The following is a 131,430-nucleotide window of genomic DNA, read 5'->3' on the forward strand; positions in this document are numbered from 1 at the left end:
TTTTCAATTTTATTTTTAGTGCTAAAAAATAATATTAAAAATAAATGTAAGCATTAATAAATTTATAAAATGTGACGTTGCTGATATTGCTCTAGATAATCACTGGTGAATATGTTTTATGTGATCTGGTGCAAAAGGTTATTTTCTAAAAATATAATAATAGCAGATACATCATTAATATAAAAACAACAACACATTCATACCTCTTAAACCAAGTGTTCCCATCCTCTGATTTTCTGATTTCGTCACACACAGTAAACCTGCTGTTTTTCCATCACCTCTGTCTGTTAAATCGAAATCGCACCGCTGTCACCCTGTCTCACATCACCTGTTCTCACACACATCTGTGAAGAGCCGAGTTTATTTACATCACATATGCATTGCCATCAGCTGATTCCCCACAGTCTACTGTAGGTAAACAGCACCATCTGCAGGACCCTAAGCAGAGCAGCACAACAAAAGATGGCTGCTCAGACCACCACACCAGTGAGCATAAACTGTCAGGAAATACTGAACAGAGAGCCTCCGTCTGTAAAATATGACATTGGAATCACTCCCTCACAAACATGCATCAGATCTGCATTTCCTCGAGGTCAATGACCTTGGATACCCCTGGATTACAACACTACACAGTACAGACTACTAGCACAGAGGCACTGGAGCAGTACTTGTCCTCAGAAATCTAGTAATCTGTGACTCTGAACTGTCCACACACACACACACACACACACACACAAACTCATTTCAAAAGCAAAATGTGCGCACAGTGTCCATGGTTCGGTCATTGGCTGACTATACATAGGTATAGATGAGTTTGTTGTGTTGTGTTGTGTTTGTTCTCCTTAATACAAAGATAAAAGTAGCTGGGGATTTTTATCTTGACACAATTTATGCCATACATTGATGCAGATAAGAGACAAATACCAGTAAATTAAGTGTTTGATGCTTCAGACTTTCTGGTACAGGGCCTCCATTTCATGTGTCCTCCCCAGTGTTGAAACAAAACCTATGTTGGTGCAACCAGGGATCCTTAAAGAAAGCCATACCCTGGTATCTCTCCCAAAGTATTTCCTCTTTATATCCCTAAAGTCCCCACCTAATCAGGCAAAATGCCAGAAAAGTACTTAGTTTGCTCTTAAAATAAATCACACAGACTGTGTGAGTCATTAGAGCATGTAAGATGAGCAATGCTTTGTGTTTTCTTTGAAAGAAATTGTCAATAAAAAAGAAAAAAAATACTGTGTTGAAATGAAGACAAGCAACTAGGTTTACAGAAATCACCTTTATTTGACATATCTTGTGAAATACTGCCATTTACCTTGGTACATCATCAGTGCATCAATAAACTCAACATTATTTATATAACACACAATTTAATTGAGGTTTGGTGGTAAAACTGAGAAGCACATACAGTGGAGTTATTTCTGTAATGACACCCTCCTGATGTCACCTGCAGCCAAAGTAACAAACAAAATCAGAAAGACATAACTCTGAGTTATATGACTAAAATGTTCCCCTTTAACCTGATAGGGAATCTTGATTGTAATAAGAACAGCTTGGCAACACGTGAGTAAAGTAACACTGATGTCAAGGCTGAACATATGAAAAGTCTGAGGCTCTTTTGACAAAACATACGAAACGTACAGAGGGGTTGGCCACACAGTCAAACCACACTACATATTACAGTTAGAGCCAACAACTAGCTCACAGTGTTGTCAAAAAGGCAAATTCTACACTCGTTTTACGCTCAACTCTACAACACCGTCCTGTAACCATATCTACAAATTTACTGGACTTGTGCAGAGGTTACATTTCTCCCCCTTTATAGAGAAACATGCACAACCGTGAGTAGAAACCACACTGGTTGGACTGATTGCAAAACAAGTAAATGGGAGCTCCTGGAGTGAGATTTTGCTTGTAGGATCCTGGGCCAGTAAAGGAGGAGGCGGATGATGACAGAGTGCAAGTGGGAGACAGAGAGGCAAAAAAGAGTTTGGCTTCCACTTCTTCCCCATTTGTTTTGCCCCTCAGCTTGACTGCTCTTCACCTCCTACATGAGAGCTCCAATGGGGAAACCATCGTGGCTGGACCCTGGCTCTTCTCCCTGAAAGAGATGACAGCTGGTATCACACATTCACAGTTTATCGCTGAGAAATAATCTTGTTAGCTCAGTCAGGTGCAACAGTGTGATTATTTCCCACATACATATACACTGGAGACTGCACTGTAGCTATATTATATACATTTAACACCATTTCTAAGGAGCATCCTCCCTTTAATTTTCTAAAAACACCATACTTTGATATTTTCTTTGCCTATTATATGCAAAACATCACATTTATTATATGCAATGAAACACTGCCTTACCATTGTCCATGATGGACACCAGGGATGCAGGAGAGGAAAAGCACACATCCTGTGTACTCCTGTGCACCGGCCGCCTGTGTGGCTGAGCAGGACGCTTCATATTCATCATCATCATCATCATCATTATTACAGCAAGTAGATGATGTAGGAAAGGAAGACGAGGCCGACGATGGCGAAGAACATCAACAACAAAATGTCCACCATGATGGAAATAATGTCCGAGATGGACGGTGTAGACGCGAGGAGGACACGCAGCAAAACAGCAGCACTACAGCCGGTGCAGGAGATCGGCTGAATTCGGAAACGTTCGGAGGAGCAGCTCTGCCCCTCCCCCGCTCGTGTCTGGTGTCGAAACCGGAAGAGAAGGTACTAGAAAAAGATGGTTTGTTCGCCTCGTGTTTCAGCTCTCAAATCTCTAATAAACCTTTAAGAAGTACCCCAAAACATTTTATTCAAGTATTAATGTCATTGTTAGGTGTGGTACACAAACCAGGAAACACAAGTATGACCTGACAGGCGAAACTCGGGGTTGAAATAACCCAAAGATAGGAGACTGATTTCCTCCACTATCAACAATACCAATTTATCCAATATAATATCCTACTTGTTCTGACACAACACAGGACATGTTGTGACCTGCAATATAACTTTCAAACTGGCATAGATTGGATGGTTTATTTTTTTATTTATTCACAGAGCAGCATTTTTTCAATTTTGTATAAAGATTTGATTTGTAATGGTTATTTATTTTACATACAATGACAGTGAATATGTATATTTAGCAGCAGCTAGGTGTATAAAGTATAGATGCTGAGACTATAGACAGTAAAAATAATGGACGTATAGCCACTGTGATGTCACCCACTGGTTTGTGGTCTGCCGTTCTGAGGCCTTTAGTGTGTCTCAAATCACATACTTCCGTTAGTACACTTCCATGTAGTATACTATGTGCACTATGTCCTTATTGGCATAGTGCACAAATTTCGACAGGGTAGTGTTGTCTCAAACCAAACACTGCTGTTGTGCACTTACCGGAAATGACGACCGCAAATTAGCTAGTTAGCAAACTAGCATTAGCATTCCTGTTACCAAATCACTACAGACTGCTAAATTAACCCAATAAACATATTGCTGTCTTATATCCGACAACAGTATAGTCGTGCTTAGTGCAAAAAAACACGTGTATAACTTACATTTGTACAATGCAGCGATGTTCACGGTCACACAGTCCTCTGCCACCATTTCCAGTTTGAAAAGTGGTCCAGTTCCACACTCAACTTCTTGGCCGTTTTGAGTGCACCATCCGGGTATTCATAGTGCACTGCATTTTTCCATACTTCTCAGTGTGAACGCGCTTATCTTATGTACTCAAAATATTAAGTCTAAGTACAGAAGTATGCAATTTGAGACACAGCGCTTGAGTTTAGCATTTTGGCCATCGCCATCTTGGATTCCTGGAGCCAGCAATGCACATTTTTGGACGAGAGAGTGGAGTAGCAAGGAGTGGATCTGACTGAAGGAGCCAGAGGATACAACGCACGCCTACCTGCACCTGCAACCTGACTGAACGCTGTACCCGGCTTTCCCGTGCTAAATCACTGCTGCAGTTATTACATATAAGAGGAGTAACGCTAACCATGTAACATTATTATAGCGTTAACTGAAGTTAACATTTTTGTGGAAGGGGTGCCCTATTTTCATTTGAGCACCTGCCCCCGAAATGTCTGTGCACAGCACTGGGCAATTAAAGTAGTAGCAGATTTTTTTATTTTAATACTCTCAGTTGCCATTATTATGTAGTCCTAGTTAAAAAGTGATGCAGTCTAATGTCCTGCAATAAATCCTATCTTCATAAACTCTCAGAGAAGTGTTGATTCAACTGTTTGCAGCAGCAAAAATACACCATCCTAAATTATAATTAAATAGCATCAACACCTCTCTAAAACAGTTTAAACAAAAACTGAACATTAGGACTTTAATGACCGTAGGATTTATTGCAGGATTGAGGATATTAGGCTGCTTTAGTTTTAGACCTAATAATTTGGCTACGGAGTGTAAATAAAGCTGTGCAGGAGCAGTCTTACATTATCTCAACCAAACCAGACTTTTTGCCCTAATTTATCTTTAAAGAAAATGAAAAAAAAATTCTATGCTTATAGTGATAGTAGATCATTAATGAGTACATAAACACGGGAGAGAAGAAATTAATGATTTTCACACAATACTCTTCATCTTGTGGTGAAAGGCTAACATGCAGACGGTGTCTGAGTGGGGGCAAGTGGGCAAAATCGGGCAACTGCCCAGCAGCTCCAGACGGCCCCAGAAGCCCCAGGTTTACTGTCACTGGCAAGGCAGTAATTAAAATATATATCAGGGTGAGGGGTGGGCACATCTCCCCCAGGTTATAATTAGTCTCGCCACCAGACAATCAGAGATCTCTGCCTTCTGATTTAGTTAAGCAAAGTGTCTAAAGACTGACTTGTGAGTCTAGGTTACAATATGCTTAGAATGTCCCCCCGATGTAACGATAAAAACATAATAAATAAAAAAAAATTCACATGCCACAAAAGGCAACCATTCACCAGCATCTGGAGTAATCACTAGCAAATGTAATCATAACTTAAAGTAAAATAATTGCTATTATTAGTATTACCAGTTCTATTATCATAGTGTGCTGCAGTGTAGGTAAAGTCAGCACAGTTACAATTTCATTAATTGTAAATTTGTCAGAGAATTCAAAATTTAAAGCACTAAATAAATACAATATCAACTGAGGTGGCCTTCAAATATGACATCATCTTCAGTCCTTGTCTTATAGAGGGCCCATTTTATTTTATTTTGTACTTACATGGGGCATATTCCTTTATAAATTTGCCATTAAATTACCACAGACTAATAGAAAGACAGAAAACTTTGGGTGACAGTATTATTTCAGCAAAAGGAGTTTCCGCTCCGCCTGCCACATACCCAATAGGTACTTCAAGGTGAGAGGGAACAAACAAAAAGTATAGATTGGGAGGTTGAGAGAGGTGGAAAAGACCCCAACAGCACATTTTGCCTCCATATGGACCTGTCTAAAAGACTAAAAGCCAACCTCAGATTCATTCTTGTTTGGAGTTTTGCCTAACTTGATTTGCGTTTTTTTCCGATGATGTGTCTCTTGGATGCCTGCTGCCTTTTATTTAGCACCTGGTTGCTACTTTTTATAAAGCCCCAACCTCACCTGAGAGTGTGGGAGTACACACCCATAAACATCCAGAGCACAGAAAATAAGAAAAACACACACAGAGGGCATAGTCCCCACATGAAAATACACCTCCACACACTTCTATAGGGTCATACGTGATGATTGTGTGGGATTACTTTTGTCCCACTATGCCGCTACACAACATAAGTTACAGCCCAAACAACAGTCTGAGGAAAAAATGACATTTTATTGAATCTGCAGAATCATAAGTACAATTTGAAGTGCTGTAACAGGGCAACAGGAGATGATATCAGGTCCTTTATTCTGAGTACGTATTCAGAATGAGATTTGAATACAGGTGTATGTCAATGTGCATATGGTATATTTATTTTTTTTATTCAAAAAAATAACAAAATTATACAAAAAACAAAAACAATTTAAGATGGAATGCACAAAACCAGTCTGAATGCTAAACCTGATTGTGGATTACACGATTTCACTCTGCGAAGTCTACAGTATATAACCAGTATCATAGAAGCGGGGAATGATTCATCAGAAGCGCAGGAGCCTACAATGAAGGCTGAAGGAAAGAGGGATGTCAGCAGACAGGCGGACAGGATACTAAGACAGAAACTGAATGGAAACGGGGGTTATGATATGAAGTTACAGTTCAGTCGATGAGTGATGCCAGAGCAGAAGAGCGGTATTTGGCGCAAAGAGGTTAACTCCTGACTAATATCCAGGTCAGACAAACAACTTGCCCTGCCTCACAGCCTGGGAGATAGAGAGCTGTCAACCCCCTCCCCCTCCAGCCTCGCACACTTACATCACCACACACTCAAATTTGCCTTAACGAATCCATCCTGAGCCACACTTACACAACACTGGCCCGTCCTTGGCCACTTTCTTCATTTCATCCAGGACACCAACTGTCACAATCAACGCCCTTAAGGCTACAGGAAGTTTGGATTGGACCTAATCCGCAGAGTAACAGAGGCTACCAGTGTGAGTAGCTTTGTTATTAAATTAGAGCAAACATCATCATAAGCCAGGAACAACATCATCATTTCACTCAAAGCCAAACCCACCAACTCTCCAGTTTACCCAAGAGAAACACAACCATGAGCTCTAAAACAGCTTTCCCATCTAGCATCTGTTTTGCAAATAAACTTGTCCCGTTGTCAAGTAGAGGTTAATGCAAAATATAGGCATACATACAGTGTGTTCATTTAGTTTGGCAACCTATCAACCAGTTTGAGGTGTCTTTTTTTTCCCGATTAAGTGATCATTTTCATCAGCACTGTCACAATTCATCACATTAAAAAGTTGCAAAATTGTATTAATGTTCAACACCAACTTGCACCAAACTGGATTTCCCCATGAGTCACATTACTTCCCCTCAGCCACATTCACAAGAAAAAAATATGAATCACTTTAATCTGCAGGCAAGCCACTTCCCAGAGCACCATGACCTGTAAAAACATTTTCCCTAACTCACCTTTATGATACATATACAATTGTACAATGTCATCTAGCTACATAGTGAGAGCCTTGTTTCTTTTAATAAAGCTGAACATTTTTCGGCCCCGACCCCACCTTCAAAACGCACCGCCCTGATCGCTCGTCTGTGACAAGTCACAGTGCATCACGGGAGAATGAAACAGCGAGAAAAGGGGGGAGAGGTGTGTATGGTCAGGGGCCGATGAGATTATTTACACCACTGAGAATTGGTCGAATATCATTTTTTAAAAAATCATATAAGGTCCTCACAGAAACGCAGTATCTAAAGTGAATGATACAGCATTTCTGTGTTGCAGCCAGCAACTTAAATGCTTGATTTTGTTGTTTATGAACCAACTTTCTTTACATCATAGTGACCACCACCGACCATATGCTGGAAAATGTTGGTTGGTCAAATACAATTTTGGGATTCACCTGCCAGATGGACAAAAAACAAAAACCTTCCTGTGTTGCATCAGTGCTCGGCCCTGTCATGCAGGTGACAGGCCAGGCTTTATAAATGTTCCCAGGACCAGAGCATGAAATAATGACTCATTTCATGCGTACTTTAAATGCCGTTCTGTATCTTTACTCTTTCTTAGAAACTCCAGAATATTAAACAGCACGAGCGAGAGCCACTGATCAGAAAACAGGCTTGAACGTGCCAGCATTCAAGCTGCCAGCACTGTTCTGACCTGCAACTGCAGGCTGGTTAATCCCACAACTGATCTAATACTGCGACTGCACATGTCCAAATAAACACTTCTGCCTTGGTTCATAAATCGAGTTGCTGGTTTATTTTTTTTATTTAATACACTGACTTTTTTTCTTTTTTCTCCAAAATAAGCATCTTACAATAACAAGAAAGGCAAAGAAAGGACAGCATGAGAACGACATTTATCACAGCCAAGGATTGAACAGTTCCTCTAACATTAAATGGAAAATAAAGACTGGAATGGTCACTCACAATAACAGTGGAATGAATTTAAAATTTAAAACAAAAAAAAGAAAAAAGATTCACAATATAGAGTTGTGCTTGGCCTTCTCTTTTATGAAATGTGTATTCTTTGTTGGTGATTTTGTAGCAAAAAGGGGGGGCAAGGACTTGATCTGTTCCCATCTCCTTTCTCCAAAACAGTTGAACCTTGATCACCATAACTCTGTGATTCTCTCAGGACTGAAGGCATTCAGGCTGCAAGAAACAGGATCGAGGGTGTACGCACTGCACACCCACACCCACTGAGGTGACGCGTTCAGCGTGGCTGCAAGAGATGGACTGATAATGTCCCCTAACTTATCCCTGATCCCTCCTGTATCCGACACGCCTGAGGAAGGCAACGACAGGAGGTGCTCTTCAGTTAGGCTACAATTCCAGTTTCACAATACCCACGATGCAGTGCTGAACACGAGGGCGCCTACTCGAGCGCACCATGGCGAGATGTGTTTCAATCTATACATATATTAAAAACCTCTCTGTTAAGACTGATAACTGGCTGATTGGTGCAGCAGGGTTAGAGGTTAAAGGAATGTACACAAGTCAAAAATATTCAAGCTTAGTTCTGATAGACTGAGATTCTACACTGTGTTTCCAGTCTGGCCAAGTTCACGCTGCAAAATTAAAGAAAGAAAAAAAAAAACACAAGCAGGCCTATGAAAATGCCACACCCGCCCACACTTGAAACTTATTTTCTCCGCAGAACAATGTCTGCAGCTGTGGTGACTGACTCGTGGGGGGAAGAAGGGCTTTTTACATTTTTTTTCCCTTCCTTATTTTTGCATGATGTTGTGCTAGGACTGTTAAGTGCTATAGCTAGGATGAAGCTATGTGACACGACATGACCCCTGACATATTGCGATGAACTGTGAGTTTATCTTCTAAGACTTTCATTTTTCCACTTGTGACAGCACTTTGAGAGTGGAGCCAGGTTGGGGACAAGATAAAGAGGATGACGAACCATCCAAACAGAGACAGACATCAGCACGGACAGACAGACAAAGAGGCAGGCAGACAGACAGAGAGACAGAGAAAGACAGACAGACAGACAGACAGACAGGTAGAGGGTGTCTGTGGTTGAACAGTGAGAGCAGAGCAGGGATGCAGAAGAGGGTGGGGGTGGGGGCGGGGGCGTTCAGGGTCTCACAGGACAGATTAAGGAACAAGAGTAAAATCAAGAGAAAGCGGCGTTAAGATGAAATGGCACTGGGCTTTTCCTTTCCTTTCTTCTCTCCCTTTCTCTACCTCCTCCTTTTTTCTCTCCTCCTTTTTCTTTTCCTCTCGCTCAGATGGCCTCCACGTAGTTGGCAGGCAGCATGCCCTGCTGGCCAGTACGCTGCACGCGGCCGTACATCCAGCCCTCGTCGATCTGCTGCACGTCTATGATGACATCTCCGTCCACGAAGGACACCTCGTCCTCATCGGCGGCAGAGTAGTCGTACACTGCCCTGTACCGCTTCTGTGGACAACAAGAAGCTCAGTTAGTTCTTGACGACAGCCGCCACCACGTATGGTCTGCTAGAAAGGAGCTGCAGCGGGAAATCATCTATTAGTGTGTACTTTTTGATTTCAAAAATGCACAACACGTGTCTGCTAAGGAACTAACTACAGTGATAAAATGTGGCTCACTTACTGTCTAAAGGCCTTTGAACACTAAGTCCGTATTTTTGTCCGAAATTGAATTAATCACGCTTACGCACACACTATGAAACGTGTCGATGTAGGTTTTCATGAAAGGGTTAAATTTTCATTGCTATTTTTGCATTTGTCAAAAAGCTTTAGAGAACAGTTTGACCAAGAAGCACTGAAGAAAATGTGGTGTAACCTGTGGGACATATCCTCAATCAGACAGAGGAATGGCGTGCACATAACTCAGATAGCTCACTTCCAACAGGTCAGACAGTGATATTTAGGATGGTGATGATGACGAGGAGGAGGATGTAATAAAGGGTGAGGAGCACACAGACAGAGAAAGAGTGACCATGAGTGGCAACAGCCAGGGAGGTACCTCCGGGGGAGAGAAGCAAGGAGCAAATGTGTCTTTACATTTTGTCTTCTATTGCAAATTTTCTCAACAACAAGAACAATAAAACACATTGGACTCAGTGTGCAAAGGTTTGAGGGAAGTGGGGGAAAATGGAGGACCTACCCCAGCACTGGGAGGCGGGGCAGCGGCCACTGGTTGCACGGGTTGCACTGGTTCAGGCTCATAGGGGAAGTTCTGAGAGGTTGTTCCAGACTGCTGTAAAGCTGCTGGTTGAAAAAAAAAAAGAAAGAAAGAAAAGTGAAAGGCAGATGAATGAGCTGGGCTGAGCTGTTGCTACTCTGTGTCAGACTTATTGGGAACTGAACTGTGATTGTTTTGGGGAGACTTTATTTTGATTTCAATCCATATAAAGCACATGCATGTGTTTATTTGCGTCCTGATGTCTGCACTGACTTTGAGAGAGTGAGGAATTCAAAAAACATCGCAAGCCAAGACACGCATCCAGTAGGTCCTAATTTCCCTGTTGCACAATCTACTAAACAATGCCTCTCTGTGTCTTGGTGCAAACAGCAGGAACATTTAAATACTTAGCTGTAACTTCTCCACTGACCTCCTAATGCATCCAGTAACTTTCTGACATAATATTGTTCATATTTATGACTTAAAAGTTGCTCATTTTTGAAGCTTCAGCAAGCAATCTTAGTGAAGCCTTAGTGAAGTTGATGAATTTAACCATATCAAGTCACATTATAAATTATTGGAACAGCTTGTCTGACATGATTTTTAAACACAGCAATGTCTACAGCAATGCAACTATTAATAACTGAAGTGTTGAGTGCAGAGGAGGACGATGGACAAGTTACAACAAAGATCCCTGAGTGGTGTGCTGAGGCAATACCCAGCCTGTTGAACTCATACAGCCTGTAGAGGGATAAAGCCAGGCACAGACAAGGCAAGAGGCTTCAAGAAAAGTGTAGATTGCTGGTGTACTTTTTACAGAGAACCATACATTGCTTATATATTGGATTGAAGTTCACCAAGATCACACAAAAGCTAAATCTAGCTATACAGAAAGTTTTGGTTTTATTGTGAGGACAGTTTTCTGTAAACTATGCTCTTCTCCTACCTGCTGTTGTTCTACTGCTTAAATGACTATCACTACTATTGCTGAGTCTAGAACTGTGGACTGAGTGATCAGTAAACACTGCCAAGCTTGGGTGTATGTTAGGAAGAATACCTGGGCTGGGGATGCTCGGCTGCTGATGTGGGACCTCTCTTCCCATCTTCCTCTTCTCAAAGTCCTCATGGTATGATATCTGCAAGAGACAAACTCTTTAAAGTCACAGCTAAAGATGGAGAATGCATGCATCTTCACACAAGAGCTTCAAATCTACAGGTGTGGTCGTCTTTTCAGGAAGCTGTCACACGGTGTAGTTCAGCTTTCTATCCACCAGAGGTCTCCCACTCGCTCTCCAGCACCCCTGTGTTTGTGGCGATAGGTGGGGCGCCCTACGTGCAAGCGAAGCCTCGGGAAGGCAGCTTGACGTTGAGAGGAAATGACATCTCGGCGGCCGGAAGTAGTGCGAGCTCAGAGTTGCATAGCAACCCTTGCTGACACATGAGGAAGAGCAGGTGATGTGAAAAAAAGGGAACCAACTCGAAGCTTGAACGCTTGGGGTGAGAATGAGCCAGAGTCAAGTGGAAATGCTGAGAGGTGGAGGAAGGGGGGGTCATATGACTAAGCACAGATAAAATTATGGATATTACTACTCTCCCAGTGTAATTGAACATCTTCCTCTTTTCAATCTAAATCCTAAAGTAAGTAAAAGGAGCACCCGCACTAGAATTTCAGGTACTAAGAGTTCATGATCGACCTCCAGCCGCTCTGGCCAGCGTGACAAAGGCAGCATTCAGTGTTACAACATGAAACAGGGCCACACTGATGAAACTGAAACTGAGTGACTGCTCTATGACTGCACTAAATAACCCGTCCCCCTTATTACCAGGCTGATAACAGACTGACTCACAGTGCCTCGGTCAAGATTTACAACCCTGATTCTGTCCTCGCTTACAGCCGCGCTCAAAGAGCCCACTGTGCTGGCGGCGTTAGCGAGGAGTGTGTTCACAGACTGGATGGGATGACGGGAGTGTTTGTGCAAGGACAGTGAGGCAAGTGACTGAGAGAACACAGCGACTGTTCTCAAGTGCAATATGCTAAGTGAGAGTGTGTGAGGGAGATTATTTTGGTTTGTTTTTAAAGGGCAGGTCGAACAGATGGTGTGTGTGTGTGTGTGTGTGTGTGTGTGTCTGTGTATTTACAGGAATTGTCCAGGATGCTGCTGAACTAAACCTCCTATACTTTGTACTTCTCAATCAACCTTTGCTACTTGACATGAAGACGCTGACAGGAAATGGAAGACGACTCATGACAAAGGGTAACAGATAACAAGAATGATGGACGAGTCAGGACAAGTAAAAGTGAAGAGCTTCACATTACTGACATTCTGGGAAAAAGAGAAAAAGATGTAGAATTCATCTGGAGTCGCTCCCTTACGTTTGGCTGTGAATAACGCACTAATTGCAAGCAGATGTTTTGTTTATCAGTTCTGATGAAAATGCTTCAGGATGCGCCCAAATCCCTCTCGCCATAATGCACTTCTTATCATCTTGATGTGGCCTGTGTGTGTGCACCCATAAATATAGCCTAGGTAATAAATGTGTGTATCTTTCTCTATCTTGCAAATTTGCTCGATCTTAGACATGCGAGATCTTTTGCCACATGAAAGCAGTGATTACCCATCACCCACCACACTAATTATGTCATTAGCAAGGACAGTGCAGAGCGGGTTGTGTGTAATGACGTATGTTTTGTGTCTGAGTGTGTTTCACATGAATAAAAAAGGCTTTTCCAGCTGACTTAAGCAGTCCAGGGAAACAAGGTAAACACTGCATCGCTTTCTACATGGCTGTTCCGTATTTACTGAGAAATGGCAAATCAATAAAGGGAGCTGAGGGAGAGAGGAGGGCAGAGTGGAGGAGAATCGTCCATGTGGAGAGTGATTTGAAGAGAATTCAAATGCTATAAATGAGGAGCGGTGTGAGCAGAGGAAGCCTGACATTTACTGATGTCAGTGAGTGACTAAGTAGGAGGATGAAAGATGAACAAACAACATGCAAAATATTATAAGACTTGAGATGTTAATCTGGTGAAGATCTCAGGCCCAACACACCATACCAACATCAAAGAACGAGTGTCGAAGAAGGCTGACTGTTGTGTCACCTCTTGTTGCCTGTGTCTTGGCTAAAAAGTTGCATTTGAATACAAAGCAAAGACCGCAGCTAACGACCAACTGGCACATACATTCTGCATCTGCATGGGAGGAAATAACTTTGCAAAGAGTGCTCCAGAGATGACGGTTTTCTTTAGCCACTCGGTAGCAACCATCCTTTTTAAGACCCTTGAAGGCTTCAAAATTCACAAGTGGGGTATTTACTGACATATTTTTTTATGTCATAGAACAAAACAGAAAAATCATTTAAGCTTGTGTAACCGCAGAACTTATTTCAGGAATCCCACTTAAGACCCATTCACAAAACCCTCCGACTTCGAGACAAGGGACCCGGGAGTGGCAAACTGCTAACTCATATCTGGATTTTAGGACTCATTCCTGGGGCACTTAATACCACCAGTTAGTCTGGGGCATGCTGAATCTCAAAACAGTGTGCACCCTTTTGCTAAAGTTTCCGGATTGAACGACACGTGTGCAAAGGGCTCTGAGGTATGTTTTGTCTTGTTTGGTGGGTGTACCAGAGGTGTTACACAATCACAAGTATATCTAGTATATCTTTACTTATTCTAAGTTATAATTTACACTTAGTTTGACAATGTAAACGTGTGTTTCCCTTGCTAATAAGGCCCCTTTGAATTGAATTGAATTAAACCTGCCATATTAAAAAGTAGTGCGACTGCTTAACAAAACACGGTGGTGAAACACACCACTGTTTCTGTTTAAATAAACATTTTGTCGGGGCTGAACACCGCCCTATATTCGTCAATCAAAAAGGAAATCTGGAAGATCGACAAGACAGATTTAAGACATTAGTTAGTCAGTTACCCCAATACCAACACAACCTGATGCTGAAAGAACAAATATTTAACAATTATAGCTGCTGCACAGCGATGGGTCGGGTCCGGGCATTTTTAGGCAATTCTGAGCAACAAGCAAAAGAATTGGAAGACATTTAGGAATTTAGCAACACAAGCCTTTTGCGTCACCTGAGGTTTGAACTCACAACCTCTGAGACTAAGAATCAATTTCTATCTCACTGAGCTAATTAGTCAGTGACAATTCATGTGTAGCTTCACAAATTGACTAAGCCAGACGTGCAGGTTTAGCAGCCATCCATGCATGGAAAAGTAGATTTCAAACCACTGTAAAAAATTCAGTTATCGAAACAAAAATCTGAAAATACACATATTGCATCTAGACAGCATGGAGATGTTGGCAATTTATTTTAACAATGATTGAGTTGCTCCATAAGTGAAAAACTGATGTTTAACTAGTTGAGCTATGTGCAAAGTGAGAAGCCTCAGATGGTTTCACACTGAAGTATTGACACTGGATCTTTGTGCAAAGTTTGGTTTATTTTCATGAAGGCAGATTTTCTAGCAGAAAAAAGACTTGTAGATGCTGCACAGTGATCAGTCACGCTCAGGCAATTTTACGCAATAAGCTGGAGCACAAGAAGATGTTTACCATGTGGATTCTGCACCAGTTGAGGCTCAAACCTGCAACCTCTGGAACCTAAGACGGTCATCTACTGCTCTGAGGTAGTTGGCAAGCAGAAACTCAACAGTGGCTTCACACATTGAGTAAGCCATTCACTGTTGTGTAGGAAAGCAGCCATTTGTGCATGGAAAGGCAGATTTGAAACTACTGTAAAAAAAATTCAGTTATGAAGACAAAAATCTGAAAATACACATATTGCATCTAGACAGCATAGCAGAGATGTTGGTAATTTGTTTGTAACAATGATTGATTTGCTCCATAAGTGAAAAACTGATGTTTAAAATTGCCATTTTTACATTGACTCCGATTGTTCACATGAGAGCAAAATTCGAAATGCTGTCAAAAATTCAGTTTTTGAGATAAAATTCTGAAATTTGCCACGCATCATCTACCATGACTCTAGAATTTTGTCATTTTTTTCAGGAACATTGAAGATTTGTTTAGCAAGAATTTGCATGTATATGTTTACAATACCGTTTACAGTCGAACATTTTGATGCACTGTAGGCTCAATTTTTGATCAATCAAAAATCTGAGAAACGTAGTTTTTGTAGGACAGTCTGAAGATGCTCTGTAGCAAGTTTGGTGTCAATTGAGCAAAAATTGTGGGAGGAGATAGGTTTAAGAAAAAAACAGAGTGATGAACTTCATAATTTGTAATAGGTTTAAATGTACAAAGTTTCTTCAGTTTTGGGGCCACAGTTGGATGAAAGTTGTGAAGTTGTAGCACATATGGTTGATTTGTTATGAATTTTCAAAGTTTTGAACTTTAGTTGCTTGCTGTAGCGCCACCATCAGGACTATTGGCTTGAGTTTACAGCTGAGGATATCTGGCATGAGACTGGACCTTTGTGCAAAGTTTGGTGAGTTTTCACCCATGGGAAGTATGATTTCCTCGGAAGAAGAAAGAAGAAAGAAGAAAGAAGAAGAATACCTAGGATTACAATAGTTACAATAATAACCCTAATAACACAAACAATGACAAACTTTCTGCTGGAGAGCTCAATGGCTAAAAAATAATCTTACTTCATGTGACAACTTTGTTGACCCTCTTGACTTTAGCCATTTGTTTGCTTTCCTCACCTCAGTTTCTCTTCCTGTAAACTGAGTTCAACCGCCAATCAGAGTGATTTTACTCACCCACAGGCTCCACTATGGAGCTACATTTGTTTCTTTATTTTTCAATCATACAGAGTAGGTTTTGCAATCAAAAAAAGATTTGAGAGCATAAGTATCAATATTGCAATCAAAAAATGTTTTATTGCAAGTAAAAAATGATTGATTATAAAATGCAAATCCACAAGTTTTGTTTGCAAATCTTAAAGTTTTGTTTGTGAGTCGTTTTTTTCGCTTGCACGTCAAAAAGTTTTGCAAGTAAAAAGTTGAACCTGGTAGGCGGGGCCTAAACTGAAAGCTGTAAGACATGTCTCTATTGGCCAGCCTCAATTGGAATGACAGCTTGCAAAGCATTTTTTTTTCTTCTTCTCTCGGTTGGCGGATTGCAAACAATTTAAAGGTGCACACCACCACCTACTGTACAAGAGTGTGCAACATCATGTCATTTAGCCTGTTTCTTAAATTCTACTCATCAGCCGAGTACGCTTGCAAAGCAACATGGGAGTTCTGAAGTTCACGGGGAATTCAGTGCGAGAGCTGTGGCAAAAATCATTTCTGAAACTGAAGTTTTTCCGGCTCCAGTTTCCCCCCAAAAAAATCGTCCACACGAGTGGTGTGATAAAAAAATATGATATCCACATGAAACCGCAAAATCTGCTACTAAGTGATGTAATACACATGCCAAAGCAGTAGGTGGCAATGTAACTTGGCCATTTTAACCAATCAGAAGTCAGAATCAATACCGGAATAGGGAAATGTGGAAAATAAAAACAACCCGATCCACAAAAATAGCGCAACCTAATTCAACAGCAGAGGCGCCTGAACAATCAACTACACTAACACGAAAGCAGTGACGAGCCTGCCAACGGAGGTCCGACCCGGCCAGATCCAGATCCTCCATTGGCAGGCCCGTCGCTGCTTTCGTGGTAGTATAGTTGGGGTAGCTAGCAACAGGAGCCGCCTCCTTCGTTGGTCGTTAGGTCGAGCAGCTGGATATGCCGCCCAAAGACAGCAGATAGCTCACAAATAAAGTTTCTGTGACATATAGACGAATTCAGCGAGTGATTTGTGTATGCCGCCATCTTGCGGAGGCGCCATTGCTGCGGTGACGTGTCAGTCATTAATTTATTATGCTGTCATTGTGAACTGACTCTCTACAATGACAGCATAATGAATAGCTGGGTTGATGATGTTAGACAGTGGCCTCCGGTAACTCCGGATGAAGGTATCTTAAATGAGTACCGATATTAATATAGAAATTAATCATTTGTTTGAGCGATAAAGTTAATTGCCGTTTTTCTGGTCATCGGAGGCCAGGCGATCAATAAAATATTCTTGAATACCTAAAACAAAACACCAACATATGTTGTTGTTGTTTTTAGTCACGTAGCCTGTCCATAATGATTAAATGTCACACTGCTAACTTGCTAACGTCAGCACACGTAACGTATGCTAATGTTACATAACTGATTTGAGTACAGGCACGAGAGCAAATCTGGGTATATAAACGGTTGGTTTGCGCTGCATTCTTCAGTTGGCAGTTACACCTAGAGTAAAGCTACTGAAGACCAGCAAAATCACAATTTTCATTTATTCTTTCAGGTGGGTAAATGTCACCTAAGTACCTTCAGATTTTATCAGTAGTGTACCCTTAATAGATAACTTGTTTATATAGTTTGTATTGTGCTTCGTGATATTGTTTGAGGGAACTGTAACGTAAGGTAACTGCATACGAGTGGATGCAACCGTCACTAATGCTAGCGTAGTTCCTCAGGGATTTAAGCTGTTATTACTTTAATTTTGACAATCTAACCTGTGACAACACATTAGCTAAGGTTGTAAGGACTGTAACTGTTGGTAGCTGTTGTTGATTTTGTTTAAATATCTTGAATTATAATTTTATGGGTTATTGTTCCCAGACAGCACGCATACGTCTCGCCGACGTCGGCCTCAGATCATGCGTCGGCATTCTACTCCTAACGGCTGTTGATGCGTCTGAGAAGCATCGGCCCAGCAGCAGGGACATGGTTTGCCAGAGGGCGGGTTTATGTGCTCTATTTCAAAGTCGGAGATAGGTCGGCTGTGGATCGGCCCATTGCAATTCATCCAATTGGCACCAACGGAACAAAGAGCCGGCGTTGAAGACGGAGGACACAGCCTCTCGTCGGTGTCAACTGGTCTTCAGGTAAGCCCACTTTAAGCTCACATAAAAATAGTTATTTTGTGACTATGACATTCAATAAAGTTGCTAGTTGCTAAGTCCCGACCGGGTGTGCTGGTGAAGGTAAAGAGGTCAGACACCGACTCCTAACAAGCTTGCTAGCTAGCGATTAGCAAACGCCATTGCTAGGTAGTTATAAGTCTTTCCAACACATGAACAATCCCCTTCTGGATAATAAATTAATGTTGAATTCGGGAAAGGGTCAGGTAAAGTTAGTTAGCGTTAGCTGTTAGTATCCGGTTTGGTGTTTGTACAGCTGCGGAGCTAGTGGTTAACCGGCAGCTGACGAAGGGAAGCGCTGGGTTTGTGCCTTTATTTAACATGGCCCGGTATAATAGTTTCTCATGGTTCGGTACTGGTTATGGGTTATTGTTGGTGTGTTCGTACTGGAAGTAAAGCTAATATCCGCCTCAGGGTGTGTTTTAGTGCACCGTCACTGGAAAGCGCAAGAGACTCCAGTTGTTTCTGTCATGACCCTCCATTTTACAGTCCCCCCTCCCTGTACATCTGTGCGTTCATGAAGTCGAATCCGAACAGAATCGTGACTCGCGATGTTTATTTGCCTAAAAGCTCCACTCTGCCTCCGCCTCTCCTCCAGACCGGTCTGGAGTTCGGCAGCTATGTGCGATAAAGCTCGGGCTGTGTGTGTGTGTGTTTTCTGGCTCCTATTTGCTACCAGCTGAGTACACTGGGTGCATTATTAATTGGTTAACGATCACAAATCGCCATGAATTCAAGCATGTTATGAATTCACTTAATAGAATAACTTTTGTCTCTACCATCTGAATGAGACACATAACACGCTGTCTGCCACCAGCTTTGTGTGGAAATAGTTCAAAATATTAAACAATGAAGATGCAAACTGTGCGCTGCGCTGGATGGATAAAATCCGCTGGATTTATGTTTGCTGCAACTTTTAGAATCTCAGATAAAATCCCAGGTGAAGCTCGGAGCTTAAAGATCACTGGATTTATACTTAATCCATTGATTGATTAATATTGATTAATATTGAAATGGTGATCTTCTTCCTCAATAATAATTATTAATATCAGCAGAAAATACACTAAAGTGTTGAGGTTGGGAACATACATACATACATCGGGATAGAGCGCCTCTGTTTCCAGGATAGAAAATGTAATTTTCGAGAAAATAGTAATCCACACACCTCCAAAAGGCTATTTATGGACTCTGTCAAACTACGAAGTACGAAATTGTGCAAAAATAACTACAGAAAATAACCATAAAACAGTACCGAACAAACAAACCAATGAACATAGTCGGGATCAGCACCTTGGACAGCGCATTAGCACCTTGGAAAGTACCGCGGCCGCGAGTCTAATAGATATGGTGGAAATCTAACTTTACAGACTAACTTTAAAAGATGTCACCATTATTATTCTAATGAGCTATGTGTCTGTGGATATTAATTGAATAAAATACTGAAATATTAATGAGAGGTTTTTTGATATTTATTTTAGGTAAATTAATTATTTTATTAATCAAATGATTAAAAATAATCCTCCGATTAGTTGATCAAATAATTAAAAAAAAATCATAAGGTGCAGCCCTATTCATGTGGTTCTTTGATCTTCTGAGTGGCTCCCTGTGGCTTTGACAAAAAATTATATGGAAATGACAAACACTGTCCACTTCCACCATCCTCGGGCTGTCAAACTGCCGTCCTGTCCTGCCAGTGAGGTGTGTGGATTCCCGGGAAATGTAATCAAGACCATTTCCGAAAATGTTTTATTTATTTATCTTTTTAAACACAGAACACATTAAAATATATTCAGAAAAAAATGTAGGGCGACAGTTTATTGTGTGTGTCTCTCACACAGCTGAGGGGCACACACATCACAATCGCAAAACACCTTCATATATGTTGAACAGTCGTGTGCGCGCGTCTTTAAACTTAATCTCACTAATAAGGAAAAAATGAATTATTATTAGAATTGTAAAAGCCTGATAAATCTCTAAGTGCTCGCAGGATGGAATCACAGCTGTCAGATTGTCTTACACAGATCAGCCAGCATGACAACTGGAACAGCTGTAGTGTTTGTGTCTGTGTGTTTATCGGGATCCAGAAAAAACAAGGATTAAACAATTATGATTTTTAACATACAAAAGATGTTATATCCGACCCCACGAGACCGTCACGACCCGGGGAGAAAAAGGTCTGTGTGCTTCTGTCAGAGCTGGTTGGATATACCAGGGCGTAATTTTGTGTACTTTCTCTGTTTCCTCCACCCACAATAGTGTTTGCGGGACAGAGGAGCGAGGATGGGGACTTATTATAAGGATGAGGAGCACGGACTGGACACGTAACTGCTCCTCAATCCACAATGAAAAACCCGGGCTCCCCTGCAGACTGCGTCTCCCAGCAATCCAGACCCTGCTGCCTGTGTTCGTCTCCCGACCTGCCATATGTTTTCTGTTCTGTTTATCCTTTTTGTGCTGGGGCTCTTTTAGATATGCTGCTGGAAATAAATTTATGATCACGAACTTGAATCGTACCTGTCTCTTTATTTTATCCACACACAATATTACAAAGCTATTTAATGGTCAAGCATATTGTTTTTTTGTTATGATATTGCCATATTCCTATCACATTTTAAGTAAATACATGTTAATTTCGACTATGGATATGGAGATATTTATACTAATTGAATGATCCGACCTAAATAAAGGTCGTATAAAAGCTGTAGAGGGGCTGCGCTGAGCATCTTTGATTCATCGTCCAAACATCGTCTGGAGGGCATTTTTTACCAAATGCCGATGTCTCGGCGACGTCTTCCCAATGAGCAAACGCTCTCCATAATACGTCTTGCTGATGCAACTTCATTCATCGTGCCGACGTCGGCGAGACGTATGCGTGCTGTCTGGGTTGTTATTGTTGTACGATTGAGCTAAGCTAACTGACGCTAACGTCAGCTGTCACTTGCTGCCATAGCAACAGTAAACATTCACATACGGACATAAGTGCAGAGTGCAGAATCAAGCTTTGTTGTAAATAAAGTTAAGATACATTGTATTTAACACAGGATGTGGGATTTTAGTAGTTAGTAAACTTTTAGAAAAGAGCTATTTACCGTCGCTCTGACGTAAAACAATGGAGACAGATAATAAAATACTGCAGTTACCCTATCTACACGCAATCGCTGGCACCGGAGTCTTCCAAAAACTTCACCCTGGACTCTGGTTTCAAAGAAACGCGGTTTCGGGGGCCCAAAAGTGCAGTTGCGTGTGGCCAAACAGCCAAATCGCATAGAATAATACACGGTTTCAGAAATACACGGGTCCGTGTGGACTAGGCCTAACAAGAATGTTTTATTTGAACTGGTGCATAGATTGCTTTTGTTTAGCCATGGCAGAACTATTGAGTACAGTTGATGCCCCGGGGTGTAGCAGTAATGTCGACTGTCGAGCGTTTACAGTGGGAGAGAGGGAATCGTGGGTGTAGCCCGCTCTGTATGTAGCCACGTCTAACCCACCAATAGACTCTCATCCATCAGCGTAGGCCCCGTCCATTAAGTGCAGTTGAACTTGCAAGCTGGGGGAAGCTGGCAAGGGCCGACTTCTGCCAGTAGTGCATGACACACCGAAAAACTAGGGCAACAGACGCTCATAGAAGGCCTGACACTGAGCAGTGGCTGACCGTCAGCTTGGTGTGTCAGGGCCCTAAGGCCTGCGTTTAAGAAGGTGCCGCCAATCTCAGGAAGTGAAATATAGAAAAGGATTAAAAGCTCTGGTGGGGAAATTTATTAAGTCTTTCAAACAAAGCCAACATAACTATTATGCAAAGTCTTTAACTAAGCATCAGATAAGCATGGCCTACCTGAAGCTGTGATATCAGCAAATGTCAAGGAAAGAAACTGCCCTTTCTGTTGTGCTTCATATAGACCAATTATCCTCTACAGAGCAAACTGTCCATTCAATATTGGCAGAGAGATTATATTGATTTAGGGAAACTAATCAACTCACACCAGACTGGCTTCACACCAGGGTTTCAGGGGGGAGCACAACACCAGAAGAGCTCTAAATGTTTAGTCAACATACTGAAAATCAAGAGCTCTTCTGTTATGATTTAAAGTCACGGGTAACAGAAAAATAAATATGTGTTACATGAGCTGTATTCTCCACTGAGACACAAGGGGCATGTAAGGTGCTATTGATAGCAGTTAACTGAAAGGTACGTACATGACGGCTATTTAGCTTGTGTTTTTGTGACACAGTTGTTGAAGTACTTATTAGACCGAAAGAGCATAGAGAAATTGATGAATGTACCAAACACTCCACTCAAAGGGGATGAACGAGATGACACTGATGTGCTCTAACATTGTCTTTTAACATAGCAGGGGCGGGGTTATATGAAGGAAGACTCCAGTGTGTCAGCGAGCCATGACTTTAGGCCGGCCCAATAAAGATCCTGGACACAAAAACGGTGAAAACAAGCATTTCCCGACAGGTATAATGTGTTTAGAAAGAAATCTCTGACTTAAAAGCAACAAATGAACAGGTGGACTGAAACATGATAGTCTTTGGTAACTGTGTTGCTTACACTTACATTGCTGATTTGGTTCTGCGTTTTCTTAAATCTCTCCAGCTCCGGCGTCTCTGCGACCACAGTGAAACCTTTCCCTCTATTCTTCTCAAATTCCTCCTTGTATGAAACCTGCGGAACAAACATGAAGCATGTTAGAAACAAAACTAGGGGTTAGAAACATGCCAGGCAAACAATATGTGCCCACATTTTGGCTGAAATGAGAACGCGCGGCCAGTTTCAATGTGGTTGTGTGAGTCAACAAGGAAATCCGACAAATACTGCGCATATGATTATTTATACATGCTGTGACCTAGATTCTTTCAAAATATACAGATTAATAAAGAAAAAAAAATCACAAAGACAACTGATGTGTCTTGGTATTTTTCTGCTTCTTTCAAATGAATGTATTATTAATTGTCGTGTAGTGCTCTTCATCTATAGTATCTGTCGTAAAAAGTCCACTTTATAAGTCCGTGTACTTGGCTTGTCAGAGGGATCGGTCTTGCACTTTAATTTGGTGTGATAAAGGCTTTTATTTGGCCTTAAAAATACTTTTACAGCAGGGAGGGAAAATGGTTTTATTGTTGACTTTATTACAGCTTGACACTGTTAGATGAAAACACTGAAATGTCACCTCGAGTGAAAAGCTCTCCTTTTTAAAGTATTTTCTGAACCGAGGATTGACATTTTTTAATTAAATCATGCATGTGCTACTATAAACATTTTATCACCTTTTCATATAGTTGTATTAGTTGAATTTTTCACTATAAACTGAAGTTTGAAGACAATATAACAAACTAAGTAGTGGCCTTTTAATTCCCAATACCTACTTAGCAGATAATAACCAAAATTGTCTTACGCACAAACTATGACTGAAGTAACCATCAGCAGTGTGTGTGTGTGTGTGTGTGTGTATGTGTGTGTGTGCATTATGAGTGCAAGCAAAGTAAGGCTGGCCCAACTTTCATGGTGACGTTCACTTCCTGTTTGCTGGGGAGTGAAGGCCTTACATACAGGACGTGGTAACAACCATATATGGTCATAATGAGAGGTAGTGTGTGACAAACAGTGTCTGCGTGTGCAAGTCTGTGTTTTTCCAACCTACCCACCCTATCCTGACCTTGAGGGCAGAGGAGGAAATGTCCAGCCCATGCAGCGTCAGACAAGAATCAAAAATTACAATGCATGGATTTCTCCCTCGCTGCTGCCCTGTGGCTGCTCTCAAGTATTCAAAGCCACAACCACATATGCTGGTTTATAAACCTGAAACAGGAAAGTCAGGTACTTCTTTTATTTTGAAAGAAACAGCTACACGTGGCTGGCTCCTCTCCATCTGATCTCCTCGGCTCTTGTTATGACATTTGAAACAATGACAAATCACTTGATTCCACCTCCCCGCACCAACCAGACCGTTGGTCCTGCCTCCATGGTGACTGCACCGACTTCCTCCACTGTGTAGCGTGCAATAATGCACTGCATGCATTACCAACTAACAAAGCCCCGCCGCCTCCCCACATCCACATATTGTCTGACACTGCTGAACAGAGTGCTGACCAACCCTCCTCTCATCTCCCAGCGCCTCATGATGACATGACATGACTGTGATTCACAGATAATGTGTGTGTGTGATACGTCCGTCACCCCTAGCGTGACGTCCACTGAGAAATTGGGTGAAAAGTGCGGCTGATCCTTATTCCACGGAAAATTATACATGGCTCTCAAGCCTGCGCACAAAGATAAGTCACGAAGAAGATTAATGTGGCCTCGGCCCATCTTTGTCCTTCAATTCTCGCTCCGCTCCCATCAGTCAATGTATGATCCTCCCCCTATTTTTATTTTTCAGTCTATCTCCTTTGTCTTTTTGAGATCTGTGCAACAGCTTCTTCTCCTCCAATCATGCCTCTGCTTTCTTTCCCCACCCACACTGCCATCTCACTGTGCTCCTTTTTCATTCATTCATATTTTACTGCCTCAACAGCAGTCGACGGAGTCGTCTCGTAGAGCTGCAGCTCTTCCTCATTATGATCCTTTTCTCCGCTTCTATTTGCATTCCTCTAGCTTTCCTTCCTCTGGGGATTTACTTTTATCTCTTCCTCTTTCACCCTGCACTCCTCCCTCTTTCTCTTGTGTTGGTGCCTTCCTGTCTCTTCTTTTTTTTCCTCGCTCATGTGCGCCTCATTGCTCTCCTCCTCCTCCCCAATTCGCTCTCTCCACTTTCTTTATTTCTCCTTCTCTCCGTCTTGTTTCTTTCTGTTTCCCCCCACAAAGTCTTGTAATGAGGTGTGACAAACCTCTACCCTGCTACCATAGCAATAGGGTTCCCGTAGCAACCCAGCAGCAGTGTTGGTGAGGAGTTAGTTGGACACAGTTCTCCACAAACACCTTCAACTTCCTTACACTGACACAAACACACTCGCAAAATATCATCTGAAAAATACCTAAGTTAACTACAATATAAACATGCGTGCGAGTAGTAGGGATGTGATTTGATGTCAGTATTCATTCAACATATAAAGTAACTGCCACCCAAAATCAAACATGGGAACGTTACATTTATATATCCACACTATTCCAGACAGCTAGACTGTAGAAACTGTTATGGGTGCCACTTCCATCACATTACTGTCTATGGTTAGTCCCAGTGGCTAATCGTGGTGGCCAACCGCCAATGGTGGTTCTTTCCGAAAGTAATTTGAGTTTAAATGAGCAAATACAGCTTTGTTTTGTTTTTTTTTTAGCATTTTTTTTTAAATGTCCTTGTGAAGCTGTGATACCTGTTACACTGTCTGCGTTTGTAACATTACTAACAACCTGACTAAGCTAAAAACGGGGCTTCAACAACAGTGTTGCACACGTAGCATTAACAAAAACAGATTGTTTCTGTAACCAGTGGCACAGTTTCCATTGCCTACCTACAGAGAGGAATAGGTTGCCATCTGTACTATATAAATACGGGATCGTCCTGTATTGTAAAACTCTAATGCCCTGTGCCTTACTGAATCAACACGTGGCACGACTTGTGCCGTATTTTCCTGCACGCCCTACTCTAATGCATTCACTGCGTTTTCACATGCTTGGAATGACATACAATATAATAAAACTGAAAGAGCGGAGAAGGTTTAAATCAGAATTTGCTCAAGAGAATGACAGGTCTCTCACTCTTCGTCATTAAAAGATTATTTTTGTCTTTTCTTGTCTGACTGCATTCTCAACCTACTTTGGAAAACTGCCCATTACAAAATAAACTCAGCAGCACACCTTAAATTGTGTTTCGTCATCTAGTCTGACTATGTGTTACTGATTTGCCATACTTCTTTCAGATCACTGACGTTAATGAGGTTTGCTGCCAAATTCAGCGTAATGTTTCACTCAGTAGAACTCTGATTTAAATCAATCAGCCGTTATAAAAATGTGTAAACTGTGTTGTCAAGGCAGATGAGTGGTGCATTAGCTGGGAAACATCATGTTGCTTTACTTTACATGGATTAAATTAATAATGAACTACGTAAAATGTTTGCCAAGTGTGTTAACATCTGTTTATGAGTCCGAAGAAATCATAACTCATCTTTTAGAAGGAGTAGATGTGTACTGTAAGCTAACTCAGGCAACATTAAATCTACCAATATGTTAATGTAGCAAGGCAAGCTAATCGCTAACATGCTTGGTTAAAAGGTAAAAAACCAATGCCTTGCAATGGCTGTCAGAGATGGCAGAGGTTTGAGGTGTAACAGGTGGTGTGTTCAACGTTTTTTTTCCCGGTTGCTCTAAGAAAGAGGACTAGCGTAATGTTCAGTACCATTATCATTGGAAAACGCCAGTTCTGGCTCAGAGCTAGAAGTCGCTCACGCACACCCGCACACATACAGTGACAAGGCTAACTGTTAGCATCACAAAGCTAACGTCACCCAATGGTTATTAACGGGTTTAATAACAAGATTCAAGCCATTTCAGTGTCGCTGTGAGTTGTGAGGTGAGGTGTTAGATGTAAGCAGCTGCCGCTGTGTTAGCTCATGCTTGCTGAAGTGATGAGGAGAAGAGCACCTCCGAACTTTAGAGACGTTCCTTTAGTACTGTCTCTAATCTATGTAACGGCAGCATCAGAAAGTTTGCTGATTTTTCTTATGTTAACTTTGAATTTATGATTTAATAGACTAACTGGAGCCTTGTTGTTGAATAAAAGATTTTCAAACTGCACTTGCTTTCTGCTTTTGGTCAACTGACATTGCTTTTCTTATGTTATACTTTTTGGTGCAAGAGTCCAACATTACTCTATAATAATTGAATGCGAGCACGCAAATATGGATGCTACTTACAATGTCCATCCTTAGTGAGTAATGTGCATTAGATTCAGTTTTGAAATGGGTAAAAAAATACTTTTTAAAATATCCCAAGAAACTCAAAATTTTCTGTAGTTTAACAAGGAGCTCTTTAAAAACAACATTTTCTTTAAGGGTGTTTGGTTAACTTGCAGCAAAATCAGCACATTTTTCTTCAGTTTCTGTACCCAAAAGCAGATTTGAGCAATCCTTCTCAGGAGAGGACTCTGTTTACTGTAAACTGTGTTCTCTTTTTAAGGGGAAGTTTTTAATCATAAACCATTTTAGATCAGTCTTCCTCTGTTAAAAGCTTTGGGTATCTCTACTGAAAGCGTAGTTTCCTGTCCACCATGACTACCGAGAAAGAACATCAGTCTTTAGTCATGCCTCCACAAATCCTTCACCATCAAACACAGACATCTTTTGTATTTTAATAATCTCATTCTTAGGCAAGTGACTATGATAAACCATTAGTATAATGACTGTCTCTCTTAGTGTATGGTTGATTGTTTGTGGGGGTTGTTTGGATACACAATCCATGTAGAAAAACACCATCTGTCTCTCGATCCCTCAGTTATCCCCCTCCCCACATGACCACTGACCCCACCCCAATACTCCACAAAAACCCCTTCTCACACACACCCCAGTTTCATCCGTAGTGTTTGACACCGACACTCTGATAAGATAAGGGAAGTACTTTCTTTGTTAAGCCCCTCTAGAAAACACTCTCCTCTGCTACATGTTAAGAAAACAAACCTCTCCTTCAACTGTTCCCTATGGATCCTTCCCTAGTTTCTTTCTGAAGAGTTAAAAGTCACCCAGATTAATATACCACTCCCTCCAGCATCTATTGTTATTTTTTGTGATTAATAAGGTTAAAAATGAGTGAATTTAAAAAGGCTTTTCTCTGAGCTGTGAATGTTTCTGTAATTTTTCCTTAAAAGGTGTAATGCAGCTTCCAAGAAGTTTGTCTGTAGTTACTTTAGTGATCACTTTGATAGACAAGTTCCTGAAATACTAAGGAACATGCTCCAGACATCAGTGCATGAATAAGAGAAGTGAAACCTCACATGACAGGCTCCAGGGTTGGCAACTGTCTACCACTTGTTTGCTACCATATATAATAACATTTTATAGCCTCTCCATGTGTGATTAGTTATGCTTTCTTTAACCAAAGACAGCCAACCTGGGAAAACATTGTTAAAAGTCAGCTGGTGAGTGCAAATCTCTCTGACTCTCTATCAGAGCCATCTTTATCAAAGCAGTAACACATGACCCAGTTCAGATGGATATTTTGGTCTGATGAGGGGTTTTTTTATATATTAGATTCTATTTGGGTCTTTGTTATTTTAGCTTGTGGAGACAGAGTCGTAGTAGTGTTTTCTGTGGTTACAAATCAGACTGGGGACCTAAATCCGGGGGCTATTTGAAGACAAACAGGTGCAGAGATAATTTGGGAGGATATGTGGTCAGTACACTGGGGTGGCCCTGCAAAAAAAAGGACTGCAACAAAGATGCAAAGAAAGAGTAGTTCATCTGTTCTGGGCCACAGCAAACATGGTATGGTATGACAGCACACAATTTACAAGGCTATTATCCAGTTTGCAACCATCATAAAGAAGCACAGAAATGACAGCCAGACACATTAACACTGCCGAGAGCTGCAGCGTGAAACAAGAGGGCTGTTAGAGTATTGGTTAAGCAGGATTATTATAGAATGTGTGTCTTATTTGAGTCTGGGTGTATCAAAAAGCAAATCCCACCCTACATTTAACCAATCAGTCTCATGGAAGACTTCTGATGACCTTCATCTACACAGATTTCAAAGCGTCAAGGACCTACATCTGTGATTTTCAGGAAGTTCACCTTCACCAAATAGGTTCAAATGTGGTCAAGGTTCAATGTGGTCAAGCATAGTCAGAAAGTGAAAACGCACTATTTCCAGACTAACCTGGTTCTAATCAGGCAAGTTTTCAGGCTGAGCTATAACGCGAGCTCAGGCAGAATTACAAAACTCAAGTGAAAGGCCAGTTTACTCAAACTAAAAAGATAAATGGGCTTTCCACTACAGTTAAAAACATTTATGCTGCAATGCTTCCTTACGTAACAAGGGCCCTTCTTTCCAACTGGCAATAAAAGGAAATGGGAAGTGTTGCAAAGCAGAGTTAAGCAAGATCCTATTTCATATTTCCAATCTATATAAAAAAAACAACAACTTTTTAATATAATTTAAAGCCACAGTTGGTAACTTTTCTGAAAATAACAGTCTCATTTTTGGTACAACTGTCACTATATTCTGACAGAAGCACATGAGACAGATAGTTTGAGTAAAAAATCATGTCCCTACTCCTCTTCCTACTGCCTCTAATGCATCGCTAGAATCAGACTGCAGCACGGCAGCAACAACAACCAATCAGAGCTGAAGAGTCTCTAATGTAGCTGTCAATCATGTCTGTCAGCACTCGAAAACTGCAGTCCAACTGTCAAATTAGGCAGCGCTGATCAAATAGGAATCAAGATTCTGTTACTGCATTGCCTATTTTCGAAATATATTTAATTGTACTGTTTAGCTGTAAAATGAGAACATTCATGACCTGGCCGCCATGTTGGAAACGGCTGACTTTAAGACAAAGCTCCGCCCACTGGTTAAACCAACTCTCTCATCTTACAGCTGAACAGTGACAATAACTTTTGTCATGTCTCCATGACATCGTATTAATCATACTCTTACATGATCATCAGCCTTCTCTTCAAGTCTCTTACTTGTCCACTGGCAGTCAATTGTATGCTTGCCTTCTCAGGTCTGTCCTCAAGCTGTGAGCACGCAGTTATCTTGTATGTACAAACTTGAATTACACTGACTGTTTTATTTGAAAGGTGGCTTTGTGAGCCAACAGACAAGCCCAGATCAATTTTTACGGTTAACTCAAGTCAGGCTTTCCAAATTAAGCATGCCTCTCTATTGCTTACCCTATGGAACAATGCCAAAATGTGTGCAATCTGTGTGTGTTTTTCTGTTGAAAGCTGGAGTTTGGTAGCTACTAGCAGAGAGAAAGAGTTACCGTGCTCTGCATTTTGCTCTGCTTTTTGAGGCGGAGGTTCTCTGGAGTGTCAGCCACAGCGGTGAATGATGTTTTGGGGTAGTGTCTGTAAAATAAACACACAAAACAGCAAAGAAAGTCAGTACACAGTAAATACACACAGGCAGATGCCAGCTTTTACTCAGACTCCCACTGTGGCGCTCATGCCTAGACTCTAAGAGGAAAAAACAGCATAACTCAAGCAGTGTGCAGTCTGTGGCCCCACAGTGGGGGCATTTGTTATTCAAGGTGGTCCTGAGGTTGAGTTAGGAGCCCCTGTAGACAAAAAGCATGTCAGTACAACACACAATGCTCTGTCAGTGGGAGCCAAGGTAGTCTGAAAAAGAGGAAGTGCAGGCTGGGGCTGTGTGTGTGTGTGTGGGGGGGGGGGGGGGGGGGCGAGAGCCTCAAGGTTGCAGAGTTTTGGAGGCGAGCCATAGCAGGTGTGGAAAAAGCTTTCCATGCTTACAAAACACAGGCACACACTTGTGCACATACACGCACACACACACAGGCATAGCCCTATGGGGGATAACAGGAAGCAACAGCACTCTGCAGACACAGCAACAGGGTCAAAGAGACAGTGGGTGAGTGTGAATGATGTCATGGGCAGCCCCTTTCAGCGGAGCATGAAGGCGAGTCTCTTTTTTGAATGGATTCTGGGAATTTTCTTGACAGTCGCAGACCCATAACCACCCGATCTCCTGCTGCTCAGGAGAAAATGCTCGGCCTGAAACAAACATAAATACACACAAGTAGGCAGGACACGCAGACATGCACACATGCAGCACACCAAGCATCCTTCCAAAAGCCATTCATCGCACGCTTATTTATTGATTGCCTAAACCGCTGTCAATGGTTTGTGCGTGTGAGGCGTAAGTCAGTGTTTTTATGCACTGGAGGCTTACGGTCCACAAATAATGGTGCCTGCCAGTTCAGTGTGATCCTTAAGGCAGCAAAACCACATGGCTGAAATCCAGTAGGAGGGGAAGAGTCCTCACAGCTTATCTAACAGCTCATATGGACTGCAGTTCCCAGGCTGCCTCAGGGTGCCGGGTGACCTCAAAAATCTTCAACCACTATCCGTGCCTCTGGGTAACCCATTTGGACTATATGTTTACCGTTTCCTTGACGACATGGTAAACAAACTGAATTAGCATTCGGCCTGGTGTGATTATGCGATGTAAAAACTTGAACAAAAGGATTGTGGTTGGCGCACTTTACATAAAATACTGTTAAAAAAAGATACAGGAGGCACATTAAAGAAATCCCCCAAAATAATTTCAGAGTAGGAAGCGGAACGTGGATGTAGTTGGAGAGGTTGATTAAAGTTGGCATTTCAAGCTCTGTGATATACAACAAACCCAAGCACTTGATCCCTGCTTTCATCCCTACAACGCAGGTCTGTGCACGCTCAGGCTTTTACAACTGCTAGCGCTCACTTTCCTGAAATGGCAGCTATCGGCAACATTCAAATGTAGTGGTTTGCTACGTTAGCAGCCGAGGCCGGGCAGGCTGCGAACAAGCTGATCAAACAATGCAAATGAAGCTACTCTTTTATTGTGGTGAGGTATCTAATCACAGAGGCAAAAAGGTGCCTCCTACAAAGACACACCACTGTCTTTTTCATTTGTTAGTCATATATTAAGTCCAAACCTCCATAATTCTCTATGACATCTGAAATGAAGAGGCAAAGTGGCTACTAGAGTTCTCCCGGATGTCACTTTTTTTTTTAACATACAAAGCTTTTGATGTCTGTCGTCACATTTTATGCCATCATCACTCATGAAAAAAAGCCAAAATTCTCAATTTGATAGGTGATTTTTTGCATTTAATGAGTCTTTAGAAATTAGATATTAGATTAACTTTATCTCATGAATAAATGTAATTCATCCTCACTTTGAGTGCGGCAAGCAGGAGAGCAGTTTTATAACCCCAGTGAAAGTGTTTTGTAAGGGGCACCAACAAATATGGATATGGGCAGAATAATAAATGTTTTAATAAAAACGTGTTGTGAATTTTGGCAATTATTACATCCATGTTTTTCCAATAATTTTGGCTTCTGGACTTTACAACGCTCAGGAGTTTTCGGAAATGTTAGGATTATTTCAGAGACGGGAACAATCCTACGCAGCCAGCACTGGAATCTAATTCTACAAAAAGTATGACACTAATAATATTAGTGCAGCCTAATCTTTATCTGCAGCTGTGCCGAAACACCAAGTTTAAACAGAATGAAAAGATAAATGCTGATTTAGGATTTATATGTCAACTTTAGGTTGGGCTCACAGCTAGAGGGTTAAAACCCACTGACCAGCTGGGGCCTGTCTGTGAGGACTTTGCATGTTCTTCCCATGTTAGCGTATTTTTTTTCTCCGGGTTCGCCACCTTCCTCTCAAACCTACACTACGTGAAACTACAAATTTTTATCAGGTCTGAACAGGGCTTTATCTTAATGCTCTTAATTTCCATTCATCAGTACTGTCATTTCCGTCTCAAGAACCCAGCCTTCATATCTGTAAGGCTAATCGATGCTGACTGTCAGTTTTTGAAGAATATAGTTGCATAAGACGAAAGCATATCTGCCATAAATGTTGCCCCTTTAATCTATTTTACCAGCAGTGTGTTCCTTTTATTTTAGGGGGTTCTGTACTTTGATCAAGGCTCCGTAACTAATAATATACGCTCATGTATTCTCTGGAGTTGGGCGTGTCTGGTTTGTGGTGGAAAACACGCTTCCTTTCACAGAGCATCACTGTGTCTGAAAACCCCTGCTCGTCTGAAGCAGACGGGTGTGTGTGCGTTAGAGCCACACACCCTCACAACCAGTGTCTGTGTTAACAGCGTTGCTGTAATCTTCAATGCGTCTTTAGAAACTGTCCTTGCACTTAAGGGTCAGGAAATTGCTACACAAACACATAACATGGTTGAAGATATAAGCTTGGTGACTCAGTGGGATCTTGCGATGCCTGTCTGTGTGTGTGCTCGCATCCGCGTGCCTGTTTTGAGGCTATGAGTGAGTCACAAGAACACTCATCTATCTGTCAAGTTGTATAACAAGGTAATAAGTCGCAGACGGGAGTGGGTGACACATGCACAAACTCAGTTAGCCCTGTGAACGCTAAAGAGGGAGTGATCAGAATGGAGGGGTGGAGGAGTGAAGGGGCCACGCATGTGTAATCACACACACACACACACACACACACACACACACACACACAAACCGCCTACTGTGCAGGAGGAGAGGCCTGTTTGCATAGTGGAACCAGGAGATGTTGTGGCCGGCTTGACCCTGTGAGACCTGGAAAGGTTGCAATGCATCATTCAGCAGGAACATTTCATCTGCATGTAAAATCTGGACAGAAGTCTCATCGAAACACACACATCACAGGAGAGGAGCTGTAGTTAGTGGAGGCAGCATTGACGAAAAGAGGAAGAACACAACAGGCAGAGATGTCTACTATACAGTATGGGAGAATCCATTATACAACAAAGCTCATATATCTTTGAACGAGAGCCCGTTCCCAGACTAATACATGAGGCAGCACAACCCAGGAAGCAGTGTCACGCCACATTGTGAAAGTGGTTATAATCTTCACCGGTTATTTATCAACAAAATGATTAAAGATAGCGCTAAATGGAAGAAAACTGCCTGGCACTGTAAATGATAACACTAAATCAAGACATGTCTGACAACTTTTAATAACACCACATTGATGTTCAAATTCATTTCTGGACCATCAGTCATTAAGGCAGCTTCCAACCAATGGCTCCCACAGTCTCCTGGGGAAATGAAGAATTTTTCTGTCCACTTATCTGTCCTCCTAAATCTCCCACAATCCCCCCCTGTGACTCCAGCATCTAATCAGGGATGGGACTCTCAGGGAAGAGGTGGGTGGGAATACAGAGAAAACAAACAACACCTATATCAATTACTGAGGACAAATATAGAGGAGTAATGATAAAGTAGTTATCCCACAGAATAATGACAGAGAGCATAGCCTGAATTCCTTTCCTGAAGCGGGAGGCTCCTCTCTGCTGATGATGTTTACTCGAACAAGGCTTGTTTTAAACAAACAAAAAGAGGCATAATAAACAGGCTCTGAAGGGCCTTGCTCCTGCTGGCGCAGGGAGCAGAGGGAACATTGGAGGCAGGAAAGAGAAAGGAAGCCACTTTAGTCTGTGAAAATAAAAGGTGATAGAAGGACGACACCTGCTGTGGCTAGTTAACACCTTAAATTGAAAGTAAAAGATTCAAAGTATGGACAGGGTCACAGTGAGATTTAAGGACCGAGATGTTTACTACTAATAATAATATTTGAAGTCCCCCTCAAGACACATTTTGAAGAACTTTGCTATGATTAATATTTTGTTTACTATGGTTTTTCCTCCAGCACAGACACAGCGCCATTAGCAATGGGCTGACCTGTGTGCATCTAGATGACTTAGCCCTATATGTTTGAGCCCCCATACTTGGAGTGTACCAGTCTTCAAACTTGACCTTCACTGCATCCCAACTACACACCACTAAAGTTTCATGAACCAGGGGCGTTAAGTGTGGGTGTCAGTGGCCCCTTCCCTGCTTCCTACACCCCTACTCGGACCAAACCCATCTTGAACTCTGCCTTAATTTTGATCTAAGCTACACACCTGTAAAGTTTCGTGCCTGCAACTTGCACGGTTGCGACGCAATCGCAGTGAGAAAATCTTTCCACAGACTGACAGACACTTGGCAAAATATTCACAAGAGCTGTGATGGTTGTCGCTACAGTACGTGCCACCACATTTTGCCAAGTCGAAACACACGCACAGGCTCACAAACTGAAAACAATTCCAATCGTCGCAACGTTGTCATGGCTGGTAATAAAGCACAAACAGGCCTTTTTCACAGGAGACAATTTGACATGTCAAAGTAGAGAAAGCACAGGTGTAAATAATAAAAGTAATAAGGGCTCAAATCCATTTAGCTGCTTTAGTTTCAGGGTCCTGGTGGTGTTTATGCTGGCTCACTGTCGCACCCTCATGGTATGCTGGCGCACTTGAGCAGAACAGAGCCCTCGTTAATGTTATTACAAACATCTGTGACTTTCATGATATGAAAAAATTAATAATCCAATAAAAAGTGCCCACAGCGTGATTTTGAAGCTTACACGTGAAGACAGATGCAAACAATCACCTGTGACCTCGCTGCACTCCAGAATCAGATCAACACATTTGGTTAACCTGGAAATTATTTGCATACCATGTAGGGCTCAGATCTAGAGAGAATTTTTTTTTTTTTGTTTCATGTTCTCAGGTTAAATTGTGACCTTTCGCAGAGTGGGGAATATTTCTGCTTGAGAGAAAAGTGTGCAATTATCTTGAGTGGTGTGACCCAATTTTATGAATATATAGAGCCGGGGAAATAAAGAGTGATTTGAAGAAGACTTGGAAAGAGCTCCTCTGAGTTTTTTTAAGTCAGTCACACCCTGTCAGTGCTTGTTGTTAGCAAGCAGCAAAGACCTGTAATTTCTAAAAAAAAAACAAAAAACAAAAAAAAACCAGACACATTAATTAATGGCTGTTTGTGGCTAGTACACCTATGACAACACTCTAGCAGCCAAATTTGAGTCCCCCCACCCCATGTACAAGAGGGGAAAAAAAGTGTCAGTGATGTTTTACTCCAGACTTTGAACAAATTACTTGTTCCTGGTACTAATCATAAAAGAAGCCAAAGCCTATAGAAAACAGCTGACCACAAGCCACCATGCTACTATAGAGTTTCCACTGGGGTTGAGAATGACAATGCCAGCATGACGTCTTGATTTACTTTGCTGGCAATAAAATGGCAGTTCAGGAAAAAATGCAAAAGAGCTTGTCAGAACATGAAGCAACGCCTTCTTTCTGCATTCCCTCGCAGAACATGCACTCACCCTCCAACTCTCGCTCTCTGTCTGTCTCTCTCTCTCACACACACACACACACACACACACACACACACACACACACACAGAGAAAGGGAGAAAATCATTATAAGTAATGGCAGAGGGGGATTCCATGGATTCCCGATGAGCCTTTAGTGTGTGAGTATGTGCTGAAGTGTGAGTGGATATGCTAGTTTTCAGTGTGTCCGCCTGTGTCACTGTAGAGGAACTTGAGGAATTTCCTTTGTTGATACCCCCCCCCCCCCCCGAGGAGGAGGAGGAGGAGGGAGGCACTTTCCCACACCACTATGGGCCTTTTCTCTGAGGGGGGAGCTGGAATAGTCACTGATAAACAGCAGAGGGATAGAGGGGGCCTTAGTTGGGTTGCAACATGATTACACTTACACACACACACACACACACACACACACACACACACACTCATATTTGGAGGGTCCTATTTCCGTCTGTGGACAGATTAAACACTGCTGTCAGAGTCTTTAGGATGCGGGCTGAACCAGTTGCGTACAGAAACATGAAACGCTTTCAATGACATACACAATATGATGAGTTAGGGACAACTTACGCATTGCAGTATGGTTTCTTCTCAAAGCCTTTGTAATTCTTCATGTTCAGAGTCATTTTGCAGACCTCGCAGCTGAAGCATCCTTTATGCCAGTACTGTCAGAAACAAAGAGACAGAGAAGACATAAAATGTTGAGGAGAGAGAGAGAGATTTGAGACAGTTGTTCTGCTTTACACAAGATCCAAAAACACCACGTGTACAAAAAAAAAAAAAAAAAAAATACCCATACACCAGCTAGCACAGGAAAGCTAATTGAATGAGTAAAGCCAGAACTACTTTCTATTCCCTGGAGGTCTCACAGGGATGGGAGCTGGATACAGACTGAAAGAATGGCAACTGTGTGAAATAAAGTGAAGCAATGTGGAATCACAGTTGTTTGTGTGTGCTGACACTTAACTGATATGAAGAAACCAACATCCCCTTTTGCTAGCAATTCTATTTATAAGTAGACAGGGCTGGCTGCACTGGTGCGAGAGGTAAGAAAGGAGCTGCAGACTTTGTGGCTGTTAAGTATGCGTCTGAATTTTTCACACCTTTAGAGATACTCCGAGCTCAGACGTGCAAAATGATTACTTTTTGTTTTCTACATATACAACAGAGGTTGCGAACACTGCACTGACATCCACCTTTTGGACTCCCTTTCTGTCCGTCTGCTCGTCTCTGCAGGCCTGCATGTTTCTGTTCCTCCTCTATCCATCTTCATAAGAGGCCGTGCCTCTATCTCCCTCACCACCCTTTCTCCCTTCCTCCCACCCGCCCGCCCTCTCGCCTCCTTTCCTTTTCTCTCCTGGCAATGAGCTGATCTGCGGCCTGAGGGTTCAAAGAGGGATCGAGGGAGGGAGGATTGGAGAAAACTGGAAGGAGGGAGGAAACATGAAAGGAAGGGGCTGGAGAGAGCAAGAGGAAGGGAGGGGTGGGCAAGCCAGAGAGTGAAGCAATGATCTGGCTGCTCCCGCTATCGTCAAGGGAAGGGAGAAAGGAGTGAAAAGACAGAGAGAGAGAGAGACAGAGCGAGAGAGAAAGAGAGAAAGAAAGAGGGAGTCCTTATTAACATGGCCTCAGGGCACTCTGTCATCCCTCTCCATTCTTTTACCCACTCTTGATCACTTTCTACACCAATTGCCCACACACAAAACACTAATCTTCCAAACAAACAGCGCAGCAAAGATGATTCAAAACAGAGGATAAGACTGCACATCAAAGAATAACACCATCACTTTCTAAACGTTTCACTAACACACACATGGACAATGCATGTTTGATTCCACAAGGTCTTCTCAGGATAACACGCAGGCCTTGCTGACAGAAAAATCCATCACACCCCTGCCTGCAGTGATACAGTTTGATAATAAGCATGTGTAACAGCACTGATAAACAGCTGGCAATAAATCACCAGGATGTTGACGTTTGCTGGCTGAGAATGCTGCAGATGGACAGTAGACACAATCATGGCTGCGCTATGTATGGAAACATGACCAAACACGCAGCACAATGGGCATTTCACTTCCTCCCATTGTTGAGCAGGAATATGGCTTCAGGCCGGTTTTAAGAACAGTCTTGTCTGTTCTGTTGCGACGTAACGGACCACCCAAGGTGGTGTGCAATGACAACAGGCAAAGTGTACATGTGTGTCATGACATGGGTGTTTGTAGCTGTAGGCCAGCAATATTGTTCTGAGGCATACAAAAAGAGGCGGCTCACAGTGGAAACCGAGCCTGGGCTCTGCTCGGCGGGGCTGTGATCCACAGCCAAACACACTGGGCCAAGCCTTCCAATGCAAACTCCTTATCCCTCTACAACCCAATCGGGGCCTAAGGGAGTTGCAGATGGACACATCATGTTACTCTTTCCACTGCTCTCCCTCTCCATTGTTCTGGCTTGTACTGCAACAGCAAATCCCTTTACAAACAACAGCACAGTGCAGGCAGATTCCATTTCCTCTAGCTTCAGCTGATTTGCAGCTGTGGAGGCTGCCATCTTTGCATGCATACCGTCTGGTTCATCTACGTGTAGTGCAGCAGCCCAGTATGATATTCTCAACAGAGAATGTTATCCCGTTCTCATTTCCCCAAATCTATGATAATGATAAAGCATGGTTAAGCTGACAAAGTACAATGCTAATAGAGAGGTGTGAGTACAAATGTTGTTAGGGGAAGGGTGAGCCTATCAGCTGAGAATGGACTTTGACACTCCTGTTATTTCCCTAAATAAATATTGACCTTGGGTTTATTCCAGAGCACAAGTCCGCTGAACTCAATTGTTTAGCAAACTATTCCTAAGCCCAACCCAACCTGCTAACACACATTCTACCAAGACAACCCTTCCAACCCTCAGGTGAACTGAGGTCTGGCTCAAACTTAACTGCCTCTTAGATGAAGCGACAACAAGCAGACAGCCCTAAACACAGGTGCACAAATGCACTCAGGCCACACATGGAGGTCACCAGGGCAGTATGTATCCACATTTGCAGCATAGTGTGAATACTGAAATGTGAATACATCGCTGACACGTTAAAGGACAACCTGGTGAACTTTAACTTTTAGTCAGTATGCATTAACCTGCTGCAGGCTCTAGCTGTACGGCTGAGCGCACATTTTTATATTTTTTCTGCTGAGTGGTGCTTGCAGCTTCTCAGGGATAAAATCAAATGTGCGTAGGGTGACATAATATAATAAAGTGGTCAGTTGAGAAAAAAATTTGAGACGCATTCTAATGCCACATGTGAACCGCCACCTATCTCATCTGAACCCAGACGCTATCGGAATATACAGAATCTGGTAGGAATATATTACATCTGGGACTTATGTTAAGTCTATGATTAAGACAGACAGGTGCCAAACAGGAAGGAAGGGAAAAACAGACGGGGGTTGAGAAACATCCCAAATGTATGTTTGAGAGGCCATCCAGCACTTAGCCTTGTCCGGCTCCAGGAAAACCTGGCTCTTGGGTGCTGAGGCAGGATCTGGCAGTCAGCTGGAAAATGAGGACACTGCAGAGACGGAGCCCTAGAAATAAAACACCAATAAAAAAATAAAAAAGGCACTGTCTCCCTGCGTTAGTGCAGCTCAAGGGCACATGTGTATGTGTGTGTCTACATGTATGTGTAAGTGTGTGTAGTACTGTATGTAGGTTATATGTCTCAGTGCATGATGCATGTGTGTCAAATGGGATTCAAGACTCCAGTCAAGAGCAAAAATGCTCAGTCAGCCTCGCAGCTCCTTCTTGGTGAGAACCAAATACAAGTTGGCCTGGACAAAAGCCCTGCAGCGATGTGGGAGGCCAACAACAACTTCAGACACCGTGTATGCACACACATCACACACAGAGGGAGGTTTAGTGAGAGTCTCACATCCAAACTACAGACTGATAGGAGTCGATTAAGTGACTAGATCAAAATGCTGCGGGCCTCTTGTGTCAACCACTTCCTACATCAGTATTGGTGTGTAATCTAAATAGGGCACATTTCTCGCTTCATACAACCCACTAACCACAGCAACACATATACCAAACCATTATTATAATTTTAATAGAAACACTGGTTGGTAGTATTGTTTAAGTACCAAGTGGCTTATAGAGCGGGCGCATATAGGGACTTGACTGATGCTATTTTCTATACTGATGCGATGAAAATCTGTGACAATCATCATATCATTTTTATATAAAAACAAAACATCTATTTAATCTATAGACTGTGCTAAGGGGATTTTTGCAATCCAGTCTTTTGGTAGTCACCAAATTAAGCATCAGAGGATTTTAGTGCCTTATAACACTGAAGGACAGGGACCCCAGGGACCCTGATGAAACGTTTCATAAATCAGTAACAATTAACTTCAGTTTAAACCACTTTGTTTTATGCTGCTGATTAGTCCTGCAGTTTGAAAGATGCTGTGATGGCTCTTTGACTCAGACTCTTATTTTAAACCGTAAGTGGCTAAATTAATCAGAAACACCACCATACACACAGACATGATGGGGCATTACAGCAGCTTAATCTGTGTATATGTGAAAGATTATTCTTGCGAAAGATGGAACATGCCCGAAGACAAAGTGCCCACATCTGGCTGCTGCTAATAAAAGAAACTATCTCATCAAAGCAGGCTGGATAATTATTAGCCTACCTGATGCCGGGCTGGATCAGTTTTGATCCAAGTGAAGGGCTTTGGTACTGGCCAGCAGGCAGACAGTGACTTGAACAGACATACTATGCTAAAGTAGAGTACGCACTTCACACACTTTCCAAACCACTCCAGACTATGATGTGCACTCAGTAACATACACATTCTGCCGCCCCAGCAACGAGACATTAATAAAAACACAAAAAACTCAGCGCAAACGATGAGAGATGAGCACATTGAGGGTGAAATGCCAAAACACGAGAGTCCAGATTTTTCTGTGCCGGTACAAATGGAGAAACAGAACATGTGCACTGGTTCCTTTTTCTGACAAACACACAAAGCAGAAGTACCTGGCCACTCACAGCGGAGTCAACATCTCAGGTGATTTTTTTTTGAGTGTCATGTGTGTTTGTGGCTGTGACTCAGCAAAGGGAGGTGACTGGTGGTGGCTGGACAGATTCCTTACCTCTTGTGGCATTTGGGCAACATGAATCAGCTCTCAGAATAATCTGTCTAAATATAGGCGAGGCGGTAGACAAATTCCTCTAAAAGTGGAGTCATAGGAAATGTGTTCACACTGGAAGATCTGAGAACAAATACTCCTTATTTAAAATCAGAGCCCTTGCACAAGACTGTTAGCTTTAATAATTGGGTTAGGGTTACCGTGGAGTAAGTACTCTCCTATATATCCTCATGGCTTTTTGGCTGAGAGGTGGGTATACTGTAGACAGCGAGAGAAAGAGATATACCCTCCACTACACCACTGGTCACAACCCCTGAGAAATAACTTGTTTCACAATCAGAATCTGATCCTTTCGGCCCAATAACATTTGGAAAGTCTAGAAGGACCACACGATTGGACCTTTTTCTTCACATTCAAGTTAGTGGAGTGCTTAACCAGAAGAGGATGGCCTGGCCGGTGGAAGTCTCTTGTGCGCCTGCTATATGGGTCACACAGTGCCAAAGCAGTGCTACTTATCAGGGTAATTTTATATGCAACAGTTGAGGTTTTTTGGCTTAATGTGCCACTGAACTGCCTTTCATATGAATGAATGGGCCCCCACCCTAAATGGCCTCTAATGCTCCTACCAGGCAAAGTGGCTGCGCCCTTAGTTATGCCTAACTTTAAGCCTTAATAAAATGTAAACAGGCTAGTTATAAAAAAATTCACCCCCTGTACAGTTGTCACAAATGTTGAAATCTGCTACAGAGATCCAAACCGTTTTTTTGTACCAGGCTGTAAACAAGTTTATTTCTGCTTTGAAGTTGGGCATTTCAACATGGAGGGCTATGGGGATTGATTCCCTTTTGGAGCCAGCCTCCAGTGGTCATTCGGAACTGCAGTTTTAGGCACTTCTCCGCTGGCTTTATTTTTCAGCCCTGGAGGCTGCTGCTCAACCATGATGTAAGCTCCTTCATGCCATAAAGACTGTGCAGAGCTGCATAACTTGCATACTGTACTCTTCTGACCTTTGACCCCCCCCCCCCCCCCCCCCTTTCCAGCAATTTCCTGGGATTGAGACGCAGCAGTACAATTGAGGCTCACATCCAAACCAGAAAGCCCACACTGAAGCCAAATAACACAGCAGCCAATTTGTTAGCTAAATAAAAATGAACCCCAGGCAGTTGTAGCTGTGAAAGCTACAGTACAGTACAACAGTATGTGTCAGATACATCAGCGTTGAGTGAAGCAAATGGTGTATGAAATCTGATTACTACTCACACTTTCGTTAATGCCAACTGTGTCTGAATTTTTGAGATCATGTGAACCAAGTAGTGCAGCCACTTTTTTTCTACTACCTACTCAACTAAAGACATACTCTGACATCTCTCCACTTTGTGCATGTATAGGTCCTGTTTGTGCATGTGTGTGTCTTTCAGACCTGGGTGTAATTGACAAACAAGAGTGAATACATTGAATTTCTCCTCAGGGGGATTAATAAAGTAAATAAACTTAAAAAATAAACTTAATAAACTTAAGTTTATATAAAACGTGTGATCAAATTCCTTCCTGCAATTGATTATTCTGTGAGTGTAACATCAGGGAACAAAAGCAAGACAGTGTATTTCTTTCTGTCTGCATTGTAAAAGCCTTCAGCGACATGCCGATATGAGGGAAATAATCTCTCAGCTCTCTTTTGTCCATCCATATCTCTTTTGATTCATCCTTCATTGATGGACTGTTTTGTTTTGAGAGAAGCTGTGTCTTATCTATGATACTTGGTGCCATGTGGGAGATCATTTGTTGCATAAAAGCTGTTTCTGAAACAAGCAAGCAGGTCTAGCCTCCGAAGAAATCTTGCCAATATCGTGTATAAACACTAATCAAGATGTTTTGACATTGCTAACATATTCAAGAGCCAGTAGTGATGTTTGTGCTTCATACTTAGTTATTAAAGGATGAGCTGTTGGAACAAATCAGCTTCTCAGATTATTTATAGGCTTTAAAACACTACATTCACTGAAATGGTAGCAGATTTACTACCCAGGAACCTGTTACACCACTTCATATTCTACGGCATAATGTCACAGTTAAATATTAATAAATCTCGTGAAGAGATGTAGGAGGGCTGTATCTCTTCACCTGCAGGTAAGAACAGGCTCTGTGATTTAGACATACAATATGCAGACAGCTCGTGGAGATAGTGAGTACACAGACACTCCAGCAGAGTCGAGTGTTTCAGTGAGAGATTAGCTTTAACCACTCTCCACAAATCGCTCAATTTATCTTGAAAACACACACTTCCTGAGTGCTGGAAATGGTGAGTAATCTTAAAGTGACACACACATAAATCATTTCACACCTCCAGACATTGCACAGTAACCTAAATATGACCAGTTTTACTGCCGAGGTTTGCATATTAGGCAATGGTAAACACAGCTACTGTGCCACTTCCTTGCTGCAGTTTTTTTTGGCTTAAGCTCAACGGCTTCAACGGCTTCAACGGCTAAAAAAGCTAACATGATAGGTATGAGCCTGATACTTGAGTCAAATTAGGAACTACTTTCGGTCAACAAGTATTTTAAGCACTGAAGAGAAATAACAAGGCAAAACCGTCACCGACAAGAGCCTCAACCAAAATTCACTTCCTGTCTTTACATGTGCTCGGCTGCCCTCCCTCTGCAGGGCCCAGCCCTGCCATACTGGAATGCAGCTGACAGACAAACAAGCCTCTGTGGCTCAGCCTGTCCACACCACAGAGGGATACTATTGAAGAAGACTGTCAGGTAAAGGTATTCATCGGTGGCTGAGAATACCAATGGAAGGACTGGCAGCACCCTTGACTCCTCTGCCTTCCTTCACCTGAGCTAGCCTAGCACACGGAAAATTCCCCAGCCAATGTGGCTTCGGCTGCTTTAAACAAACGAGAAGGGCATTGTGTGTGTGCTTGCCATGGAGAAGGGAAAGGGGAGGTTGTTTTGGTGTGTCTGAAGGGGCGAGCGCTGATGCGGAATGGCAGCAAAGACAGACGGCAGGCTACTCTCCTGAGCTCGGTTCAGAGCAGGGAGACGGCACAGCAGGCCTCTGACAGAGCACGTTTTATGGGAGTGTCTGTCTGCTGGAATGCACTCTGCTTCAGGCCAGATACCAAACACATTCAGGCTGCACTTTTGGCAATTTGGTTCTCATCAATACCAGCCGTCTAACATGCTAACATGACTCAGATTTTTTGGAGGGTTGTGCATGAAGAGGGGGTTCTGGGATGAATCAATTCCAGTCCAGAGCACTTTAGGAAAACATTAGTCATGGTGCATTCAGGAACACATCCATGCAGGGAGCAATAATGCAGTCAATCAAGAGCTGATGTTACTTGAGATAATGTGCCTTGTGTGCTCTTTCCCCACCTTCTCTAGCAATATCAACCCCGACAGATAAGCATGTCTCAACACGGATTGATTTTCAATAGCCATTCAGACGTCCATTAGACAGATTATCCACTTGCCTGGAGCTCTGCTTTGTTAAAATACATAAACATTGCTATTCATGTGCCAAACATTGCAGACCCCACCCACCTCGTAAAATGGGTGTTGCTTTTATTTTCTTGTTGCAAAGTTAGTTTATCTGTGCAGCAGCATGCAACACATGATCACCTTTACCTCCTTGTAGATTGTAGATGAAGAGGTGACAGGAGCAAGATGTGCTGCACCAGTGTTGCCTTAAATTGCTGCACACATGTGAATTAGTGACCTGGGCAGAGTCACTGTGGGTACAATTGATGAGATTAGCACCTTGGCTCAGATTAGGCTACTGCTTTTGACTGAAAACTAATCGAGGCGGTTCACTGATGATCCCTGACTTGGATTAGCCCATGAATTGGACACAGACATGTCCAGATCAGTCCACGCTGCCCACGAAAAGCTTGGTTAGGGGACTATATTGTTCACACAGAGGTCTCACATCGTTTCGTATTTCAATGGTGAATCCCCCAGCCACAGAATACGTCTTTCGAGCAGCTTTGAGACCTTAGCTAACGTTATCAATCAGTTTTCTTCAAAGCAGTGGTGCCAGCCAGGCCCGAACCAGGAACAGTGAGGCGCTGGTTTAGGCTGAATCAATACCGTAGCCTTGAGTCATTGTCTTGATGGTGAAAAAAAATGTAAATTCTGGTTTCTTAAAGTAATTATAGCCACACGGTGAGGTGTAATGTCGTTTCTGGTCCGCGCTCTGGTGCCACCGCCTTCCAGACGTTAAGCTAGCCGTTAGCTAGCCTCGCTAGCGACATACCTGTCCTGTTGGGGTGTTCAATTCATTCACAAAAATATGTGAAAGGTGTCATTTTGAGAGGGCAGAAATCAGTGCAGTCAAGGTACAACGGGGGGAAGGCGAATAGAGAGTGTTTTTAAGAGAATACTAGGAAGTAAGACGGTTTTCTCGTGTTCTTACCTTGTCCAGACAATTCACTTTTTCCGTGGGGTAAACGACTAGATTACATCTGCTACACAACGGATTCATGTTGGAGGAATGCTCTTCTAGCTAGTTAGCACGGAAACCGCCGATGAAACTGCTTGTAGCTTTGTGCCGTCGAGTCCTCACTTCACAAACGAGCTGTAGTGTACGTTTATGATCAGAAAGACACCGACACTAATCTAGTTGGTTGTAGCAAATCCAGGAGGTTGTTGTTGTCGTTGTAGCCGCACAGCTGGCTGTCAGTCCACTAACCAGACACGGAAAGCGCGCTCCCGCTCCCCCCCCCCTCTCTCCCTCCCTCGACTGCGCGTGTCCGAGCAGAAAGGGAAGAGGCTGTGTGGGAGGTTCAATTATTTTACTTGGAAGCAAGATTTGATCACTAATTTAGAGGAACTACAACATCTATACATTGGGCATATTCAACCGGACTCGAGCACTTGCGTGCTGCAACACAGTCCCAGTCTTGTGCAACTGTGGAGAGATCCATGTCGACCCTTGTGCATGTCCAACATGTCTGTCCTCCTCCCATCTGTGCTCGCATAGCAAACTCATGCGATCATCTTCATTGTTGCAGTTTTTTTGGGGCTTTACCAATCCAATGATCTCAAATCACATTTTTACACATCTGCCACGTTCACGGCATGTCCTACTTGATGACCATGTGATACATTTGCTTAGGATGACACCTGCTGACGAAAGAGCTGTACTGTCGCTTCTATAGCCCTATAAATAGGCCCCATAACATATTTTGGGATTTCCACCCCTTTCATGTACAGCTAGAAAGTAATTACAGTATATATATTGGGGGAGACACCACCCCCAATATTCAGATATGTTCAAAATGCAATAAAGAAATAAAAAGCTGTGCTACAACAGGCAACTATCAGAATCATTATTTTCTGCTCTAATATTACAGTGCACTGCAGGTCTGGTCTGTGCAAGTGGTGTCAAACACTGTACTGTCCTTATTTCATTACTACTTCAAATGTATTAAGAAATGGAAATGTAATGCTAGTGTTATGCAGGCTATATCACTGTTGATTGTTAGCTCTGGTAAAGTGTTAGTACGTCATTAAAAAATGCCATAAAAAGTCATAATGTGTGCATTTTTCCCGTGCGACCCTCTCTCATATGGTGACTCCCTAAAATGGTACTCAGTCATCAAAACTTTGAGAACCGCTGAGGTAAGATTTTTGTTCCAAAATGCTCCAAAATGGTCAATTTAGCTGTAGAGTTTCGAAAATTGCCAGGTGATTATGGCCCTGACGGAGGCTACAGCATCAAGTAATGCTAAATATGATATAAAAAGATAAGACTTGCAAGCTGGGGTACTTATCTTTAACTGTGCAACGTGTTCTTGCAAAACAAAAGGTGTATCTTAAAAGAATCAGCTTTGCAAGTGAAAGCAACAGGAACTGAAACTGAAGCACACCCAGAAATTTATTCTTTTCATGTAAAACAGCATAGTTTATCTATTATGTCAAAGGCTGTTAACCTTGTGGCATGCATTGCACAATTGACTACAGTCAAATTACATAAAGATTTTAAGGAAAGGTGGAATAAAAACACATTTTATCGCAGCAGAGATACACATTTCTAATGGAATTGTTCAATATCATGTAACATTCAGCTATTATCTACACAAACTGTTGCAACAATGTCAACTTTTGGCGATGGAGTCATAAATTGGATGTAAAAGTTGAACTGGCTTTGGACAAATGTATATATGTGGATGTTTTTGTAGAAATCAGTTCAATGCAAATATTTATCCATGTTTCCATCTGTCATTTCAACATGGTCCAGCTTCAACAATGCTGTCTTTTTCATGGCCTTCTCCTTCCACTTCTGTGTAACCAGGTTGTTGCTTCTGAAACTTCAAGGACGGCCAGTAGCTCTTGCGTCGCTGAAAACAAAAGAAAAGGTTTTATGTTGACATGTAATCTAATTAAAGCATGTCTGGCTGTTGTCAGAGCAGATGTAGGACACAGTTGGCGCTCACCTGGATGAGGTAAAGTGGTGATGCAGCAGTAGGATGGTAGTTGATATACAAAGCTACCAGTATCAGAGCCAAAAGTAGCACCAGTGCAGCTGCTATACCAGCTATCACTCCTGTATTAGCTAATCCGGCATTCTTGGTTGAAGAATCTGTCCTCACATCTGCATTGAAGATGAAGCCCCATAATTATATCCCTTCATTCATACGACTTACCTATAAATGTCTCTCACAGTTATCAACTCACCATTGCCAGTGTTAAATATATGACGTTTGGTCTCATCTGAAAGAAGACAGAAAGCAGTCATTTCCACACTTATTTCACGGCAGAATCTATTTTTACTAAGTGACAAAAGTGTTGTGAAATACTGTGTACATTTTACAGTTCCGTATATTGTACTGACACTAAAAATAGCCCGGCCTCACCGTCACTTTCACAGCTTTTTTGCAGAGGAGTCAATGAGGTCACGTCCTCCATCTCTGGTGTGATAGACGAAGCAGTGGAGCTGTCACCCCTGGAGTAATCCTCACAGGTTGCATTTTTGCTCTGCCCATACACAATGAAATAAATGCACAAGTCTCAAAAAGGACAATTAAAGCAGATGCTTATTCTTAATGTCCAGCAATACCTCTTCTGAACAGGCGTAGTCCAACCATTCTTGTCTGTGTCTATCCATGCCATCTGAACACCTAAAACACACAAGATACATATTTATAAGGGTTACACCTGCACTATATCACAGTTAAAGTTCACACCAAATTCGAAAATACATGTTTTTCCTCTCACCTGTAGTGCTATTTATCAGTCTAGATTGTTTTGGTGTGTGTTGCCGAGTGTTGGAGATACCAGGCTCAGTGGCAGAGCATTTAACCGCAGATTAAGAGGTCCCTAGTTCAACTCTGGGTGCCCTTTCTCTCAGGAAAATGCATCTACCAACTTGCCTACATTGCTATTAAATAGATTGATAACATCCCACTCACCTCTGGAGTACATGGCACCAGCTACAACCAGAGGTTTGGTTGGATGAGAGGCAGAGCTCACAGCTGTCATGCTGCAGGCAGGCTTAACAGAGAGAAAGAGATGAGCAAGATAACAGAGGTTGTATTGTTTGAGTGCTGATGCAGTGATACTGAATCGTTGAAACTAAACATTTAACGATGATGGATAAGGATCTTACTGGGCAGTGGAGTGAACTCGACAGCAGAGTAGCTGGTGATCTTTGTAGTGTCTATCTCAACCCGATGGTACTCATAAATCGCCTGCTGTTGGGCATCTGAATCAGGAATACACTCAGGTTTATTGCCAAGTAGGTTTTCTTACTGCATTATTCATAAGTGGACAGGCATAAACAATATTGCTGACCTGGTGATTCAGAAGAAGTTGGCGTGACCATGAAGGCATCAGACAAACCGACCTTCACTGGGTGCTCAGCTGAACCAATCACATCTAGTGACAGAGGTATCTGATAAAAAGACAAAAAGAGGAATCACTTGTGCACGCAGCGATGAGAAAGAGATAAAGTATGGAGCACAGAGCACACGTGTGTCTCACATCTCGGTAGATGAACGTGATGGCGCCTGTTTTGTAAAGCGCAGCCTGAAATGTGAAGGCTCCCTCTGACTCTTTTCCTGACAGTCTGACCCGCTCCCACTGGACCACAAACACCTCACCTGAAGACAGTGAATGTCAAACAGGAGTCAGACAAGTAGTCAGCCAATGGTGTTTAAATATCAGGCGCTGTCTCACCATTATCCAAGTACTGCACAGTGGATTCTTTGGAGTGGCTGGGGTCAAAATTAGCCATTAGAGGGGCGATGTACTGTGTTGCGGTCAGCATACGGTGAGTAATGTCCCCTGTGAAGATAAACCCTGAAAATGGGCAGATGGGGAAAATATGTAAGACTTGAGTATGACTTGCAAAAACACTTCTCAGCTCTGAACATATGCAAGAAAGGTCACTTGAACATCTGTTATAAAATCGAAAAGTACCTCCTGTTGCTATGGTAATCTGCCTCAGGTAATGTCCGTAGAATGGAAAGTCAAACGTCAGAGCAACCCTCTGCAGAGACAGTGGATGGAAATGGACAGAAAGAGAATTAGAGGTGGAGTTCATGTGTTGAGCTGTTTTTCTAAGCATCATAAGCATTTTATTTCACCTGCTGAAAGGTAATTTTGACACATTTCACACCACTCTTACTCACATTGTAACTAAACCACTTGTATTTTCAGCATTTAAAGTTGTAATCCTTAAAGGGACAGTTCACCCCCAAATCAAAAAGACACATTTTTCCTCTTAGCTGTAATGACATGTATCCATCTAAATGGTTTTGGTGTGAGTCGATGAATGTTAGTGATATCAGCTATAGAGACGTCTGCCTTCTTATGAATGTATTTGGACTAGTTGGCACTCAGCTTGTGGTGCTAAAACCCTTTTTTGACACTTTTTATAGTCTGCAGCTTTGCATTTCCATTCTGTCTTTACCGCTTGTCATTTTCATTGGTAGTAGTGGAGTCTATCATTCTCCCACTCAATTCAAATTGCCTTCCCACACACGAGGTACTCACAGGAATCAATGCAGTGCTGGTACCATTATCTCATTGATATTAACTCCACTGTTCACAACGCTACAGCCATGTCAGGGCAGACACTGTCCACCGTGTTATGACCACGTCTTGCTAAATCACCTTGCTCTGAAATGCTTCGGTACATAACTCAGTCCATTAGCATCACTTGGAACTGCCTATGTAACACCCACCATCGTGTTTTAACATTCATTGTCTTGTTCAATTTTAATTGAAAATGAGGGGGCACCCGGATTTGAACCGGGGACCTCTTGATCTGCAGTCAAATGCTCTACCACTGAGCTATACCCCCTTGCCTACCTGCTCTAATTTTATCATCACATATTGTTTATACAAGGATAAGTGCTTGTGTACACTAGCAGGTTCCGCCTTGCCCTATCTGTGATTAACAGTGTTCTCGGCATGCAGTCTGATGTAACTATCTTGCAATGATCTACTGTGGTTAAAACATAGACACAACTTGGCTGTGTAGGAGCGGGTCATTGAGGTTACTGGGTGTTAAGTTATCAAAACTGATATTCTGCTAAATAACTAAGATCCACAACATCATGATTCACCCTCATAATCCATGTTATCAGTCTCAAGATCAGCAGAGCAAAACGGAAAACTGACCCGGCTGTAGCCAATAATAAAAGCGATAACCCTTGACGGCAGCTTTAGCTGTATCAAAATATACTAAAAACATGTGTCTTCTGATTTCCCAAACTGCAAGCACATTTTTCTTCTTAGCTTCGTCCATTTATAATCTGATGTTGATTCTCCAACTCTGTAACCTGGATTAGATGTTTCTATAAAGCCAAAGTACTCTGTTTGCACTTGGAGAATCTGAAGTTTTGTCCATCAGCTTTTTCTTAGTGTACAAGAGTTTTCCTTCCCCATGCCTGATCCGCCACATCTTTCCATATTAAAGTGAGCTGTATGTATTACACAGGTGCCAGGTGTTGGACAATAGAGGTCAAATCTGGGACTGCGCTGACAGCCTCTGGCAGGCCGTGGCCTGTAGCTCTTGGCATGTACCAACATTTCCCAGTCCCTTAGCTCCCCGAGCAGCGTTACCTTATGTTTCAGACTGAACTGTGTCCTGGCTTGCTCTCACATAAGATGTAAGGGCAAAATTTCAGGCTTTTCTCCTTTGACAAATGCAGAATCAGAAGCTGCCCGTGTACTTATATTTGCTGCAGTGTTGTACCTTTGCACTCCACTTTACCAAGGATATAGAAAAGATTGATTAGCTCCATTAGAACTTCTTTTTAAGATTAAGTTTTAATGATAGGACAGCTGCAGATAGATGGGTACGGTGGGAGAGAAAGGGGGTTGACACGCAGCAAAGGGCTGGGAGTCGTAATCAAACTGAGGCCGCTGCAAAGGACAGTGTGTATGGGGCACATACAGTATTCTACCAGGTGAGCTAGAGGTTACCCCAGCTTCATTAAAACTTTAAATTAGATTTGATAGAGATCTACAAAAATGTTTGTTGCCATATTAAATGAATGGCTTTAGAAAGTACATATAATTATTTTACAGCATAATAGAACACCAGATTTTAAAGCTTTTTGAGGTATGTGCTACATTTTCACAGGTAGGGGGCACAAAGATTTGAACATGGCTGCAATCAAATGCCTTATCACCGAACCCTGAAAGGCAGGCTACACCCTGCCTCTTATTGATGCCTTTTTAAGAAACCATATGACTAAAAACGTAGAAATATCTCAAAGAAAACAGCACAAAGGGCACATCACATTTATATGTAAACTTATGTTTCAGATTTAATATGTGATTTAATGTGTTGCAGTTTATCTCAAAAAGAACAGAAGAAAGAGGAGATTTGCTATCAAACCAGACCAGAGCAAAGAGTATTCCCAGCTTAACTTCATTAAAACCTTGAATAATTTAACATCATTGCAGGTAATTTGGTACATGCTGTTTTCACAGGTAGGGGGCACCCAGAGTTAAACATGAGGACCTCTTGATCTGTACTCACATGCTCTACCACTGAGATATACCTCCTGTGGAGGGTACATCTGACTGCATATTCATGGCCTTGTAATGACCATATGGATGAAATGTTAACTCATGTTTCGGATCAAATTATCTCCTTTAAATTCAGAAAATTTAAAGGAGATGGAGACGACCTAAATTCGTCTCTACCGTCAGAAATACATAATCAGTCTGGAGTGTTTTGGTGTGAGCTGCAGAGTGTTTGAGATATTGGCTAGAGATGTCTGCCTTCTCTCTAATGTAGTAAAATTAGATGGCACTTGGATTCTGGTAATCAAAGTGCCAAAAACAATACATTTAAAAAACTCAACAGCATTGTCTCTTTCTAGAAATCATGACCTGGTTACTCATATAATCTGCAGACCTTGTTGTGAGAGTTTCATGTGGGAACTATTTTCTTTCTACTGAACAACACCCACCAACTGTATCACTGTACAGAAGGAAGCATACATCTGTTTATGGATGACAGGCTCATGCTCAAGCTGAGTGCCATCCAGTTCCATTATGGCCCAGACACAGCTAACCAACATCAAAGAACTAGTGGCGACAAAGGCCGACTGTTGCATCACCTCACGTCATTCGAGTCTCGGCCACAAAGTTGCATTTGAACACTACGCAAAGACTACAGCCAACTGCCAAGGAGCATGTGCATTTTGCGCCTGCATGAGAGGAAATAACTCTAGAAAACAATATCTTAAATAATTATTAAACATGTCGTATATAATCTTATATAACAGGTTTGTTTGATCTCTTTTGACTTTAATAGTTTGTTTGCTTTCTTCACTTCCTTTTTGCTTCCTGTGTGCTGAGCTGAACTGCCAATCAGAGGGATTTTACTCACAAACAGGCTCTGCCGGGTCTGAGACTGATTCAACATGTTAAATCTGTAGAAAAAAAGCCGACTAGTGCCAAAAGTGCGGTAAAACTAGGGTGACAGACGCTCACCGATGAAGCCCAGACAGACGACCATCTACTTGGTGTGTCAGGGCCCTTATAATCAAGAGAAGGCAGACATCTCCAAGGCCAATATCTCCAACACTCAGCAACTCACACCAAAACAGTCTGGATTGGTAAATAGCACAACTAAGAGGAAAAATATGTATTTTTGATTTTAGGGTGAACTGTCCCTTTAAGCACTCCATCTTGACAAGGACATAGGAGTTCTACATTTATGAGGATTTGTGGAGTTTACTTGAATTTTGACCACTTCAAATATTTAAACACAGGTATGTTCATATAACATATTGAACTTGATGTCACAATTAGGTGACACCCAGATTAAATCTGTGGTCAGATGCTCTACTGCTAAGCCACACCCTCTATAACAACTGTCACCCATTTCTTCTTAGTGGCCTGGTATAATTTAAACAAATTTTTTTTACAAGTAACCTCCAAAGAAAGTCAGAGCGTACAAGTATTTATTGCGTGTGAGACTCACCACAGCCTGTTTGTATGCATTTGACAGAATGCCATGGACTCTAACTTGGCCATGCCGGACGTCACTCATGTCAACCCATAGTTCCTGTGTGCGCGGGTCCTCTGGGCCAATGCTACGCCATGTGTAATACTTCCCAGAATCCTCCTTCCAGAAGAGAAACACACAGGGGATCAGAGGTTGTAATGGTGTGACACAGGCATCAAGAGTTCACTCTGTACACGGTTAAATCACATGCTGTCATGTACTTCTCCAAGTGAGTGGAAAGGAGTAAACTCTATTTCCAAAAGAGGGCAGTGTTTAACTCCAACTAAAACAAATACAACATGACACAAGCCAAAAGCATAATAAATGCCACAAGCCATTAGAGTCATAAGAAAGACTGCGGTGCAGCTCTCTCACCACTACGCGTGTCATGTTGTCTGGCAGGGTGTTGATGGCGAGTCCTCCACCCAGGACAGCCCTGCTGAGCCTAGCGCGGCCTGAGGATAACCTCTGAGCTCTGTGAGGATGACTGCCTCCTCCGGTTGGCTCTTCATACTGCTTTGTGGTCACACTGTACCAATTGTCTGTCCAAAATAATGAATATCAGGTTAGTATGTCGTGCTGGTTATTATGGGATGCAATGATACCAGCACTTCGGTGCCAGCTGAAGCATTTTAAATGCTAAATCCACTGAAAAGGAGAGAAAATACACCAAACTTGTTTTTTATTTTTATTTTTAACCCTGGCAGCAGTACCACACATTGTTGGGAAACCTATCAGATGCCAGTTTTGTTTAGACTCTTAAGAAAGATGTTTACAGTTGTGGCTCAGTAATCAACCACTCAGCCAAACGACAAATTCCGATTTGGTTTTGATATTGCGAGTCTTAGCCTTGTCAGTTAAAACCATTGTTGAATGAAGACAAAACAATACAAATACAATTTTGTGATGCTCGGAAGGAACTGTCAAATCCTACAAACAATGTAAACCATGTTTAGTAAGCAGACTCGGGGAGGTAGGCTTTGTTTTACAGTTCTGGGGTGTTTCAGTTGATGGCTTGTCCTTGTTCAAAGCCACATATCCTGAAAGCCACATATTCCTAGTTGATGTTAGGAGTTTATTTTAGCATCACACTGTGATTTTCTATGGAGCGTGGAAAATGCATTTCAGCTGGTACACTGAGACTTGGATGTAGACCTATGGACATCTTGGTCCTTGAATAACCTCAGTCACTGATACAACTTTGGAGCCAAAATGTATCGACCGAGCTCCCAGAGTCATCTCTGTACAAAGCAGAGACGAGGCAGGCTTAGAAGGGTTTTTTCCAGGATATTTTTGTGTTTAGTCTGCAGAAATATTTCACTAACTGGTCACTGAGTCTGTTTAAAACAGCTGGTTGATGGATAATTCATCTATTAAATGTTTAACTATTAAGTGTTTCCCTTGTTCTTATAGGTGTAGCACTTTTTAAAACAAACTTGCAGTGTTGTCTTGTGTTAAATAAAATGATCGAAGAATACATTCTTAATATATTATTCAGGAAGGATACTTGGCTTCCACAAAACAGCTCTCCTCCCCTCTGTGTTACAAATGCAATGTTTGCTTTTAGAGCAAGTTTTAAAAACAGTTTTGTTTGTATTGAAAATGTTCCATACTTCCATACTTCCATACTTCCACAAGCCAGTTTAACTTCATAATTAGAGACAAATGTATGTCATGTTCGCAGCAAAGACTATTTATTGTTTTAAAGGTTAAAAAGAAAGGCATGAATAAATTGAGATAACCTTAGTTTGGAGATTTTTCAAATTCATAATCAATACTGAACAACATTCAGACCTCAGTTAAACATGACTCCAACATTTCTGACAGCTCATTTGATATCTATTTCCAGGTTGCCAAGGTAGCATCATATCATAGCCTGCATTTTGACATCTGTGGCAGAAGTGCTCAGATCTTTTACTCCAGAAAAAGATCCAGGAAACTTTATTCCAGGGTGCTGGAAAGGAGGCTCCAACCAACTGTCGAACCTCTGAGTCAGGAGAAGCATCGTGGACTTCGTCCTGGCTGTGGGACAGTGGACCAGCTCTTCAACCTTGCAGGGCTGCTGGAGGGGTCATGGGAGTTTGCCCATTCAGTCTACATGTGTTTTGTGGACTTGCAACTACATCCTCTTGAGAGTCCTGTGGGGGTTACTGTGGGAATACAGGGTACCAGGGTTGTTGCTATGAGCCATTCGGTCTTAGTGAAACCACAGCGAGAGCTGTGTCCACACACTTGGCACCAATTCAAACATGTTGTCAGTGGGTGTTGACCTCCACCAGGGTTGTCCCTTCTCACCGACTATGTTTGTGATATTCGTGGACAGGATTTCAAGTTGCAGGTGGGGGAAGGAGAGTGTCCGGTTTGGGGAGCTCAGAATGACATCTCTGCTCTTTGCTAGTGATGTGGTTCTGTTGTGTTATGGCCTCCAGCAGGCACTGGGACAGTTTGCAGCCAAGTGTAAAGCAGTCAGGATGAGAGCCAGCACCTCCAAGTCTGAGGTCATGGTTCTCTGCTGGAAAACAGTGGATTGCCCCTTCTGGGTTTGGAGAGAGTTACTGCCCCAGCTAAAGGAGTCCAAATATCTCAGGGTGTTGTTCATGTGTGAGGGTAACATGGAGTGTGAGGTGACAGTTAGCCCACATCACGGTATTGCCCCAGACTGTCATGGTGAAGAGGGAGCTGAGCCTGAAGGTAAAGCTTTCGATTTATTGGTCCATCTATGTCCTGACACTCACTTATGATCATGAGCTTTGGTTAGTGACCGAAAGAATGAGGTCGTGAACACAAGCGGCCAAAATCAGATTTATTTTTCGAGGGGCTTTGTTCAGCCTTAGAGATAGGGTAAGGAGCTCAGACATCTGGAGGGAGTTAAAAGTAGAGTCACTGCTCTTTTGTGTTGAAAGGGGCCAGCTGAGGTAGTTCAGGCATATGATCAGGATGCCTCCTGGGTGCCTCCTGTTAGAGGTTTTTCCAGGGCAGACCCCAAACACACTGGGGGGATTATATAGCTGAGAACACCTTGAGATTCCCCAGGAGGAGCAGGAAAGCACTGATGAGGAGAGGGATGTCTGGAGTATCTTGCACAGTCTGCTGTCCTGTGACCTATGCCTGTGACCTAACCCCAGATAGGTGGATGACAATGGATGGATGGACAAATGACTTATGTTATGAAATAGATATAGTGGAGTAAAAAGCACAACATTAGCTTCCAAAATGCTGTGGACTAGCAGTAGTAGTCGTTGTAGTAATAGTATAAAGTAGCATAAAATGGAAATTGTACCTAATTAAAACATAGCCTACTTATTTACATTCCAACCACTGCATTTAGAGGGTGAATTTTTCCAGATATAATAATAACAAAGATGTTTAAAAATATAGACACCAGGACTTGCTGACAGACGCACATGCCATATCATTTATTAAAGTCGTTTTGCATGGCATCTATCTATGTCTTTTTGAAATGTTACGGTAATATGCGGATTTTTTTTTAGGTACATTACGGTAAACGGGTGTGACGTCACTGCAGACTATATAAACCCAGAGACCGCTTTATTCCTTCACGGAGTGTTTCATCTAACCCTAAATCAGTGCGGTCTCCTGTACCTAACGTTCGCTGTTTTTCGTTTCTGGCTTTCAGTGAACTACGGGAGGTGTTTGTAGCGGTGCTGGGAACATTTACGAAACAAAAAAGCCAGGACAATCACTCCGTCGTGTTCAGTTTCCCGTCTGAAACACCGTGATTGTTAGGCCGTGGTCAGCTTGGCTGCCGCGAAGAGTTTGTCTCTGCTGCTCCGGTGTTTTCATGTCGGGACTGTTGGTAACTGAGCAGAGTAAAACTGAGCAGGGCGACTCTACCAGGCCTGCTACTGGCCCGGTTAGGAAGCCCAAGCTCAAACACCTGTAAACCACAGATTTTAATATGTCAATTGTCACTGTTAATTGTGTATGAATGTGTTGGCTTGCTCCCCAAATCATGCTAATGCTAGCTTAGAGCTACAGCTAACGGCTAGTTAGCATTAGCAGCACCGACCCGCCCCCCTGAGTTGCAGGAGCATGTCCTGCCTTGAAAGTGGCATGAAGCACTAACAAAGACAATGGGATTATGTGAAAGTTTAGACACACGGGTTGCTTAAATATTGACATTTTAACTTAATTAAAAAGACAATTAATGCTATTTTTACCATCTGCTGTTGGGAGAAGTCTGCCTGCAGGGTTTTCTGACAGTAAAGAAATAAGGGATTTCTTGGTTTATAAGTGGAAAAAATGTGGTTTGATTTGAAATGAAAAGCTTTAGATCAAGATGAAAGCACATGGGAGAAGCTTTCATTGTAGGACTTTTTTTTTGACTTAAGTCTATTAATTTTAACCCAAACCACAACTTTTTTCCTTGCCTTAACCAAGAGATCCCTTTCTGGTAGGAAACCTTTGATGAAAACTTCTCCCAACTGTGCGCAGAAAGTGGAATTTAGCCCTACTTCCTGCTACCCACGTTTAATTTGACACCTGTGCTTGAAAAAGGAAAGCCAAAGAAGCATTTTTAACATGGAAACACACACTTTGACATGATCAGTGCCATGTTCCTTCATTGAGCCACCTGTTCATGTGGTCCAGCTCTCCTACACACCAGATTCATATAAATTGTAATGACATCCTAACTCCCATGCAGTGCATTAACACCATGGGTCTTGAAATATACACCAGGCTATTTTAATTTTGAAACAATTTGCTCGTGCTCGGGCTGAGATACAAATATTTGCCAGCACAGATTTTTGTTTAACACCTTTAACACTGTTTAACACTGAAAATAACACTCCACAGTACAGATGGGGTGGGGGTAAAGACAATTAAAGTGTGTGAGCGCACATTCAGTAAAGTGTTTGTGATAAAGCAGGAAGTTGAGGTTTTGCAAACCTCATAAGTTTGACTTACTGAGGGGATGAGGGTGTAACTCTCAGGGGTGTGAAAACATGGTATGACTGTAAAAGTGAACTACAGCCAAACCCACATTATAGTACACAGTGTCTTGTCAACTGTGTTGTTCTAAAAATGGCCATGAGAAGACACCATGCTTATTTTCTCAGGTGTTGGACCCGACTGACCTACACTGAATTAGGCAGCTGCTTTATATTAAGCCATTTCATCCATATTTCGAAGCCCTGGGAGACAACAGCAAACCCCCTCACGTGCAGACATACCCCCACCCACTCCCCCACTTTTACTAGCCTATGTTAATGAGAAAATTAACAGACTGGAACTTTATCTTTCCTGTTTGTTAAGCAGAAAGTAGTTAAAGGAGGGAGCTTTGGCTCAATTCAAGGCATTTGTCTTCACAAAAAAGTGGATAATCAGCAAGAAAACACATTTAGGAATGTGAAATCTGACATTTTTAGCTTCTAAACAAATTCTTATGGGTGCCAGCACCCAGTGCAGCTCCTCTTATGCCAGCGAAATGCTAGCTGACGTTGGTTTGATGCCTGCATTTCTGTCCTGAGTGTGGGAGGGGAACACAGGCCTGTTGGTCCCTCAGCTATGTCCTGTGCCAAACCCCCAGAGTTCAGACTGTGTGGGACATTGGCTGGTGCTGCCTGCTTTAAACATTACCCTGCATTCACACAGTTATAACACTGATGTCTTCCACAGCAGTCAAAACTACAATACGTCATTTAACAAGTCGCTGAAGTGACAACCCAAATGTCTTGACCTCATAGGGAGCTTATTGTATTTGTTCATGAGTGTTTCTCACCACCCTTTGATTCAATTAAGTGGTGCGTCAATGCGTTCGTGGCGGCTCATATGTTAAACCTAGATGTGTGATTGTTGAGCGCTGGATCCGCCCTGTTATGGCATCTATGAGGTAAGAGGAGAGTTGTTGAGTCCTTCAGAGCAGCAGATAAACATATCCTGGTTTATAAAAGCTGGGAGGGGTGCAAACGCTGAATATGAAGCCGTGGCTTCTAATAACCACTCTGACAGCCAGTAGTATTGAAACCGCTGGCAGATGACCAGAACAGTAAGATGGGAGTCATATTGTCTCTGCTGTCCAGGAGAAACTGACAAAAACTCACTCTGGACTCAATTATTTCCTTATGAATTATTCACTGCATTGCTAATACTCATGAGTCATGTAACATCCTACGTGCTGTGCATCCTACAGCAGTCACAGAAAAATAGTCCACTAAGTATAGTAAAATGATACCAAACTCACCTTTTCAAACATACATCTGACTATTGATAAAGGAGTTAAAACTCTACCCAGGGGGAACACCATCAGGAGAGGCAAATCCGGCAAATGTTTGCCCCCCTCCAAGAAAAATCCCGGCAAATGTTTGCCCCCCTCCAAGAAAAATCCAGAAAAAAGGGCTCTTGATGGCTACTTATATTGGCACAATTTGCAATGACAACTATAAACCATACCCTGTATAAAAATAATCAACATAGCCACCATAACGTTATCCATTGGTTTGTGGCTCTCGTTTTGAAGCCTCGAGTTTGTCATTTTGGCCAGCGCCATCTTGGATTTTTGGAGCCAGAAGTGACCACATTTAAACAAATTTAAACTGATGAGTCAAATAAAAATTCAGCCACTGCACAGTTGCCATCAATGTTGAAATTAACTACAGAGACAAAACCTGTTTTCTTTATACCAGGCTGTAAAGATATTTATTCTGCTGTAAACTTAGGCACTTTAACATGGGGGTCTATAAGGTTGATTTGCTTCTGGAGTCAGCCTCACGTAGCCATTTCAGGAGCTTAATTTTTCTGCTTCAGAGATTTCCACTTGCTTTAAACCCCCTTAAACCTCCCATAAAGGCACCACACAGTGCACCGCTGCCTAAGTGGATACAACCTACAACTGTCAGCACAACCATCAGGTTCTTGATGGGCTTTTTTGCCTGCCTCCCCCCTTAGTGTCTAGGATTGCCACTGCTATTCTGATATTCTTTGTAATATTTGAACTCTTTATCATTTTCACAGTGGATATACCTACAGTATAAACACGAATAGCATTGGTATCTTTATTGTAAGAATCTAACATTTTAAATCTTTTAGATGTCTTAAAGTCAGTGATGACATTGCGCACAACATACTACTGGGTTAACATGAAAATTATATAGAAATAGAAGTGTATTTTCCCCGGCATATCATCTTTAGAATTAAAGCAAGATGTGATTTGATATTAAGAAGTTTGAGGTTTTCAGATATATCTAAAGTTAGGGCTAACATGTCCATAACACTTGTCCTATCTTTTCATAAATTCTTGTGTGCATATAACAGAAATCCAATGGGAGATGATCGCAACAGAATACCTAAGTGGTGAATCAAGACGGACCTGGATTTGTTTTGTAGGTCTGCTCTTCTTTTAGGAAACTAGCAGGGCGGTGCACAAACAGCTAAACCATACCTCATTGTGCCAGTGTAGAAAAACAGTGTTGGTGAGTCAGAAAGTGAGAAAACCATCATTGGCTAAAGCTGCCCCTGGTCACGAACACCAATGAGGTTTGCACTGCTCAACATGTTTCAGGGTGTAAAGGTTTTAAACAATTTGAGACAATAAGCACAGCACTAAGGATGACAAGTATATGTAGTAAGACCCGATGATGTAAAACAGGAACTGCTTTTTGTCAAATGTAGGCAATGAAAGAGCAGACGTTGTGGACAGAAAACTGACCTCTGCCCGCTCTTTTAGGAGCTACCAAACCACGACATTTAGCTGCCTTTTTCTGTGAGCGGTCAGCTCTGAGCGGTCTGAGAGAACACACCCTTCCTGAGCAGAGGCAACATCACCCACGATAAACATGCATAGTTCATTTCAAGGCTTGTGGTTGAACTGCAGACGAGCAATTTAGATTAATTTCAGGGAATAAGTTTCATCCAGATAATTGAGTCACTTGGCTCTTCAAGTGTTTTATATTTGATTGAAAGTGCATATTTAACTGATCTCCACCACCTCCATTATCAAATAATTGGAGCTGATAATGTGATAGATGTCTTAGTATGTATTTTGGCCAGTAAATGCGCTGCTGACACACAGCAACAATCACCTTAACTAAGTAACACCCAGGAATCTTAAAAATGGCTAATATAATTTATGACATCCCTGAGAGGGTGCAACAAAGTTACATTTCACAATAAAATTATGAAGGCATTCCAATTTTGGTCAAGTCTGTTTTAGAGAACGTGAGTGCACTGATTGCTTCACTTTTCCTCTGGTACAGTGAAACCAAATCTCTGCATGGGAAAGCTGAAAATGTTAGTTTTTGCTTTTAAGTTGTCTGATAAGCTAAGTAAAAGAAAAGGAGACAGCCCAAAATCTTTTCCCATATAAACACTGCTCCAAAGTACAACATGATTCAAAGAGCGAGCTGCTCAGCTGCTGGCAGATAGCTGATTTTGCTCTTGCCACTTTTTTTCCCCTAAAACATGAGCATGTTTTGCTTATCACAAGTCAAATTGGACATGACTTTTACAAAATAAGTCACAGACAATAACATGCTATCTCTGATCTGATCTTACAAAACAATCCCTTTCACTTTGTTTCTCATTTTTCCAGTTTTGCTCCAACATGTCTGGATCGGCTTCAGGCTATTTGTTAAGCAAACTTCTCAGCAGGACAAGAGACAAGAGGCCAAACACTGAGGTCATTGAGGGGTACACAATTCATTTTCGGCTCAGGACTCGGGTGTTTTTACAGTCTGGTTTAGATGGTGTAGATGGCTCCCTCAGGGACAAAGTCATTATTTAAAAACTGAGCAATATATAATGTTGAGTGACAAGGCAGATAAGAGCGAATTAGGCAAAGAACAGGAGGATATGTTAGGTTAGCACAGACAGCTGACCCCTTATTTTGCAACCATGTATCTCAGCACCTCCTAATGCTGTTTCATCTGCAACATGTTTCACTCTGCAGAAGAGGAGTACTGGATGATTAAGTGAAATGTAGAGAAAGCGCAGCTGAGAGAGTGACCAGTCAAATTCCTCAGAAATAAATCCATATTCCAAACACGTTTCCTGCACATCACTCCACTTCCCCAAACTTGTACAGTATATCAAAAAAAGAAATATTAACTGATGTCCACTCTCCAACTGCCTACTAAAGCTTTCTAACATTCCCTGTGGGAGTCTAGCAGGGAGGCAAGAAGAAAAACAAAGTCTACCTTCTAATTTTAAACCTGAGACAGGCTGCTTGTGGGTTGTTGTTTAGACTCAGTCGCATGCTTGTGGAAGACGGTATTTTAATTGTACACTTTATTGCAAACTAGGTCATTCACTTTTGTGTGTAAAATAAAAAGGGCATGGCATGCCCATTTGCTGCTCCATAAAGACTTGTGCTGCAGCTGTGAAGTTTAAAGTGAACTGAAATACCAACAGTAGCATCAATATAAAAATGTATAAATTACATTATTGAGTATTCTTTCAACCCGGATCAAATGGAAATCCAATTAAGAAAACAATGTGCATGCAGAGTGTAATTGCACAAGCATTAATTGAGCAAAAGATAAAAGGTGGAGAAGCTGCAAGACAGACTTGCAACACCTGCAAACTGAAGGATCTTTAAAGACCAGACAGGTGGAGAGATTATAGCAATGATGATGGAGGGAAAACACACTCAGCTCACCTGTTTGCTGTTGAGCCCAAACTCTTGCCAGCTCTGTTTGGGCGAGACAGAAGAAAAGCATCACCAAACTGAAACACATGTTGGCCAGACAAAGACGAATTAAAAAAAAGTAAAAGCTGTGTCTCAGCTCCTTTCTTCTTCTTCCTCTTCTTCTTCTTCTTCTTCCTCTTCTTCTCTTTGGAAAAACAACTTTTCTCTGAATCTCACTTCCACCCGTCACTCTCTTCCTCCCCCTGAATCTCTCTCTCTCTCACTCTCTTCGCACACCACCCCTGTTTCTAACTACACCCTCTCTCTCCTCCTCAGTGCTGTTCATCCGTTGCCATGGTGATTACAAAGACACAAGGATCAGCTGATGAGGCTTTGGAGCAGAGAGGAGAATCATCTGCACACTTAAAGGCCTGGATATTTAATTATAATCTGTCTTTTTTTAAAATAAAATTATACAATGTATTCCTTTGTTTGGGATTCAAATATCCATCCATTCAATAGAGTTTCACTGTCAGCAGCGTGTGTGGCGCCTCCGTCTGTCCAAATCTGCTGAGAGGACAGTGAGAAATCTGACATCTGAGATAAGACATAATGATCAGGATGCCAACAATGCCAGGGTAAAATCTGCGCTAGTTATGATATAACACATTCCATATCAAGTCTGTTTATGACTCCTCAAAACAATGTGTCTCTATTCTAACAACAACATCCCTCTGTGGCCAACATGGAACAAGAAAGTTTCTTTGTTGCAGTTTAATTTCCAACACTTATGAAAAAGCTGTGTTTTTTTAAATGGCATGTTAAACTGAGTGAGCTTTACAAGCACTGTGGCTGACTCCGTCACCTCTCTCAGCCGCCGCTTTCATCATTTCTATCTGTTCTAAGAGCAAACATGGGATCCTTGGCAGAGAAAATGTCAGCTGATGTCGTTTATTGGATTCACAGCTGGAAAGGCAATCAGTAACCCATCCCATAATGCAGACCATAAACACAAAATAACACAATGTGCACAGCACCAGGTGTGGATTTTGTGAAGAATTCATGCTGACTTTAAAGAAACTAATTATTTTTCACATCTTTTGTATTTCCATGAAAATTAAGATGTTATAGTTACTGGACATAATGCAAGGATCCCTTGTTTCATGAAGTGCGCGGATGAGGTGAATCCTTACAAAAGCCAATATCTGGGGGGAGAAGGCAGATTAGTTAGAAATAATTTGAATACAAATTGCGTTGTGTGCATAAAAGGGAACTGCAAATTAAAGGTTTAGTGGGTAAGGTTTAGTGGCATCTAGTGGTGAGGTTGCAGAACTGAAACTTCTTCCCGTGTGCTATGTGTGCTGGAGAACAGCTGTGGTCAATACAGAGCATTCTAAGTCTTCTTCATGGATCAGAATATGATCATGGCCTGGTACTGAATGAATTTATTAATTGGTGTGACCAGTCTTTCCTTCACGTTAATGTCTAAGACTAGTGAGATGTTTATAGATTTTCAGGGGAGGCCCTGCCTTCCTGCTCCTTGTGTAATCAAGGGGAGGCTGGTGGCAGCAGTGCAGCAGTGTAAGTATTTGGGCACTGTCTTGGATGATAAGTTGAATTTTGACGTGAACACTGACAAACCAATAGGCAAACCACCACCTATTCTTTTTAAGGAAGCTGAGGAGTTTCGATGTAGATAAGACAGTCATGAAATTGTTCTATTCTGCTTTTATTGAGTCTGTTCTTTCTTTAAACATTGTCTGTTGGTTTGGTAATCTGAGCCTCAAAAGCAAGAACAAGTTGGAAAAAGTGGTCAAGTTGTGCTGTAAGATCACTGGTGTTACTTTTAATAATCTCCAGCATCTGTATGAAAAGAGGGTCACCTCGCTCAGTCTATTGTCTCAGACATCCCCTCCATGTTGAGTTTCACATGCTTACATCAGGGCGGAGGTTTTGCCTCCCTTAATGTAGCACTAAGTGTTACAGATCTGCCCTTTGTCCCATCTGCTATTGCTTATCTTAACCCTATGGGCCCGAATGACGCATAGTGCGTCCAAATTCACACCCGTTCTTCTCTGTGGATTTTCTCTGCAACTGTCATAGCGAGAAGCCACGCATATCACGTGAAACAGCAGAATCGTAGCTTCCCGAGAAGACCAAGCACTCGTCGGTAGTCCAATGTTTTCACAGCGAAAAAAAAATGATAAAGTTACACTAAAATTATGTGTAACAGAGCTTTCATACAGCTTTGCACACACATTACTCTTGGAAGGATTACTACGCACAGAAATGCCATGCATATCACATGAAGCAGAGCTTTCCAGTGATACCACACACATCATTGTACCATCATCCCATCACGCTATAAATCCAGATCAAGTGTCTACAAAATAAAAACCTGACAAATTTCTTTACAATCCATTATACAGATCTTGTTATCAGTCACTTCATATAGTGAGGAATATCGTATCTTACCACGTCTTAGGCTTGCGTGTGTTTCTCCCTGTCTATCCACATTTGTAGTCCGGCTTTCAAGATGCAAATATCTCCATATTGTCCAGTTGACACTCCATGAAACTCTGTATGACAAAACCAGCGCACTTCACCTTTGCGCACCCAGACAACTGAGGCCTAATTATGCATGCTGACAGGGCCTTAGTCACCATATACGTTGAGGGGGACATGTGGCCCCCCACCAATGCCCAAAATGTCCCCCCAATATATAACTGAAACTGAAAAACAAATTTTATCTTGGAGGACATCATTGCACTTGGTTGACTATTTTTCTGTGATCTTAGATGCAAATATTGCATGTTTCTTTCAGATAAAACACATTTTTGACTTGTGAATGAGTCAATGGAATTTCTTGCAATAATGAAAAAATACTGGCAATTATGTCCGCCTGGCACAAACCACATGTTTTGGACAACTGTGAAGTGACAGAATGTCCCACCATCATGGTTCTTATATTGCCAGATTCCAGAGAGTCTGCCGTCTTCATATATGGCAGAATATGTCATTTTCCAACTTGCTATGCTGAGATACATGTAAAAATGTAAGAATTTAGTCATACGGATTTGTTTTTTTCATTGATATAAAATTAATATAAAATACAGGCACATAGGAGGACATGGAATGATGGCAAATCTGGTTAGCCCAGATTGTCCTGAAAAAAAAAACAAGATATAGCATGTGTATGCAGCCTTTATAAGGACTGTGATATGAGCTTAAAAGTAAAGGCAGTAAAAATACCCCAAAAAGGCCTAGGGCCCACGGTGACCACTTATTGCAATGTGTGATTCTGGATTCTGTGTGTTATGTATTGTACTGTCTGTTTTGTTTTACTTATGACTACTGTCTGTATCCCAATTTCCCCCCTGGGGACATTCAAGTTTTACCTTACCTTACCTTACCTTAGAAAAACACAAATGGCCCTGAAGCCAGTGTTTGGTTTGTCCATTTTGGGCCACTGTAGAACAACATGGTGGACTCCATGGAGGAGGCGAATTTCCATTTCTGAGGATAACAAAAGAATGGCCTGCCCTTCTCTGCCTTACTCTGCCTCTGATTGGCTTACCCTGACATTGTTACCCTAACCCTAACCAGTCTTACTCTTCTTGCCCAAACCTAACTTCAATCCAACCAACAAAGGCAGACCCAGGCCCAGACACACCAAACCAACATCAAAGAACTAGTGGCAACGAAGGGCAACTGTTGCATAACCTCATGTCAAAAGTTGCACATGAACACATCGCAAAGATTACAGCCACGTTCTGTGCCTGCGTGGGAGGAAATAACTCTTCACACCAGCAGGTGGTGGTAGTCTGTGGTCTTCAAAGGGACACTATAAGAATGACAGATTCAAGATGCTCTTTGGCCAGTTAGCACATTAACATCATAGTCCGATGCTGAAAGAACAAATGATATGTGCTAGCAAACAACCACACCAACATTTGTATGTGGGGCCCATGTGGGTAGTGAATGGGCTGAAAATGGGCCCTATTTGGAAATGTCCACATATTCCATATTGGCCCCAAGCCAATTGCCCACATGGGGGTTACCCAGATGGGCCCCACATGGGTCATGCTGGGGCTACCTGAGTACAAAGTGGGTATGGGTCTGAAATTGGCATCTTATCTGGGGCCCACATGGGTAGGTTAATGTCATGGAGCCAATATGGAACTTGCGGACAGTCCATATAGGGCCCATATTCCAGCTCATTTACTACCCACATGGGCCCCACATACAAATGTTGGCTGGAGAACAACTGTGGTCGATACAAAAACACAAATAGCCCTATCTAGAGCCAGTGTTTGGTTTGTCCATTTTGGGCTACTGTAGAACAACATGGTGGACTCCATGGAGGAGGCGAATTACCATTTCCCAGGATAGCTAAAGCCCTACTCTGCCTTTGGCCAATATGGAACCTGTGGACAGTCCCATATAGGGCCCATTTTCAGCTCATTTATTACCCACATGGGCTCCACATACAAATGTTGGCTGGGAATAACACCAACAATTACAAACCATTTCAGCTTAAGAGCTTAATGGTTTAAAACAAATCTTTCCTAATATAACAGGTGTGTTTTGAACTCACTCCCTCTTTATGTTTCTTGTCTTGTACACTGAAATGAACTGCTGATCAGAGTGAGTTCATGTACTGACAGCTCCACTGTAACACTGATTCAACATGATGAATTGGCCCAAAAAAAAGCCGACAAGGGCCAAAAGGGTGACAGTCACTTACCGATGGCCCAACATTAACCGACAGCTGACCGTCAGCTTGGTGTGTCAGGGCCCGAAGGTAACGAAAACAAAACAATTCTTAATGAAAACATAGTTATGAACATTATATACCATTTCTGCCAATAGATGCCTCTATTCCATACACACTGGACCTTTAATATAAAGAGTTTTATTGTTTAATATAGTAATTTTAATGCATCTACATGTTTAATGACAGCACTATAGGTTCACATCTTAAAAATAATACTGACATCCTCACAAAGGAAGCACAGCAGAGCTCAGAAGCACAGGAACCTTACTGTAGACAGGCCTTTTATTTACAAGAGTGCGATTATTTCAGCTATATGTGCATTCTTTAATTTCTGTTAAAAGGCATAAATCCACAATATCCTAGATAATATTTTGTATTCCTATTGCTTTAAATTAGCAAAACATTTCTTGGGGGTTTAATGTGTCTCAGATAATATAGACCTTAATTCTTGACAGGAATTCATCAGACATGTTTGTGCAGTCTGGATCAGCTCCACTGTCAAACTCGAATAGAAATAAAACACCTCCCCAGGGAATTTAGACAGACATTGATACATAAAGGAGGAGACCTTGTGATAACATACACATACTTTATCTGAAATTCTTGAAAAGGTTACACAGAATGATTTGAATGTCCAAAAAGCCAGAGAAAGCCAGACCATATAGTGTTAACGTCCAGAGGGGACATCTCAGCTGGAACATGTTAACCTGATTAACCTGCCTGGGATCAGCAGGACTGACTTCATCATACTGCTGCGTTATCTGGCTCTCAGACCTTCACATTTATTCTCTATTCACTGCATTATACTGCAGTATTTGACTTGCATGCAACGTAAGTTGTCACTAAGATGACTATATTGAAAAGAGCTTTCAGGAGCAGTTACCCTGAACAGCTGGGGACTTTTAGTTACTCGACTCTCTCCATTTAAACTGTACTGTAATTTCCACTCGCCATATGTCTCTATTTACTGTATCCTACGGATATAACCAATGTTTGGACTGGTGGAATAAATGTCTTGGGACCATTCAGTAGTTGCTACTGTATAATACATGACATTTCTTTTTCTTAAATCTAGTTAACATGTTATTAAACACATTTGAAATACTACCTGCTGAGTGTCTGGGCCCCTATTCTCAATCTTAGTAGTTTATCAGGGTGTCCCTCACTTACCCATAATGTTTCGTGAATTGTATTTGTCTTTTAACAGTTTCTTTTTTTTTTTGGTGAATAACAAAAACTGACATTACGTGTCGCCCAGCTGTTGCCTTTGTTTAATAGCTATAAGTTCAATTTCTTCAGCTTAATATTTGTATCCTCCTTGTTTTGTGTGCTCATACTGGACCAATATATGTTGACTGTGATTTCTTATAGTCTATCGTCAGTGAAAAGAGACATGTTTGACTTTATGAGCTATAAAACAATAAAGAAAATGGCAAATCAAGACAAATCAAGCAGTCTTGTTTTAATCTACACAATCTGGCCTACATTAAATATGAAAAGAAGGTAAGAACATGTTAATTTAGCTTTGATATTAAATGATGAAGATTAAAATAAACACAAAACACTTGTTTCCAGTTGCAAAAATTTAGTTAAGGTAGTTTGAATGTTTAGTTATTTTGGTATTTTGTGTCAAAATAGCTTGTAAGTAGCTACAGACTGGTTTGGATCATGCACGTTTTGGTCCACTTGTTCATATTTGTAACCATTACAACAAAGCCCTTAACCTAAATACTGATTTTACCTCAAACCATAGGCCAGTAATACTCAACTTACAGCCTGTAGGCCACATCTGGCCTGCGATAGGGTGCTGGGTGGCCTGTTGACCATTTTCTAATTCACAATGAAAACAAATTAATTCCCCCTTTCTTTATTTTTCACTTTGAATACAAATAAAGCACCAGAGTGCATGAAAAAGCATAAAAATATAGCTTATTTAAAAAAAAAAAAAAAAAAAAAGGTGCCACAGGAGTTTCCCCTGGAGCCCCCCCACAGAGGTCCAAGTTAAGCCCTGAGTGTCCTCAAGTCCTACAAACGCCTACCCTGTCATTTTGCAAAGTGGCCCCTGGGAAAAAGCAAGTTGAATGTCCAGTGGTGCCATATAGGGGGAAAAATTAGGACAATTCCAAGGGCCTCTGACAAACAGGGGCCTCAAAAAAATGAATACAAAATTATTAAACCATCATCAATAAGATTTTTTTTTTCAAATATAGTAATAAAATTAATGATCTCTTTGTTTTTACTTGTTTTTGGCAGTAAAAGTTAAATATTCCTACTGACCAAAAAGTAAACATCCATATTGACTGACCACCCCCCTGTATCTGCATGAAATGGTTTGGTCCTGCACTGATGGTGATGCTACCTAGTAGTAGTTAGCAGTTGCGCTACAACGCAACAGTCATCATCATGCTACCTAGGAAAGTACTGAAAGAAAATCCGGTTTTCAAAAAAGGAAAGAGAGAAAGGAGAGAGAGGAGAGGCAAAAGAAAGGGTGTCAATATGTAAGCCAGTTTTTCTCCAAGAAAGGTGGGTAGCCTATAGTCTGTGAGTGGTAGAGATGAACCTGTTAGCTTAATGTCCATAGTGAAATAAGCTAGCTACAGACTAGCGTTAGCCTACACTTCACTCCTTTTTAACCTACATTTAATCAGTGCAGGTAAATGTGTAGCAAGATATTCATATTAAATCAGTTGTCACTGCCCCTTTTACCAGACTCAACAACAGATGAGTCAGAAGCAGCAGCCCTGTCTCCCCATAACTTTACCCCTCCCCGTCCCAATGAAGGTGAGCAACACATGCCAGTTAGCATCACTGCAGGGAGTCTGTGGGAATTTCTCTCTCTCTCTTGCTCCTTTTTACCATTACATAAAAGAAAAGGAAATATTTTTTAATGACAGAAATTCAAACAAATTATTTTTCCATATTATGATTATTATGAAACAAAAACAGCCAGCTGTCTGTACTGGATGCTGGACAGTTGACAACTTTATTTCCTTGTTGGCATATACAGTATGTGCAGCTAAGTTCAAAAATCTGCTGTTTTCATTATTTTGAGATGATGATCTTAATTTATTTTGATTTAAAAGTTAATATATATTTAAGTTTTTTTAATGTCTTTCATTGATGTAAAGAGAATTTTCCATTTTGGGATTTTACAATAAAAATTACATTTAGACTGTAAAAGATGGCCTTTAGCACATTTTTATGGTGGCTTGTAATCTTGCATCAAATAGTGAATTGCATACTGTATGCAGACTGTTGCATGTACAACTTACTAGCAGTAAATATTGTACTGGCAAGACAGTTGCAAGCCTTCAAAGTCAGAGTTATGTAAAGCTTTTAATGGGTCAGTTAGATCCTAGAGATGTGGTTACAACAGCTGCGCAGGGGGGCCCAATGTGATTTTTTCCCTTGGGGCCCAAAGTTCCTGGCGGCGCCCCTGTGAGTGTCAGTGCCATAATCTTATATTGGTCTAACCCTAACCACGTTCTTGAATGTACCTAAGCCTTACCACAGCTGTGTCACACCATAAAACCGGATATGGTCGTCGACAATGAGTTAATCTGTAACAGAGGACTTCACCCGCCTCCTGATTATGGCGTCACATCATAGAACACTGTGTGTCGTCGTGACAATTACAAAGGAGCCATTTGTCGTTTAATGTGGAGGACTTTTGAGCCGTCAGCTGACTGAATGTTACCAGCTCTGTGCATGTTGGCCACAAATATGGGCTCATTTCTCCCTCTAGTGGCCATAATGACGCCACGCCTGTTAGAAACCAGTCAAATACCACGGATATCGACAAAATCTAATCGCATTCGGCTAAAAGCAAATTAAATATACTCATATAAATGGCAAAAATAATGTTTTTATTATGATGAAAACAAAAATATGAGTTCCAAAATGACAGATGGGGGTATAGCTCAGTGGTAGAGCATTTGACTGCAGATCAAGAGGTCTCCGGTTCAAATCCGGATGCCCCCTGGAAACTTTTCAGTGACTGTTTTCTTGAAATCTATCCTCTTGTGAAGGTAACATGCGTTTTCACAGCCACAAAATCACGTTAATTGCTGCGATGAGGTTTTCAGTAGGATAACTGTAATTTGGCTCCATCAAACCAGTGACAAACAGAAAGAGAAACTGCAGATATGATCCCATACTATATTTATTTATTATATTTTCATAAGATAAGATAAGATAAGATAAAACTTTATTAATCCCACACTTGGGAAATTCACATGTCACATGACTAAATAATATAAAACGTGTATACAGTGTATATATATATATATATATATATATATACAGTACAGGCCAAAAGTTTGGACACACCTTCTCATTCAATGCGTTTTCTTTATTTTCATGACTGTTTACATTGTAGATTCTCACTGAAGGCATCAAAACTATGAATGAACACATGTGGAGTTATGTACTTAACAAAAACAGGTGAAATAACTGAAAACATGTTTTATATTCTAGTTTCTTCAAAATAGCCACCCTTTGCTCTGATTACTGCTTTGCACACTCTTGGCATTCTCTCCATGAGCTTCAAGAGGTAGTCACCTGAAATGGTTTTCCAACAGTCTTGAAGGAGTTCCCAGAGGTGTTTAGCACTTGTTGGCCCCTTTCGCTTCACTCTGCGGTCCAGCTCACCCCAAACCATCTCGATTGGGTTCAGGTCCGGTGACTGTGGAGGCCAGGTCATCTGCTGCAGCACTCCATCACTCTCCTTCTTGGTCAAATAGCCCTTACACAGCCTGGAGGTGTGTTTGGGGTCATTGTCCTGTTGAAAAATAAATGATCGTCCAACTAAACGCAAACCGGATGGGATGGCATGTCGCTGCAGGATGCTGTGGTAGCCATGCTGGTTCAGTGTGCCTTGAATTTTGAATAAATCCCCAACAGTGTCACCAGCAAAACACCCCCACACCATCACACCTCCTCCTCCATGCTTCACAGTGGGAACCAGGCATGTGGAATCCATCCGTTCACCTTTTCTGCGTCTCACAAAGACACGGCGGTTGGAACCAAAGATCTCAAATTTGGACTCATCAGACCAAAGCACAGATTTCCACTGGTCTAATGTCCATTCCTTGTGTTTCTTGGCCCAAACAAATCTCTTCTGCTTGCTGCCTCTCCTTAGCAGTGGTTTCCTAGCAGCTATTTGACCATGAAGGCCTGATTCGCGCAGTCTCCTCTTAACAGTTGTTCTAGAGATGGGTCTGCTGCTAGAACTCTGTGTGGCATTCATCTGGTCTCTGATCTGAGCTGCTGTTAACTTGCCATTTCTGAGGCTGGTGACTCGGATGAACTTATCCTCAGAAGCAGAGGTGACTCTTGGTCTTCCTTTCCTGGGTCGGTCCTCATGTGTGCCAGTTTTGTTGTAGCGCTTGATGGTTTTTGCGACTCCACTTGGGGACACATTTAAAGTTTTTGCAATTTTCCGGACTGACTGACCTTCATTTCTTAAAGTAATGATGGCCACTCGTTTTTCTTTAGTTAGCTGATTGGTTCTTGCCATAATATGAATTTTAACAGTTGTCCAATAGGGCTGTCGGCTGTGTATTAACCTGACTTCTGCACAACACAACTGATGGTCCCAACCCCATTGATAAAGCAAGAAATTCCACTAATTAACCCTGATAAGGCACACCTGTGAAGTGGAAACCATTTCAGGTGACTACCTCTTGAAGCTCATGGAGAGAATGCCAAGAGTGTGCAAAGCAGTAATCAGAGCAAAGGGTGGCTATTTTGAAGAAACTAGAATATAAAACATGTTTTCAGTTATTTCACCTTTTTTTGTTAAGTACATAACTCCACATGTGTTCATTCATAGTTTTGATGCCTTCAGTGAGAATCTACAATGTAAATAGTCATGAAAATAAAGAAAACACATTGAATGAGAAGGTGTGTCCAAACTTTTGGCCTGTACTGTATATATATATATATACTGTGTGTGTGTGTGTGTGTGTGTGTGTGTGTAAAGTAAGGCACTAAATTGAATTACTGTACACACAAGACTATTAACAATATATATATACATCTGTGCAACACTGTCTTAACTGCACAATAATTGGTGCAATAATTCAACCATGCAATATTCTTTACAGCATCCTAATTTTTATACTATTTTTGAGTGCATATTTAACATATAAAGCACATATGGTACATACATCCAACATTTTTTTTGTGTCACTTGTGGACATTACGGCACTAAGTTATTCATGCATTTTTGTCATCTTTTGTTCAAACTCATCATCTCTTCATATGTTCCAACTTGTCTGAAATAAAATGTGGCTCAATCACTTTCAGATCGTCATGTTTCATTATGAATGTTTTATGAATGAAAGATTTATGCCATTGAGTCAAAGTCTTAGTAATCAACTTCCAGGTAGGCTACATGTCTGCACACGGGCGGTGTGAAAGAAGCATGTGTTGTCTTCATTTGAAGAGAAGTGTTTATTTTGTTGCATGGCACTCTGTAAAATACATTTATATATATAGTATTTCTAGAACTTTACATACTAGTTTTATTTATCACATATATATTTTTCATGCTTCTTATTTTCATGCTTTGTATTTCTACTTTCTTAAAAATGCCGTATCACAGTTTTCCCTTAGGGATCAATAAAGTGTTTCTGATTTCAATACACTCATATTGCAGCTGTGAATAAGAGTGTTGGCTCAATACTCACATATTTGTGTCATTACTGTGAGGCTACAGCAGGTATAACCCACTCTTCAGCTCTAGGCTGTGTATGGCTTGTTGAAACAAAGGATATCATAGCTGCAGGACAGACAACACACCCACTGCGTATTTGTAATAATAATATTTATTTAAAAAAAATACACAATATAATACACACTTTTTAAATATGACTCATAGTCATTAGCAGCTAGCTCTTTTTATTATTCAGGTAAACAGTTCAAGAGCTTTTCTTTTCCCTAAAATAAATTACTAAACATGTTTTGGTCTTACAAAGGCGTCCTGTTGTTCAATGGCATAAAATATAATTTTATACATCAGGTGCAGACTTGTGTCCCAGCATGGCAGAGTTTCTGAAGTATGTGCTTTATAGTTTCTTCTCAGCTGTGGTAAAGTCCACCATGATAGAAACATAATACTAGGCAGCGTCTAGAAGTAAGGTTGTGATTGGAAAGCTGTTTTGTAACTAGCGAGGCACTAAATTCTGCAGCAGAAGTCGTTCAGATGAATTAAGAATGTCATAAATTACCAATCAAAGGTCAAAATGAGATTGCGGTTGTCAGTTCAAAGCTTAATGTGTTGGCACAGGAGGAATGAAAGGGCACCAGATCAGCCTAGTGACATTTAAATATGAGAAAACCAAGACTTTACCCATAAAATATATATGCTTTAGTGTTATCAGTTATCATCTGTGATCTGGCTTTGAAGTGTGGGTTGTGACCTCTTTGGTACAACTTGATACTGTCACTTACTTATCTCAGGGGAAATGAAAGAATCCCAGTGAGACCTGAGTGGAATGTGATATTACAGGTCAGGTCAGATGTCTAACATGCACACGAGGCACCTCTTTACAGGGAAATTTACAGTAAATGCACACAACAGTCCCTCATTGTGAACATCTACGTAACCACAACTGAGAAAAACAGTTAACCAGATTATTAAAATATAACCAAGCTGTGTCTGCACAGTACAAACATCAACATATTGAGTCTGAATTTATTGATATTTGGAGCAGTGTCTCCAAGATGACCCAGATTTCTCTGTTGCTCATCCCACCCTGAGGCCCCACACAGCCTACAGCTCATACTGTAGGTGTGGCGAGGCAGGCTCTATCACAGACGCCATGTTCACAGGACTTTGCCCCAAACACTGAAAGTAATCCTGACTCAGTGTCTTTGAGGTTGGCTCAGTTTGAGGAAGTTTGATCCACAGGTGCGTGTTCTAGTTCGCAACAACTCGTGACTTCATCCAGTCCAGACTGGCAGGTAGACTGAGAGAGGGCGGAGACAAAGACAGAAGCATTTTGAGTAACAAGAAGTGGTTGTTACAGTAAAAGTTATGAAGGCGTTTTTCTGTTGACTCATACACATGATAACGCCAGACAGAAAGAGAGAGTGTGAAGTGTGTTTAGACTCACCCCTCTCCTGTCAGGGCGCAGCAGGCTTGAACATGCCAGGAGTGTGATGAGATGGAGTTGAGTGTGAGGCACTGGGAGATCTCTGCAGCCGTCATGGAGCCCTTCACGTCTTGTTTGTTGGCCAAAATAAGAATGGAGGCATTCTGTAGGTCCTGAAACAAGAATAAGAGAGGACGGGTTACCAAGGCTGCTTTTAGTATCGATTACTATTTATATAACCGAAATATTTCCCCTAGAAAACCCCAGATATGTCCCTGGGTCAACTATGAGGAACAAAGAAAAGCAACCTCAGCGGAACATTTAGACACATGTCAACACGCTGACTCACACAGTCTGAGCTGAAACTTCCTCATCATGTAGTGTCATGGGTTTGTAACTTGTGGCGCAACTAGTCACACTGAAAGCAGGAGTGTGTCTCAGACGTCAAGACATGAATAGCTGACTTGGGCAGTTTCACTGAATAACAAAAGGGTTTCACGTCAACTTGTGAAAAACAGTCCTGCTGCAGTGATGAAAAGTAATGAAGTACATTCATGTACTGTACTGTGGTATGATTCTGAGGTACTTGTAGTTTACTTGAGTATTTTATTGTAACTTCCTGCTACTTAATACTTCTACTCCACCACATTTCTTTATTAACTTTGGTTATTTTGTGAATTGAGATTAATAATACAAAATATAATCAACAAATATTGCCCAGGGGCCACATTTGCAATATGACAGGAAGCCAGGGGCCAGTTAATAAAAAAAAATATATATATATATATTTATCAGTATATGTAATAAGTACATTGCTAGTTTTCAACCTTTTGACAATTGCTGTTCTCACTCATCTTTGCGAGAGGTAAATCCAGTCGCAGCAGCCCTGCACAGTTCAAGTGTGTGCAGTGCATTTCTAGGATTTGAAAACGTTCGGGGCCCAGCCTGGACCTCTCTTGGTCCTCGCTTTTTTTTTCAGATAAACAAGCTCTATTTTGATGCTTTTTTATGTGCTGTGGCACCTTATCTAGACTCAAACTTTAAAAAAAAAACTCCCAGTGTGAATCAATCGTGGGTCACATCTGGCCTTCAGGGTGCAAACTGACAATCACTGTCCTACAATATGATGTAGACAAGACTTTAGTGATCTTTGGGGGAAAATTCAAAAGCTATCCAGCAGTATAAAGTACTTAAGATAAGCTACATTAAAGTGATGAACACATTAATGCATCAGTCACTATAACCCAATGACATGTTATTACATATGCCGTTACATATGTAATGTATAATAAACGATTATATAACAGTGATAAGTCACTTTATCAATCCAGGGAGCAGGAGAGGATAACAAGAAAATAATTTGGGTTCATGTGCTATAGCTCAGTCAGCACGAGCCTGTAAATGTTTTCAGTCTTAACTCTTGGACATCTAATCTCACACTATAGTGTTAACCATCAGTTATATAACTTTTTAAACAACAAACAAAAGACTAGGAAACTTCAGCTAAAATCAGAACTTTAGATAAAAGCATCAGCAAAATGTTTCTGCCCTTTATGATTCATTTTTAAAATATGAAATGTGTTTCAGTATCCTGTGTCTTGTATGTGCTGCACAGAAAGGGATCCATGTACCTCCGTGTTGCCGTAGTACGAGTACCAGCTGGCTCGAAGGCTCTCCTGTCCTCCAATATCCCAAATCAAGAAGTGTGTTTTACGTACGGTGATCTGCTCGACGTTGCTGCCGATGGTTGGTGATGTGTGGACGGCTTCCTTTGTCAGACTGTTTGTGTGAGGAAAAACATTTTAAATGAATATATCAAGGAGATTTTATACTTATATAACACTGTTATAGGCTCAGATAATAAATCACTTACAACTGATAGAGGATAGTTGTCTTTCCAGCATTGTCCAAACCCACAATGATGACTTTGTGCTCTGTGGAAGAAGGAAATAAAAACAGGACTTTTAAAACTAACAGTGCAAACTGGATATGTTACTCTCTAACCTTGGGTTGCATAATTTGTGTAGGACAAATGGACACACAGACAAGATAAAGGACAGGTGATGTACTGAACAGAGTAGCATGTGTCTCATCCACAGTGGAGTTATTACATCACTTCATACCAACAATACCAGGCTTCATACTGTGTCTGAGTTTCACTGTAAGTCAGAATACTGTAAAAAGAAGTGTGTGTGTTTGAAGTGATGAAAGGAAACTACATGTTGTGACTATTTCTGATAGAAATTAGTATTCTAATTTCATTTAATCTACTGACAACATATGATTTAAGGATCTATATACCCGTATATGCTTAAAATGCTGACAAACAACATAAATTATGAACCTGAAATTAACTTAGTCTTACCTCTGTCACCGAACACAGCCATCATCTTGGTCAGAAGGAACCCCATGTCCAACAAGTGTGTGCGTGCGAGAGGTGAGTGATGAATACAAATCCTCTACTCGGTCGGTTAACAGCCGACTGGCAGACAGACTCTAATGTCTTTATCTAATATCGCTTTCCACTTCTACAAAGCGTTAATGGGCGGCGCTTCTTCGACACAAAGTCTGTGGTATTTTTTTCGGTCGAGTGAGTCACGGGGCAACGGCGTAGTGGTGATGCGTTGAGGTGCTGTGGGAAACATGTGAATCATGCACGTGAGGGACCCCCCCCCCCTTAGGAAAGGTAAACATCTCGGAAGGTGTACATGTTACACCTAGCCAGAGCTAATGTAGCCCAGCTAACACACCAGTCCTGCAAGAAATCCTCCTTGAAACTAAGAGTAGCCTTTATGGTTAGTAGCAAATGGGATTAAATGTAGAGTTTGTGTGGGACATATACGGAAATAATCCACTATATAGCAGTTGTTTATGGTTTAACTAAATACTTTTAAATAGAGAAGTATTTGCTTTAATGTATGACATTTAAAAGTAGTCTTTAAAGTTGATTGATCTTGAATTACACAAACATAAACAACAATAAAAATGAAGTTATTAATATTTTTTTTTGAATATTTTGGTTTATTTAAATCAGAAAAGGACTAAAATGGGTTGTAAGTGTCAATTATGATCAGCTGAGAAACACAAAAAAGCCATTTTAATGCTCATTAATGATACACGTTATTTAAAGAATGAAAAACATCACTGATTTGGTTTATAATGTGTTGCTGCCGATAATTTCTTTTGAATATGCTGTTTTCTCTAACATCCACTCCCGTATCCGATCCGTGCTTCCGGTTTTCCAAACTCCAATTAGACATATCCAACTCCAAAGTCTACTTGAGCCCTCGCATCTCAGAAGTCGGATTCATTTATGAGCACCTGAAGGCAACACACAACACAAGCGTTCCTCTTGCTCACGCCGACGGAAGGAGTAAACTGATGACGCAACTAATGACTCACATGTCCAGTCCATATTTGGAAAGAGAGATAACGTTGTTCCTGCAACAGAAAGCAAAAGTGGACATACAAGGAATCCCCGAAAATTTCCGCTGAAGTCTGTCCAGGTATTTTCCAAGTACTTACCCACAGCAGTGTTTTTCTGGTTAGGTTTCCTCTCCCAGCCAAAGTGTTCTAAGTTTATCTGTGTTATTGGCATTTTCATTTTACTTTACATGTCACAGTTTCCTCAAAACTACTGTGTTCTACCAACAATAATAATAAAACATCTGTATCTCCTTTTTACCAACTGTATTCTCTCAGCTTTCTGTCACAACAAAACATCTGTGTTCATTACTTTAAATATCTTATTTGTTGTTTGTTGTTTGTTTTTGCCTAGTAAGGTTTTCCATTAGGCCTACTTAAAAAAAATTAACAGATAAGCATAATCTGAAAGTGGAAAGTACTGTCCTTGCCTACAGTTTTAATGTACTTGTACTTAAGTTTACGTGAGCATTTCCATTTCATGCTGCTATACTTCTGCTCCACTACATTTCAGTGGGAATATTGCACATTTTACCCAGTTACATGTATTTAACACACACAGCCACTATCTACTGTACAGGTTTAGGATTATATTATTAAATATATAACAAAATATAATGATTTGTTTGTGGACTAAACTGCCAAACAGTATGTAAACAAGATGTCTAGGTATAAGAACCTTAAATTTATTGCTTTAAAAGATCTTTTAGGGTAATTTAAGACTGATTTTTACACAAATCATCTTATTTTTATCCAAGCATTGCAGCTAAATATAAAGGTAAGTAGTATACGTATATGTAGCCCCGTGCAGTGGTAGGTAGGTTTTATGTAGGAATATGGTTATTAGAGTGAGCTGGGTTAATCTACATACAACAGGTTGGCACAAGTATGACGTAAAGAGACAGCGTGAGGTTCAGTGGTAGGTTTAAAGATCTGTAACATCAGAATATGAAATTTCATGCAGAGGAGTTAACAAAAAAATAATTTAAAGATGGATTAATTTATTAGATGAAGAGTTTGTGGCAATTAAGACCTCACAATTTCAAATTTGAGATGATTTATTGACCTTTAAGGCCTAATTTTTTTTAGGACACAGACACCCTGATACAGCGTATAACCTACCTTGACTAGCTAAAACTGTAATATGCTCATGTAAATGCACCTGTAGTAATAGTCCAATCATGTAATAGTTTTAAATTTAAATCACTCTAACATAGGTCATTCTGCTGAATTAGTACTTTACGTGAAGTGTATTTGAATGCAGGGCTTTAACTTGTCACACGCTAAAAGTAAACTGTGGTAATGATATTCTTATTTAAGATACAGTAAATGACATGCATACTTCTTACACCACTAAGCTGTTAAAGCTTCTGTGGCATATTGCAGCACTCTCTGTACACCAGGCTCTTGCCGACACACCTTGCTAAATAACACTCTGATGCAAAGTTCACGTTTAGGTTTCAAATGGAAACCACAATGTCGTTTGTGACATTTCCTCAACTGCAGATGATGAGATGACAGAAACACTGCGTACGATAAATAAAAAAACCACATCCTGGATACAGCTGCCTTTTAACTTCAGTCTTTTTCTCATTGTGTTTCCTCCATGACAGGAACGCCTAGCAGGTTTGATCAACTGTGCTGCAGTTAGAAAAGAGTGTTGAGAAGTTCACAGTTCCTGTCTACGCAAATGAGGTAACAATAAAGTGACGAAAGTCCCGGTACATTTTGTTTTCCTGTGCCAAGATCTGTTGAGCGGAAGCCAACAATTTGACTGTTGTTTAGGTTTGGTAGGTTTACACCCATCAAAGCATGTTGACCGGACAGTTTCTACAGGCGGGGTGATATTAGGTTTTATATTAGACACAATATGATTATGTAATCATCTTTTGTTGTAGTAATGAGGTTAATGAAATAATGAAGGTAAAGAGAAGCTTGCTCCTTTGTTTTACATGTTTTTTTTCCCTGAACTAAAATAACGTTTTATGTCCTGGGAGACATGAAAGGCAACACCTCTGATAAATACCAAAGAGTACACATACAGGTTCTGCATCTTTCAAATCTGTCTTCACATCTCATGAAGCGACACCATGACATTTTCTGATTAAATTTTTAATTAAAATACGAATTTATCCACAGATTAAAAATGAAAGGCAGAAAAAGCAAAATGTAGCTACAATCAGGCACCAATGATACATGTTATTTCATATTTTTAACAATTGCGATAACGCAACAATTACATTATTTACTGATCATTATTTAATATTTATTTATTCAACTGAAGACAGGCGGGGGCCAAAGCAGCCCACCAAAGACATTCATGGATTCTCCATTATAGATAACTGAGTACTGATCCTACCCCCCCACCCCCCCCACCACACCCCACTTGATACTCCTCTCACTACCTCACAAGAACTGAAGATTTAAAATAAAATAAAAAAAATTGCAAATGTCCACAGGAAAAAGCAACACTAATTCAGTCAGAAATCAAGAGTAAGAAGAGAGTGGTATTTAATATCAGACAAGCTAGCTGTTTGGGTGGAAGTTGGGAGTGATTAACCGCACACACAAGTACTTTTTTTTTTTTATATAACCATTAGCCCTGAAAAACAGACGACAAAGCTGGTGCAAAGAAAAAAACGACATGTGCAGGAGAGACAGCATGGGCTACAGTGCAGAGTAGCCACGAAGACACACAAAGAGACACAGATATGGTATGAAAACGAGTGTTAACAAGAGTTAAGACATCCCACCGTGGCAGTGGTGGACATGGCTTGGCGAGACATTCCGGCACTTGTGATTGGAGTTTTCTTGAAATAAGGGTGTTTTAGGGTGCGAGTGACTAAGGCAGGACACTTCATTCACACAACTGCAGTGCTTCTTTGAATCTGCACCACGTTAGAAAAACCAGAGAACAAATGAATACTGTCGGCGCCCCGCAGCGCCCACGAGGGAAAACAGGAGGACTAGGTCAGACGTGTACAGTCGGGTACAGTGGCTGAACCAGGTCAGGGAAGAAGTAAACGTCTTTGGAGTGTACTCTTTGTTGTTATCAAGCTGACATGAACGTAGCAACATCGATAAATTGTTGTGTTAAAATATGGCAACTTCTCCACCAGCTTTTTTTTTTTAAGGTCTGGGTGATAAGAACGTGGAGGTGAGAGACTCTTAACTTCTGGATTACAGTCGAACCCTGAAATCCAAAAGCGCTGAGTGAAATTAAGGTAAAGAGAAACCCTGACACTGTACATGGGGACGGTGACATTAGACCCTGTTTAAGACTGCAGAGGACAGACATGACGGACTACAGCTCTACCGGCCTTCACACTACAACTGAAGGTGAGATTGAGTCGTACAGATCACAATCAGAGATTCACAATCGTAACAATTACTGTCCTCGTGCTGTCAGTATAGAAATCCATGATAATCATGCAGTATTAACAAAGGAAACAAAAGAACAGACCAATATTTTTTCTAAACGTAAATAAATTGAACTGCAAGAAGAAGTTGATGGAGATGGCATCTGGCAGTTGATGTTTTTCTTTACATTGTACTGGGATGTAAACAGATTAATTTGTTAGCCCGACTGGCGTGGCCCCAAACACACACTTCAGTTCCGACTGAACCTAAAACCTGAACCCTCCCAGCCTCCCTCCCCCCATCTCTCAGTCTGTCCTGTAGCTTCCTTGCCTCTGTGGTGTGATGCGTGTTCAGCGGATGTAGACGTCCCTCCCCCAGTCGTCCTGGTTCTTGTTGCGGCTCATGTTGGCCCCGGTGTCCACAGGGTCCTGGCAGTAACGCTCCCTCAGCTTGGCACGTCCATGTGGCTGTGTCTGGCTCGGCATCGGAGGGTGGTTCAGGTTTTCCTGGTCCGGCTCAGCGCCTTCATCTTCCCAGGATGCCTGTCTGCCATGATGCTGCGCCAGGTGGAGGCGGCTGCCTCCGCCACCTCGGTAGGGCTCGGGCTCTTCATAGGGGTCAGTCTCAATGTCCATGCAGGAGTCACCGGCCTCGGTGTAGGCAGAGTCCCGGCTGCCCTGCGTCTCAGAATCGAAGGTGTCTTGCCGTGACAGACCCCGGCCGCTCCCTCCCCGTAGCTGGCCACGAGAGGAGCGCAGGTACGTTTGCTGCTGCTGCTGCTGAGGTTTTCCTCCCAGGTCTGTCTGATAGTCGTGCAGGGTGCCGCTCCCGCCGCACTCTGTCAGAGGCCCTTCCCGCTTCTGCTCACCGTGCACCAGGTACGGCCCCTGCAGCCAGCCACAGCCATGCCACACAGCAACCATGCAGAGACACAAACAGCAGAGCAAAACCAAACTGTCAGTGGTTAGTCGGCGGGGTTAGCACGAGGCAGGGCATACAACACATACACACATCAGACTCATTGTTCCAGCTGAAGGACCTGTTGTTATAGAAGCATTAGTGCTCATGACAGACATCAGTCTATTATTATTACACGGCTTTGCTGAATACTTGATTCTGATCAATTAGGTGTTCTATGGACTGCTGCTCTGAATAACAGGCCGCTGCTATAGACATAATTCTATTCACGGTCACAGACTCTGGATGAAGCAATAAAATGCAATTTTTCCCAGATTAAAATGTCTGGAAACGACCAGACTATTGTTATATATTTGAGTTGAATATAGTTGAGTTGCGCACTTACATTATCCCAAATGTTACCAATAATGTTCACCCACAGAAATTTGTACATTTACTCAAGGACACAGTCCATGTCATTTAGTTGCCATCGCCTGTCAGTGACGCACATATGTCAGGGCTGCAGTTGTCTGCCAGAAGCTGTCCTGGATTTACTTTTAATCTAGTTTAAAGCCACATTTTTATGATACACGTTTTAGATCTTGGCTGTTTTTAACTATATGTTTAAACCGGATGAAGGATTTTAGTGATCAGAGGAGTGGATCTTAAGTTATTAGAGAAACAAGCTGAGCAAATGTTAGCTGCAGCTTGGCTCCAGGGCCTGCTGTGCTCAACAGCACTGGAGAAAGACATTTTTTCTACGTGTCTTTACAGGCTTAAATCACCAGGTGTTTTGTTTTGGAGAAGAAGAGTCCTCCCTGTAAAAACCTACTAAACAATGAACACCAAAGGAATTCTAACCAGGAGACTGCATTGATGGCATTGCTCTGTATTTTGTTACTGTGTTGATTGAGAGATGCCTAGCAGCAGAAAATCACACATTATACATTTTAAATCAATATTTTGTTTCACATTATTGTTTTCATTAGTAAGTAGCCATGTAATAAGTGGGATAATGTGTAGCGAGCAGGTCATTATTACTGAGACTGGGTCATTCAATGATGAATAAAGACCCTGCATCACCCTGTCAGGGTTAATTGCCTAAAAATGACCTGCTCGCTCTAAGTTATCCCTCACATAACACACACACATTCCATGTTTTCACAATGTGCACACACACCGACTTACACTCGAAAACACAAGCACATACAGTAATTAGTTACAAATCAGTTACTAGATCTGATTAGTTTTACTAATGGATGGTTTTTGAAATCATGATACCTCCCTGCAAACGCACAAGCAGACTGAGTATCTCACATTACAACAGTGCCACCTTCTGGCTGTTTGACCTCATGGCAGAGAATAGCAGAAATATTATTATGACTATCAAATGATTATGTAATCAATTCAACTCTGCAGCACATGATGTTCATACTGAAGCAATTATACTTAATAAGAAAGACCAACAGATCTGAAAGGCAACTGGGTCTTGTGTTCGTCTTGTTGTCTCTATCACGACAGCCTCAATAAAAATGGCAGCAGGAGATATAAAACATGTTTCCAGCCATTTGGTTCAAGACTGCTGCTTGGGTGCCATACTGTCAAAGATGTAAATATCTTTGACAGTATGCGACTCATCATAATCAATGTGCAGCCAGTAGTGACTAAGGAATAGAGACACAGCTGATTAGTACTTTGCTGTTAAAAAAAAAGTCTATAAAAAGATTAAACTGGACAGATTGTTAGCAACAGCCTTCACCAAACTAAGCATTTCTGTTTGAAGAGGCGGACATGACTTGCTGTTTTCAGGGGTGGTACCATGGCAACACGGAGGAGGACAGAAAACTGGATTCAGCCTCCCAGAGAAGAAAAAGTGCTGGAGAAAGGAGGCCACGGAGCTAAAGAGGGCAGGGTGAGGGGGGGAGCAGCAGATATCATTTTACTTGTGATTACAGCGAAATGGAGGCGGCCCCACAGCAGAGGTGTCTCATGGGTTACTCCTTAAGTCCAGTGTGGTTTGAGATGAGCTGCTCTCACAGTTTCAGCAGTGCAGGGACATGAACGCTGACCTGCTAACATACGGACTACGTAATCTGTCTTGTGGGTGTTCTGACAGCTAACAGTTCATGTGTGTGTGTGAATTTGGCTCATCTTTGTGTCAGGTGTGTGAATGTGTATCTGTGTTGTGTTTCTATATACAGCATGAACATGGTTTTAATGCACTTTTCCTTCAGGGTAAAGAGAGCAGGCTGTTGGGTCGAGGTTGAGTTGCCGGAGCCCCCCCCCCAACTCTCTCTGCTCGACTTCAGAGAGCATGTTCTTCCTCTTTCCCCTCGCTGGCTACAGCACCGTCCATGTCAGGCCACAGATCCATATTTCTGCGCAGGGAGGTGAGCACCTGTACCTGCAGGTTGGAGACGGGCTCAGGGGAGGCGGCCAGGGCTGCCGTGGCCATGGTACGGTTCAGCAGAGGGTTCGGAGGGTTGCTGCTCGGGGGATGTGTCGCCTTCCAGTACGCCTCCAGGTAGTCGGCCAGGTGCTCGCAGGCGTCCTCCAGCTGGTTCTCGTCCAGGATGATGTCAAACAATTCCTGCATGTGAATAAAATGACAATTACAGAGCCAAGTAAAACCAACAAGTTTTTTTTTCTTGTTTTAACACTTCTAAAAACTGTTAGTTCTGTTACTGTTAGCAAAACTCACAGGTGGACACTGGGCCAACTTGTCTGCTGCCACCATCTGCACATTTAGGTGTTTAGCCTGGGACTTCCCCCTAGACTTGATGAGCCTCTGGAGGACCTGCAGGGAGACAACAGCACTGAAACTACAATTCACTCAAACTCACATCGCAGATATGCATAAAAACACAATTTGAATCCAGGGTGGGAATGGCGGACTCTGCAACTAACAATCACTACATTTACATGCACAAAATATTCCTGTTTTTGCCCTTATTGTGAAAAAGACAATATTCCTAAGCTGTTTACACGTTTAATGAAAATGAATATCCCACTAACAGTCCCGTTTGCATGCAGCCGTGCATACTCTGATTTAAAAGTCCTAACATGCAATTTATCATGTCAAAATATGGAACAGTGGAACAGCTGGAGCTGCTTGTCATTTTGCATCAAAACAGGATTTCCTCAAAGTTTGCTACTGGTGACAGACTTGTTGGACAATGCAAACACAGCCTCCCTCTTTCACTGTTTCAACCACCTCCTTGAAAAGGTTGGTGTTGTAAAATTTGTGCATATCCAAAAACCCATTGATTAAGTCATTTTTTTTTTTAAATAATACTTAAAAGCAGGTGTGTTTTTTTTTTTCAACCAGAAATGTGGCCTTTTGTTTTAGGGCATGTATCAGCAACCTGGCAAAATGTTGGCGAGTTAGTTTGTGTACAACGTCTTCATGATAACGCACAGAGCTGACTATGCAAGTCGCCATGTGTCGTAAAATGCAGTAAAAAGCCCAACTGAGATGCATATTCTGAATTTGCTGAATGTCCAAAGAATGCTATTAAAACCCAAATAATACCAGCAACATGTCTTAATCAGAAAATGCTACACTCGAATTCAGAAAATCCAAATGGAATATGCTGTTTGCATGACCAGATCAGAGAAATAGAGGAATACTGGCGTGCATGTAAACATACTCAGTGAAAACAAGAAGAACATTACAGAATATAAGTACACTGAAAGGCTATCTCTAAAAAAATACCAACCATAAATAGAATCAAAATGAAATTCTTAAAGGGAAAGTTTGATATGTTTTAACGTGGACCCTTTTTTCCTTGTTTTTGTGTCACACAAACTGACAAACGAAAGGTATGATAAAACGTTTCACTTCTCTGTTGGGTTTTTTTTCTTAATGTGGTCAAACACTTATAATAACAATCTAAGCCTGGCAGACGTAAACTGACGGTGCACAACTGCCTGTAGCGATTACATTGCAGCCTGTATTGCTGCTGCGGCTCTCTCAATACAGGACCAATTTCAGAAACAGTTGTCTCCATTACTCACTTGGACACAAAAACATGGGAAAAAAGGGTCCAGGTTGAAAAATAATACATTTTCCCCTCAGGGAGTATAACTCTCAGGTCATCTGCTGCCGTACCTTGGGTGAAGCTATTTTGATATAGACAATGATGGGAGCCAGGGAGGTCTTAGCCAGCTGAGAGGGGTGGTTGATGGTGTCTGCATCCAGAGCAACCAGCTGGAGGGTGCGGGCCAGCTCAAAGATACGCTCAATCTCACTCTGCACCTCCGCTGAAGGCCCAGGACACAGATAAGACACGTAAATACAGTGAGACAGCAAAAACAATTGTGTAAGCTACTGTTCTCTTGGAGGAGATGCAGCGCTGTTTATCAGCCATAAGTACACGTTTGTACTTAATCATGCATGTTGAGGTTTTAGGAAAAAAAAACAGTTCAAAGCGTATGAATTAGATTGGATCACAGTTAAGGTTCCATTTATGCACAGCTAAATGGAGCCGTGCAGCATCCTCATTCTGTTGCCGCCTCCAAACATTCACAATTTCCTTAAGTGAATCAGATCTTTTTTAAAGTCAAAGGAAGGAGGCACTTAAGAATGAGATGCCTGCGGCACTTGTAATCACTAATAATAAGGACACAATTTCTCACCATGTTAAAAAAAAAACAGAAAAAAAAAACACCACCCTCATCAAACAAATTAAGCGGAACATTAGTTGTTGTTAGCTCTAATGGGCACAGCAGTAATTATTCTATCAGGTGAACTACTCACGTCTGGACTGCTTGGGTGTTTTGTTTTCATTGTTCCTCAACAACAGCCTATAAGAGCTTGTTATTAAGCATTTTGAGCACACAGCTCCCCCCGTTTTTTGTTTTTTATCAGCTTGTTGACGTGTAAGGAGAGAGATTAAAACCGGAAACCAGAATGTTCCTCGCCTGTCTGGTCAAACCTCAGTGCCTCCGAGGTGTGTGCGATGCCAACCCAGCAGCAGAGAGAGATAACGGGGGCAAGGCAATCTGCAGAGAGACGGGGCCTGCGCACATTTCAGCAGCCTCCAGAGGGCTGGGGGATCGAGAATTAAAGCTGGAGGCAAATAAATACGACCTCCGCAGAGTGATAAGGAACGTGAACTCCAGCTCACATAAAGAAATAGCAGACAAGGTTTCCATTAACCTCAACAAAGACTTGGACTTTTGCAAATCTGGATTTGACTGCTGAGAGAAACTTGCTCCCCCGCCATGATTCGGCAGAGTGCATGAGGCGAGAACCAGCTTCTATACAGGCTATCCTTGGGTATGACTGCACACATACTGTATATGGATAGAATTATACGTAGGTCACCAAAAAGGGTGAGAGCAATATAGAAAGTATCGGCTTCCAATTTTGCTCACTCCCGCTCACAGTTTAGAGCAGACACCAGCCGCCCTGCCGCCCTCCCACAGATCTCTTCCCGCTTTGGCTTTGCGATTCTTTTCTTTTTTGTTTGAGACTACAGGCTGTCACACAGAAGTATGAGGAACAGAGAAACTGACAGGCAAGCAGACAGGCAGACAAACGATGTAAGAGCAGATGATGAATATAGTTAGAAGGAAAGGGGAGGGCGGAGAATTGAGAGAAGCTTCATTGTTTTGTTGCGAGCATACGTACCCAGTACGTCTGAATCAAAATAGAGTGGAAGAAGAAGAAGATGGGAGGCGGGAGAGAAGGGAGGATGGGTGGGTGAAGGGCAGAGAAGACAGGATGAAGAAAGAGAGAGGAGGCCAGATCAGACTCAGACAGTCAGAGCAGGTATATAAGGGAAAGAACATGATGTACAACAGTACCTGCATGGTCTGTCTTTAATTGTCCTTAATGTGAGACTACAGTATGTATACTTGTAAAAAAAAAAAAATACAGATATTATAATCTGCAATCCTGTATCTAAAAATCCTGGCAGCCCTAACACTTAACCATATGTTATCGCAAGGATTTTAACTGAGACAGTCCAAACTGTATTCATTATTTAGAATATTTATGAGCTTTTTTTCATTATGTCACTCCTGCAGCATCATGAAAACATATTTTTACTGCTGACCTGCAGTTTTACAGTTGAAATTTTTTTTTTTAGATGTTTTTCTATGTGTTTGGAATTTCAAACTGCAAACCAAACTACCTCTAACAGCACAGAAACCTCCCACGTCCCATACATAAATTAAGACAGTGCTGAATAAACACCGGTTCAATCAGGTAGTTTTTAGCAACCCACTGAAAAAAAATCAGTGTCAGTCTGTGTACGTGTTCTCCATATTTAGTTTTCACCACTTTACCTTGCTTTCAGACAGTCCTTTCCGACGGGGAAAGCCATTAACATGAAGCCACCAGTCTCCATTGACAAAAACAGTAATTCAGGGTTCCCGAACATTTTCATGGGCAGAATATCCAAACTTTTCCATGACTTTTCAAGAACCCATGATAAAGAATTTTTCTTGCCCAACTTGCCTGGCAATTTTAAGACTATCAGATTCAGACATAATTTCAGCTAGCTGGCGTACATGAGGACAGAGACGAAATGTACATGATGGTAAACGAAACTGATGTCGCACATCAACACATATTAAATTAGGGGTCGACAGATAATCGGCCTGGCCAAGTATCGGGGCCGATATTATGAATTTTTAGGGTTATCGGTGTCAGTGATTTTTTTCCGCCGATATGCCAATACAAAGTTTTGTTTTCCTTAGCTGCGCTGTTTTGCCCCTGGCGTGCTTCTCACTGCCTGCACATACCACTCTAGGCACTTAAAAGCAAACTCAAGACCTACCTTTTTAGCCTGGCTTTTAACTGAGCTCTCTTTTATTTTATTTTATTTTATTTTATTTTATTACCATTCATTTGTTTACTTGTCAAAGTTTTTTTCAGTGCTGCTGACAGCTCCCTGTATTGTTTCATTGGAAAAGTTCTCAGAATAAATATATGCTTGCATTTGAATGTAGTGCTTTGTCAGTGTTTATTTTTTTTAACTCTGTGTCAACTATGATTTTTACAGCAAACATATATCGGTTGTAAATATCGGCTATCGGTATCTTGGTTTCAAAATAATCGGTATCGGCATCAGTTCTGAAAAAAAAACACATTGGTCGATCCCTATATCAAATTTATTTGGGATTATCCACGGAAGACTATTTTAACAACTTTATTATACACAACAAAATCCAGTGATTGTGAAATACCATGACTTATCCAGGTTTTTCATGACCGTGAGAACCCTGGTAATTTTACTTTGCAGAGCACGGGAATTGCTGGTCTACTGCTGCCTCGATTCGTTAGTGTGTATGGTAAAGCAGTGAAAATATTACAAATACAGCATACACTTAAACTGATACTGATTTTTTAGGGGTGACTTTTTTTTTTAGGTGGCTAAAATATGTTTTGCTATGACCCCTGTCCACAGCGGTGCATTACTTAACTTCAGTGAAAAAACAAAGCAATAAAGATATGAAACACAGATAGTGAATCGTATTTAAATGGATGTTTGGTAACATGATGTGATGAACAGAAATGTTTTCCATTTGCTTGACTGCGTTATTGTTTTATACGTTACTTTATCATCTGTGAAATAACAAAATAAGAATCTACTTATTGTCTTAACTGCAGAGTTAATAGCAGTTGTTTCTGGTTGTAGTTTGTGCAGATCTGAAGAGGCTTTATGGTGTCTTACCCAGGCTGGAGCGGGTACTGGAGCGCTCAATGATGGTGTGTTTGCTGGGGTTGTTGAGGACTGAACGTTTGGCGAGGGAGATGTCCGCTGTCACCCGTGTGATGGATATCCTGAAACAGATATCCAGTACACCAGTCGTCACCGGGTTACAGACCAGTTACAGCAGAGTCTACAGTACATGATCATGATCTCATTCTTACCTGCCCTCAAACTTGTGTTTCAAAAAGTCGAAGAGAGCTTTCTGCATCATGTCTGTCACCTAAGGGCGAAACATCAGGTGTGAGACATAAACTGTGAAAGTGAAGTTTTGAAACAAGCCAAGTTACTAGTTTTCCTCCTTACCTCGTATCCTTTTAGTGACGGCCCGACTAGGATGATGGGTCTCATGGAGGGAACCACATCATAGGGGGGGACATGCTCCATCTGAGCCAGGGGAAAACAACACCAAGGTTGGGGTGAGTGAGGTTGTCATGTTGCATGTGAACGTACACTCAAAACACATAGCTCCCACAGACATAAATCAACATTAACTCAACACAAAAGCCCTGTCTTCTCCTCTGAGAGCGGTCACACTGATGGATGGCGAGTTTCAGACGCCAGAGTCCATTCGGTTTATTGACTGCCTATGAATGTTCGGAGGCAGCGATCAATTTCTCACTGAAAGTACTCGCTTCCATTTCTTCGTCTGCAGTCTCACATAATTAAAGTGCCCATAATTAAACCAGACGCTCGGGTGTCAGGAGAGCTCTCGTGACTGAGCTGCGGCTCTAACACAGGCGTCATTCTTCACACTTTTCTCTTTTTGTTGTGCATCAGCACTTGTCGAGTTATTACTGCCAATAGTTGCTGAATTGTGATTTTTGTTGTAAAAATGCACTTTTCTTTTCTTATATCTGTGTGTCAACTTTTGTTACTCTAAAAAAAAGCCTTAACCCCAAATATATCCATTTAGGACATCTTGTTTTCTGTGTTATGAGTGTTTGCCCTCCACTTTTAAATATTTTAAATCAGATTTTCACCTTTTTGTTTCCATTATTTTCTTTATATTTCGAGCTTTTTGCAATAATCAAATAAGCATATATTTTGGAATTTTTACATTAGTAAAAACTGAATAAAGAGAGTGTAGATACTGCAGTCTGCGACATTCCTGAAGCCATTTACACACAAGAAAAGGAGAAACCTATAACGATGGCAGAGCCTTATATAGAACACCCACACACAAACACGATCTATATTGCGGCGCATGAACTTGAGGCTTATTTGTACATTATGAATCATGAAAGGAATGATTCATCTATAAGGACTCCATAAGCATCCATCTTCTTTAGAAACAGTCGGCTTTTCAATGAGAATGGGGTGAAAACAGTCATACGTCCTATATACTTTCTGAACACTGGAATTTGATGTTGTTTTTTTTTTGTTTTTTTTTTTAGATCTGTATTCCAAGCATGCCCCCTCCTCCGTGCGCGCCGTGCAGCTCTTCAGGCAGGAGATAGTGCTGGAGAGCCTCGCTCCACTACATTACATTACATAAAGCAGAACAACGGAAGCTCATTTCACCTCATTTGTATTCACAGAAGCTAAAAATACATATTTTAAAAGTTTCCTAATGGCTCTTGTCTCTAAAGGGGCTGAGCTGGAGCACTGAACATAACAATAGTGCTCATTGGTTTTGAATAACATGAGCACAGTGCACAGTTTTGTGCAGTGAGTAACAAGGTGGATGGCGTACATAATACAGATCTGGATGATGGTTCAATACTATGATTTACTGTCCCTCTTTACAATCTTCTAAAATACTAATGTTTTAGTATTATGGCTCACAGTTACCATGTTTACAACAAATGGAAGTTGTATTTCCTTAAAAAAGACACTTGAAAATGTACTTTTTCTTTTACATTATAGAATCTTCTTCCAGGTAAACATGAAAAACAACATTTGACTCAATGAAATGAACATGAAATGAACTTTTGACATGTGATTTTGAATTAATATTGTTGATAAGTATTGTCAAAAATATAGACTTATTTTTATATATATGATTTTTTAATATTTTAAATCATTTAAGACGGTTTTGGTACTCATAATACTTGCAGTATCTTATTACCTCCGCCAAGGAGGTTATGTTTTTTCCCCGGCGTTGGTCTGTTTGTTTGTCTGTTTGTTTGTCTGCAAACTAACTCAAAAAGTTATGGATGGATTTTGATGAAATTTTCAGGAAAGGTGGATAATGGGACAAGGAACAGATGATACAATTTTGGTGGTGATTGGTTGAAGCAAAGTGGAAAAAATAATAAATAAAGTCTATCATCTGACAGCCTCAGCAGCAATTCCAATTTCTAATGAGACGGTGAAAATCTGGTGGCCGGAAAGCACGTCTTGTTGTACTTGCTAAATATTGTTGTAATTCTAATGTTCTGTGTTGGAAAAAAGAGAAAGTGAAAAATACAAAAAACATATTATATTCTGTGTTAGTACAAAATAAACACAGTATAAATACACCACAGTGTCTCCATGGTGAAGGCATATATAACCTAATAATGATAGTGATGCAAATAACCTAATTGTGATGCAGGCTGCAAAATCTGATGCAGAGGGGGAGGGAATATCACCTTCTTGGCGGAGGTCTGGACTCTCTGAGTGCTTTTCTAGTTGTTAATGTTTATAACGGTCACTCTGCTGTTCTCTGCGTCTAACCAATCAAAGAAAAGTCACTGTTGTCATGTTCTAACCTTTTTTTATTCATCACTTAATGACATTTTAAATGGATTTTTGCCCTAAATGTCTTTCCCTGTGCTAAAAAAATGGTATTGAATATCAATGTTTTTCTGGGTCTTGTTTTGAAGTTAGAAATTCCAGTATCTTGACATCATTGTAAACACATCAGTATCTAAATAATGCTGTAAAAATTTCCAACATAACAAATATGAGTCCTGCTTGCATTGAATAAAATATAAGTTAAATGCCCTGAATAAGATTTTAAATACTTGTTATGTTAGGAAATACTGAAAAACATTTGCCTCAAACAGATTAACATGAAGTTGGCTTAAAAACTTATGAAAATATTTTCAATTTTAATATTGATGTAAAGCTGTGATAATGTCTGAAATCTTAATGTGAATGTGCACACCACTCACCCCTATCATAGCGTGTCTTTGCTCTGCAGCCGTAACGTGTGATTCAAATTTGTGCTGAAAAGCATAAAAACAGCTGATTGTGGGCTTCTGCCACTCAAATCAAGCGTCATAAATGGAAATGAAAGCGCGTCAGGACGTGTTACTGTTACACTCTGACTAACAGGGTCTGGGATGGATCTGCACCTGCATCTGCACACTGACAGCTGTGATACAAGCTCTAGGGAAACGACAGAGGCACCACCGTGATTTGCAAATGATCCTGTGAATAATTTTTTTTTTTGCTTTAATGTGTCCTTGGCTGAAGAATATTCTGCGGACTGATTTCTCACCACCACAAGGAGGAAAATGTGAGATAAACAGAGGATGAGGAGTAAAGACTTGAAGTGTTAGAGGTTAGTCGTGAGAACGAGCCACACTCACCGACTTCTGTTTCTGTTTAGCTGGGCCGCCTACAGTATCATTCCACACAAAAGCCAGAAGAGACAAAAAAAAAAGCACAAAACACAAGAGAACACTTAGTTATTGACAGGTTAGGATTAGTGGGGAGAGGAGCTGTTTATTGATTAAAACAGAGTTTACAGTGACTGCCTCCACTGTGGCTTCATTTTAAAATAGATTCAGACTGATATGCAGCAACAGCCATTTCAGAGTGTATCAGTTAGTTCAACGCCTCTCCCAGCTGACACAGGCACAGAAACAAACATCCAAACATATCTCAGCGTAACCGTCGTGACCGCAGCCTGGGGGGCCCAATGGTGTTAAGAGTCAGGAGCTACAGTACTAGCAGGAACAGATCAGTTGTGAGCAGTTAGTGGGAGGGGGGGATTAGACCTGACCACACTGTGGATGAATAAGGGACAGATGCAGGAGGGAGGCTGGTGAGGTAAGCGAGGTGTCCTGGGCCCCTAATGTTACCTTCTTAAAGAAGGGCAGTCGGTGTGCGTTGGCCTGAGGGGATGTTACGCTGCCTGACATGGCCTTGGGGGAGCGAGGATCACCCTGGGACTCAGGGGGCTCCTCAGCATCCAGGTCGAGGGGGTCAACGTCAAAGGCCACAGTGGACACGTCCACGTGGGCTGATGAGGGGGGGGAAGGCAGGCGGGTGGTGCAGAGAGAGGGACAAAGAGGAGAAGAGACAAGAAAGAAGAGACAGAAAAGGCAAAGTAAAAGAGGATGAGAGAAGAGGAAATAAAAGAGGAGTAAAAGCAAAAAGGGGGAAGAGTAAATAGAAGTAAGAATATGAGATGCATCCAGAGAGAAGCATGGAGGAAATTGCAAGAGATGGAATATACTGAGACCAGAAAAGGTGACATAGTATGATTTAAACTGGAAATAACATTAACAAGAGTTTCCAAAAGAACACACCAGATTATCATGAAGCAAGGCACAGATGTGGGGTACGGTAACGTGGACAGAGAGTGGATTCAGTGTGACGAGAAAGCAACAAAACTTGAAGTGTAGATGTGTAGAAGAGGATCTGCAGAGGAAAGCAGCGGAAAGGGAAGAAGGAATCGAGCTGAGAGGGAAGCTGGGGGTTGGAATTAAGTGTGTTGGGGTGACTGTTGGTGATGAAGGTGTGGTTGGTGTGGGGGTCGGAGAGGGGGCAAGGTTGGCAGCAAGGCAAGGTGTGTTGTTTTAAAGGAATTTTTTTGCTGTCTTGCCTGGAGTTAAGAGATAAGAAGATTGATATCACCATAAAACCTGTCTATTAAATATGAGGCTGCAGCCAGAAGTTGGTTAATGTGGGAAAACTTTTAGTCTTGTCAATCATCATTTTGATGAATATATTCTCACCCCCAACTCGTCACATACTGCCGCTTGGCCATTACACATGATGCACTAGGTATCCCAGGTGCGTCTGTTGTTGATGTTGTGGGATGCCGTGTCAATTTATGTCTGTTTCGTGCATTGACTCTTCGACTTTCTAGATCTTTTCTTTCGTGTCTCGTGGATTTCACTGGCCAAGGGGTGATATTTGACAACGAAATGAGAATGTTCTGATGAGCCACTCCTGTTCTCACGTGGAATATGTGTCTAGTTACAACACAAATCTGATATCTGACTTTAGCACATCATGTGTGCATGGACAGAGACAACCCAAAAACATAAAGTACAGAACATTTCAGCCTGACACAGTGTCTGTCCCATGTCATTCAGATCCTCGCATCATCGCAAGAGTTACTCAGGAGCATCATCAAGGACTGTATCCTGCAGACAGGCAGGAGCCTCTCAACATGCTAACAGCGAAGGACACTGAAGCTTCACAGGTCGACGACATGTCAATGCACAAATTAAACCTTCTTACGAGACACAGAATTAAACATGTCTTTGTGATCAAAATGTACTTCACACTGTTACCACAAAGGCTGGAAAACAGCAGGGAACAGCTGGCTTTGTCAAAGGTAACAAAATCTGCCTACCAGCACCTCTGAAGCACACTAATTAACACGTTATATCTCCTCTGTGTCATCGCACATGTCTAAAAGCATACATAGGCTTTAATTTTGGATCTAACAATGAGATGTGACGTGTTCATTAGTCGGCTTAAAGGATGCTGAGATGGATTTTGTTACTTCTGGACAGAGTTAGGTGTTTCCCCGTTTCAATATTTGTGCTAAGGTAATGGAAGCTAACTGAGATATGAGAGTGGTATCAATCTTCTCATCTAACCCTCTCGCCAGGAGGTGAATAAGCGTATTAACCAAAGTGTCAAACTTTTGCTGTCGGTCAGATTGGCCACTGAGGATGTACGAGACGTATTAGATGGATGTGGTTTCAATTATACACATATTGAGCTCAGTTCAGTGGCTCTGTTTGATTAACGAAATCCCTTTAAGTCAACCAGAGTATTTTCCCCATGTTTGCACTTCCATCTCTCCTGCTGTCTCTCTGGATGGCGAGCAGCAGCTCTGCGTCGTCCTGGCGATGCACGCACACACAAGTCAGACATACTCATCAAGTTTAATGAGTGCGGTCCATTCTCAGCTCTATTTCAGTCCCGTCCTGTGTGCTAATGACAGACCTCCTAAGACCTCTCTCACTTCACACAGCAACACGCTGAGACGCGCCGTGATTCATCATCATGCCTGACTAACTAGCCAATTAAAATCTTCATCTAAATATCAGGCGCCTGTCTCATCTCTCTCGCTCGCTCTCTCTCTCTCTCGCGCTCTGTAAGGACTGCACACACTCCCACGCAAACACGCACAAAGACACTGTTTTGCCAGTGGATGCGGAGACCCCCTTGACCTTACCTGTGCCCGGTGGGGTGGGCCTGCGGGTTCCCGTGGCAACGTCCAGACTGGAGCTTCCTCCTGATTTACTGTAATGGGGAAAAACAGGCATAAATTATGGTGCAGTGAAACAAAGACAATATGGCAGCTTTACAATACTGATTACACATTGCTCATCATCTTCATCATTGTTGTTTAAAGTTAGTTATATTTTATGCCATAAGTGAGCATTTGTTAGGTTTCCTCCTGCAAAAGGACACTGATCATCACAGCTGACAGTTAAGAAGGTGCTGTAGTGACGTTCTGGTGATAAAAAATGGAGAGAAAATTTGGGAAAGAAGACGTGTGAATGAGCTGCTGATTATGTGCAGAATTCATCTGAGTAATTAAGAAAAAACAAAACAAAACAAGACAACATGAAATATTAATAGTGTGTGCACTGCAAATTGTATTTAAACATACAATCACCCTGATTATTGTGGTATTTATTTTTACAAATAATTTTAAGTGAGTGGAATAAAGCGATACATTCATGGATATAAAAAAACAAACAAATAAAGCCAGGAGCACAGAGACCTATATATACATACTGTAGTTGCGCTGTTGAAGAACGCAGTGAGTCACTGCAGTGCTTTTGTCTATTTAAGGAAGTTTTACATTGCCTGGTGGGTGAAGTGTGACTCAGGTCTGACCTGTTTTACAAAGCAGGGCTCTCGTTTGTGAAGCTGATAATGTGGCTGCTGAGGGATTTTCACGCTTACCTGGAGCTGAGTCGGTTCTGTCTCATCCTCTGCTCCTGCAGCAGACGGGTGTTCTCCAGTTTGACCGGGCTGGGGATGAAGCCCACCTCACAGCCCTCCTTCACCAGACGTCCGATCCACCAGTCGTTGTTGTATTTCTGCACACAGACAGGTGTCAGTAACCAATGATAGTATACCAGCATTTTCCAGTTCTTGGTGTGCAAAGAAAGCTTTTTATGTCCTTTAGGTTTCAGACAACAGTTCCTGATGCTATTCACACACCAGATTTACACACAGATTGTATCATATATATATCTCTATCTTATTATAGTACAAAAGTTTGTTGCTAAACATTACTGCATTGTGACCCCGAGGAGGATAGAGCCCACCTTCTTGCAAGATCATTTTTATGCCTCATGTTTGTAAGCACCAAAAGTAACATTATGTATTCTAAGTGACCAACATATATATATATATCTATATATATATAGATATATATATACATATATGTGTGTGTGTTCAGAAAGTAAGAGCACCACTTTTATTAATTTACTTTGTATTCTACCACATTTGGATCATTCAGTTCTCCTTGCACTGCAGCTCTTGTTTGTGCTAACTCCCACTCATGGCCCGGGTTGGGTTCAGGCAGGAGAGGAGACAGTGCAATAAAATATGATCCTACTACAGGCTGTTCTCACAAACTGTTCGTATGTAATGCACCCAAAAAAGTAAAGCACCCAAATTCTTACATATCCCACGTATTTTGAAAGACCGCGATCACATGACCAATGTGCTGACAGGAATAAACAAGGGAGCAATCTCGCACGGTCTCGTAAGAAGGCTGGTTGGTGTGGTGGGTGGGTTCACAAAAACGAACTTTCCCCTGGAGACGAGTGTTTGGAACCATGTAAACTTGGTCATTTTAAGGTACGTCCTCGTCATGTGTCTCTTCCTAAACCTAACCACAGCAACTTTACCTGCCTAAGCCTAACCTCTGTAACTTTACGGACGTAATGCTAATAATTTGTAGGATATAATGCAAACTGTTCTATTAGAATACTTGGCCAACACCCTGCCAATAGTTTGAATCTCCAAGTAACCATTGTTTTTCTTTCTTTCCTACAACATCCAGCAGCTTCAGTCAATTTGTGATTCACATCAAGTTATTCACCTTTAGTTCAGGCTAAATTGGTAGAATGTTGTGCTTTAAAATACAGAAAGTACTCTGCACATCTCTCTACCTCTATTCTAAGTGTGCATGGTCAAAGGCTTAATGGAGTGTCTGAGAAACTCGTACCTCTTTAATGTGCAAGAAGTCTTTGGCTTCGAAGGATATGGCCATGCCCTGCACAGGAACGTCATCACTGGGGCCGGGGTTGTAACCGACATTTGTCCGCACAGCAAATGCCACCGGTTTGGTCTTGAGCAGAGATGGGAAAGACACACATTAGTATACAGATGGCGGCTTAATAAAACCACTTAACACCGAGTTCAGTGTCCCCTTGACACTGATGAGTAGGTTTACCAGTGTCAAAACAAGATTACGCAACAATGCTGACTATCAAACTGGCGCTGTACATAACAGATGAAGATACAACGGTTGATCTCTCACCTTTGCTTTCTCGAGTGTGGCGAGGGCCTGTCTGTCTGCCTCCTTCCTCAGTGCCTCAGGGTCCTCCTCCAGGGACACGTCTGAGTCTGACGGCCTGCTGGTGTAGGAGTCTGCAGAGCCCTGAAATGCATAATGTTTTTTCATACAGGTGAAGAGAGGAAAAACACAATATGTTCATGGATCAAGCTTTAGGGAGCAAAAACAGGAGCAGAAGCAGACCAACGAAACACAAAAGGGGCCTCAGCCTTCGTATGGCATGAAAGCTGACTCTGTGTAATTTGAGGTGGAGAGGATGCATAACAACGGGCTGACACTTCCCGACTGCAGCCTCAGTGAGGCCGAGGTGTTAAGTCTTTTTGCACAGGTACAACAGAGTCAGTGTGTGGGTGTGTCAAGTAGAGACAGAAAGAGGCAGAGAGAAAAAAATGGCCTGAGGACTGTTTATAATATTAGGGAGGGATATAAATTTCTCATGAAGTGGCTATAGTTTCCAACACATCCACCACTCATGCACAGTAACTTGACCCTCTCCTGCTGACCCTCATCCAGACACCCATACCATAATAAAAACTCGAGCCTCCTGTGAGCCTGCGGCGCCGGCCCACTGTACCGTTCAGCAGAGCAGTGCAGTGAGGGAGGGAGGCAGCCTGAACTTCTGAAGTGTTTGAGTGTTCAACTTATATAACAATCCCACTTATTCTCTTCTTGCTGGTTTTTTTTTTTTTTTTTTTTTTGTATTTTATTTTCAGCTGACAGGCTGCTTGGCGCTTTGTAGGAGGTGCTGACAAGAATGCGGACAGCTGAATGTGCCAAGCAGAAGAAGTGAGTCACTAGGTGTGGGCTTTTAAAATAGAGGTGAGAATGCGCAAAGATGACATACACCATATGTAATGATGATGAAAAATTCCCTTTACATGTGTAGTCAGACAACACAAGGAGTGCTCTCAGTGAGTACAACAAATATCCCTGGACTACGGCTGCGCATTGTTTGAATTTTTTTCAATATCGGTGCCAACATCATACCTGAGTTCAGGTGCTGACACCAAACCTGCATCAGTGGTAAATAAAAACATTAAAAGGAAACCACGCCCATTTTCAAAATTCATTTATGTTATCCCTATGGTCTAAGACAGTCCAAAAATACTAGTAAACATGAACAACTCTCTCCCAAATCTAAAAGCTAGAGTGCTAAAGCTCAAATAAAGCTAACATCTGGAGCTGCTCCATATACAATGAATTGGGAATGATGTTATAGATGACACTGAGAGCAGCCATGGAGATACTCTGCACATATGAGGACATTTTCAAGTACTGAAAAAGGCAAAAATAAAATAAAGCTCATTAAAGCCCACATTTTATGGGTCCACAAAATTGGGCCCCCATTCATTGACTATGGAGCAGCTCCAGACTGTATACCCTATGACATCACAAGTTTGAGACTGACTTGTCTGGTTTCTGGCTTTGAGGGAGAGTAGCTCATGTTCACAAGTACTGACTGAACTTTTCTCGGCCAAGGAAATAACATATTGGAAATTTTAATTTAGATGGTGTTCCGCTTTAAAGGAGCTGCATATGTCATTCAGAGCAATAATACAGCAGCAAACAGCTATTTGCTATGTAAAGATACAGTGGAATAACTGCGTCCTGAGCTGAGAATGAAGTCACGCTCTCTCTCTCTCTGTGCTTTTATCTGAGTTTCTTTGTTCTTTTTTTCGTTGTAGAACATTTGGTGGTGCGGCCATGTTAATGCATGTGAGTCCCTGTGTGTCGCTCTGGCTTGCTAATCGCCGCTGTTCTGTGCTGCTTTCATAAGGCAATTACAGCTACGGCATCGCTGCAAAAGCATAACATCCACTTTCTTATCCCCCCTCCAGGTTAGCATCGTTAGCTCTGTCAGCACTGTTACCGTTGTTAACACTGTTCATGCTGTGAGCATCCTTAGCTGAGCTGCAAACTCAGGTGCCTCCATGTTGAGACCTCTGAATCATGCTCTGAATGATGTACACAGCTCCTTTAACTATAATTTAAAGATAGATTTAGCTCAGGAAATAACCGATGAAAGGATTAGTAAACCTACCAAGGATTTGATGCAATACTAAATTCGCAGACAACTCTTACAAGTAGTGAGATTTGATATCCAGTCCTACTCTGAACTCTTGGCTGCCAGCTTACTGTCATTTGAATTGTTCTGCATGCTAACGTTGCTTATTTTAAATATGAAAAGAAACCTGAGATGTCCTTGTAGCCTTGTGGTTAAGACGCATACCATATAACGGCAACATCCCTGGCTCGATTTTGGTGGGGGACCTGTGTTGCAGGTCATACCCTTCTCTTCCCCCCTTCTTTTCCTGTCTCTGTTTTAACAGCCAACTATCCAATAAAAGTTAAATGCCAAAATGATGTTCTTTGAAAAGAAAGGACAGAAATCAATGGAAGAATCCTTGGTGGCATTCCCCAAGAGGACCATTTCAAACCGAGGTCTAAATATATTCGGAGAGAATAACTGGTCATATGTGGCAGAGTGAATCATCTGTGTGGCGTGTCAGTGAGTTTGCACGTGCATTTATGTGTTATTAATGCTCCTCTACACGTCTGATTACCATCCATGTGTCGCCATATGATTTCAAATGAAACAACAAACACAAATGTTGATTCTAGCTCAGCCACCTGTCGCACCGAGGCGCTCTGTGACTTGGCAACAGCACAATAAATGTAGACACTCCCTGTTGCCAAGGCGATGGCTACCTACTCCGAGCTTCCTCGGGCATTCACAAACCATCCGCACTTCCTGTTTCTATTACTCAAACCCAAATGCTTGCGGCGGTGTGCCCGCATCCCACTCAGGTAGGAGGAATGATCCTGTGAGTGGCATGCAGAATCTAATGAGGACAATAAGAGCCGCCCCCACTTACCAGCTGTGAGTCATCTTCTAAACCATACAAGTGCATCCCAGCATGGAGCACCGACTAAGTGAAGGTTAACAAACCTTGATGGGGAACCCACGGGAATGTTTTTAGACAGAAAAAAAAAAAGCCCAAATGACGTCTGAAAACAACCTGGGACCGACCGGCTCACTACAACAGGTCGGTGATGCAGCAAAATGTAGAGTGAGAGAGAGAGTGGGAGGGATTACTCTTTGTGTGTTTGTGTATATGAGTGTGTGTAAGTGTGTGGACAAATGCTTGTGTCTGTGAGTCACTCATCCAGTTGATGCACGTCACATACAACCAGAGGGGGAAAAAAGACTATCAGGGAAAGGAGAGACAGAGAAGGATTGATGGATTCATGAACACTGACACATAAGTCAATATTTAATATGAAAACAGGTGCATGTGGACGGGGGGGGCGGGCGAGACGACGACAAAATAGCAGCTGATCAATAACCTCTCTGCACCCTGAAACTGCAAGAGCAAGAGACTGAACACATGTCCTCCACCTTTTCATAAGTGACACTCTCTTCTTCTTCTTCTACTGCTCCTTCTTCTTCTCTCATGTCATCAGGTTGTGTCTCTAATTTAGCTGCTTGCTTCACTTCACATACAGCTCCTGTTCAAAATAGCTACAGGTCACCTGATGGCGGAGCTGCTCTCCTATTGGCAGTGCCAGACTAGAGACCCCAGCAGTGTCATAGTAACCATCTCTGCAGCGTATTACGAGCAGCCAGTAAAGGCTGCATCAGGAAGGAGATAGAAAGAAGACATAGGGATCAATAGTAAATAATAAATACCCTGAGGGGAAATTGCATATAAGCTTTTCAACAGGTGATTGATGAAGCATTTTCTCACGTCGTGTGAGCAACAGCTGTGAAGCCACAGCCTGGTCATTAGCCTGGAGGATGACATAGAAGTGACTACATCAAACAAAACAATATTGCCTTCAGGGAGTTTTTTCAGAATGAAGATGTCAATGTTTTTACTAACAAGACGACTAAACTGACACTTTTCTATGTGTGGTTGGTAGAATCTGAACTGTACTGTATTGTCACCAACCACAGAAGGTTAAGAACACAGGTAAGGTGCAAAGAGGCGAGGCTCAGCAATTATCCCGAAAATGAACTGACTGTGTTTCTTCTCCATTTTCTTCACAGTGGCTGCCACCATGATGAATTCACACCTCCTTAGCATTGATATTGAATAAATGGAGGGGGGGGGGGGGGTAAAAAGAGAGCAACAGAGCGGAGGGGGGTAATGGAATAAGAATTGAGGGAGGGAGGGCCGGCAAAAGCCAAGTGCTTTGAATAATGAGGGTTGAAAAGAGTCACCCTGCAGCAGGGAAATGAGTTAACATTGTTTCTTCTGATGCAACGGCACATTTGTAAATGGCTTCAAGAAAAAAGCGAAACTGGGAAAAAAAGGGGGGAGTTGAACGAAGTGAAGACAAAATGCTTCTGGGATGTATGTAACATCTGCATAAAAATGCTTATGAAAATGCTGAACCAGTATAATAATTGGACTGATTTCCTCCTCTTTAATGTCTTTATAAAACACAGGAAATGATCACCTCTCTCTCCTCTTGTTCTTATGTCAGATAACAGCACAGAGGTTAAAGATTTTAATCTGCTACTGCTATAAACAACGGGAACATCGCAGCAGCTGTTGTCACATTGTATGACTAAGAAGTGATTAGAATCTGAGAGCTAACACATACTGCGAACCCCTGCCCTGATAATTAAACAGATAAGAATATATTTGTACTTATCAGCTGCTCTGATCATGTGAAGAACAAAGAAATGAAGGAAAAGCGAGCATTTCGGTGAAGAAGAAGAATACAACATTTCATCTCAGACAGCTGAGAGCCAACCAGAATGCATTATCAGTTGTGCTTCAAGCTCCACTGTGCATTCACGTCACATCCAGAGTGAGATTAGCTCAGTGAAGACGAGTACTAGTAAAGAAAACTGGAATGAAAAATCAGAAAAAGGGAACCACATCTCACAGAATAGACAGATGCACAAACCGAGGAATCACAGAGTACAGATTTCCTGTCAGACACTCATGGCTGGTGACTGTAAATGGCCATATTACCTTTTCCTGTCAAAGCAGCATCATGGCAACCAGCTGGACAGTGTGGAGATGACTATAAAGATGAGTCATGGGGCTGAACTCACCAGAAATCCCCATTTCCACAAATGAGCAAATGTGGTACTCTGATAACAGGTTGCTCCTCAGGGATTTAAAAAAATCAAATTAATTTAAAATATAATTCAGTAATAAAATTAGGGCTGGGAGATATCGTTTAACTTAATATTCTAATTTATTATAAGAACATTTTTCAGGTGTCTGTTTTAAGTCATGGCCTTTGTATCATTTGAGATTTTTTACACGACTGCCAACGTAACAACTCATCTTATTTATACTCCTTTCCCAATAATTCTCTGTGTCATATTTGAGGTATATAAAGATGTTTTCCTACAAAAACAAATTTTTCATTTAGTAAACTATGTACATTGCCTCAGTGCATAAGTAATTTAATGCAGTAGTAATACAAGCAACTGTACATCACAAAATAAAAGTTATCTCATGAAAGAATACAAATCTGCCCAAGTTTTCAAGTATCAGCTTTGGATGCTTTACATACTTCACACACTCATAAAGTAGTAGGATTAATACCCTGCCAAGGACCAATACCCCAATACCCAGAAGAATTAAAATGATTAGTCAATTAACTGAAAATAAAATGGCAAAAATTTGGACAATTTCTTAATAGTTTAAGTCAAATAAGCCTAATTGTCAGACAATTCTGGCTCTTAAATGTGAGTATTTGCTGTTTTTCTTCGTCCTCCTTTTGAGACACTGCATCTTTTTTGGTTTTGACAGTTGGTTGGACAAAAACAAGTAACTTGAAAATGTCACTTTGGGCTCTGGGAAAGTGTAACAGACACTTTTTTGTGACATTTTATCATCTGAATGATTAATGGAGGCAATTAGCAGATAAGTAGCAGCCCGAATATGGAGTAATAATGAATGCAGCAGACTGTGTTCAGTTGTTGTGTATGACATCAGACACCTCATAGAAACTTTAACAACTAATTTTGTTTGACTTGGGTTTATGTGTTTATTCTAGGCAACAAAATTTTGTAAGACAATAGTGCAAGATAATCAGACTGATTACTTGATTAAGCAACAATCTGATGGATCGTTCAAGGCAATTTAGGAAAAAAAATGCAAAAGATTCACTGATTCCAGCTCCTCAAATGTGCTTTTCTCCGTTTTCTGTCATTATCTAACAGTTTTAAACTGTTAGATTAGACACATCAAGCAATATAAAGACGTCACCTTTGACTCTGGGAATTTCCCAGTGATAAAAAATAATTAAAAATATCCAACACCTCATAGACAAAGGGTTAGTCGCAAAACAACTGAGAGACTTCTCAATAAAATTAAAATAAATGCTATCTGCAGCACCAATCATCATGATTCCAGTGAAAATAATGATAATTTAATGAGCCTAAATGCAATAATTGCAAAAATAATGGAAAGCTAACAACAGAGAGCATATAAAACTTGTAAAACAGCAAAGCCAAATGCACGAAGAAACTAAATGAAGATCCAGCCCAGGCCTGTTTGGGACAGGGGGACAGCAGTGAAAGAAGTCCCCAGAAATGGCCATGGTGCTTCGGCCAGGCAGGCAGTGCACATAGCAGCCGAGGCAACCGATGGCACGGTCTAAGTCTAATTAAAAACACAGCGCCTTTCCAGCAGCTGTGGCCCGGCCCAAAATGGAATCACACTTAGAAGAGCAAAGAAAGCCGCAGACCAAGAGGTTCAGCGTGATCAGGACATGGGTGGCAAGTTATATTCTCCTGTCATATCTCAGAGCAAAAGTGTCTGCTGAACTTTCACAACTCAAACCAGATCCACACGCTTACAGATAGCTTAACTCACACATAAACTGCTTCCAGTTCAGTCAGACGCAGCAAAAAGCTTATCCAGATCCTTCTTACCATGACGGGCCTTTGAGTCCTCTCAGTCCTTTCCATACCTCGTTTGCCACACTCGCCACACCACGGCAAACCAAGGGGGCAACGCCGGAGTCCACAGAAAGAGTTATGTGTGTATGTGTATGTGTGTGTGAGAGAGATAGTGGTAACTAGTGTGTGTATGTGTCTGCTAGCTTGACAAGTGCAGAAGTGTACATGTGTGTGATTGTAAGTGTATGCCTGTGTGTGTTTGTGTGTGTGTGTGTATGTGTGTGTGTGGTGTGTATGATAGGAGAAAGAGCCAGAAAAGAGTGCCGTATGTGTGAAACTAGGAGAGCGCTCTCTTAACCTCCAACCCCTTCTCACACACACACACACACACACACACACACACACGCCCACCCCCACCTCCACAACCCAGAGGAACGTGAACCTTGTGTAGAGGAAGGGAGCTGGACTGGCTGAGGGTCGGGTTGCAGGACTTGTGCTACATTTGCAAACTGGGGAAATATATTTAGCCCTGGCCGGGCAGAAACAGGGACATGAACACACCGAGACCAAGAAGGAGGCTTGGTATGCAGCCGTCAGCCATTCAATGCTCTGACTGACGTGGGAGAGGGCTGGGGCAGTGCCCAGGGAAACCCCCCTCCCCATTCTCTCTCTTTCTCTTTGCTTCATTCCTCTCAGCCTTGGACCTGATCTCATTCCTCCAAGCCCTCTGTCTGTCTGACTTCGGAAAGAGGGTATCAGAGGAGGGATTAAGGTTGGACGTTGGCATTGATCTTCAGAGTCGATCCGAGTTAGATTTACAAAGTCCATCCTCCTTGATGATTCAGTTACATCAGACACCAGTGTTACAGAAATTTCTTCTCAGAATTGATCCTGTAAACTTAAAGCAGACCTATTCTGCTTTTCCTTATTTTCTGTCACAAACATATATATATATATATATATATATATATATATATATATATATTCTGTATAAAAGGGACAGTCGGCAGGACAGTACTATGGATGGGATGGGTATGACGTTTTGACTACATGTTACACATGTGAACCATCACAGGAAGATTTAAAAAGGAGCTGATAGCAGTTAGCAGCTAACTCAAAAAGAGGGACAGTGGCAAATGTCCACGAATTGGGAAAACAATGAGGTCTAGGAGCTCCTTGCCCTCAGAGATCAACTGCCATATAACAGGGGTGGTAAATGATTGATATTGCCATGTTAAAGCCACTGTTATTATTTAGAAAGTGCTGCCGATGCGTATATGTCACACACACTAGAGGCAGATGCTGTTGTGTTACATGCTACACCTGTCATGCCTCTTTTGCTTCCGCGATGCTGGCATGCAATCTAAAATCAAACACTGGAGTGGCATTACGCTGCCGTTGTTTGACTATGTGTTAACATGCAAAGGTGGAATAAAGAAGGGACTTTGTAGCGGCCCTCTGAATTCTTCTATATCCAACAAGTTAATTTTATTTATCCAGCCAAATATCACAGCCTCAAGGGGCTTCATAATCTGCGAGACACCCTATCCTTAGACCTTCAATTCGATTAAGCAAAAAAACACCACAAAAAGCAGAATGTGGAAAAAATAGAAGAAACCACAGAAAGAGCAAAAGAGGAGGATCACTCTCTCAGGATGGAGTGAGCAACTCTGTTGTTCCCTTGAATATAAAATTGTGTAAAGTGCACATTATAGCCTAAACTGTAAAGGCATTTCCCAGCTATATGACTGCGACTTATTTTCTTTGGCAAATGCATGAGTAAGACAAATACAGCATGACACATCTATAGTTTTTAGGCCTACATGTGCAAGACAGTTGAGCAAATATAATACCTGCAAAATTGCAAGGGCGTCGTTATGCATATTTAAGAAAAATAAATGCAAAGACAGGGCAGAAACTGTAAGTCTACTGCTAATTCATCCGCACTGTTTGTGTATTGAAATCTGCAGAAAGCTGGGTAGCTAGTCTAGGCTACCCAACAGAGACAGATGGAAGAAAGTAGAATCAACACACTGTTTACTTCCATGGCCTCATGTCTCATAGGCAGAGATAATATCTCTTCAACAAACACAAACTGAGAGCTTAGATTCATGTGCAGATTGTTTTTTCAGTCCACCTCTCTCATAGATGTGATATCTAGATAGCCAGTCAGCTAATCACCCCGAGTCATGACAGTGCCACAAACTGTGGCAGGTCCACATACTGTAACTATTCACATCAGAGTTTATGGGATGGCTGCGAGTCAAAGTGGCTAATATAGCCTGCTGTCAGTGACGTTAGTTTTCAAATTAAAATAACCTTTTAGTGCATCCTTTAAAAACCCTGCTGCCACAAAGCAGACATTACACTCATCACACAGCCCTAAATGAACCAATTATAACAAACACCTGTCAACACATCACATTCAGCACACTTCTACTCAGAAAAGGTGTAAATGCATAAAAGATCAATATCTCATGAGGATTTTAAGAATCAATACTAGATCATTAAAACAAAAACACACACTTAATCAGATAAGATGTTCAGCTACTAATATTCAATTACAACATACATGTATTACTTGCACACTGACTGACTAGGAAAACTAGAAAGGCTACAGGAGGGAGGTCTACAGGCAGATAGGTGTGGTTAGAGGGGGTGGTGGTGGTGGAGGCCCAGTGCGTCCACTAGAGGGCGACCTCTGACACAATGACAGGGGCTTCTCCATGGCTACACACCTGACCACCTCCTCTTCACTTGTATCAGTAGGTGATGACAACAGAGTCAACTGGGGAAGGTGAATAAATGGAGAGCTGCAAGCAGACGCACCAGTTGGCTCCTCTGCAGCTAGGCACAGCAGCAACTGGGGCTCTACTGGGATTTACATGTCAAGACCGAGAGGAGGACTGCTCTTCTCACTCCAGCATCTGAACCCTCCAGACCTTTCACATATTGCAACCAAGCCAAGACATAACCTTGGTTATGGAGCAATGGGGAAAACTTTATGTTTCTTTGTATTCTGGTGATGGAAATCAGTCAGTGTTTGATTGATAACATCTCTGGTCACTGCAGACATGAGAGTTTTACAATTCTTAAATCAAGCACTGGAGTTATTTGGTTTCTGAAACTCTTCTTTCCCCACAAGGTTTTTAATTCATGCAAATCATGCATTTCACACCTTGTGTATTACACAATTTGATATATGTCTGATATCTTTTTACCATGACTATTTATGACATTTGAAAACGAACAACAGCAAATCATTTTTTTCACCTGTTGTGCTGTTTATCAGTCTAGATTGTTTTGATGTGAGTTTGAGTGTTGAAAATATCAGCCGGCACTAGACACAGTTTCATGTGGGAACTATGGCCGATTTTGCCTAAAATGATATAGGACAACCACAGATAAACAGGAAAGGCGGGAGAAAGAGGGGGGATGAAGGACTCAGCCTACATAGGGTGCACACTCTACCAGGTGGGCAGACCCAGAGGTCGCCTGTGCGAGCTGAATTTGAACCAGACCTCATTTCACAAATGCCACTTGCAAATTGTGGTTACATTCGCAAGGACTTGAAAGTATGGTATACTTTTACTCGTCAAATGTACTGAACATAAGGCAAAAGCAAATCATCTCTTGCTGCAAATTGCAGGTAGCATGCCAAGATGAAAAATGGCAATGGGGACACTGCAGATTACGATTAGATGGTCAGTTCACTGGTCAGTTCTTTAATGGAGCATTGAGGTGATTCTTGAAATACCGTGTGACTATGTCGTATTTACCAGAAAATGGCAGTCACTGATAAATGCGTTACAATAAGTGCACTTCTGCTGCCGAGACCTAATTAATGGCAGCCGAGCATAAACTGTTTGTTCATGTTATAAGAACTGACATACTGTTGACTACAGGGCTTTACGGAGAAACGGAAGTTATGTCAATGCTGTATGACTAATGTAGGTATTCTCTACTTTTCCATTATAGTTTTGGTGACGCCTTGAAAAGAAATGTTGAATCTTGTAATATAAATGTTGGCATCAGAGAAGGGTAGAAGGTATTTAAACTTTCTCTGCCATTTATAATAACTAGTTTTAGTCTTTATAAGATTAGACTGCAATGTCTGCCTCGTCTTCGGGCCTTCTGAAGGACCCTCTTTTGTTGTTCTCGTCCTTTAGGAGGCTCAAACCGCTGAACTGGGACACAGCTGTTACATGTTCATCACGACAGCCCCTCTGATTTGATTTTATGTTATGATGCTGCCATGCTGAGTGTGAGCATGTGTGTGTTTTCTAGTTGTTAATGATAAAAGACACAGATTCAATTTCTAGGAGGGCAAATATAAGATTTGAGGTAAAAATCATTTTTGCACCACAATAACATGTTACCCATTGTACACAGCAGCAGCGGCAGCAGCCGCAGACAGTCTCTGAAGGAAGACGGTGTGTTTTTGTTGAACTCGACACACAAACCAGCACTGCACAAACACGTAGGCTGCACCCACACACGTGCGCACACACAAACACAAACCCATCTAAACATCCTCTCTCCTTCGTCTCTCCATCCCACTGTGCCTGCACACAGAGGGAGATTCAGTGGCCCGGTTGCCATGGAAACCAGGCCGAGTGTACCAGCCAGCTCTACCGTTGGCTGATTGTGGCTCTCGTGTATTTGTGTGTGTGCGTGTGGTGAGTGAGTGTGCACTTGCGTAGGTGTGTGTGAGACTGTAAAGCCTATACAGGGCTCTACTTTGAGTTGTTCAAGGGGAGGCTAAAATAGGCTATATGTTCAAAAACCTATAGGGCGCCTGTATGCTTCTTTTTCAGTGATTAAAGCTATTTTTTTTTTATCTTACCATCTACAATCTATTCATTAGTTACTAAATCAATTTTTGGGCTTATGTGCAGCATCTCGACTGTTTAAAATCCCTGCATCTTTCACTGCTAGCCTTGATGAGTGAAATGCTGTGCAATAGCATGAGACAGGGGAGGACATTTATCTGGGGAAGCGTTAAATCATCCTTACTACGGGTAATGAGTTCCTTATACAGTGTGAGCGATTAAGAATCCTGCCTAACCCGCAGGCCCCAGTGCACGTGGTCCTCCAGCAAGCAGAGTCAGAGAGTTAATGAAGGACAAGGCAGTGGGAAGGGTTATGTGTGTAGGCGAGGATGCAGCTAACCTTTAGAAACCACGGGAGAGTTCAGCTCCCTGTGTTCACCGACAGCGATGGGATTTTTTTTTCCTTCATTTTTTTCTAAAGCAACACCGGTACTGAACAGGTAAATGTCATTCAGCACAGGGCAAATCATTTCCTCTCATAAATGAAGAGGACAGATGGAAAAGGGGGGCTCATTTAGCTGTCACACAGCGTGGCTTTGAGAAATGTCATGTCCAGACAGGACTGTGGTGCAGGTCGCGAGTCTGTGATGCTTTGACCCCGCCTCCTGAACGCCCTGAGGACAGGAAGTGTTCCTGAGGCTCCTTGACCCATTCTTGGCTGGAAAATGATGCTGGACAACTGACAAATTTCACTAGATCCTTCTGACGGAGCCAATCAGTGCATCTACATCTACATGTGACCCTGGGGTCAGGGTCAGAGGGGAGTAGTGCCGGGTGAGTCTAACACCTGGGGACTAATAATTGCATCAGAGCCCCGCAGGAATCTCTGCCGATGTCTCTCAACTCCAACTCTGTGACAATAGATCGGTGTAGCTGTAGTCACCGGGTTTTACTGTTGTTAGCAGAGATATTATCGAAGCCATTTCAGTGTGTGAGCTACAGTGTAGTGTGGGGGCCGCATGTGACAAAAACACAGGTAACGAGGGGAAGATACAGACAAGAAAATAATGGGTTTCACAGTGGAAGAAGCGGCAAAGAACTGCGATGTGGCAGATGAACTAGGCTATAAATTGACATGGTAATAACAGCTAACAGCTAATAGTGGGGCAAGTAAAACTACTCAAAATTATAGTAATATCAGAAAGTTTTTAAAGATTATACTTGTTCCTTCAGCCTCCTCTTTGCATTCTTCAGACCCTCTGCATTTCACTTTGAATTATAAACCTCATAATTGTTTAATGGTAGTTATATTTACTGCTGGAAGTGAGCTTGGTCAGTGTTTCTCCTATATTCATACTGCAGCGGTGCAACGCCAGGAACAGCAGTGGCTCGCCGCCATGAGTCCATGAACGAGACAAGTGTCACTAATGTGTTTTTAGCTGAGCTAGACCAGGCAATATTTGGTCCTGCTCTGATGAATTTGGCATGCAGTTAACACACCAGTCATAATTTTGTCTGAATGAAAACTCCTGGCATTTGCTCCTGGTGTTCTTCACCACTGGTTTGGAAGAAGGAAATAACGAGAGTAACACTGAAACCAGCTTTAGAAATGACAGATTTTCTTTTTAAATAACTGCTGAGCAGTGAATCTAATTTAAGCAGATGTGACGAGTGGTTCATGTGGATTTCGAAAAATAGCCCAAATGACAAACACTTGGAAAAGTAACTGATAAATATCAAAAGAAACTTTAAAGTGTGGGGTGGGGGTAGGTGGTGGAATGAGTGTCTCCCTCCGGACAATCTATCCAGGGCATAGCAGTCGACCTTGGGGAAACACTGATGTCAGATTAATTACACAGATTTCATTTCCGCACTATTAATGATGCAAATTATGAAGGAATAAATGAGCTTATTCTCCAGAAACCTCAAAAATGTTTAGAGGATCTGAATCCAGTTGAGGTGATTTTATTGTTTTGGAATAATTGGCCGATGATTGATGGGTTACGTGTCATTTCTAAGAAATACATAGAGTCAAAAGGCCAAAGGTAAAGTCTTTGTATTATTTATTTTGTCCGATTAACACTAAAAACTCATATATACGTAATGATTCACAGTACTTTTTCTTCAATTATATAAAGCATAGAAAAAAAGTACCTCCTTATATTCTGACAAGCTGAAAATTGTGAGTGTTGATCGTTGATAATGGACCTAAATGATTCGTCAGTTATTAAAACTGTCAGTGGCTACTTTTATGTTGATCAACTTATCAGTTAAAACACAAATAATGTCAGTCCTACTGCATACATTTTCTACTTCCTGTATGTGAATTATAGAAGTCGGATGTGAGAGAAAGTCAAAAATAATGATGAGATCAAACTGATTTGGTATCTTGATAGGGAGCAGCTGAATTCCCAGCATTAGATGACCTCACTTCGACTCCATTAAACTTTCATACACTTCTTCATTGAATAAAATGAAGCTGAGACTCAGTCTAGCACCTGGATTAGCGGTCTGGAGGAAGGATTAAGTGTGAAATGTTACCTGTCGGACAAAGCTGTTCGAGGTGGTGTCAGAGGAGGTGCTTCCATCCGAGCGCTTAAATCGGCTCTTCCTCTTGCCGTACTTTCCCTAGGAATGGAGAGGTTGGGAGGGCAGCGGAAAGGAGGATTTGGAAAGAAAGAGAAAAACACAAAAAGTTTAATTGCGTTGCACTATAACAACTTATCTTGACATATCTCATAGAAAACCTTGTTTCCGGGGAGCATGGCAGCAGTTAACATTTGGCTTAGCATTTGTAAAAGCTTCTGAATATGATCAGGCAGTCAGATAGAACCAGAGATAACACAGCACGAGGCCCCAGACTGAAGAGGAAGTCGAGCGGAGTAAATGTGTGCAGTGCGTCCACAAACAGCCTTCATTACTTGTCATTTTTCATGTTCTGATGCAAACTGGGACGTCGTAATCTGATTGGCAGACCCCTGGCAAATGGCCTACCCGGGTTGGGCAGAGGCCACACATTGCATTACGATCCCACCCTGCCCACGTCGCCATGGTTACACAATGCTGACTAATCGCATTTGTTGGGAGGGTCATCAGGAGACTGGCTGTGTTGCTCTTTCAGTGCTGCTGGTTAATATAATGCTTAGAAACAAACATAAAAGATTAACATACAGAGTGTGTACGTGTTGCTGCATTTACAGGGCCTACCTAACACTTCTACGACCCAGTGCACATCTGTCTATTTATGCCTCTAAAACCATGTATCCACAGGGGGTATAGCTCAGTGGTAGAGCATTTGACTGCAGATCAAGAGGTCTCCGGTTCAAATCCGGATGCCCCCTGCTTTTCTGTCTCATATTTCAATGTAGGAGGCTATAAACAGCACAGACTTAAAAGGACCTCCTTATGTTATATACAAAGACAGCGTTTCTTTCCTTCCAGACTTCTCCAATTAATTGATTGAATGCAATAAATCAATTAAATGAAGTTTCCTAAACACAAGGTAACATATTCAAATTGCTTGGTTTGTCAACACAGCTGCCCAAAACCAAAATATATTCACTTCACATCAATATAAACAGAAGTAGCACATTTGAGACACTTTTTCTGTCAATCCAGCCAACACAATTTCAGGACAGTTTGCAGCTTGAAACTTGCTCGAGATACTGCTGCTACTTTTGTCTAAACTGTATACGTATGTAGTTGTGAGGTAGTTAAAAGTCCAGATTGATTTGTTGAAAGTCAGCTGGGATGTTGTGTTCAGGTGTTGGCTGGAAACATGGTACTGTTATCTGTAACCAAACTGCCCTGACACTGACATGGGGAGAAATCAATGGCTGTCTTTAAGGTAAAAAATAGTTCCCTTGCATGAACTCTATTCTCTTTGCAGGGATGCTTCAGTAAGCACTATCTGTCTGAACTGTTTGGTGTCTGTCTTTATCCACAACTGTTCTCACACTCAAACACACGTAAACTAACCAGCCCCAGTCCTCTAACCTGCCCACACACACACACACACACACACACACACACACACACACACACACACACTCTACACCTATGTAAACACTGAATATTACCAAGCAGCTGCTTCAGACCTGTCCACTTCCCTGCGTAGGTTAACAACCACCAACAGTGATCCCTCCTCAACTCAGTACTTTGTTATCGCCGACACATCATGTAGAGCAGGCCGAGGCCTTTAAAACAAACAATATCTGTATCACCAGCGCATAAAAACACAATGCGGCCGAGAAGCTTCCAGTTAACAGATAAAGAAGAACAATCTGTTACATGTTTCTCTCCAAAGACGGCGCACACAGCAAACGAAGTGTGATACGCCAAACAACAATTACTGTGTTGCAAACTTGTGCAGTTGTGGTTACTGGCTTTTAATGTTAAAGTTGAACTTGAGGTGATGATGCATGAGAACAGATGTAGACAGGCAAATGTGCTTGGGGCTTAGACGCAATTGATACTGTGAAAAATAGATGTCATCCCTCCTGGCAAATGTTGCCACCTACACCGAGTGAAAAAGTTAGAAAATGCTGTGTGCGCACTGATGACTGTGGAGACAAGACACAGGCTCTTTTGTGTCTCTGCACATTGAACATTAAGATGGTGCGAAAGAAACAAATCACAGTATTTGCCCACATGTTTGACCACGTATATCAGAATATACTATCTAGATAGAATTAATTGATTCTGCATTTATTATGGTCAGACTTAAACATGCAAATTAGTTACACAGTTCTTTTCAAGCTTTGATTTGGACTGCAGGAAGAAGTGGAATTCAGTTATGTATCAATTTGTTGGATGACTTTTCTTCTGAAAGGGTAGATCCACCATTTACAACTCTGTCACATGCCCATATGTATATTGAAACCAAATATGATGGATGTTATCATTCCCTTCCTAATGTACTTGCAATGTCAGAGATGGAGAACAAAATCCAAAGTCCTCGATCTCCGAAAAAAAAAATGTATAAACCATTATGTGAAACTAAAATGCGGTTTCAGTAGCATGAGGCAGAAAACATACCAAGCAGTGGCAAAGTGCAGCTGCTCTGATCTGCTGCCTTTTGATTCTGCGGTGAAGTTCAGCCAGTTTGGGAAACTTTTAGTGGGTGAATTGCAGCCAGCGCAGACTACCCACAGCCAATCAGTAAACGGAATCCTGTGACTCTTGTGTGCCTGAACGCCCCTCCCGGCTGCAGACACATATTATTATTGCGGCGAGATGCACTTCACTGCTGCTTGGGGTGTTTTCGGTGTGAGATACATAGAGGGTATCTTCAGAAAGTTACAGCCTAGTATAAGATTCCCTATTGTTGTTACCCTAGAAATATAAAGAGGGAATTTTACACTGAAATACACAAACAGTTAAACCTTAGAATATATGTTTGTACAAAATGAGGACTGTGGATTTTGTCCTTCACTTTATACATTGAATGTGCATTTGGGAGGGATGTTTTAATGGCCAGGATGAACAAAAGGAATGATTACAGCAAGTAGAATATGTTTTGCTGTGTTAATGGGCACTCGCTATTGTTTTAAAGGGATAGTGCACCCAAAAATGAAAATTCATAAGTGTTGTGAGGACTCTAAAACTTCACCAGAGCCTCCCTCGGCATATGGGTGAGTTTTCATTTTTGGGTCCACTATCCCTTTAAGAAAGACTTGAAAAAATGTGAATTTATCCTTTAAGAGAAAACTTTGATTTTCATCCAGGTTTGTATCATAACAACGTGGGTATGTGTAACTTAACTATAGCTGACTTTAGCTGAGATATGCCTCCCATTCTCACAAACTCAGATTAAAGATTCTGTTGTTGCGTTGCCTGTTTCTCACCTAAAATGTTTTCAGAAACAAATTTTAGCTCATTGTTTAACTGTAATGCTAGGTCATTTGTTACCAGCTGGCTGCCATATTGTTTCCAGTGTCAAAACAAACCAGCACATATTACATTACATATTATTATTAGTTGCAGATTTTCTACCTCTTGAGCAAAACCGAATGCCACAGTTCTTTTTCTCTGCTTTCTCTGGTCATATGGCACCACCCTCAAAAGTATTTGCATCTTTCTATCGATAGGCAGACCATCTTTCCTGCAGTGAAATATTTCTTAAAGAATGTAGCCAAACTGTAAGATGACATTTACACCAGGCTGAGATCATCACCTGAACCAGACTTCCTTCAGATGTCGACAGGCCAATGAGATCGCATTCTGATCATATTCCATTCTGCTGCAGACACACTGTATGTGTTTTTCCTTTTACTGATAACACATCCAGACACAAACCTCATGGTAATACAGGGTGTAAACGCGGTCTTTACTCACCATCTTAACTGCTAAGATCTGAGCAATCAAACAGGTTGTAAACAAACCCCTGGTTCAGCTGTTTATTCAAAACCAAATTATTTGGAATTGAAAACGAAGATAAATAAAGTTACAAAGATGTTATCCACAGTGCAGGATGCTCGGTTAAAGTTTAACTAGAAAGTAGCTCTGCAAAACCCGATTGTTGACGATGGACCATTAAAGTAATTGTTTTAACGTCCACCTCTGGTTTCATTTCAGTTTTCATTAGATAACATGATCACACTGTGGATGCTTACCCTGCTGGAGATGCTGCTGTGCCCCCAGATATCTCAGCAATTAAGCCGGCAAATAAAATGTTATCGTTACAGATAAGACGCCATGGCTAAATCACTAAAACAGGAGTTACGTTGTTAAAAAATGATCCTTTGAGGCTGTTGCGGTGAGGCAAACTTCACTGTCACAAGTTTCACAATTACATTAAACGCGACGTTTGTGGGTGCAGGTAGGTGTGTGGGTGTGTGTTTAGAGGGGTCTCTACGATCGGAGCCATGGTGGGGCGAGTTCCTGTCAGCAAAGGGCAGGGAAATGCCAGAGGAAGTAGGGAGGGGAGGCTTCCTGTTGGTAAACATCCTCCCAGATTAAGTGTGTAATTAAAAAGGGTGTTGTGTGTGAGCGTGGAGGGTGGCGGGGTGCACGATATCACAACCACATTACACTCTCCATACATTATTCCGCTCGCTGAGATCGCACTGATCCGCAATCTGACGGCGGTCAGCAGACATGATCTTTAATCTAAGCAACCCTCCGGCGTTGAATTTGGAATCGGCTCTCGGCCCACATTTCATTTCTTCTTCTGTGGTAGAACACTCAAAGCGTCTCCTTCAGGATATTAGAAATGCCTGCTTGTCTCTTCACAGCAGAGTTATAAATACATATACCAGCATGACCCGCTGCAGGTCTGCATGAACTTTATATCTAATTGATCAGGAGTGCCACACACACAAACACACACACACACACACACACACACACAACATTCCCTGCTGCCTAGCACATGGAGGGGGTCCATCTGTTTCTCACCACAGCCTCGCAGCTGATAAATATCTAATTTCTAAAAACAGGCAGGATGAGGTGAGATGGTGGGAGCAGGATGGAGATAGTGGGACATTCAGAGATGCAGAAGGAATCTGGAGAGCTGAGGGGGAAGAGAGAGAGAGAGAGAGATGAGAAGGAGCTCGGAGGAGTGGGAGTAAAGAGGAGAGAGCAGGACTTGGCATGGTTTGAAGCGTTGGTTGTCTGTGAGGTGTTTTTTTTTTTTTTTTTTCCCCTCCTTCTCCAGAGAGACAATGACTGAGCTCAGCGTGGGTGTGTTGTTCTAGATATTCTCATCGTTTTTTTTTTTGTTGTTTTTTTAAAAAATCCATTTAAACTGTTATGACTAAACATGCCCACAACATCATGACACTTCCTAACAGCCGCTGCCTATTTGTAGCTGTAAAAAGAGTGACACCACTGAAAGTTGAAGGATAAAATTATAAATTTCTGACGGTGGAGGAGGGTGTTGGAGAATATTGGACTGGACTGGACTGAAAACAGGTCTGGAGTCAGACGCAAGACTCTGAAAACCAAATTACAATTGCTGTTTACATCAGTTTCACCTCTTTTTGTGACTCATGCTTTTTCACATGAAGTAATCTCTCCTCCTGCTGGGAAGTTCAACATTTAGTGCATCATCTACTTGGTTAATTAACGATTACTTAAACAAAGAGTGGTTTTCGTTATAGGACCCAAATTTAGGGCTGGGTGATACGGAGAAAATAAAATATCATATTTTTGACCACATACATTAATATTGTTATTGCAACAATATTGTAGGGCTGACAATTAGTGCTTTGACAAAATATTTACACAATCAGTTTTTAATAAATGATTATTTAATGTGGCTATAATGACTAAGCGGGTAAAAGCAAATAACAGAACAGCTAGAACAGTCTGGTAAGGTCAGAAAATGACATCACTTTACTGTAATGCAGCCTTTAAAAACAGGAAAAAACACTTATACTATTAAGATATGCGAAATCTAAGACGATATCTTAACAGATTTCACGATATCGATATAAATCGCCAAATCGCCCAGCCCTCGACCCAGTGAGGGCCAGCAATAAAAACAAGCGTTACATCATATCCTCACATATGGTTCCACATATGGAGACTTGTTAAAACCAACTATATGCCAAGGATGAAATTATAAATCAAAGCCACAAGAACATGTAATCTAATTTTGCTTCCCTTTATTCTCAGATGAAATAGAGGCTTGAATCAGTGCAGCTTCACCAACATTTCAGACTCCCGAAGGCGCATTAGACGACTTAATTGCCGAACAACCTGTTAATCCTCAGAAGTGAAACAGCTTCACGTGATGAAAACGCCTCTCTACTATCAATGCACGACACTTCACGCAGTCTTTTTGTTTTTCTGTCATGACATTTCTGCTTTCCCCCCGTTTCTGGCCCTCGCTTCTTACCTGTGTGTGTGGATGATGGTCGAACATGTCCATTTGGATCTCCTGGGTTGAGGTCGAAGGCGTCCTGGACATACTACTTTTCTGTACCATTGATTTAACTTTTTAAAATCTATTTTCAGTTTCGTGTGTTTATGATGGTGTCGACAGACTCATCTTTTTTTTTTTTTTTGTTCCAGAGAGGGTGAAGCCGCTGATGTATCTGAGCTGGCTGGTAAAATAATGGCAACAGCTGCCTCCCTCCAGCCTATAGCGTTACACACTGGCGCACCAGGCTTTTACACTACAGTCAAGTCAACGGCGTGAAGCAGCCACACATCCGGTTACTGCTTTCAAAATAAAATTCCTTGAAAAGGTTAAAAAAAAGCAGGGAAGTGACTGAGAGGGTGTGGTTCATATTACACTATAAGGAAGATGTAGGCTACTTATTTGCTTGTCTTAAAATAACCATTTGGAAAACATAAGCCTATTTATGTTTATGAAAAATGAAATGGTTTCTCTGACCTTCCGAATATGTTTCCAGAGTTTAAGTTTGCATATGGCACAATATCAGATATCATAGCCACAAGAGTTTACCATAATGATATTATTGCCATCTGTAGAAAATTTTAAAAGATGCTGTTAATCAAATTTATCTTTAACTCTATTTTCTGTACATTTTGTTACTTTTTTGGCAAATGAATTATACTCAAAATTTGAGTGTATGAAGGTGGACTTTATCCATAACTTTGCAAAAGAGCAATTACACTTAATGGATAGTGAAAAGGCAACCAGGTGGCGGGAAAGCAAGAATAGAATAAAATGGAAGTGATGTGAGGTGCTGGATCATTTACAGGATATTACTATGATATCAATATTCCATCTTTAAATATCACGGTTATCGTCAATACCACTGTATCACACCACCCCTAGTTTGACTGCTTTTTCCCCCCCTGCCTTTTGCACAATTCACATTTCAACAGAAAGCTGCAAACAAATTATTGGAAATGGAAATTTCCATCCATTTTCATCTGCTTATCCGGGGCTGGGTAGCAGGGCAGCAAGCTCAGCAAAGTATTCCAGGCCCTATGTCCGCAGCAATGCTTTCCAGCTCCTCCTAGGGGGGCCCAAGACATTCCCAGGCAGTGAAGGACTCAGGATGTTTTAAGGACAGGGGCGAAAAGGAAAAAAGGGCACCTACTGCATAACATGGGGACAAGAGGGCAGCCAAAAGGGCACATCCACTTGTTTTCATCCAATAGGGCACATCGTCTTGTTTTGAGCACTCAAAAGGGCAGCCAAAAGGGCACATCTGCTCGTTTTCATCATTCAAGAGGGCAGCTGATAGGGCACATCCTCTCATTTTCGCCACTCAAGAGGGCACTTTAGCGCGGCGTTTTCTGAGGAAACTCAATTCAGCCGCTTGTATCCACAATCTCATTCTCAAAGCTCATGACAATAGGTGAAGGCTGGGACGTAGATGGACCAGTAAATCAAAAGCATTGCCTTCCAGCTCTGCTTTGATCAATTTCCAATGTGACTTTCAAAGAGTGTTAAGATTAAATTACCCTATGTCAATTTTTTGTTATTTATCCTGTGCTATAAGGTGTAACAAATATTAGGCAACAAAACCCAATAATACTGGTTATAGAATATTAGTGAAAGTGTTTGTCATCTTAGCTGTAATATTAGAAATAAAAGCAATAGTAGCCTAAAAGGTTACAACTGAGGCAGCCCTTTAACTCACATGCTTTTATTTTGAAGGCAGACTCCTCTCACTACCGGTGTGTTTCTGTCTTCCTCTGTCTGCCTTGACGTCGTTTGTGTCTCCTGTGTGCGCTCGACAGACTCCAGCTGGGAGCCGAGGTCCACGCCCCGCTGAACAGACCCCACCTTCACTTATCGATTGATGGGAGAACAACAGAGCAGCCGCGGTGATGGAGGCCGCGAGTGTGGACAGATAGAGCGGGGAGGTTAGGCATCTAAAGGCGCATGCTGATGTAGTTAAGAGCAAAAACGTGGAAACTCCAGGGACTATATTCTATAACTGATATAATGTTGACCCAGGGGTGGCTGGAGGAGGCTTTTCTGGGGTCCTGAAACATGCCAGGAATGGTTGATATTTAAAGTTTGAGGCCCCTGGGTGAGTCGTTAGGGGGCCCGGATTTTCTAACAATGCACTGGTGGATCAACACAGTAAAAAGAAATGTTGCCCACTGGGATTATGCTGATACAATAACATTTAAAGTTAAATATGGAAAGTAAGTATGGCTCTGTGATCCGTGTGCAGCAGATCAAAAACAAAATATGTTAAACATTTGTCTCTGGGTCAAAACAGATGTGGCGGTGGTTTGTGACAGTGCCCAGAAAGTTAGTGGTTAAAGATATAAAATGACTGGACAAGAATAAACAAAATAAATTAAAATTTCATCCTACTATCACCCTCAAATTTGTTGACACGTCTTTCACGTGGCCTATTTGAATACAACTGGAACCATATTTCTGGCTGCCTGATGATTGTATGCTATGTCAAATATTTACTCACCTGTTACTGGCTGCTGTTGTGCTCTCTCAACGCATTCTCACTCCGACCTTGTCACATATTGACTTTTGTTTCCACGGCCACAAACGATGTGCAAGGTACCCTGGGTGTGTTGGTCATTGATGTTCTGGGACACAGTGTCAGGCTCTGCCTGTTACATGTCTTCTTTCAAAATACATTTCCGTTCAACTTCCTCTTGGGTGAAAGTCGTGGTTAGTTGGACCCATCCACTACCCCTCCCACCCGCCCCACTCAGACCTTAACATTTGTCCTTGCCCCGCCGCGGTTCCCGGGCCCTGACGCAGCCGGGCGCAGTAACATTATAACAGCAACCGGCCGTGTATCACGCTGATGTTAAAGGATGCCTTTTTTTGTTGGTTGCTGACGCGCAAGTCACTGCCCAAGTTTCCTCAAATTCGGCACAAATGTCCCCTTGTACTCAAGAATAAACTGATTAGAATTTGTTGGTTGAAGGTCAAAGGTCAAGGTCAGTGTGTGCTCACAAAACATGTTTTTGGTCTCAAGAATTCATGTGTAATTACAACAAAATTTCACACAAATGTCTAATAGGTCACAATGATAAAGTGATGACATTCAAAAGGTCAAAGGTCAGCTTCACTGTGACATCATAATGTTCTGCAAACACACTTTTCTGGCCATTACTCAATGCTATAACTCAGGGAGACATTTGGTCAGATACTGAATTGGTGACACCAATCTCAGGTGCCCAGCTCAAAACTGTGCTGATTGGGATGAGACTTTGGAGGGAGATTGGGCTCTTGAGTCCAAGGGGACATTTTTGCCAAATTTGACAAAATTCCCTCTAGGTGCCCTTGAGATATCATGTTCACGAGAATGTGGAGGATGCAAGGTCACAATGACCTTGACCTTTGACTGATGACCTCCAAAATCAAATCAGTTCAGTGTGAGTCCAAATGAATGTTTGTGCCAAATTTGAAGAAATTCCCTCAATGCGCTCTTAAGGTACTGCATTCCCAAGAATGAGACAGACAAGGGCACAGTGTCCTTGACCTTTGACCTAAGAAAATCAAAATCTGATCAGTTCATCGCCGATTCTGAGGGGATGTTTGTGCCAAATTTGAAGAAAATCCCTTGAGGTGTTCACAAGAATGGGATGGATGAGCAGACATATGTACAGACAACCTGAAAACATAATGCCTCCGGTGCGATCACTGTTGCAGAGGCATTAAAAAGGCATATCACATACTTTTGGTAGTTTCATTTATAACAATGGATTATATTTTATAAACGGATTATGTATTTTGTATGTAAAATCTCAATTTCAGAAGTGACTGTGGCTCTAAAATAAATAAATAAATGAAAGTAAAATAGTACAATAAAAAGTACAATATCCTAAAATATCCTAAAATATTTATTAGTGCTGCTTTGAGTTTTCAGGTACTTTATTACTTTTGTAATGTTAATCTAAAGTATATTGTTATCAGTCATGATCAGTTGAGAGACACAAAAACTGAAACTCTTAAACTGTGAATTTAAATTTAATCATATGATAAAAGAAATTAAGAAAAACACAGATAATGCCTTTAAATTGTTATTAAACATTGACAATAATGACTATTTATATCTCTCATTGTGCACCCACACTGGTTTCACTGGTGATGAAGACAACTATTGACAAGATAAATACTGAGGTCACACAGATGACGTAAACCTGAACAAAGAAGGGGAAGATTCATCCAGCCCAACCAGCACAATACCATACTCATTACAGTCCTTGGTGAACCCCTTCTATGACGCAGTGATCAGTGCTGATGTCACTGGATTCAACACCCACAAGTTCATCCTCCGTGGCTGCAGCTCATACTTCCGGTGAGGTGGTTACCTCAGTAGGAGGAAGCCTTCATGGTCGTCCTCTTCAAAAAGAAAAAAAAAAAAAAAAAAAAGCAGAGAAACAGAAGCATGATGTACTTTCAGAAATGATGATAGTTGGAGTCACTGTGACTCTGCTGCAGCAGCTGGTCCATGTCCTCCTCTAAGAAAAAAAAACATAATGTACAGCATGAGGACACCGAGTTTCAGGTTGTCCTCAGCTGCTCACTTCCATCGTCTGTGCTGTTGCTAAAGGTAACTGAGTGCATGGACAGTCATCTCAGGCAACAACTCACAGTGATGGCAGTTATAGAATAAAGTCTTGTACTGTGAATATGAGCAAGAAATTCAAACGTCAAACGTCTGGTATATTTCGGTTGCTTGGTTTGTAAGTGCTGTTTTTGGGTTGTCTTCTTAGTGAGCAGAATAACACATTAGTAAAGGACAGCAGCACAAGTACACCTGCATTAAAGGACCCCGCAAATGTGGTTCCACAATGTGGCGTCCCTCTGACCCCACTAATATGTCCTCCTGCTACTCAGGGCTGTCGGTTTTGTGTCCATAGTGGGTGGGACACATGATCTGGGGGGGTTGGGAGTGCCTCCATCACAATATTTTAAGAGTCAGACACTTTCTGGTGAACTTTCATGCACCAATTTGTGCCTTTTCTGCATCAGTTCATGGTGGGAATGTTTTTAATTTCATCAAAATAAGAGTCCTCTGTTTAACTTTAATGTTTTTATTTGGGGAGCACAAATTTACATGTTGCAGATACTAAGGGGATGTGCTCCCTGTGTCCCCCCAAAAACTATGGCTACGCTTCTACTTATCGGAGAGGCTTTACTGCTGGCAAATAAATAAACTACTCTTATACTAAACAATAAAAAAGTAAAAGTAAAAGTAAAAATAAAATATGTGACATTTTTGATGTAAGGTGCGTTAAGATGAAAGCGTATCACAGTGAAGTCCTGTTAAATTATTAACCTATGCAATAGATTCAGCCGTAATTAGAGAAAACCTTTGAAGATGTTGGACTCTACGTGCACAGCTTGCACAACACACCTCTGTACATTCATTCACTAATCAATTTTAAGATTCATTCCAAATTAAAATAAGTGGTTTTGGACACTATACTCGGACAGTGCTAATTAGCTGTTGCATTGCAAATAAGCAACAAAAATAAACCTGGTTTTTTTTTTCTGCCTGCACAGCAAAGACTGTGATGCTGCTTGTACCTGAGGTGACTCTACACATTTTCCATCATATTGTTTCTATGTGTGTTCATGTTATGTGTTGCTCATGTAAAACATATTCTGGTTTTAAGAAACCTGCCAGCTGGAGTGCTCTGAGAGATATTTTAGCATGTAAACACCTCATTAAGGTGTCTGATTGGTCTAGAAATGAGTGAGTAAGATGTTAAGGATTCAAGACACTCCTGTCTTTAGATGATCAGAAATATTGACAGTGTTATGGTTATGTATACAGGAATATAAATAACATTCTAATGTACCATGAAAACATAATATGTCAGTAATATCTAAAAACAACATAAGCCTAAAAAACACGATACGTATCCGCAGAGGTGTGAAATTTGATGACCATGGACTTGACTTGACCAAATGAAAAAAGACTTTCAACTTGACTTGGACTTTAACATCAATGACTTGTGACTTCACTTGGATTTGAGCCTTTTCACTTGAAAATACTTGATACCTTTCTCCACGGCCCAAAGATCAACGAGTATGTTATTTAAAAAGTGTACCATGAGTCATTGCATTTCCCTTCATTTCCTGAGTCAACTAATGTTAACATCATTCCTTCCCAGCAAGTCGACACTTAATTCTGACAGCATCCAATCAAGTTGTAGGAGAGAACCATGATGAAGATACTTTTGTGGTGGTCAACAAAAAACAAGTTGCAGTATGCAAAACATGGGAGTCAAAAAAAAACTGTTGTAACAAATAAACACAGTTTTTTAAAAGCATTCATGCTTTCTATAACTTTAATATATTATAACTCTATGGGGTGCCGTTTGTAAAGTGTCTCACGCTGAAAATAACATCAACATTTTGCCACATTTAGCTTCAAACAATGTTTAAAAAAGTATTGTGATTTTTTTAACGTCACCTTTTACCACATTTACAGCAATATTTGTTAAATTAGAAATATATTAAATAGTTAAATCTAAATATTAAATGTGGCACCTAAATGTTAAATGTTAAATCTAAATATTAAATCTAAATCTAAATGCTAAATCTAAATCTAAATGTTAAATCTAAATATTAAATCTAAATCTAAATATTAAATCTAAATCTAAATCTAAATGTTAAATCTAAATGCTAAATATAAATATAAATGTTAAATCTAAATATTAAATCTAAATCTAAATGTTAAATCTAAATATTAAATCTAAATCTAAATATTAAATCTAAATCTAAATGCTAAATCTAAATCTAAATGTTAAATCTAAATATTAAATCTAAATCTAAATATTAAATCTAAATCTAAATCTAAATGTTAAATCTAAATGTTTTGGGTGAAACTAAATATTTAGCTAATATGCAAATTCACACTGCCGGTCACCGGAAGTACCAAAATAAAAGCTCGAGATGGTCAGACTGTTTATAGAATCAAATAACGAATTAAAACCAACTTATCGGGGGAAATGGACACTTGAACATACATTAGCGTGATAATAACTACCTAAAATAACAAGAAACGTGTTTGGAGAAATTTTATTTGATGTGTACTTTGAGTTGTTAGTGTCCCTTCTGAGGGAATCACCTTGTTGTTTACAAATACTTCCAGCGGAGTTTAGCAACATATATATATGCACATCTCACGTTTTTCACGTCACTGTATCACCGTTTAGACTAATCTGGTGTTTGTAAAGCCTATAAACACTATGACTGAACAAACATTACTATCACGGTCTGAAATTAATAACATGGTTATCGTAGATTAGCGGGGCTAACTGTTAGCTGTTAGCCCCGTTAGCGGTGTCTGTAATGACTCACTAACTCTAAACGGTCCGTGAAGAAAATATTTTTTCCAGCGGATGTCTTAGTTACAACATGATTGAGCTAAAGTGAGTAGTTTAATGTCGTATCCGACAATGGGAGACATTTAACAGATGACGTCCTGATAGCTTTGCTGCTGCTGCGGCCACTGGTGCTCTCTAGACATCGTGATTTCCCAAAACTGAATAAATACCACACATCGCAACACAAAACTGCTTTGCTAGCTCAATCATGTTGTAACTAAGACATCCGCTGGAAAAAATATTTTTTTCACGGACCGTTTAAGAGTTAATGAGTCATTACAGACACTGCTAACGGGCTAAGAACTGACGGTTGTTAGCTTAGCTTAGGTTGTTAATCCCTCCGAAGGGACACTAACAACTCAAAGTACACGTCAAATAAAATTTCTTCAAACACGTTTCTTGTTATTTTAGGTAGTTATTATCACGCTAATGTATGTTCAAGTGTCCATTTCCCCCGATAAGTTGGTTTTAATTCGTTATTTGATTCTATAAACAGTCTGACCATCTCGAGCTTTTATTTTGGTACTTCCGGTGACCGGCAGTGTGAATTTGCATATTAGCTAAATATTTAGTTTCACCCAAAACATTTAGATTTAACATTTAACATTTAGATTTAGATTTAGATTTAATATTTAGATTTAACATTTAGATTTAGATTTAGATTTAGTATTTAGATTTAACATTTAGATTTAGATTTAGATTTAATATTTAGATTTAGATTTAGCATTTAGATTTAATATTTAGATTTAACATTTAGATTTAGATTTAGATTTAACATTTAACATTTAGGTGCCACATTTAATATTTAGATTTAACTATTTAATATATTTCTAATTTAACAAATATTGCTGTAAATGTGGTAAAAGGTGACGTTAAAAAAATCACAATACTTTTTTAAACATTGTTTGAAGCTAAATGTGGCAAAATGTTGATGTTATTTTCAGCGTGAGACACTTTACAAACGGCACCCCATATAACTCTGTTGTTAAAACGACATTACATTTGATGAAGAGCGCTTTATGACTTGTTCAGGACTCAAAATTCAAAGTTTAGGACTTGGGTGTGAAGACTTGCGCGTTCCTTGTTACTTGAAAAACAATGACTTAGTCCCACCTCTGCTAATGTGTGTACAAACAAAATCAACTTTAAGAAGTTTTATTGGTTTGTAATGGAGTATTTGATTGTTACAAAGTGTTAATAAAAAATCGATAATATTTAGAAAAGTACATTAACCATCCTTTGCTTAAGAAAAATGTAGCACATCTTCTTTCACATTTTTTATGCCTCCACACTGGAGATAGTAGTGGCCAGAGGCATTATGTTTTCGGGTTGTCCGTCCATCTGTCTGTCTATCTGCCTGTCCATCCATTCTTCCGTCTTTCCATTGGTCATAGTCTCTTGAACGATATATCTTGCAAACACCTTGTGGGAATTACTTCAAATTTGGCACAAACATTCACTTGGACTCAACAATGAATAGAGTAGTGACCTTAATGCTCAACGGTCAAAGGTCACTGTGACCTTGCATCTGTCTCAGTCTCGTGTATGCAGTCTCTCATGAAGGCCTTGAGGGAGTTTCCTCAAATTTGGCACAAACGTCCATTTGGACTCAAGAATAAACTGACTAACTTCACACAAATGTCTAATAGGATACAATGATAAAGTGATGTCATATCATATATTCAAAATATCAAAGGTCGACTTCACTATGACATCATAATGTTTGGCAAATGCACTTTTCTGGCCATAAATCAACGTTATATCTCAGGAACAGAGGGGGAGACATTTGGTCAGATACTGAAATGGTGACACCAATCCTAGGTGCCCACCTTGAAACTGTGTTGATCATATAGATCTTCTGTGCTGCTCTGAGGAAGATGTGCGTGAAGCATCCATGTTATAACTGACATGGATGTAAACTGTAAACAGAACTTGACTGATGGGCGGAGACATACAATGGTGAAGTGGTAATTCTAGTTTTTACTTACTGGAAGGTGCAGAGAGCAGAGCAGTATCTGTCGAAGCCATGGTGGGAGGTGATATCTGGTACTTTGGAACATACTTTTTCCAGAGCTGATGATTTCAGTTATTTCTGGGTTACCTGAGGTGAAGAAGTCACACAAGTGCTCCTCATGCACCCACACAGTGAGCGTGCAGCGTTGCCATGGTGACGGTCTGCTGCTGGAGAGCCAGTGATACAACAGTGGCAACCCTAATAAGTAGCCATGTCAGATGGTAATGTGCCAGTTGGCTATTTTTAACAAGGAGCCACTCACTAAACCACCACCACCAACCTTTTTGTTTTTAATAGAAGCCACTCGAAAGCTTAAAAATACTTCTTTTTCCAGTCTCTTAGAATGCTCTCAGCATTAAGGAAAAAAAAAAGTTTATTTTTATTTTTTTGACTTTCCTGACGCTGCATATTTTAGACATCAACTTGTCTCCAAACCTGTTCCTGTTAATTTCGTACTGTTCATTATTTATTGTGGGTGTCTTTCACACCCTTGATAGGCTGAATTTCACAGCGCATCACTTATGGTTCAGGTTGTATGAAGATACTTTGGTTTTGTACAATATTTCAGGAACTCAATATGTTCTTCTTTCTTGCCTCTCTTTCTTGTTCCTGAATTTTATGATAGAGGTACCCTGTGTCACAATTTGACTTCAGAATAGATAAAAACATACACACAGAAATTAAATGACAAACAGCCAGGAGACAAACCACAAATATATTTGGCAATGCATGAGATACAGTGGGGTAATTTTTTGCCAGTCTTGAAGGCATTTCACACTCATTAGTTTGGTGTAATGCAGAATGTGGTTCCCACAATCATTTTCGAGAATAATAGAGAAACACCAGCTAAATTCAACCATGATTTAAGAAAGCAAACACACATAAACTACACTATAATAGTTAACTGTTATTATTTGGTGGGTATTATAATATTGAATATAGTGTTACTGAATTTTTTTTTTGAAGGATGACACAAAAAAACTGGTCAAATTAAACCTTTAAGAATATACTTTGAATTTCAGGTCAACAGTGCACAAATGTAAGATATTAAGATGTTATTAGCATATATATTACTCAGTGGGCTAATCATCATTGCATATTTAAAAAATTTACATTAAAAGAAGGAAATATTCATTTAATTGAATAGAATTTAAACAGTTTATTTATAATTTTTATAGTTAATGTAATTTTGTTATAGATTGACTGTTTAAAAAAAAAGAAAACCATGATGGAGATAGTTGCCTTTTTAGAGCATTAATAGCAAAAAGCACTATTTATAAT

General features: G+C 41.3%; 4 protein-coding genes, 1 long non-coding RNA gene and 3 other non-coding genes across 10 annotated transcripts; 3 read left to right on the top strand and 5 right to left on the bottom strand.

The window, feature by feature from the left end:
- Positions 1 to 5,782: 5,782 nt before the first annotated feature.
- lasp1 (LIM and SH3 protein 1) lies at positions 5,783 to 45,901 on the bottom strand. Of its 2 annotated transcripts, none has more exons than XM_049560485.1 (7): positions 45,590 to 45,901; positions 36,590 to 36,684; positions 30,083 to 30,167; positions 22,726 to 22,833; positions 11,273 to 11,351; positions 10,198 to 10,298; positions 5,783 to 9,507 (listed from the first exon to the last, which is right to left on the bottom strand). In XM_049560485.1, the coding sequence occupies exons 1-7, from the start codon at positions 45,656 to 45,658 to the stop codon at positions 9,334 to 9,336; spliced, it is 711 nt and encodes a 236-aa protein (XP_049416442.1). In that variant the 5' UTR covers positions 45,659 to 45,901; the 3' UTR covers positions 5,783 to 9,333. The 2 variants fall into 2 exon arrangements, with proteins under 2 accessions (XP_049416442.1, XP_049416440.1); XM_049560483.1 differs by having other exon boundaries at positions 10,198 to 10,301; positions 45,590 to 45,900.
- A 1,145-nt stretch (positions 45,902 to 47,046) lies between these two features.
- LOC125879350 (plexin domain-containing protein 1-like) lies at positions 47,047 to 63,504 on the bottom strand. Its single transcript, XM_049561186.1, has 14 exons — positions 63,267 to 63,504; positions 54,026 to 54,192; positions 53,627 to 53,770; positions 49,597 to 49,666; positions 49,354 to 49,476; positions 49,159 to 49,277; positions 48,970 to 49,069; positions 48,785 to 48,880; positions 48,588 to 48,669; positions 48,236 to 48,296; positions 48,033 to 48,153; positions 47,854 to 47,889; positions 47,613 to 47,770; positions 47,047 to 47,516 (listed from the first exon to the last, which is right to left on the bottom strand). The coding sequence occupies exons 1-14, from the start codon at positions 63,343 to 63,345 to the stop codon at positions 47,403 to 47,405; spliced, it is 1,470 nt and encodes a 489-aa protein (XP_049417143.1). The 5' UTR covers positions 63,346 to 63,504; the 3' UTR covers positions 47,047 to 47,402.
- trnac-gca (transfer RNA cysteine (anticodon GCA)) lies at positions 50,411 to 50,482 on the bottom strand. The gene has a single exon. It is a non-coding gene; the product is annotated as a tRNA-Cys (tRNA).
- An 8,418-nt stretch (positions 63,505 to 71,922) lies between the features above and the next one.
- On the top strand, positions 71,923 to 71,994 carry trnac-gca (transfer RNA cysteine (anticodon GCA)). The gene has a single exon. It is a non-coding gene; the product is annotated as a tRNA-Cys (tRNA).
- A 2,831-nt stretch (positions 71,995 to 74,825) lies between these two features.
- Positions 74,826 to 78,673, bottom strand: arl5c (ADP-ribosylation factor-like 5C). The gene is given in 5 exon segments (XM_049562188.1): positions 74,826 to 75,986; positions 76,134 to 76,339; positions 77,744 to 77,891; positions 77,986 to 78,046; positions 78,478 to 78,673. Coding segments are annotated over 5 exon segments (510 nt in total). The 5' UTR covers positions 78,524 to 78,673; the 3' UTR covers positions 74,826 to 75,937.
- An 867-nt stretch (positions 78,674 to 79,540) lies between these two features.
- Positions 79,541 to 82,130, top strand: LOC125879987 (uncharacterized). The gene is made up of 2 exons (XR_007447999.1): positions 79,541 to 79,618; positions 81,149 to 82,130. It is a non-coding gene; the product is annotated as an uncharacterized LOC125879987 (long non-coding RNA).
- cacnb1 (calcium channel, voltage-dependent, beta 1 subunit) lies at positions 82,040 to 120,988 on the bottom strand. Of its 2 annotated transcripts, none has more exons than XM_049562179.1 (14): positions 120,724 to 120,988; positions 114,423 to 114,509; positions 100,200 to 100,319; positions 99,885 to 100,007; positions 98,609 to 98,745; positions 97,869 to 97,936; positions 95,035 to 95,063; positions 91,820 to 91,900; positions 91,678 to 91,736; positions 91,478 to 91,587; positions 87,904 to 88,055; positions 86,494 to 86,589; positions 86,197 to 86,382; positions 82,040 to 83,782 (listed from the first exon to the last, which is right to left on the bottom strand). In XM_049562179.1, the coding sequence occupies exons 1-14, from the start codon at positions 120,811 to 120,813 to the stop codon at positions 83,246 to 83,248; spliced, it is 1,875 nt and encodes a 624-aa protein (XP_049418136.1). In that variant the 5' UTR covers positions 120,814 to 120,988; the 3' UTR covers positions 82,040 to 83,245. The 2 variants fall into 2 exon arrangements, with proteins under 2 accessions (XP_049418136.1, XP_049418135.1); XM_049562178.1 differs by lacking the exon at positions 95,035 to 95,063 and adding an exon at positions 95,530 to 95,690 and having other exon boundaries at positions 120,724 to 120,987.
- Positions 115,151 to 115,222, top strand: trnac-gca (transfer RNA cysteine (anticodon GCA)). Its single transcript has one exon. It is a non-coding gene; the product is annotated as a tRNA-Cys (tRNA).
- Positions 120,989 to 131,430: the final 10,442 nt, after the last annotated feature.

Source organism: Epinephelus fuscoguttatus, linkage group LG19, assembly GCF_011397635.1.
Source record: "Epinephelus fuscoguttatus linkage group LG19, E.fuscoguttatus.final_Chr_v1".
NCBI classification, from domain to species: domain Eukaryota; kingdom Metazoa; phylum Chordata; class Actinopteri; order Perciformes; family Serranidae; genus Epinephelus; species Epinephelus fuscoguttatus.

Excerpts from the sequence above, each read along its gene's own strand:
- LOC125879350 (XM_049561186.1), bottom strand. The coding sequence starts at position 63,345 with ATGTGTTTCAGTTTGGTGATGCTTTTCTTCTGTCTCGCCCAAACAGAG. Across the intron at positions 54,193-63,266 it reads TTGGGCTCAACAGCAAACAG|ACAATTGGTACAGTGTGACC; the intron begins GTGAGCTGAGTG and ends TATTTTGGACAG. Across the intron at positions 49,278-49,353 it reads TGTGCAGTACTTGGATAATG|GTGAGGTGTTTGTGGTCCAG; the intron begins GTGAGACAGCGC and ends CACTGTCTTCAG.
- cacnb1 (XM_049562178.1), bottom strand. The coding sequence starts at position 120,813 with ATGGTACAGAAAAGTAGTATGTCCAGGACGCCTTCGACCTCAACCCAG. Across the intron at positions 95,691-97,868 it reads GCCCACCCCACCGGGCACAG|CCCACGTGGACGTGTCCACT; the intron begins GTAAGGTCAAGG and ends CCCCCTCATCAG. Across the intron at positions 91,737-91,819 it reads CGTCACTAAAAGGATACGAG|GTGACAGACATGATGCAGAA; the intron begins GTAAGGAGGAAA and ends TTTCGCCCTTAG.
- lasp1 (XM_049560483.1), bottom strand. The coding sequence starts at position 45,658 with ATGAATCCGTTGTGTAGCAGATGTAATCTAGTCGTTTACCCCACGGAA. Across the intron at positions 22,834-30,082 it reads AGAGCAAAATGCAGAGCACG|GTTTCATACAAGGAGGAATT; the intron begins GTAACTCTTTCT and ends TTTGTTCCGCAG. Across the intron at positions 9,508-10,197 it reads CCCCGCCTCCCAGTGCTGGG|AAGCGGTACAGGGCAGTGTA; the intron begins GTAGGTCCTCCA and ends TGTTGTCCACAG.